This window comes from Micromys minutus (assembly GCF_963924665.1).
Source record: "Micromys minutus genome assembly, chromosome: 3".
NCBI lineage: Eukaryota > Metazoa > Chordata > Mammalia > Rodentia > Muridae > Micromys > Micromys minutus.
The window spans coordinates 54740620-54883854 of record NC_137972.1 but is presented as its reverse complement, the minus strand read 5'-3'; the positions used below and the strand labels follow the sequence as shown (position 1 = coordinate 54883854).

At 48.8% G+C, this 143235-nt stretch overlaps 2 protein-coding genes across 8 annotated transcripts; both read left to right on the top strand.

Moving 5' to 3' along the window:
* The first annotated feature begins 47528 nt into the window (after positions 1–47528).
* On the top strand, positions 47529–95288 carry ALDH1L1 (aldehyde dehydrogenase 1 family member L1). The gene is made up of 23 exons (XM_080915001.1): positions 47529–47618; positions 52118–52267; positions 53817–54051; positions 54678–54843; positions 58097–58198; positions 58845–58934; positions 59809–59946; positions 62048–62173; positions 62643–62734; positions 64803–64950; positions 65752–65871; positions 66811–66938; positions 70435–70585; positions 71458–71528; positions 73922–74027; positions 76686–76773; positions 84934–85027; positions 86163–86262; positions 87513–87611; positions 90482–90647; positions 92770–92875; positions 93915–94114; positions 94608–95288. Exons 2-23 carry the CDS (start codon positions 52141–52143, stop codon positions 94661–94663), a joined length of 2709 nt encoding a protein of 902 aa, XP_080771127.1. The 5' UTR covers positions 47529–47618; positions 52118–52140; the 3' UTR covers positions 94664–95288.
* A 2463-nt stretch (positions 95289–97751) lies between these two features.
* SLC41A3 (solute carrier family 41 member 3) lies at positions 97752–142927 on the top strand. Of its 7 annotated transcripts, XM_080915008.1 has the most exons (12): positions 97752–97888; positions 103762–103842; positions 107881–108183; positions 122416–122523; positions 123819–123890; positions 130642–130786; positions 133067–133213; positions 134490–134634; positions 137362–137441; positions 138670–138804; positions 140815–140963; positions 142031–142927. In XM_080915008.1, the coding sequence occupies exons 3-12, from the start codon at positions 107911–107913 to the stop codon at positions 142241–142243; spliced, it is 1467 nt and encodes a 488-aa protein (XP_080771134.1). In that variant the 5' UTR covers positions 97752–97888; positions 103762–103842; positions 107881–107910; the 3' UTR covers positions 142244–142927. The 7 variants fall into 7 exon arrangements, with proteins under 7 accessions (XP_080771134.1, XP_080771137.1, XP_080771133.1 ...); XM_080915011.1 differs by lacking the exon at positions 103762–103842 and having other exon boundaries at positions 133145–133213; XM_080915007.1 differs by lacking the exon at positions 103762–103842.
* Positions 142928–143235: the final 308 nt, after the last annotated feature.

Here is a 143235-nt window from a genome sequence, read left to right as displayed (position 1 = left end):
TGGGGTGCTGAAGAGATGGCTCAGTAGTTAAGAATACTGACTGCTTTTCCAAAGGTCCTGAGTTCAATTCCCAGCAACCACATGTTGGCTCACAACCATCTGTAATGAGGTCTAATGCCTGATGTCTGATGTGTCTGAAGATAGCTACAGTGTACTCACATACATAAGATAAATAAATATTCATAGGAGAAAAGAAGCTTGACTTGGATAATGGAGGGATGCTGAAAAGGTTTATTTGTTTGCTTGCTTTTTATTTTAGTACAGAAAGGAAGAAGCTTCTAAAAAGGATCCACATCAGGTTCCAGAGAAGATTCCAGGAGACTTCTGTTTTAGGGCTTTACTGCTGTGAACAGGCACCATGACCAAGGCAACTCTTGTAAGGACATTTAATTAGGGTTAGCTTACAGGTTCAGAGGTTCAGTTCATTCTCATTAAGGTGGGAAGCGTGGCAGCATACAGGCAGGCACAGTGCAGGAGGAGCTGAGAGTTCTACATCTTCATCTGAAGGCTGCTAGCAGAATCCTGGCCTCCAGGCAGCTAGGATGAGGGTGTTAAAGCCCATGCCCACAGTGACACACTTACTCCAACAAGGCCACACCTACTTCAGCAGGACCATACCTTCTAATATTGCCACTCTCTGGGGTGGGCATATACAAACCATAACAGCTTCATCTCATAGATTATAGCTCCTAGAAAAGTCTCTAGGTTAATTACTACCTGCCGCCTTCAATGACTCTAGTTGTGTCCCCAACCCTGTGTATCTGTGGAGGTTTTTGCTTGGTTTTTTGGTTTTTTGAAATAGGAACTTGCCCTGTTGCCCAGGCTGGTCTGGAACTCAAAGCAGTCCTCTAGCCTCAGCTGGGATTATAGGAATGAGCCCCTATTCCTGGCTCACTTTCACATGTGTACTTGCATGTATGTATGTGTGGTGTGTATCTACATGTTCCTGTGTGTGTGTGTGTGTGTGTGTGTGTGTGTGTGTGTGTGTGTGTGTGTGTGCAAATTTCAGTAGTTGGCCATTGCCCATCTTCCATGGCTGCTCTCCACACTACATACTGAGTCAGAATCTCTCACTGAATTCTGAGCCAGCTTGCTCCAAGGATCCCCTGTATCTGCCTTCTGAGGGTTGGAATTACAGGCAGGCCTCCAGGCCCACTAAACATTTACCTGCGTGCTGGGGTCCGAATTCCAATCCCCACCCTGATGCAGCAGCACTTTGCCCACTGAGCTGTCTCCCCAGCCCTCCCTTGTGCTTGGACCTAGGTTTGCAATGGGCAGTCTACATACTTGCTGTAAGCTGTCTGGAGGTAACTCTATCAGCTTTGCTTCATAGAACAAATACTGGGACTGTTAGTTCGGAAGAAGGGCTTGCTTTGGCTCATATTTTTGATGATATTTTGGCTCATGGCCCTGTTGCTTTGACAGAGGCTGCACATCATGGCAATGATATTTGGTGGAACAAAACTGTCCACTCTATAGAAGTCGGGGAGATGCTTCCTTTCCAGGGCATATCTCTAAGAACATAAAGACCTCCGACCATGCTCAGCCTTTTAAATGTTCTACTACCCCCCCCAGCACCAGCCTAGGGACCCTTAACAGATGGCCTCTGGGGACATCCAGAGTCAAAGGACTGTAAAGTCCATTAAGGCTAGAGTTCTGGTTTTGTTCTCAGCCACCAGGTGAATCCTCGGGCTGGATGGACACAGCTCTGTCTTCTGATGTAAGGGGGCTGCAACGAGGCTGCTGGGTAGAGTCCATTTTTAATCATTTTTCATTATTTATGTATATGTGTACCTACATTAAAGATGTTCAGTGCCTGTGGGTGCCAGAGGAAGATGACAGATCCCCTGGAACTGAAGTTACAGATGGTTAAGAGCAGTCATGTGGGTGTTGGGAACTGAACCCCAGTCCTCTAAAAGTGCATTCAGTGCTCTTACCCACTGAGCCATTGCTTCAGCCCTGACAGAGTCCATGGCTGGAGCAGAGAATGTTTGTGTTTGTTGACAGAAAAATTTGTTTTGTTATCCTGAACCGATCCAGTCACCTTTTACCTCGCCGCCTCAACCTTTGGGCTGTACTTAATGAGCTCTCGTCCCTCCTAGATTATATAAATGTTCACAGAAATGTGCTCTGGATGCTTTTGTGGTTTCATGTTGCATTGAATCTTTAATCTATCTAAACAAGAAATAGAATCTAACTTTATTTTATTCCAAGGGCTGGCCATTTGTTTATTCCCCTCGTTGGTGCTGGGTCGGGACAAGCACTCACCCACCAGGCTGCACCCCCAGGCCTAGCCCAAGGAAGCCTAGAACTTCCTCACCAGACTTGGAAGGTCATGTCTTCACGTGTTAATGTTTGTGCTTCAGGATGACACACACATTTCCTATTCTGTTCTTGTATCCATATCCGGAATCTAATGTTCAAAGGCTTTGAGCTTTAATGTCTGATAACATAATTTTGGCTTAGTTTCCTTGACAAATGCTTCTTGCTGGAAAATGAGCATCTTTTCCTTTAATGTGTATTTCTATCCCAGGCCCTGTCTCTCTGTTTACTAAATAATCCTGTATTTTTTCAGTACGGGTTATGCGTGTTTCCTTGCCTAGCTTCCTCCCCAGGATTTCTCATCCCTTGATGAATCGTGAATGGGATCTTTTTTACCCCCAGTGTATTCTGTTACAACTATTTTGGGGTATTTGGCAAGCCACAGGGTTTGTGTGTTTATTTTGTAACTGGCCACCTTACTGAATTCTCTCTTCAGCTGGAAGGGCTCCTTTCTCTGGCGGTTTTGCTTGAATGTCTTATTTCTGTGTCCTTCTGTGGCAGTAGCTTTTTGCACGGATGTTGTGGGGTGGGAGAGCTGACTGACCCTCCCCATTCCCAGCCTTCAAACCGCAGCCGGCCCAGGAAAAGATACTTCATCCACCGTGAGCACACAGGGGCCCATCTCCAAGCAAAATATTGTTTTGTAAAGGAGTTTGCTTTACGTCAGTTGGTATTTTGGTCAAGAGTTACAGAATGTACTTCATATCGAGTTAAAAACACACAGCCTTTAAAACCAAGCCTTTCCAGTGGGCCCAGCCCCAAGAGTGTTGCTTTTCTCACACCTTGGACACATAGGAAAATGTGTGCTTAGGGAGATGGCCGGGTGCCCGCCTGGGGAAAGTGCCAAGCTGGGTGAATGCTACAGGCAGGGACTCGGCTTGTTGTTTGCTGGACTTTGAATAGCTGCTAAGAGTCCCTCCAGAGCCTGTGAGCACTGTGGGCCTGTAGAGCCCAAGTCAGGGCGGCTGCCAGCCTTCCCGTAGGGGACAGCACTCCACAGTGCAGGGAGCTATGTGGATCTACTCTGCATGCTTTGGCAGCGTGCTGTGTTTTTGGAATCTCATTTATGATCACATAGCTCCGTGAGAAAGGTGTGGCTTTGGGAACAGCAGTGCCATGTATTCAAAGTAGTTTCAGCAGGCTTCAGAAACGGAACTTGGGTTTGGATCCAGAATAGACTCCTAAATCTCGGGGTCCCTTTACTTTAAGTAAGCATTGCTGAGGAACTGCATAAAATGACTTTTCTTTTTGTTGTCACCATTGTTTGTTTTGAGACAGCATCTCACTTTGTAACTCTGGGTGGCCTGGAACTCACTATGTAAACCAGGTTGGCTTCCCCATCCACAAGCCTGCCTCTTTCTCCTGAGTGCAGGGGTTAAAGGGGTGAGTGAAATGTTTTTAAATGCCAGTTATACCTGCCAGTCCCCGGTATATTTGCAATTACCATGGTCTGTGGAGTGCATTTAGATTAGGGATGGTGAGAATGCTAATATGCTAGACTTCAAGGTCACCAACAAACTATCCCAGTCCCTAAGTTTGCACATAGCACACGTTGTTTTGAACAGCTTTGTGTGCAACGTCTTTAGGAAAACACTCATTATCTGTAAGCAGTTTGATTTTATCAGTTTTGTTGAAGCTTCTGATTGCCAGCCAACAGGAAATGCGAACCGGATCCAAGGTGAAGAGCCTCCTTCCCTCCTGTGTCCCCTTAATCTTCTGTCTTCTTTCGCCTCTTATGCAGGCACGGACAAAGAACAGCTACCTGGACTTTGTCTCCCAGAGAGTGAAGTTTGTCTCTGCACTTGTTTGTCTGTAAATAGGAGTGGTGACAGTCCTGCTCTGCTTATTTCTGCAACCCAGAGGTGGCTCTGGCTATCCTGACCTATCACGGTCACCCTGGGCCTACTACAACCTTAACTTTGTCCCAGCCGCTGCCATGGGACTACCTGGAGACAGGGAGCCGAGGTTTACCTTCTAGAGTCCCCAAGTCTCATGCTGTGCTCTCAGCCCTTAGGAGAAGGTAACTCCAGCCAGTAGCAGGTGCCCCCAGGGCAGGCTTAAGAGGTGACAGTGCCAGGTTGCTCAGTACACAGCTCACGTGCTCCTTGCATTTCAGCCACTGGGGCCTGTGCCAGGCAAGCAGAACACACAGCCTGGAACCGCAAGAAGCCCTTCTTTCTTTCTTCCTCTTATTAACTAACGGGCTTTGTCCCCCTCCCTTTCAGGGAATGTTATGAATGGAATGTACAAATTCCAGCAGAGAGCTTCGGGCCAGGAATGCAGGCCCTGGCGACCTCCTCACCCAGGGCTGCCCTTCAGTCCTTCAGCCTAGGATTGGAGAACAAGTCTGCTCTTCTGGTCTGTAACAGATACTCGGGGAACTGGTCAAAGAGACTCAGGAGGCAGACACCTGGGAGAGAAGTAAGCCAGGCCAGAAGCCCCCCATAGCACCATAGCATGCTATATGGGCCTGGATCACAGACCATTTACAGTAAGGCACACACAGCCTCGGATGCATGTCAAGGAAGACTGTAGGTGACACAGACTCACCAACACTGTATCCTGCACAAACATTTGCATATGCCAAGGTGTGTATATTCAGAGCCATACACTTACTTACTGGAAGCATGTCATATGCCCTCTAATGGTACAGTGGGGTTCACACCTGCTACAGGCTGTATATCCGCATCCATGGCACAACGGGTATGCACAGGCATGCACAGCAGGAATGCTCCCCTAAAGACAAACCCCACAGCTTGTATCTCCTTAGTGAATAGGTGAGTCCACAGCAGGTTTGATGTCCTGAATGACATCTCTGGACCCCAGGAAGATTGATACTGACTTCTCTCTCTGGCATAGCATTGTGTGTCCAGCCTGACCCCTCAGACCTGAGCCTTTCACTGAGGGTGTGCACTGGGAGAGCTGCTCAGAGAGTGTTGATGGTGTGGCCACAGGCTCTTTCCTCAGGTCCTTAGTTTGTGTGTTTGTTTCATAGACTAGAAGTCGTTGCCTAGAGTCATGGAATGACAACTGAGCCCCTGGGTCTGACCAGCAAGACTGACCTCCTCCACCCTGGCTCCAGGATGGCTGCTGGCCAGCTCTGGTGTTCACGCCAATTCAGCACCTCTACAGCATACTCCCTGTGGACATTGTGTTCTCCTACAGGATATGGGGTAAACATAGGCCTCCCGGCTCCACAGGAGTCAGGGCATCCTGCCAGGCCTTTCATTCATTCACTTACTTACCCATCCATCTATCCATCCATCCGGCCATTCATTCTTCATTTCTCTAAAAATTCTTTGCTGAGTGTATCTGACAGGTCAGACTCATCAGGTACAGCAGTTAGTCAAGACTTGGTATAATTTGCCTTCTGCTTGCAGACATGCTTTATTTTGGTATTGTAGCAATTTTAAAACTTTCTATTTTATATAAAAAAAAATCCTGATTTCCATCTTTTTACTTCCTGCCTGTTCTAGCGCTTGAACTTTGAGACTTCTATGCATTAAGCTTGCCCTTCTCCCACTGAGCTGCATCCCCAACCCCTCTCTTTTTCTTTAGAAATGGGGTGGTATCTACATTTACACCTTCTAACTCTTCAGAAGTTCTTACGACTGAGCCTCCTCCTCACAAGCTCTCACACTGGCTATCCCCCACCCTTCCCCAGCCTCATCGGGACAGTACAGCCGTCCATGTGAGATGTTAGAAGTCTGTGCTGGAGGAAATTCACTGGTTCTCCAGGAGCCTCCCTTACCTATACCAACCACTCTTGGACACAGAACTACATGTGTGCTTGAAATGGAATGAGAGGGACTGAGTGGAAAGGTACAGACCTCCTGGGTTCCTCATAAATGAGACAGATAAATTACATCAGATGTTGAAGCTGAAGAAGCTACTTTCCAGTCTTCTCCCCATGGAGAGATTGTCCTATTGCCAACTACCTAGCAGGCTTCAAAGTTACAATGGAAGGAGGCTCACAGCCTCACAGTCCACAGATCACAGAATCCCCACCCCCCTCTGCACTTAGACACCATCCTGAGTCACCTGGGCCTCCCATTAACAGTACTGTCATCTTTGTCTATTCTAGTGGACATCCAGTTGCTGGCTTAGGTGCAGCTCCCATTGGACCCAGCCCCCATCCATTTTTCCCTTGCGTCTCCTGGCATTATCTGTCTCTGCGTTTGTGTCTACCCTTTCAGAAGCAAGGTCATAACATGTTAGGCCAAATTCAGAGTACTAAGTGGGGGGACCTAAAATGTATTTTAAGAGAGGTGGGCACAGGTAAGCCAAGGCTGCTCTCAGAAACTCCCAGAAATCATGAGAGAGGACCCAACACATTTTCCACAGTGCATTGTAGTCTAGGCCTTGTGGAATTTCTGAGTGTCAACCACCATCCCACCCTACCCAGCCATCTTCTCTCTGCTCCGAAGCCCACACCTAACTAGCAGTTTAGGAGCATAGCCATGGACAGCCGGGTCTCTATGTTCATGGGTTCTGTATCCACAGACTCAGTGAACCAGAGATTGAAAATATTTAGGAGAAATTGCAACTGATTGAAAATTCTTATCATTCTGTAACTAGCATAGCAAGTGTTTATATAGCATGCACATCGCACAGGAAGATGTGCAAACTCCGAGCAAACATTCTACCATTTCACAGTCTGGTGGCCATCCTCTGCACATACAGAAGCATGTCAGTTTAAAGTACTATTGCCTCTGTTTCCCCTCCTACATTGTAATAGGGAGGGGTCATGTGTGCCTTGATGTAGAACTCAAGTCATAAGGCTTGGCGGCAAGCACCTTTGCTGGAAGTGCCATCTTGCTGGCCCTATTCCCTATACTTCTGAGATGAAGGATGCTATACTGGAATGTAGGAGTGGCTATCTGAGTCATGATTCCCTGTCTCCATGCGTGAATGACGTCTCAGTTGACTAGCATTAGCTCTTGTCTCCTTGGGAGGCAGTTCTGACCCTAGGTTCCCTCTGGTGCCACCTTCTCCTAGGACTCAGGGGCAAGAGTCACACTTGGAAGTGACAGGTCACTGCAACAGAACCCTAGGGCCATTAGTTCCATTTGTCCAAGCCTGTCCTTAACTGATGTCCAATTCTGGACTTACCCTTTGCAACCTCATGCCCTAAGAAATGACAGGACTTCCTAAGAAGAAGTAGCTTCCCTGTGAGGTGAGTCATGTCCCCACATATGCAGCTTATAAGGTGGCCTTACTGCTACAGACTTCTCTTTGCTTTCCAAAGTCACAGGGTAGATCATATAAGTCAGGTAAATGCAGGCTGGGGTTGCTTCCGTTCTCCATGCCCCTGAAACATCCTTGGTGAGTCGACTCATTCAAGATAAAGAGAGATGGAGAGAGTAAGCTGTATCATGGGTCCTCGTAGGACCCAGGTGTATTGCAAATAGTAACCCCTGGGGGTTAGAGGATTTCCAGGCCTGACCAGATCTGAGCAGCTGGTTGACCAGGACCTTTTCGGGACGAGCAGGTTCTCTTAGCAAGCATCCTGTGGTAGACTTATTTCAGTGTGTGGTGATGAAAGGGGGAATTAGAGGGGGGTTACAGGAGGAGATGGGGGTAGGGTGGCAGGAGGCGGGCTGGGGAATAGTAAACTCCTGGTGAGGTTGGGGTGGGGGGAGTACAGCTCTAGTAAGGAACATGGATCATTTCAGGACTCTCAGACTAAGATGTGCACTTTCTTTCCCACCTGCCCATTAAGCTTCTTATTTACAGGAGCTTTATGCCACTGGGGTTGAGTTTTGACAGGCATCTGGTAATGCTGTGACTTCTTCCAGCTCAGACCGGTATGGTGCAAGACTGAACCCAGGCCTAGTGTGCTCAGCTGACCTGTGCGCCATCACCCTGGCCACAATTTGCATGAAATCCTGACACTCCAGTGCTTTGTGACTCTGCAGATCTTCCCCACTCTCTCTGGGCCTCAGCTTCCTCCTCTACAAAGTTGAGAGTGTATTAATCCTCTGCGTCCACACTGGGGATTAGAATGTCTCCCACAGTCTCGTTTATAAACTCTTAGTCCTTGCATGTTTTATTAGTGGAGTGGAAGGATCCTGGAGGCTCCCATTGTAATGTAATGTGTCCTCTGTCACACAGGACTGTGGTGCTGCTTCATCATGGGGCAGCACAGCTGCCCAACCATGCAGTGACATCTCCAAAACCAGGAGTGAGAATAAGTCTCCCTCCTTACAGCCCACACAAGCTCCCTCCACCCCCACTACAGCCTAAACAAACATTTGTCCGCCACAGCCCACCCCCACCTACCTAAACAACCCTCCCTCCCCATTATGTTACTTCTTGTCAGATATTTGGTCACCACAATGAAAAGGGCAACAGAAAAGACACTCGGCAAGCTATTGAATCCAATTATCAGAAACACAGTGTCTTAAAGCAATATGAACTTAATTTTTACAGTTCTGGGCCTGGAAATGTGCAGCAGCAGCTGAAGTCAAACTGTCTGTAAGGTTTACTGTCCATGCATTGTAACTCCTGAGGCCAGCTAAGCCCCACCCCACATCATTCCTACTGACTGGCTGAGTCTGTCATAGAGAGGACTCAGGAGACATAATGAGGATCTACCCAGGTAAGCCAGGACAATGCTCTTACCTAAGGTCCCTGACTAGCTATAACTGAACCCACGGCCTTGGGGTTCCTGTCACATAGCAAATCTATCTGCTGGGCTGGGTTAAGATACCTTCTGTCTCCCACAGGCATGAAAAGTACCCATCAGCCCACAGGGGTCAAAGGTCAGCTGAGAATGACTGACATTGGTGGGGCTCCCCTGGGTGCCAGGGAAGCCATTTGAGACAAAGGTTCAGGAAAAAGGTGGCAAGCCCAGATCTGCCGGAGACCTTTCTTAAAGTGTGGGAGAAGGGAAAGTTGACAGGGACAATAAATCTCATTAAAGTTGTGTGTGTACGTTTGTTTGGAGCTTCAGGTTCATCACTGTAGCGTACAGTTACCCAAATATTAAAAGTGTTTTTTTAAAAGATTTATCTTAAATTTTGTATGTATGTGAGTGTTTTGTCTACATGTACAGGCACATGTGGGCAGAAGAGCACCGAGATCCCTTGGAACTGGAGCTGAAGACTGTTGTGAGCCACCCTGTATATGATGAAAATCAAACTCAGGTGCCCTCAACTGCTGAGGCATCTCTCCAGACCCCAATGTCGAGTTCTTAAATTTGATCAGTTTCATTTTCTTTGTCCTCTGTTTCACTTCTAAAGCAGGCCTGAGTGGGCCTCAGTGTCAGCTGCCAAGGTACCCCAGTACCCTGAGACTATTCTGCTCAGCCCTGAGTTCTGGAAATTGGGTTTCTGGAAGGACAGAGAAAGGGCCTGGGAACCCCCTTCTCTGAAAAGCTTTCCAGAGACTGGTGGTCTAGTTTGAATGAACAGAGGGAGAGAACTCAGGAGGAAGCCAACACAGTCACCTGCCTGTAGGAATCTGACATCTTAGGCTTTGCTCCTGTCAGGGTGTCTCTGCAGCTCAGCACCCTTCACACCCCTCACAGCCCTGCCAGAGGACAGGTCCTTGAGAGGCAACAGGCAGCTCTGCGATATGCTGAGTGTGCACTGGCCAGACCTCTGTGATGATGCAAGCCAGTCTCCATTGTGCAACAGAGACAAGGGTCCCAGGGAGGGCACGCAGAGGCTTTGCCTCACTCGCACATTGAGCTTTGTCAAAATCAAACACCCCAGACGTCGGGCTTCTGAGTGAAGCTATGTATGTTTTACCAGGCAGTGCAGGTCCTAGGGACCAAGGACAAGGAGCAGGGAAGGAGGGGAGGGTTAGGATTCAAAAGAAAAGACAGGCAAAAAGAGGAAGAGAAGGAGGGACCAGCACTGGGTGAAAGCAGAGCGAGAGGAGAAGAGCAACAGGAGTCAGGAGGCCCCTGGTTGAGTGCTCCTGCCTAACTGACAGACAGCCTGGGGCAGTGGTGGAGACGCTCAGCCCCAGATCTCACCCTGAGGCTGACTCTGCTGGACAAAAGTAGGTGTGGCTCATAGGACAAGGTCTTGAAGTCCCCAGTGGAGCTAAGTAAATAGTGACCTTACACAGCCATGGAGGAAAACCAAACCTTGTTGACTTTGCAGGCCTGCTGCTCTGGGTATGGCCATTTTGGTCTCTTCTGTGGGGCTTTTGACCAGCCTTGCCTTGGCTCTCGGGCTGGCACCCTGGGGCACAGGGCCACATGCCCTACAGGGTTTCAACAGACTCAGAGCCTCTGCAGCGCTATGCTGCCCCCTACTGGCCAATTTTGTGACATCCCGGAGGTCTCTGATACATGGTGGCCAGGAGACCTGAAGCACTCCACTTTGGAGAGCTCTGGGATAAGACCTTCTCTGAGAATGTGTAGGGAAGCACCAGTTACATTTCACACAAACAGCTGAGGGTCTATAATGTTATGGTGAAGCTAAGAAGCCCTCGTCCCCAATGGGGACAAGTGACAACATGGATGTCATGATGTCATAGTACTGCGTGTTATTCCCGAGTTTGTGTGATCATGTCTGCAACACTGTCAGCTCTGTAGATGCAGGAACTCAGTTACACGAACTACAAAGATTTGGTGGTCATGATCAGCGGCTACCACATGTGTGCAGAGCCTGCAGAAGAGGGCATTGGATCCCTAGGACTGGAGTTACAGACAGCTGTGGGCCACCCCGTGATTCCTGGAATCACACCTGGGTCCTTTACAAACGCCACCGAGCTTTTACTTTTACGTTGACTGTAAAGGTGTCAGCAGCAGTCAGCACATCTACCAGTGACATCACACTGCTGGGTTCTGGGTTTGTTATTCTGCTTAGGAAAGCTTCCACAAAAATGGTCCGGTGAGCTCAGACTTTGTTGTGCTGCGCATGTGTGAGTAGATGCCATGGAGTCCAAAAGGGGGCATTACATCCCTTGGGCTAGAATTATAGGCTTTTATGAGCCACTCTCTGGGAGCTGGGATCAGAACTCTGACCCTTTGACAAAGCAGGAAATGCTCTCAGACCCGGACTCAAGCCTTAACAGCTGCCTGGTGTAGTGTATGGGCAAGCTGCCTGGTGTAGTGTATGGGCAAGCTGCCTGGTGTAGTGTATGGGCAAGCTGCCTGGTGTAGTGTATGGGCAAGCTGCCTGGTGTAGTGTATGGGCAAGCTGCCTGGTGTAGTGTATGGGCAAGCTGCCTGGTGTAGTGTATGGGCAACCTACACTGTTAAGGCAGCATCTCTTGGTGAGTGTTGATTGTGGGCAGTCTTCTTACTTGCACAGATCTCCTTTGTCAATGTGTACCAAGAGAGTATTGTTTTCTTCTCAGTGAAAGAGTGTTCTGCCTGTCACCACCTTACTTGAGTGGCTGCACTTGGTGTGACCAGTGGAGTGACATATTGCATACTTCTGCTAGGGCATGAGAAGATCGGAGTTCTGTGATGTGTCCCTGCCAGAAATTCTTCAACTGAACTCAACTCTTAATCGCTAATTTTCAGTTTATAAGAGCAAGCGTGTGTGTTTCGATTTGGAGAAACAAATCAGAATGTGAGACATTTTATTAGAAAACTGATCTCTGTTCAAGACAATCCCCCCCCCTTTTTTTTAAAGGTAGGGAGCACTGTTCTAGATCAAGGGTGAGACTTCAGTAGCCAAGTGCAGAGCTCGGTCATAGAGAGGACCCAGCTTAGGTAAAGCTGGGTCTGATCCTTTTACAATAACTGGGGTAGCATAAAAGAATGTGTGATTAGAGGTGTGGAGACACATCTGTGGGGTTTCTGTCACCTGTGCTGGTGGTGGCATATAGCACAGCGCTCTGTCAGAAGGCAGACTGAATATTTGTATGAGGAATTTGTATTTGTTATCTGCAGTTCATACAGCCCCGAGGATCAACAGGAAACAGGTACAGCCATGCTTAAGGCACTGTGCAGAAATGGTGTAGCAAATGGGGTTTTGAAATATAAGTCAACTGGTCGGGCTGTGCTATGTCAGGAACACAGATGGCCACTGGAATGCCCCCACAGACTCAAGCATTTGAGCACATCCCTGGTAGGTGGCACTGTGTGAGGGGATCTGAGTGGTACAGCCTTGCTGGAGGACTGTGACGGCTCTTCTTGTTTGTCAACTGGACTACACCCAGAATTAACTAAAACCCAAGTGGCTGGGAATGCCTGTGAGAGTTTATTTTTCTTAATTAAATTATTAAAGGTGGGAAGATCCACCTTTAATCTGAGCCTCCTTCTGCTCCCAGTTATATAAAGGTCACAGAAGACAGACAAGTTCACTCTTTGCCTGCTTGCTCTCACCAGCAAGTTCATTCCTTTACTGGCATTAGAACCCACTTCTTCATGATTTGGGCATATACTAAAGATCAGATGAGACATCCAGCCTCATGGACTAAACAATATTGGGTCCTTGGACCTTCTGTTGGTAGGCAGCCATTGTTGGATTTGCTGGATCACAGCCTGTGAGCCATTTCAATGTAATATAAAATAAATAATCTATATTAATTCTATAAATTCTGTCCACCTAGAGGATCCTGGCTAATACAAAAAAACGATGCCACTGGACGTGGGCTTTGAGATCAAAGCTTTGTGCAGCTTCCTGTTCACCATCTCTGCTTCATGACTGAGGCTGAAGATCTGAGCTTCCTGTTCCAGCTGTCATGTCTGCTGCTTGCTGCCAGACACCCCTAACCATGATGGATTCCTATTCCTCTGGAACTATAAACAAAGTAACCATTACTTCTATAGCTCTCCTTGAGCAGGGCCGCTTTATCACAGCAGCACAAAGGTAGCTAATACAGACACATTTGTGTCTTTCCACTACCTGTGTCCTTATACAAGTTACCATCTATATTAATCTTTTTGGCTGCAATTCAACAAGAATGTCTGATGTCTCTTCATATTGTAGCTACTGACAATGTCCACTCTTAAATACTCATAAGATGGCAATGGAAGGGACAGCGCAGTTGTAGGGGAGGGCCAGATAAGGCTGACACACCACATGGCAGTGGCAGTCAAGTGGCCACATCAAGAGGGAGGGGGCTTGGGCTGGGCTGAAGAGCCCATCATCCCCTGATTAACCCTGTGACACATGCATGACCGTCGGACAGTGGTGTGGGTGGTACTGCACAGACCTGGGAAGACGGCCACAGCGTTTGGTCTGGTACCCCCAGTAAGTTCATATGCCTCGTTTGTCCCATAGAGTTTAACGCACCTATATGTCCCTAATGTCAACTGGTACAGGTTTTTTGTCTTCTTGCTGTTGTCATTGTTTAACAAATCCTCACCCTGGGTCATGATTTTCACTGGAAAGATGATAACTTTTTATTTGCACAAACAAGGTGTGGGGTCACTCTGTCTCAGTGTGACACAGTGGGACAAACTGCCTTTTACAAAGAGGGATGTAGGGTTGATGCTCCCACCATGCATAGTAAAGGAGAAAGTAGCCCAACTGGTTTCCACACTGCCACTCTGAAGGCCTGTGTTTTGTGCAATTACAAGTTGTAGAAATAAGCAACAAAATGAAAATATCTCTGCCTGTACCTCTAGGCATCTGGTGTTTTTCGTTTGTCTGTTTTCTTTCTCACCAGCACAGCATCTTTCTTTCCATATCATTAAGCACCTCCTCCTCAGCATCCTCTGTGAAAATGGTTTAAGTCCTAAAATCTCTAAAGACAGGAGGGGAGAGCCTCACTCTGACCCCTAGAGCCTGCTGATTCACCGAGAGCTGCTCAGATGAAAGTGTTGGAACAGCTGCGGTCTGACAGGTTTCTAGTCAGGAAAATGGGATCAGAAAACATGTGTCTACTTCAATTTCTCAAGATGCAGTAAAGATGCAGTAAAGATAAACTTAATTTACATTGCATGTTTAAAGTTATATGTAAATTTTTAGATGTTTGATTTTTTTTTTAATTTTATGTGTATGAATGTTTTACCTGCATGCATGTATGTATGTGTACTACATGTGTGCAGTGCCTCCAGAGGCCAAAAGAGGGCGTCAGACAACCAGGGACTGAAGCTAAGTAAGAGCAGTTATGAGCTGTAATGTGGGTACTGGGAATCAAACCCTCATCCTCCAGAAAACTGGATATTGCTCTTAATTAATGATCAGTCTCTCCAGATCATATAAAGTGAATAAGAATGTTTAAAAGTTACCTTTTTCCACTTGGTTGCATTTAAAAACACAGAAAACAAAGAGAGAGGGGTCCTTCACCATTGTCTGGAGAGTCTGAGCATCCTTCTGGGCTCATTGCAGTAGTGAGTGAGGAGGGACTCTGAGCAGAAAGGATTTTTATAGCTGTCCCACATGGCATGGGTGTGAAGCATCCCAAATCCTGAAGTCAGGAACCAGACTGCATATACCTGTCACCAGAACCCTCCTGAAACATCTCTGTCCTCTGCATACACCGGTCACCAGAACCCTCCTGAAACATCTCTGTCCTCTGCATATGCCTGTCACCAGAACCCTCCTGAAACATCTCTGTCCTCTACACTTCTGCCCAGAAGACTGGTAGCAATGAAGCATGTTTGCATCATACAGTGTTCTACATATGAATCACTGTGAACATAAAACAGCCCAAACAAACAACAATTTTAAAAAGCAACCTTTGTTGCTGACTCCCCCACCCTTTCCTATCTGGGTCCATGTTACAGTTGTTAAAAACCTAAGTGGACAAATGGCCATTTTTGTTAATTTTCAACTAATAGCTAAGGTCATTGTAGACATACCCAAATATGCACATATGGGCTCACACATATGTGCACTGTTGGGAAAAGGAAAATTTCACACATATCCCGTGAAGTTTAGCTAAATAAGGTGTCTAAATAGATTGATTTGAGAAAAACATACCAGTTTATAATATACAGAAAGGCAGCCATAAAATCATTTTCATGCTCAGTGGGACATACTTCAGAAGGGGAGTCATACAAGATTACTAGGGGAGTAAGCTGTCCTGAAGACAGAAGTTAGGGCACACCTGAGCTCAGGGACACACCACAGCTAGTGGTGTGATGTCACTAGTGATGGAAGACCATTCAGACGTGGTCACATTTCTCAGATGGCTTTTCTTTCTTTCTAAAGATTTATTTCTTTAATTTTTATGAGTACACTGTAGCTGTCAGACACACCAGAAGAGGACATCGGATCCCAGATGGTTGTGAACCACCATGTGGTTTTTGGGAATTGATCTTAGAACCTCTACAAGAGCAGTCAGTGCTCTCTTTTGTAATAGGTAGCAAACTTCCAGGCAGGGGTGTGAGATCTACCTCTGCAGTCAGGACTGGGAATTCTGAACAGAGTCTCCCTGATCTTTTGGGATGAGAAGGACCTTGGCTCTGAGTTTTTAATTTCCAGTAGCCACAGTTGCTCATCATGACAAAAACTGCCATGTTTTGGATATCATCTCCCAAGCCCAAGCTCTGTGCATATGCACATATGCACACTCTCGTCACCACTAATCACTTCGTCAACTGTGTGGCACAGTCATCTCTTTCGATCATGTGGCATTGAGCACTTCCAAGGTGCCTAGTCTATCTCCAGCTTAGACTGAGTACTAGAGAAGGTGTCAGTACCTTATTCAGTCATTCATCTACAGAACAAGCATCTCCATCTGTGTGCTTGTCCCAGTGAGAGCATCTGTACCTGTCAGTGTCTGCACTCACTCTGTCCACAGTTGTAGTGGGCATCAACACCGGGTGCCCATTGCTCTGCAGAGGGCTGCATGCACCAGCACTGTCTTGATGTTCTATCCTGGCATTTCTGCCTACAGCTGATGCTTAGGCTCTTTTCAGAGGTGGCCTGGGATGCCAGCCATGATGGTATAGATTTAGTAAAGCACTTTAGAGGTGTTGGAACTGAGTTTGAAGCCAATCTAGATTATGTAGCAAGATAGCACATCAACAAACAAAAGAAAACCCCAAACCTAACACCAACAAAAATGTGACCTGTTTACAAGTAAAACAAAAACTTATCGTTTTTTAGTTTTTTAAATATATTAATCTTTAATTATGTGTTCGTGTATATGGGTGTGTTCATGTACAAGTGCCCAAAAAGGTTAGAGACATAGCAGGATCAGAAGTTGGATCTTCTGCAAGTGCATCAGGGGTTCTTAACTGCCGAGCCCTGTCTCCAGCCCCTCCTTGCTTGTTGGTCTTGTGTTTTCCTGCCTTCTGATCTCTTAGTCATCTTTTGATGTGTTTGCTGGCATTAGGCTTGCAGGCTATGAATCTTGTCCTAGTTCCACCTATTTTCTGTGGGATTGTTCTTTGTCATTAACCTTGTGAAAATATGCCACATCTCGGTGAGAACAGTTTTGTGTTCAGTTTCTCACATCCAGCATCTATTCATTGGATGCCATCTCTCATCTACAGAAAATTCCTACCGCACCCATTCCTTTATATTTTTCAGTTTATTTCTTTTAGAACAAGTAACCAGTTGCTTTCCTACATAGCTAAGTTCTCCCCATAGGCCTAGAGAGGTGGCTTGGGGGTTAAGAACGCTGGCTGCTCTTACAGAAGACACAACTTGCCAAAACCCACACAATTCACAACTGCCTGAAGATACAGTTCCAGAGGATCCAACACCCTCTCCTGGCCTTTGGGGAAACTGCATACATGTAGTGCACAGACTTCCATGCAGGTGAACATTCATATTTATAAAATAAAAAAAAAAAAAAATGAAGAAACCTAAAAAGAGAGAGGGGGAAAACTGTTCTACCCTCTAAAGCAGCAATTCTCAACCTGTGGGCCATGACCCTTTCACAGAGGTCACCGAAGACCATTAGAAACACGGATTGTTTATATTATGATTCATAACACCAATTTTAGTTATGAAGTAGCAATGAGAATAATTTTGATGTTGGGGAATCACCACAATGATCTGTATCAAAGGGTCACAACATTAGCAAGACTGAGAGTTGCTACTCTAAAGTATTCTTACAGCTCTTCTCAATCGGCTTCTTCTTCTTCTCCTTTTCTTCCTCCTCCTCCTCCTCCTCCTCCTCCTCATCCTCCTTCTTTTCCTTCTCTTGGGGCTGAGTCTGAGCTATTGAAATCCACACTGTTCATTATGAACACTACCACTCTCATAGACCCCAACCCTCATTATTTTGCCGTTTGTGTTTATTTAATTAATCTATTTGGCATTCGCTTTCCCATGTGGTATAAGAGTCTGGTGTGTTTTGCTGTTGATCCAGCAGAGCCTGGGCATCACTAAACAATTCCTCACATTTCCCTAGGTGGCGATCCTTCCTGAGCCTTCTCTGTGCTCTGTGTGTTGGTTCGTCACTATTCCTGCTCCTACAGCTTGACTACATTGAATTACCGTGACCTCATCCTATCTCTGTAGTTTCATTTCCTCAGGCAAATGTCCTTGTCCCTCTCAATCTTTTCTGTCACCTTTTTGTGTGCCTTGGATCTGGTGACCGAGCTCTGAGCAGGTGCTGGGCATGCACTGCACACTGAACCATACCCCTGGCCCTTTCTTAACATTTCCTGTTCATTCTTGACATTTGAGCATCATTTTTTAATGTATATAACCTATATAAACATCTATTACCTATGTGTCAGAAGAGGGCATCAGATCCCATTACAGATGATTGTGAGCCAAAGATGATTGTGGTTTGCTGGGAATGGAACTCGGGACCTCTGGAAGAAAGGTAAGAGCTCTTAACCAATGAGTCACCTCTCCAGCCCTTGAGCTTCATTTTTACCTTAACCCTGACACCCCTCATCTTCCATTAGGTAAGAGGAATTACATGGTCCTGACCTGTCATGTGTTTATAACCCCAGCAGGAGGAGGCAGGCAGGGAGAAGGATTGCTCACAGTGTGAGGCTGGTACAAACTGCATAGTGAATCACAGGCCACACAGGGACACATCATGAGACCCTGTCTAAAAACAAACAAAAACAAAAAACAAACAAACAAACAAAATAAGCAAAACAAAAGCAATTAAAATTAAGCCTATATTAATTTTAGGGTAATTGACACTTTAAATCTTAATGTTATTAAGTTTTCCACTCAAGAAAGTGTTTGTTTTCAGTGTCCTTTACTGAAACTTTGCAGTTTTCTCTGTTCTGTGATTTTGTTATGAAAGAAATATATTCATTTTAAAATAATTTCTTACTTACCTATCTTAAATTTTCTTTAAGCTTAACTTAATTTTTTTATTTATCAGTGTGTGGGTGGATGGAGAGGCATGTGGTCAGGAACTTTGGGGAGTCACTTTGAGTGGGTTCTGGGAATTCAACTGCAATCTCTGGATTCAGTTGAATCATCTCTACCTGTTGACACCCCTCCCCCACTGCCAAGCCCATCTTGAAATTTTTCATTCACTATTGAAGGTTTTTTGTTTTTGTTTGTTTGTTTTTGTGCAGAATAGAGTTTGATTAGGGCTGGGGAGGGGAGTTAAGTGTGTGGTAGGGACAGAGAGAGAGCGAAGAGAGGAGTAGAGAAGGAGTAGAGGCCGGCCATGAGCATGTGGGGGGAGAGAGGGAGGAAGGAAATGGGAGAGGACGGGCAAGGGGGGGAGAGCAAGGGTAAAAGGCCAAGAGAGTGAAGGTTTTTGTTGTTGTTGTTTTGTTTTGTTTTTAATATTTGATTATTTTTACTTTATGTGTATGAGGGTTTTGACTGTTTGTTTAGTATATGGGCATCACTGTGTGAAATGCCTTCGGAAGCTAGAAGGAGGTCAGACCCTTGGAACTGGAGTTCCAGATAATAGTGAACAGCCATGTTGTTGCTGGGACTTGAACCCAGGGCCTCTGGAAGAGCATCCAGTGCTCTTAATCATTAAGCCGAATGGCCAGCCTCCCCAAGTAGATGCTTCACAACAGCTTTATTGGAATATAACTTCTTTCTAATTAGATATTAGGCAATAAAATGCTGCTATTTGTGCATTTTAACCAAGTGTGTAACTGAGCCATGTGCACAGTAAGCTCCAAATGTGTTCCCACCTGCACCTGACTTCTGTCACCCAGTAATGACCATGGCTTCCTGTATCTGTGCTTGACCTGTAGAAATGGACCCACCTAGTGTGACCTACACGCCACACATTGTTTCCTCTTATACCAGCATTTAGCATTTCATATGGGCTTGGCCTCTATGAAATGTTCTCTGTGTGCCTGGACCATGGTCTGTTTGTCTGTTGATTGGCCCGTGGAGGGTGGAGTAGCTTCTACTTTGAACTGCATAAGCTTTTCTCTGTTGTCGATTCTTTGGGCATTACCTTCGGTGGACTGGCTGGAGTGTAGAAGGCTCTTTGTCTAACTTTTTGATGGAACACCAAACTATTTTCCACAGTGATCCCTTTTGCAGACCTACAAGCAACACACTGGGAATATTTCTATTATATTTTTCAGTTCAGAAGATGAGAATCAAACGTGAAGCTTCACAGCTTCAGAAAAGCTATTCTAGCCATCGACTATATGGGATTCAGAATCATTGACTTTCGGTCTGGTTAATTCAGGAGTATGATGTTTTTCATTCCCAACTTTTTTTTTTTTTAAACAAAAATGCTAACGTTTAAAAAAGAAAAAAGGAATGCCTAGTCCCCAAATATAAGTAAATAAGATTTAAAATTTTAAAGCTATTTTTAAAAGACTGTTTTACATTGATTTTAATATATATTTTTAATGTTTTGCCTACATCTATGTTTGTGTAGCATATGTGTGCATTGCCTGTGGTGAGTGGCCAAAAGATGTCATCAGATCTCTTGGAAATGAAGTTGTAGATGGGTCTGGGAATCAAACCAAAAGGAGGAGCAGCCAGTGCTCTTAACAGCTGAGTCATCTCTCCAGCCTCAAGGGTTTGTCTCCTAAAGTGGCTGTTTGAGTGTCTAACTTCAAGTTTATGAAAATTTGTTACATGAATTTTGGCTTGAGATTACGACATTTTTCATCTAGGTCTGAGACAGTCCCAAACATACCTCTGCCAGGCTGTTTGACATGCTCTTGCAGAGCGGCATTCTTGGACTAATGATTGTAAAATTAAGATATCAATCGACTCTGAAGATTGCTGTGCACCCCGAGGCCTCACGTATCCAGCCAAGGTTTAATTGTTTGAAAATGAATGAGCTCACCACCTCAGTGGCGTGGTTATTGGCTTTGATCTTTAACAAATGCCGAGGTCATAGGTGTAGCAAGGAGTTGTGCAAAACAGTAGAGAGACATGCTTTCCTTTTGTTTCCAGGCCATGATTGATTCACACACCTCATTTTTGTATTTATATTCGTAGGGTCGTGTCAACCCCCCCTAGCTGAAGAGCTATAAGCGGCAGAAGTTAAGGAATCCTGCCTTCGGTGACAGCTGTCACTCACTGGCTGCCCTTCTTAGCTTCCAGACTTGCTTTCTCTCACAGTCTAGCTTTGTCAAAGTCGGGCAACGTTCATATCTGTGGGTTAATAAACAGAGCTTGATGATACGGGGAGACCCTCTCCTGTAATCTAGATGACAATTTTTTTTCTGTAATAAAGATTGGTTTTAACAATAATCATTATTTTTCTTTACCCTTGAAACAATGTTTAAAGCCTATTTTTTATTGGTAATTTTGGTTGATGTTTGTTTGTTTGGTTGGTTGGTTTTTCCAGACAGGATTTCTCTGTGTATCCCTGGCTGTCCTGTAACTCACACTGTAAGGCAGGCTGGCCTTGAACTCAGAGATCCCCCTACCTCAGTCTTCCCAGTGCTGGGATTAAAGGTATGTGCTGCCACAGACTAGCATTTCCTATCCTTGCACGTCACACCCTACCACCGTGTGCTTAGCGTACACTGTAAATGACAGCATGTGTAGCACCCCAGCAGGAACCCAGTGCTGTGTGAGAAGCCTGCGAAACACAAGGGACCATCCATGCTCAGTCTACCCAGAATTCAAGAGAATATGAAATACGGAGTTAAATCATACTGCCATGTGAAAACTCAGCAAGTGTCATCTTCTGCTTCCATGAATGAAGAGTTCAGAAGTTGTAATGACTATTCCTGTTGTTGACTTGACTACATCTGGAATGAACTACAATCCAGAATTGGAGGGCTCACCTGTGATCCAGATTTTGAGGCAGGAAGACACAAGGTTCTGACCTGGATCTGGATGGAGATCTTGAGGCCTAGTGGCCTCGAAAAGTTTAGGCCCAGGCAAGGTCGTACATACCTTTAATCCCAGGAGACCTCTAAATTCAAAGGTCAGCCTGGGACAGAGAAAGTCCCATATCCAGGCATGGTGGTTCACACCTTTAATCTGAGCCACACCTTCTGCTGGAGGCAGACAGAAGGACATTGGAAGAAGGAAGATTCTATCTTCTTCAACTGCTTGCACTTTCTCGACAGCACATCTGTTGGAACCTGCTTCTACAGAAGCAGCTTAAACAACCAGCCTCGTGAGACTGAGCAACTACTAGATTCTTAGACTTCCCATCCACAGCTGCCCATTGTTGGGTTAGTTGAACGTTAGTCTATAAGTCATTACAATAAATTCCCTTAATGTATATAGACATTCCATAAGTTCTGTGACTCTATAGAACCCTGACTAATACAGAAGTCATTGCCTGCAGCCTACACTGAGCAAAACTGAACAACATTGAGTCTTCGTCCAGCTCTCTAAGAACTGTAGGTAAGAGGGTCAGGCATGGTTCCCAAATCTGTAGACATAGGTGGGTAAATTCTGCAGAGTAAGCAGTGCCCCTCCCCCAAGGCTATGCTAAAGGAACCAGTCTCCAGCATCACAGCACATGGCATTGTGGAAAAGAACAGTACTGAATATTAAAAATTACTTAAATTACTGATGATGAGATCACACTGAAGCAGAGCTGGACTCTCTCTCCATCCAGGATGAAGGGTGTCCTTATGGGCTGAGAAAACACACAAAACAGAGCTGGGGGTGGGGAGTGCAGGAAGGGTGGTTTCCATGTGACAGTGGGAGCAGAGGCCAGGTGGTCAACACTGCAAACCTGGGTTAGCTAAGATGCAGTATCCCCCAGAAGCCAGGGAGAGGTGACAACTCTGTCTCCATGAATCAGAAGCAGCGAGATACGCATTCAGTGAGCTTCCTAACTGTAAGGGTTTCAAGTACATGCATTTCTACTTTCAACTCCATGGTTTGCTGCATTCTATTACTGAAGTTCTGAGAAACAAAACTTAGGGTGGAGACCATGGGCCAGCTAAAAAACAGATGGGCCAACTTAGCTGGGGTAGAGGAGGCTGTAAACTATTGGAAACATGTCGCGCACCCACGCTTCCCGTCGGTAGGAACAGGCGTGCAACAAACAAACAGATTCTTCTGCGGATAACCTTTATTGTACAGCAATCTGAGCAGGGGACTTCTTGAGCAGGAAACTTCTCTCTGAGCCGGGGACTCCCTACCGGGGTCTACTGTATAGGCGACCTCTCACGTGCAGTCTCCCACGTGCGATCTCTCTGTCCAGTCTCTCTCCACGTGGGATCTCCCGCAATCTCTCCTGTCGGGTCTCTCTCCACATGGTATCTCTCTGCCATATCTCCACGTGGGGTCTCCCGCAATCTCTCCACTATCTCCCTCTCCACGTGGGGAAGAAATGCACTGCTATATATGCCTAGGAGACTCGTGTCGCTACCTGATTGGTGCGCCCTCCAGTAACTCAATAGTATGCCCCGAGAGCGGGCTATGACGTATGTGGCGCATGCGCATTAAGTCTCTTGGCTGGGCAACAGCTCTGTTTGCTGAGTTCTCGGCGGGAAGCCGGCGCCATGTTTGGGTGTGGCACAAACGGCTCCCGACAGAAACATATAACATTCTGGTATCTCACTGGAATTTAAGGTGGGACACTCCAAGTCACAGTCATGGTAAAATTCCCACAGTTTGATGACCAGGAAGCCCATTGTTTTTCATGGTGAAGAGCCATAAAAATGTTTACGTTGTGGTCTGGCATGGTGGCAAAGGCCTATATGTCTAAGGGTTTGGAACCTAAGGCTAAATACAAGTTCAAGGCATCTAAGACACAAAAGAGACCCTGTCTCAACAAAACAAACACAGTTTTGTGCCTCTGTCAGAGGAAGGAAAATAGTACCCATTTATAAGCCCTCCTAATGCCTTCTCCATAATGGAAGCCAACTCTGCCAGGACTTTGCCAGATTGTTGTCTGGTACAGAATGAAGCCAGCCTTCCAGCCCCTAAAGCTGGCTTTGTGTTTCACCTAAGCTGGAGAGAGGGCATAATTTTTTTTTTATTAAGATGTCTGATAGTCACAAACCAAGAATGTCCTTCCCAGAAGACAGATCCTCTCTCCTTATTAAGCTGGCTCCAGCCTGGGATCAAGGGTTACAGTTGAAAGATCTACAAGACAAAGAGTCTGTTTTAGTACTGCTTTGACAGCCAGTGAAATGCCTCCATGGATAAAGGTTGACAAGTTTGATGACCAAAGACCTAGACCCAAAATTCACTCTGTGGAAGCAAAGAGCCCCACAAATTGAACTCTGGCTTCCTACATACCCCTCACACTGCACATTTTGCACCTATACATATTCTTTTTTTGAATTGGATACTCTCTATATTTACATTTCAAATGTTAACCCCTTTCTTCCACTCTCATCCCTCCTCCCCTTGTTTCTATGAAGGTGCTCCTCTCCCAACCACACTGTCTACCTCAGTGCCCTGGAATTCCCCTACACTGGGAAAAGGAGCCTTCACTGGACCAAAGACCTCTTCTCCCATTGATGCCATAAAATGCTATCCTCTTCTACATGTGCAACTGGAGCCATGGGTCTCTCCATGTACTCATTGGTTTGTGTTTTAGTCCCTGGGAGCTCTGGAGGGTTTGGCCGGTTGATAATGTTGCTCTTCCCATGGAGTTGTAAACCCTTTCAGCTCCTTCAGTCCTTTCTCTAGCTCCTCCATTGGGGTCTTTGTGCTCAGTCTAATGGTTAGCTGCAAACATCCTCAACTATATCTGTATGACTCTAGCAGAGCCTCTGCGGGGGCATCCATATTTGACTCTTGCCAGTAAGAATGCCAGTAAGCACTTCTTGGCATCAGCAATAATGCTTAAGTTTGGTGGCTGCATATGGGGTGGATTGCCAGGTAAGGCAGTCTCTGAGTGATCTTTTCTTTGATCCATGCTCCTTTCTTTGTCTCTGTATTTTCTCCTGTGAGCATTTTGTTCTCCCTTCTAAGAAGGACTGAGGCACCTGCATTCTGGCCTTCCTTCTTTTTGAGCTTCATAAGGTCTGTGAATTGTTTCTTGGGTATTCTGAGCTTTTTGAGCTAATATCCGCTAATCAGTGAGTGTATACTATGTGTGTTCTTTTGTGGCTGAGTTACCTCACTCAGGATGATATTCTCTATTTCCATCCATTTGCCTAGAAATTTCATGATGCCATTGCTTCTAATAGCTGAGTAGTACTCCATTGTGTAAATGTTCCACAATTTGTGTATCCATTCCTCTGCTGAAGGACATCTGGGTTCTTTACAGCTTCTGGCTATTATAAATAAGGCTGCTATGAACATGGCTGTGCATGTGTCCTTGTTGTGTGTTGGAGCATCTTTGGGGTATATGCCTAGGAATGGCATAAAAGTCCAATTTTCTGAGGAGCTACCAGACTGATTTCCAGAGTGGTTGTATCAGCTTGCAATTCCACCAACAATGGAAGAGTGTTCCTCTTTCTCCACATCCTTGCCAGCATCTGCTATCACCTGAGTTTTTGATCTTAGCCATTCTGACTGTTGTGAAGTGGAATATCATGGTTGTTTTGATTTGCATTTCCCTGATGACTAGGGATGTTGAGCATTATTTTAGGTGCTTCTCAGCTATTCAGTATTCCTCAGTTGAGAATTCTTTGTTTAGCTCTGTACCCCATTTTTCAATCAGAGTATTTGATTCTCTGGAGCCTACCTTCTTGAGTTCTTTGTATATATTGAATACTAGCACTCTATCAGATGTAGGATTGGTAAAGATCCTTTCCCAATCTGTTGGCTGCCATTTTGTCTGCCTTACAGTGTCCTTAGCCTTACAGAAACTCTGCAATTTCATGAGGTCCCATTTGTCAATTCTTGATCTTAGAGCATAAGCCACTGGTATTCTGTTCAGGTAATTTTCCCCTGTGTCTATGTGTTCTAAGCTCTTCCCCACTTTCTCTTCTAATAGTTTCAGAGTACCTGGTCTTATGTGGAGATCTTTGATCCACTTGGACTTCAGCTTTGTACAGAAAGATAAAGGATCGATTTGCATTTTTCTGCATGCTGACTGCCAATCGAGCCAACACCATTCGTTGAAGATGTTGTCCTTTACTCACACATATTCTACTCTAAATAAATAATACATAATTGTAAAAAGCTCTCAGAGAAACACGAAGATGGCAGGAGAATCAAAAGAACAGAGTAGAGTTGGGTATGGCAGCACATACCTTTAATCCCAGCACTTGGCAGTCAGAGGCAGGAGAACCTCTGTGAGTTCAAGGCCAACCTGGTTTACAGAGTGAGTTCCAGGACAATTAGGGCTATCACAGTCATGATATCCAGAGAGAAAGAGAGAGAGGAACATCCTCAGTGTGGTGGTTTAAATGAGAATGGCTCCCTTTAGCCATAGGGAGTGGCACTACTGAGGGTGTGGCCTTGAGTAGGTGTGGCCTTGTTGAAGGAAGTGTGTCATTGGAGTTTCAGAAGCTCAAGCCAGGTCCAGTGTCACTCTCTTTCTACTGCGGCAGATTCAGATGTAGAACTCATAGCTACCTCTCCAGCACCATGTCTGCCTGCATGCAGCCATGCTCCCTACCGTGATGATAATGAACTGAACCTCTGAACCTGTAAGCCAGCCCCAATTAAATGTTTTTGTTTGTTTTCTTAAGAGTTGCCATGATCATGTTGTCTCTTCACAGGACCGAAACTCTAGACATTAAACAAATATTAAACAGTTCCGTTCCCAGCCAAGTTCACATAACATTCAATAGCATACTCTGTTTCTGTTAACCAATACCTCATGTCTGGCTTTCAGCAAATGTTTCAAGATATCCTAAAAGAAAAAAAGCATAACCTGCAGGATTAAAAAACAAAAACAAAAACCCAGGCAGGATATGACTCAGGACAGAGAGTCAGAGCACATGGAATACGTTCCAATTCCTATGGAAGACAGTGGACGGCAGCTGGGAGGGAGAAGGAGCCACATGATGCAGATCTTAACACGAACGAGATAGCAAAAGTGTAAAGACATTACATACTTCAGTCTTCAGTGGGTAGAACATAGACTGGATGTGGCCAAAGGTCAACAGAAGCTCTGTAAGTGGAGAGACAAAAAGAACACAGGTTTGACAAGTAGAACCAAGTCTCTAGGAGCTTCAGACAAGTCCATCAGGTGAGTGTGCTGTGTATGCAGGATGGAGAGGTAGAAAGATACAGGTACCAGTCACTGGAAGACCCTGAAATCAGCAGAGGAAACCAGACTGGGAAGCTCAGAGGACAGCAATGGGGTGAATACCAAAGCTCTCCTGTGTGGCCATTTTGTATTTAGCAGAGAATCAGAAAATCTAGAAGGACACTTAAGAAACTACTTCTCAAGAGGAAGTAACCTTTGATTTTTTCCCCCCAGAGGTGGAGTGAGCAAGGCAAGAGTGGGGGGAGGGATTGTTGAGATGGCCAGATATCTCAGTGGTTACAACCTGAGTGGATCTTCCAGAGGTTTGGTTCCCAACAGCCACGTCTGGCTGGATCAATAGATGACAGCCCTACTGGCTGTGTGAGCACAGTTTTTGCATAGGTGAGGTCATGGGGAGCACTATCAGGGTGGGGTGCAGGCTGGAAGGAGGAACTGTGAAGCTACAGGTTTGGGGCAGCCCTGCAGCAAAGCCCTTGCCAGGTGCACACAGGCCCTGAGTCCTGTCTTGCTTGCATTGCAAGAAAACATGGTGCCTTTAAAATAGTTGCAAATGTATATATTGTACAAATTTAAGACGGTCACTAATTTAAGAAAACATGAATATGCTTTTATGTAAAAAAAAGACAAAATGAACTAATATAGACACTCAATTATAAATAATTATAACTTTAACATAAATTGTATATTATATAAAATATAAAAGGAACGAGAAAATAAAGAGCGTGAAATGGGCACTACGGTTGGCCCAGCTATAGAATAATAACTTTTGTTTGAGACTGAGTCTAATGATACATTCCTGGATGTCCTAGTGTAGACCAGGCTAGCCTCAAAATCAGAGGTTCCATATGCCTCTGCCTCCCAACTGCTGGGATTAAAGGCGAGCACCACAATGAATGCCAGCACCATAATAACTTTAATGTGAATAATCTAAATGCACTGCTTAAAAACAAGTTGTCACAATTCACAGGAAACACTTCTAACCTGGACAAGTGCCACATCATTTACTTGATATCACAGTGCTGTGGGGAGGGGGTGCTGAGCAGGTGGCCCAGCCCACCTATGTAGTAAAACAATTTCTCAAAAGACCCCAAATCAGCTAGCTAAATGAGCAAACCGGACTGCCAAGAAATCCGTAAATAGAAAGGTGCAGGTCTCACGTAAAGGGGCAAGGGGGTCACAGGGGTAAAGGTCATGGTGCTGGTGTCACTGCCTCCTAGGACGGCTCTGGAGAGGTGTGCGTGCAGCACAGAGCTCAGCCCGTGTGGGGATTGCCTAGGCACAGAAAGGGCAGAGGTCTGGCTTACCTTTGCAATGACTGCATCAAAAGTCAGAACGTACATCCTCTGCTCCGGCCTGTCGTCCTCGGGTGGAGGAATGAGCTGGAAGTGGCAGCGTGTGGCAAGGGACTGGCAAGAGGGATGCGGTGCCATTTGTGTTTAATTTCACCACTCATTCATGGCAGTAACTGTGTGTTCATGTCTCACACATCACCGTGTTTTGAAAGCATGGTTTCTGCATGGGAGAGTGACAACTAACCCCTCTTCTCCTTGTGCTACAAAGTAGTGATGATATTGTGTGGATCTTTCAGAACCACATGATATGCCCCTTATTTCCCTCTTAGACATTGGGGCCCAAGGACAGGAAGGCCCATTTCCTTGGAAACCAGTCTTTTGAGTCAAGACTATGTGCAGTTGGCTACAAAGCGAAAGCTTTCTGTACCCTGGGGCTTGTGGTCTGGGGTCCAGGGAGGTGGGAGTCCATAGGCTCCTTGGTAACAAGGAGGCCCAGGCAGGGCCCCCAGCAGGCCAAATGGCCACATAGGTGCCCCCCTTCTTATAGTCAGCCCATGTTTCCGGACCTTTGTGTCCCCATTTGCGATAGGACAAAGCTTCTTGTTCTCTGCTTTCCTGGGAGAGCTGCCATGCCAGGACTATGGCCAGGGAGCAGGAAGCCCCAGCCATACAAATTAGACTAGGCTCTGCCAAGATCTGTGGGGCTAGTGATCTCAGCCCAGCGTCATTCCACCCTGGAAGTGTGTGTGTGTGTGTGTGTGTGTGTGTGTGTGTGTGTAGGGTAGGGAGGATTTGCTCTGCAGGGCCACAGAAATGGCAAAGGAAACCTCAGGAGGTATGCTGTCATGGGGACTGTTCCTTGCTGCAAAAGTCTGATGAGATGTGCTCAGCATGATCCCTGCCTCTTTATAACTGAATTATCTGGTGAAGGAACAAGTAATACGTTCACATGGTTCAAAACTCAAGGTGCTAAGAAAATAAAAAGGCTTTGAAAACGTGTGCCACCAGAGAAGCCTGTGTGGGCTTTTGTGATTCGTACACTATTAAAGCAATACAAACTGGAATGAATGGGGTATGTACTCTATCTACTCTGCTCTTTTCATGCAAGAAAAATCTGAAATTTTCATTTTTGTTCTTTTTAAACATAGGACTCTGTCTATAGAGAGCTATGCACAGCTGTGATACTTTGTAATGTACTCTGGACGTTAAGTGAAGACTTTGTTGGTAGGAGCTGAGGTGAACTTTTGTGGATATGTCTGTTTTTTTTTTTTAATAGCCTCTTTGTCCCATCAAAGCTGTCTCACCTTCTAAGCGCTTCCCTGAGCTACAGGTCACATGGTCCCCATATTCTTATGTTTTTCCTTTAATGTATATGGGTGTTTGCCTGTATATATGTCTGTGCACCTTGTGAGTGTCAGGTACCTGTAGAGGCCAGAAGAGGTCTTAGATTGTGAGCTACCATGTGTGTTTTGGGAATCAAGCCCCAGTCTACTGCAAAAGCAGCAAGTGTTCCTAACCACTGGGCCATCTCTCCAGCCCTTTGAAAAAATATTTTCCGGGTGTGCGCTTATGCTTGCGTGGTTTTGAACAAGAATGGCTTCTCAATAGGCACATGTGTTTGGAAGCTTCGTCACTAGTTGGTGGAACTATTTGGAAAAGCTTAAGAGATGTGACCTCCTTGGAAGATGTATGTCACAAGGTAAACTTTTACGTTTCAAAAACGCATACCATTTCCAGTTATCTCTGTCTATCTGTCTGTCTGCCTGTCTGCCTGTCTGCCTGTCTGCCTGTCTGCCTGTCTGCCTGTCTGTCTGTCTGTCTGCCTGTCTGCCTGTCTGCCTGTCTGCCTGTCTGTCTGTCTGTCTGCCTGTCATAGGGTTGTTTTCTCAACATGTAAGCTCTCAGCTACTGCTCCAGCATCAGGCCTGCCTACCTACTGCCATGTTTCCTTTCACAATAGTCATGATCTTGCCCTCTGCCAACAAAGCCTTTCTTCCATAAGTTGCCCTGGTACTGTGTCTTGTCACAACTATTTAAAAGTAACTAAGACAGCACCTCCTGGATGGTTCTCCTTTTTGACCCTCACAAGGAATAAATGCCACCTCAACAAGGAAGGGGAGAGCCACGGGGTGAAGGCTACAAGGATTGAGAGTTGTGTTCTTAATGTGCTAAAACTGAGATGCCAATCAGTCCTCCCTATGGCATCTCCAGGGGTGTGGTTGGATGCGGGACTCTACCATTCAGCACAGTGTTTAGGGAGGACGTGTGCAATGTGTGACGCCCACACTGAAGGTTAGGAGCCAGGCTCTGAGGAGGGAGTAAGTAGCCCACTCCGCCCTTAAACAGAAGTATTGGAAGTCCACAGAAGTCCTAGGAGGGGTGACACGGCTGGAGGTATCCTGCTGTAATACACGAAATGACTGTGTCCTCGTAGCCCAAGCGGCCCTCAAATTCACAATCCCCCTGCCTCTGACCCCAAAGCTGCTGAGAAATCCAGGTGGTATCACATGACCTAGGATGTTTTAAGCTGCCGAAAGGGAATCCAGGTAATCTTGGAGGATTAGAGGTCTGCATAAGTGTTGCCTCAGAGCTGACCCAAGAGGACCTTGCAAAACTGCAGTTCCCTTCTGTTTACGACTCATGGGTTGTTTCACATTTTCAGCAATGAAGCACACAAATTCAAAAACCCAGTAACTTGATTCAAAGGACTTTAATTATACCTATGGTACATAAAAACATGCCATAAAATGGAGGACTCGAATGAGATGCAAATTCTCCCTTAGTTTGCCTACAATGCCTAAAGCAGATCTCTCTCTCTCTCTCTCTCTCTCTCTCTCTCTCTCTCTCTCTCTCTCTCTCTCTCTCTCTCTCTCTCTCTCTCTCTCTCCCCCCCCCAACACCGCCCCTGCCTCCTCCTCTCCCTCTCCAGCTGCTACAGAGCACACTATATTAGAAGACTCCAAGGCCAGCTGCAGTACCTGGCTGAGAGGCCCAGGCTCCCTCTAGTGGCCAGCATTGCTAGGTGTGCTCGCTCTGCCTCACCTGAGGCAGGATGTCCCTTCCCATCTTTCTCCAAGTGCTATTAAGTGCTTTGGCCTTTTCTGGAAATGCCTCTGGCTTTGCTGTGGATAAACAAAGGGCTAATGTGTACAAGGAAGCTGACTGAAGAAGCGTTCCAAGTAGGCCATTATTTGATGAGAATTATGAGTTTAGGGGAGACTAGAGTTAGAATAGAACAGTTTTCGGCAATGAAATTATTTTTTAAGAAAAACAAGACTTAGCCAAGGCATTATGAAAGCCAAACACACACGAGCTTCTTGGTCTCCGCCTCACTGACTTGCATTGCCAAGGGATCAAAATGGAAGTGCCATTCTAAGGCCAGGATATTCGAGGTCATGGCTCCTGTCTGGGTCTCCCAACAGAGGCTCAGTCAGGAGTTTACTGAGGTTCCTATGATAGTAGCTCAGCCACCTCAAGGCACCCAGATGTTTTCAGTTAACCGGCAGCCCCAGCATTCTTTGACAGCCACCACACAAGCAACCCACAGAAGAGCAAGTGCGCGCAGCCCCCATACAGGCAGAGACGTATAGCCCTCCCTTAGAGAAGCCGCAGGCGCTCCCAAGTCACAATAAGAGTAAAGAACATTGATGGGGTATCAGTACACACAGGCCAAATGAGCATAGATCCTTCTTCATACAACCACAGTAACACAAATATCTGGAAATAGCATCAACTCCTTGGGTACATCCAGCTCCTGATGCCACCCTCCAGAGAGGCTGGAAGAGGTCCCACAATGAGCTTATTGGTGGACCTTATATATTGGGAAATTTCCAAGGAAGTTAAAAATGTGCTGTGCTTTTGAAGGACTGGACATGTTCCCCTTTGTCACACTGCATGTGATATAAAATGGCAGCGGAGGTGGCTGGTCTGCTGAGTCTGTAAAGGAGGCTGAAGTACATGCAACAGAGGAGAGCCAGGGCAATGCTGAGTGAGTTGCCTCAGTTCTGTTCACACGAACAGCTGACAGTGGGCAGCTCTGCCAAGCCTGCACACTGAGTGCCGAGCACACACGGGCTGATGGCCTCCCAGAAGAACCTAGCAGCCCTGGGGTAGCCTGGCCCTGACTGGCCTGGCAAGGGTTCCTAACCACCTTTCCTCCACAGATGTTAGGAAACCATTGCATTCCTGAGTGGCACTGGCCAAGGTACCTGAGCCTTGGAAGGAAGACGCCATCTACGGGCAACACCTTTCTCTAGGAACAACCTCCACTGTGCTCAGCAAAAATTACAGTGGCTTGATGTCTGGTCTTCTCCCCAAAGCCAAAGGGAATGGAGTGTGTTAGAGGTTTGAAACAGGTACACAGAGGAGGGAAGATTTGAGACAAAAGAAGGGATTTATTTGTTTGTTTGTTTGTTTTTAAGATGGAGGGGACCCAAGCATGCTTTCGTAGCAAGGGACAGGTATGTGTGAACTCCTGAGCGAGTGTGGGCTGCTAACATGGATACAGCTATATCAAGGACGCATTGCCTCAGATCCAGCAGAGCAGCAGAGCCTTCCCCCAGTGAGGATGGCAAAGTCTCCCGCTGGTCCAAGAATCAGTGTTTACAAATTATTGACTAGTGGGTGCAAAGATGAGCAACTGTAGTTTCCTCCCCTAGGACTGCAACCTGAGACTGCTTCCCAACAGAGACCTCCTTCTGAAACTACCTAATCCAGCTTCCCCGGGCTCCATCACAGCAAGCCTAGCCTACCCAATCCCAGCTTCTCCATATGTGTCTGCCCATTCTCAGTTCCTGCATTGTCCCAGTCAGGTTTTCAGTCAGAACCCTGGCATGCAGGATATACTGGGATGGGCTGAAGGGGAACAGGTAATGATAAGAGACCTCTGAGCATCTGAGACAGAAAAACAGAGAGGGAGAGGGGCAGAGGCAGAGAGGCACAGGCAGAGAGACAGAGGCAGAGGAGCAGAGGCAGAGAGACAGAGGCAGAGGCAGAGGGGCAGAGGCAGAGGCAGAGGCAGAGGCAGAGAGGCAGAGGCAGAGGCAGAGGCAGAGGCAGAGGCAGAGGGGCAGAGGCAGAGAGGCAGAGAGGCAGAGGCAGAGAGGCAGAGGCACAGGGGCAGGGGGCAGAGGCAGAGGCAGAGGGGCAGAGGTCCCACTATGAAGCCCTGCCTGGCCTAGAACTCACTATATAGACTAGACTGACCTTGAACTCTGAGAATCCACCTCCCAAGTGCTGGAATTAAAGCTGTTCACTGCCATGTTTGGTGATACTGGGATTCTTACAGGCTGCAGGTTGCAGGGAGGCAGGTACCTGGTGTGGAAGAGGAAGGAGCAGAGGAGGCTTGTCTAAGCAGCTTCCCAGGAGGCCTTCCTGAGGAGTAGCCCTGAGTGAGCCTGGGAGCTCACTGAGAGGAACCCACCAAGCTCCAGAAGAGACAGGGGCACAGGAGGAACCCCATGAGGTTGGGCTGAGCGTTTGCTCTCTGCTGAAGGCCAGGACATATGGTGACAGCCATACAACAGGAGCGAAGGAAAGAGGACTCCATACCTCACACTCACCTGAACGGGGCTCAGTGCATCATAACTCTCATGTAGTCCCTGCTGTCTGTCATCCTGTGTCTTTCTTGCTTTTCTGAAGTTTTCCAGGAAAATACCCCCCTTGAAGCCTAGGGTCACTGCGCTTGCTTTCCCCAAGGCTGTCTTTGTCTTGGTGTGCTGTAATCCTCCACAGGTATGTCCTTTCCAACACCCCCTTTCACCCAGAGTGACCTCTACCCAGGCACACTCTTGCTAAAGGTTACCTCATCCCCAGGGCATTTGGGCCTGAGCTTCCTTTAGCTCAGCCCCCACTGTCATGCTCCCCTTGACACCTGTTAAAGGCACAGCCCTGTCTGTATCCCTCTGCCTTGAATTCATGGCTCTAATGATATTTGGTTCCTTAACCAGGTCTGGCCATATAAGTTCCTTCAGCTGCATTTTTCACAACTATATTCTTCCCTGTATCTTTAAATTCAAATCAAGAAGCTATATCCTAATGCTGAGTACATGGGTCGGGTACAGCCTGTCCCTCTGCATTGAGCCTCTGGAATACAAGAGGCCCACTGCTCGGTGGGTGGTGGCTTGTTTCAATGATGGCTGAGTTCCATGGCTTTTCTGCCATAACATGGCGATGGCAACAACAGGAGTGGTCCTCTCAGGTGCCCTACACCAATTACCAGCTTTGTGCCTGTGAGCAGTGCTTCACAGGAGGGTGACCTTGCTGGGCTTGTGCCTCTGACCAGTCATGACACTCCATAAGCCCACAGCATGGAGTTCCAGGGGGAACCTATAGATTCCCACATAGGGAATGCACTCCTGCACTTCCTGGAACCGCCTTAGACACACAACAGGAGAGCCTGGGGACTTTGACACACAGTAGGTAAGCACCAGTGGGTGGTCAACAAGGGCTGCTAGAAACTGCCACACTGTTCTCCCTTCCTCCCTTTCTCAGCTGAGTCCCAGCTCCCTAGGCCAGTGGGCCCTACCAGGGTAAGTTGCTCTGCCCTTACCAGACAGGATCTTGCCTGTCAGCCTTCAGGGCTGGGTACAAATGGGAACATTACAAGTGCATCTATCTGCAGAACGACTGAGTTCATCTTCCTGCAGACAGGCATCGGTGATATGGAGCCTGAGGTGAACTAACAAAATGTCCCTTTCTGGGATCTGTCACAGGAGGGAGAATCGTCATGAATCAGGCAGCTCATAAACAGCCACAGGACACATGGGAACTCCCTCCTTTATGCCTTCATGGAAGCCTTTGTTTTCCTCAGAGCTCCCTTTGCTGGGCAGAAGTAGAAGTCTGAAGAGCTCTCTGCCTGTCTTCTTGATTCAGGCCCTCCATCTAGGTTCCCTCAGCCAGGAGAGGCCAGAATAGACTGAGTGACATTACCCAGGAATTTTCCATCTCAGGCTTTTTGCCTACCTGCTCTAAATCTGCCTAGGGTCCTGGCTCTCCAGGACAGTGCCCTTCCATGCAATGGCTCTGCCACTGTGATTCCACCATCTGCCCACAGGAGAGAGGGAGTCAGAATTCTCAACACTGGCACTGACTCTTCAAATGCTTCAGCCTAGGAGAACAAAGGAGAAGGGTTTCCAGGGAGATGTGGGAATGCAGTTGGGCACTTGGGGTTGCAAACATCTCCCCCAACACTACCCCACACACAAAATGAATATGTCAATGTCTGCAGAGCTCCAGTCAAGAAACACAGCACACAAAGGGCACTGAATCAACAGACCTGCAGCTCTGGGACAAGCCCAAGTAGAGATGGTTGAGGGGATTGTCCAAAAGAACCTCATTCTGATTGTGGCTGGCATCTGTCTAGAGGCCTTTATCTATGTTACAGCTTTCTATGGGATCAGTCCTATGACCTGCTGGCCAATCCCTTTCAGCACCTCTCATCTCTGTGGAAGACGGAGTGGGCAGAAGGAGCCATCTCTACCTATAGGGTGAGTTTGCTCAGCCAATCAGATACGGCAGATGAACACAGACTTGCAAAGGAAAGAGATATGAATTCTGAGAGAAACAGGAAAACCACTGTGAGAAAGGGGCTGAAAGATGAAAGGCACTCATGAAAACAGGTGTAGTGGGACAGTCATCTTCATGAATGACAAGTAACAGAGATAGCATAACCACAAGGCTTGTCACAGCATCCTAAGGTAAAAGCCTTGGACCTGGGAATAGATTGAGGGGATCATGAAGCTGGAGTAGAGAAAGCAGCCTGCCCCATAGCAGTGGGCCCTGTGGCTGGCTCTTAATCCTCTAGAACCTTGTTGGGAACCATTTGAAATGAGTCTACATGTCCAGAGTCTGGGAAGTCCTACCTGTTTTCTCAATCCATCTCTCTACTGGCTGGTTCTGTATGTCAACTTGGCACAAGCTGGAGCTATCACAGAGAGAGAAGCTCCTTTGAGGAAATGCCTCCATGAGATCCAGCTGTAGGACATTTTCTCAATTAGTGATCAAGGGTAAGAGGGCCCATTGTGGGTGGTGCCATCCCTGGGCTTGTACTCTTGGGTTATATAAAAAAGAAAACTGAGTTTCCAGTTTCTGCCTGAGCCTGGAGCTGACCTGGTGCAAGAGCACTCTGTATCCAGACCCCACTGGGAGAGTCTCACAGGGGTGCCAACACATCTGAGAACACAGGGAAGACCACTACCTCTGCACAAATTTCTGGCCCAAGAGAAACCCGCCTGGAATACTCAGGACACAGGAACTCAGGAACAGTCTGGGACAAGATCCTTTCAATTTTTGTCTGTGCCCTATGATGACCCTGTGCCACAGCTATATCTACCCAGACCCTGCTGGAAGAGAACTGCCCCCCCAGTAGTACTGACACACAGGCTTACAAGAGGGTCAAGCCACTGTCAGAATCAGCAAGACCAGCTAACACCAGAGATAAACAGATGGCAAGAGACAAGTCCAAGAACCTAAGCAACAGAAACCAAGGCCACATGGCATCATCAGAACCCAGTTACCTACCACAGCAAGTTCTGGATACCCCAACACACCGGGAAAGCAAGATTATAATTTAAAATCAAAACTCATAATGATGTTAGAGGACTTTAAGAAGGTCATAAATAACTCCCTTAAAGAAATACAGGACAATACAGGTAAACAGGTAGAAGCCCTGAAAGAGAAAACACACACACACACACACACACACACACACACAAAACCCACAAAAATCCTTTAGAGAATTACAGGAAAATATGAGCAAACAGGTGAAGGAATCCAACAAACCATCCAGGATCTAAAAGTGAAAATAGAAGCAATAAAGAAATCACAAAGGGAAACAACGCTAGAGACAGAGAACCTAAGAAAGAAATCAGGAGTCATAGACACAAGCATCACCAACAGAATACAAAAGATGGAAAAGGGAATATCAGGGGCAGAAGATAGCATAGAAAACATTGACACAACAGTCAAAGAAAATGCAAAATGCAAAAAGCTCCTAACCCAAATCATCCAGGAAATCCAGAACACAATGAGAAGATCAAACCTGAGGGTAATAGGTATAGAAAAGAGCAAAGATTCCCAAATTAAAGGGCCAGTAAATACCTTTTAAAATTATAGAAGAAAACTTTTCTAACGTAAAGAAACATGTAGGAGAGGATGGTTTTTGTTGAGCATCAATAGGAGGAGAAGCCCTTGGTCCTGAAAAGGCTCCTTGTCCCAGTGTAGGGAACTGTCAGGGCAGGGAGGCGGGAGAGAATGAGTGGGTGAGTGAACACCCACATAAAAGCAGGGGGTGGGGGATGGGATGTGGATGTGGAGGGGAATCCTAGAAAGGGGATAACATTTGAAATGTAAATAAAATATATCCAATAAAATAAGTAAAAAACAAAAAACAAAAACAACCCCCCCCCAAAAAAAAAAACAAGTTGAACAAGCAAGGGGAAGCAAGCCAGTAAGCAATGTCCCTCCATCAGCTCCTGCTTCCTGCCCTGCCCAGCTTGAGTTCCTGTCCTGACTTTATTTGGTGATGAACAGCAATGTGGAAGTGTAAGCTGAATAACCCCTTTCCTCCCCAACCTGCTTTTTGATCATTATGTTTGTGCAGGAATGGAAACCCTGACTAAGATTCGTGGTCAAAGGCTGCCTTGACTGTGAAAACCTTTCACTCTGCCAGCTGACCTCTTGCTGGGGAGTCAGGCAAGCCCTTCTCTTGCTGGGGAGTCAGGCAAGCCCTCCTCTTGCTGGGGAGTCAGGCAAGCCCTCCTCTTGCTGGGGAGTCAGGCAAGCCCTCCTCTTGCTGGGGTGTCAGGCAAGCCCCTCTCTTGCTGGGGTGTCAGGCAAGCCCTCCTCTTGCTGGGGAGTCAGGCAAGCCCTCCTCTTGCTGGGGAGTCAGGCAAGCCCCTCTCTTGCTGGGGTGTCAGGCAAGCCCCCAAGCTGAAGCAGGACCTTTGCACCTAGAGGGGCTGAAGCTGACTAGTGCAGTGTCCATAAGCCAGACCATGGGTACAGCCACTGTGCAGGAAAGGTCTCCAGTAAAGCAAGGTGACTCTCCACAGGGTGTTCCATCAGGAGGATCCCATCAGGCCTGATTGGAGCTGACCAGCACACAGGGCAAAACCCACAAGTGGCTACACATATCCCTGCCAGCTAAATAAGGCTTCTAGATCTTACCAGAATGGTCTGAAAGGAAAACTGAGATGGATACAAGCCAGAGCCCTCTTGAGAAGCAAAGGCTCTCACAGGAATCTGTAGTGGAGTGGGACATTCCTGGACCTCCATCTCTATGTGTGAGTGTGAGAGCGTGTACATACTGTGGTGGGGCACGGAGGTCAGAAGACACCTTTTGTGAATCTCTTCTCCCCTTCTGCCTGTTTTGATGCAGGGTCTCTAGGCTAACTAGCCCACTAGCTTCTAGATGATTCTATAGTCTCCACCTCCCATCACATTGTAGGAGTGCTGGGACCACAGGTGTGCAGTGCAGTGGTTAGTTTTTATCTGTGGCTTCAGGGACTTAGCTCAGGTTGTGAGGTTTGCTTGGAAAGTACTTGCCTATGACAACCTCACCAGCCTTCATTCTAACTTTTAAAAAGTTTCAGAAATGTGACATTGAATTTGTATTTCCAGCCCTTGCCCTCATTTTAGATGCCTCTTGGGGCCCAGAAACCCAGCATTAGGCTTTGGCTTGGCTGGGGACTTTCCCCTTCCTGTTCGTATCAAAAACCACTTTGCAGGAATTTGTATGTGTTTATTTAGGACAAAATGCCTAAGCTCTGTGTAAGTGCTGTGGTGTGTCAGCTACTTTTCCTACTGCTGTAACAAAATACTCAGTGAAAACAACTTAAAGTGTTCATTTTGGCTCCTAGTTTAAGGGTCATGGCTGATCATGGAGGAAGAGACCTGCAAGATGAGGCATAAGTGGCTGAGCACATTGTGCACACAGAGGGGACAGGAATTGGAGCAGGGATATACAACCTCAAGCCTCTTCCCAGCTACCTACTTCCTCCAGCAAGGCTTCGATGTCCAAAACAGCACCACCTGCTGGGGAGCAAACGGTCGAACACACAGTCTATGGGGAAATTTTTACCTTCAAATAGCCGCATAAGCTATAGAATGTAGAACAATACATTCTAAAAGAAAGCTAAAGTCAGATGTGTGCTGGTCCAGGAGCAGGCAAACACCAATTGTCATTGTCAAGCATGTAAAGTGCAGATACGCCCTTTGTCACGAGCCTCAGACAAGCCCTCACTGGCGTGTTACCTTATGACCACTCAGAGTTGTCACCTCCTGCATGGGAGGCACTGAGGTTCATATGGTTACAGATAAGCATTCGGGCAGTGGTTCTCAACCTGTGGATTGTGAGCCCTTAGGCAAACCGTTATCTCTAAAAGAATGTTTACATTATGATTCATAACAGTAACAAAATTACAGTTATGAAGAAGCAACAAAAATAATTTTATGGTTGTGGGTCACCACAACATGAGGAGCTGGATAAAGAGTCACAGAATTGGGAAGGTTGAGAATCGCAACTCTAAGGAAACCAGAAATTAGGGTTAACAACAACAACAAAAAAAGATGCCCCAACACTAACATATAACAAGGACACATGCTCCACCATGTTCATAGCAGCCTTATTTATAATAGCTAGAAGCTGGAAAGAACCCAGATGTCCTTCAGTAGATGAATGGATACAGAAAATGTGGTACAGACAATGGAGTACTACTCAGCTATTAGAAACCATGACTTCATGAAATTCCTAGCCAAATGGATGGAACTAGAAGCTATCATCCTGAGTGAGGTAACCCAGCCGATAAAGAACACTCATGGTATGTACTCACTGATAAGCAGATACTAGCCCAAAAAGCTCTGAATACCCAAGAAACCATCCACAGAACTTATGAAACTCAAAAAGAAGGAAGGCTAGAATGTGGATGCTTCAGTCATTCTTAGAAGGAAGAACAAAATGCTCACGTGATGAAATACAGGGACAAATAGAGGAGCAGAGACTAAAGAAAGATCATCCAGAGACAACCTCACCTGGAGATCCATCCCATATGCAGCCACCAAACCCAAGCACTATTGCTGATGTCAAGAAGTGCTTACTGGAAGGAGCCAGATATAAATGCCCCTGCAGAGGCTTTTCCAGGGTCATATAGATACAACTGAGGATGTTTGCAGCTAACTATTGAACTGACCACAAGGACCCCAATGGAGGAGCTAGGGAAAGGACTGAAGGAGCTGAAAGAGTCTGCAACCCCATGGGAAGAACAACATTATCAACCAACCAACCCCCCTCCAGGGCTTCCAGGGACTAAAACACCAACCAATGAGCACACATGGAGAGACCTATGGCTCCAGTTGCATATGTAGCAGAGGATAGAAGTGTCTGGCATCAATAAGAGAAGAGGCTTTTGGTCCAGTGAAGGCTCCTTTTCCCAGTGTAGGAGAATGCCAAGGTGCTGAGGTGGGAGTGGGTGGTTGGGTGTGGGGGCATCTTCATGGAAGCAAGGGGAGAGGGAATGGAATGGGAGTAGGGGGGAAAGAGTATAACATTTGAAGTATATATACTGAGAATATCCAAAAATGATTAAAAAAAGAAATAAAGATAAAGGAAACCTATCATTTATCTACCTCTTCGTCTACATATCATCTACCCACACACCCAACCATGTAGTCCTCCTCCTCCTCCTCCTCCTCATCATCATCATCTTCCTCCTCCTCATCAACTCCTGCCCTTCCATCCACCCATCCATCTATGGAGTCATTCATCTTTACATCCATTCTTACACTCATCCTCCCTCCTCCCCTCCCTCCTTTCCATCCTTACATATCTACATATGCGTCTCTTCCTCTCTCCTCCCTCTTTCTTCCAGTTCTGATCATATTTATTTATTTATTATTTAGTCAATTTGATATAAGCTAGTTCATCTGGGAGCAGAAATCTCAGTTGAAGAAATGACCCCATCAGACTGGTCTAGTGCAGGCAGTACTAACCTGGATAAGTGGTCTGGGGTAGTACAAGAAACAGCTGAGTGAGTCACGGGGAACAAGCCCACAAGCAATGTTTCCCCCATGGCTTCTGACTGGGTTCCCACTCTGATTTCCCCTTTGGACTGGGACTGGGACCCATAAGCCAAATAATCCTGTCCTTCCCTACTTGCTTTTTATCAAAGCAATAGAAGCAGGCTAGGCCACTTATGCTATTTGGTTGTCTGTTCATTCACATATCTGTCAATCTACTCTCTGTCTCTCTGTCTCTCTGTCTCTCTCTCTGTCTCTCTCTCTCTCTCTCTCTCTCTCTCTCTCTGTCTCTCCCCCCCCCACACACACTCATTCACTCACAAACACACTCATATTCACACTCACTCACTCACACACTCACTCACACACTCACTCACAACTCACACACACTCTTCTTTAAATCTCCCCATTTATTCATCCTTCTACTCACTCATACACTCTTTCTCTCCTGCTCTCCTAGTTAAGGAGTCAGGAAGACTACTTCCAAATCTGTTTCTGGATGCCACCCCCACCAACACCCCACCCTTCCCGGGAGCTGGCGAGACTTCAAATTCTTTCCTTGTACATCTAACGTTACCTTCTTACTTTAGTCCTCTCCTGTCACTTTTAAATTCTTACATTCCCTCCTTACACCCACCCCCCTCCCAGTCGCCCTTTGTTTACCTTCTTCTCCCAAGTCAGACCCTTCAAACTTGTTCAGTCTCTGCACTGCTCTGCCCATCATTGGAGCATAGTTCCCTCTCTGAGGTTCTATAGGACCAACAGCCAGCCCTTCAGGCTGCCACTTGGTCCCCCTGCGTGACCTGCTGGCTGCATAGAGCCCCTGCATTCACTCTCCCCCACACTACATTGGGAATCCCCAGATACAAGAAAGAGGGTGCTAAGTGGGTGAGCCTGCCTCCCAGCCACATCAAGTGCCAGGTAAATGCTGTACCACAGAGCTACATGCCCAGACTATGTCTAGGTCTGCCTGCCCCTTGTCCTTGAGCTTCCAGCCTTGTGAATGGGGTTGACTCTGTTCTCTCCCTAACTCTACCACATGCCTGTCACTGCAGCATCACATGACCTGTCCCCATTGTGTCACTGGGGTTGGACACCATCCTGACCCTGAGGGCTATGTCCATTCCTAGCCCTTGCTGGGCATGTGCCAGGGGACTGACCTGCCAGGCCTGTGCCCACAGCTGTGTCCAACCGAAAGTCCTGGCTAATCAGAGGAGAGAGGGAGGGAGGCGTGTTGTTAGACTAGCTGCCATGATGCCATCTCTGTAATGAAGTACTCGACTGATAAAGAGAAAGTGTCACTTCACCTCATTCCTTTGGAGGTTTCGGTCAGTGATCCATCACTTGCTTGGCCTTTGGTAGGGGAAGCACCGCAGATCTGTGACATAGGAGAACAAAGAGTTTACATCATGAGACAGGGAGCAGAGGGGACAGATGTGCATCAGGGTTCCACATTCATTCTACAAGGGTCCACCTCACAAAGGTTCCCATTCCCAATGATGCCACTCGGAAAACCAAGCCTTGAACACCTCCTATAGCAGAACAGGAGGGAGCTGGGGTATCCCCTATGGTTACTGTGTCCCTTGGCTGTAGCCACTCCACATGCTGTCCTCTGGGTGCTACTAATGCTCTAAGCACCTGTCCCTAGAGCTTTTGGGAGTCTGGGGACCACAACTCTGGGTGGGGTGCTGTCCTGGGCTCCTGCACTGCTGCTATTTCTTATCTGTACTTGTCTAGGTTCCTGCCTCTCTCATACATGCTCTTCACGGTTTTTGCCCCAAAGGCAGGGGTACAAGGTCAAATGGATTTTTTATGCTTTTATGATTTAATGCCTAATTGTTTGTTTGTTTGTTGGATGGATGGATGGATGAAATTAATATGATGGTCAGTAGAGATTGTCTTTTCAAATTTTGCTTTGTTTTGTGAGACAGAATCTCCTGCAGCTCAGGCTTGAACTCTCTAGAAAACCAAGGGTGACTTGGAATCCTAATTCTCCTGCTTCCACATTAGCCATTTCCAAGCCTCTGGTTCTGTCACATTCAATGACTTCACTATTTTCTAGTCATCCACAACACCCTCCATCATCCCTCCCTCACCCTCCATCATCCTTCCCTCACCCTCCATCTTCCCTCCCTCACCCTCCATCATCCTTCCCTCACCCTCCATCTTCCCTCCCTCACCCTCCATCATCCCTCCCTCACCCTCCATCTTCCCTCCCTCATCCTCCATCATCCCTCCCTCACCCTCCATCATCCCTCCCTCACCCTCCATCTTCCCTCCCTCATCCTCCATATTCCCTCCCTCACCCTCCATCATCCCTCCCTCACCCTTCATCTTCCCTCCCTTACCCTCCATCATCCATCCCTCACCCTCCATCATCCCTCCCTTACCATCCATCATCCCTTCCCTCACCATCACCCCCCCCCACCCTGCTCTACCCATCATCAGGGCTTTTCTGTTTCCCAAATAAAGCCATCTATTTTAAACACTAACCCCCAAGGCTCTTCCCCATCCCTTCTGATTGCTGCAGGGACCACACCTATGAGGTTGTTAGGTCCTTTTGACTCTAGTTTAGCCCAGTGTGTTTCAGTTAGTATGATTTAACCTCATTCAGCAAACATACTCAAGACTCCTCCATGTCATTCATCACTGGTTTGATTTCCTCCTTTTAAAAGTCTGCATTATATCTCTTGAATTTTTTCATAAAAATGAAATGGTGGTTGAGAATCTGTTAGTTACCAAAATCCCTTTCGAGAATTGTCTTACAAAATATAAGGTCCGGTTACCATTGGACACGGTGTCCAGTGACACGGCTGCTGGTGATCCCTGACCTTTCCAGCTTATGCACTGCTGTCTGGTGAGCTAGGCTTCATCCCACCCAGTTGACCCCACCTCTCCCTGCACACACTTTGAACCTTTCTCTCTCTTCCCTAGCTCCAAAGTCCTCATTTCTTCCTGGTCCAGTTTACTTGCCAAACCTGCAATCTAGGCTTTCTTACCAATCTCCTCTCTTTTGACTGCTGCTGTTCACCCTCGTCATCTTCTCTCTGGGCTGGGGAAGCAGCATCTGCCTCTCTGTGTCAGCCCATGGAGGTCATCTGCAGGTCTGCTCTCCTGGGCACTGGGCTATTAGTGTTTGACCTGACAAGGCCCACAGGCTTTATCCAAGGCTGTGGTGTGAGAAGGACCTTGTACTTCTAGATCACTCCTTATCTCTCCCAGAAGATCGATGCTGTGGTTTCAGATGCTGTGAGTTCAAGGTAATGTGGGGTCTAACAGCAACACCTGCTTCTACCTTCTATGTCAAAAGCACATGTTGGGCTCTTTCCAGGGGAAATATGATGACCACTGTGACCTCTGGAAAAAGGAACAGGATGTCAGGTGTGTCTCACATGATGGGATGCAGGTGTCTGAATAGGAGGAGGGCCTAAAAGAGAACTCTGCCCCTAAAGAAGGTTTGTAGCTGGGTTTGATGATGCCCACCTTCAGTCCCACCCTCAGGAAGCTGAACTAAGGAATCCATCTTGAGGTCCAGGCTAGCCAGTGAAACCCTGTCTCCACAAAATGAAACAAAGTTTGGGTCATTTAACCTGCTCACCTTGACTTTCCAGTGCCATAGCCCTGGCTAGGTTAATGTTTCCTCGTAGTCTGTGAGTTCCAGAACCAGCTGAATCATGCTTAGACAACAGAAAGAAGCTATTCTGCCCATCTGCTCACCTGTGCTCCAGCTTCTGAGCCTGACAGCCCCTGCTAACTACTTCAGGATTAAGCAGCAGCCCACATCCCTCCCAACCCTCCACCCACATCCCCCCATGTCCCATTCCCTCCATCTGCTTTCCCTTAGCCTAGAGATTGGCCAGTTCACACCATTCCTCCTGGGGCCCCAGTCAGAGAGCTCCAGCAGTTGTCCTGGCCATGCTTGCCCACCCATACCCTTCATGATGCTTCTTCAGCATCCTTAACAGAGATGGTGGGTTTAAGACAAAAGGGAGTGAGCATCCCCTGCTCCCATAGAAAGATACAGAGAAGTGTGGGAGTATGTCACTGAAGCATGGTTTGTGTAGGACAAGTGTGCCACTCCATGCAACAGCTGGGCACTGCTGGCATGGTGGAGTGGGATGGCATCCCCTGAGTGTCAGGGATAACAGGCTGTCTCTGCTACTCTCTGACCTCAAACCTGCTTCTCTGTCTATCCGTGAAGGCACCAATCCAGAATTCACACAATATAGCTTCTGCCATTTTCCCTTTGTTAGAAACAAGTCAGTGTATCCGGCCTCTACTCATGGGAGAAAACAAGACTCCATGGACCCTAAAGGAGGGATTTCAAAGCTTTTCGACTGCAATGGCCTGTGCACCAGCACCAATCACTGACACTTTTCTCATGCACTGAATCAGCCACCAAGCTGGGCACTAGGAAGGGGATCATAATCCTATACTTAGGAGGCAGAAACAGGAAGATTCCCAGTTCAAGGTCAGCCTGGGAAACCTTAGCTCAGAGAATAAACATTCACTACCTCATCACCTCCCTGGAGCCCATTCCACTGGCAGGAAGTGTTACAGTTGCAAACCAGAGCAACTTTCTACAAAGGCTAACAGCAAGGAGCTCAAAAGAGAGGAACAAGAGCAAGAACTGGATCTGCCCCACATGCACCCCGACATCTTTGCCAGTTCTTCAACTGTAGTCCTTCTGAGCAGGTAGGCTGGTGGTGGGGGACATGCTTCTGGGGCAGGTATGCTAGGGTGGGGACAGACCTAGGACAAACACTCTGCGGTTCAAAGCAAATGGTTGAAGACAGTGAGAGCCAGACTCTTGATTCTGTATTTTGAGCTCCTCTCTGTCCCCTTTCGAGAAGGGCAGCCATGTTTGCTTCTGTGACATATCCTGCCAGTTAAATCTGGAACATCAGGGACATGTACACCTGGCACTCTGGCTAACCCTGGCACTCTGGCTAACCGTCTTTGCTGGCCTCCTCTCCAGGATGTGTTCTAAAATCTTTGTGTGTCTTTTGTGAGCCTCATTGTGGAAACTAATCTCCACTGTCCAGTTGATAGGATTTTGGGTCTCCCTGGAAACAAACTCTGGGTACAACTGTGAAGGGGGTTGTAGATTCGAGTCACATAAAGACCTCTTGCCCCCATTAAATGTGGGTGGGTGGCACCTGCTATGGACTGAGGTTCATTCAGCTTTGCATAAAAAGGAGAGAGTGAGATGAACACAGAATTCTTCACTCTCTATTTCTTGACTGCAGATGTGACGTGACCAGATGCCTCACGCTTCCGCCATTATGGACCGTACCCTAAAACCATGAGCATTAACAAGCCCTTCTTCCCTCACATTGCTTTGGTTAGTTCTCTGTAGGCAGTAGCTGAGGAGCCCAAGAGGCTCCTTAGGTTGTGTGGAGGGGCACAGCATGTTTGGGCTAAGCCAGCTGGATCCTGACATGAGCTGGCTGGTAAGAGACAGAGGTGCCCCGCTATCACAATCCAAGGGTCTGTCTGCTCAATGCAGAGGCAGTGCAAAGGGTGCTGTTAGAACCAGCCTGCTGTACTGAAGAGGGAGGCAGAACTTGGATAGGAAAGAGCCTCAGAGCTAGTTTGAGTGGCGGAGCAGGTAATGGGGTAGCGGGGCGGGAGGGGGCATCCTTGGAAGAGAGCCTGCAGGACAGAGCTTTGGTCAGGAAGTGATGGGCATGCTCCTGGATCCTACATTGTCTTCTGACTTACCTTAAGTAGGACAATGACTCTGCCCAGGGAGAGGTCTGTGGCACTTAGACAAAAGGCCAGAGAAGTACTCCTGAGAAGACCAGAGGCCATAAAGCGGTGAGAAGGACGTGGGAATCAGAACCTCAGGCCCACCAGAACACAACCTCAGGTCCACAGAAGATGGGTGACCTTCCATGTCTTAGTCAACAGCATAAGAGTGCCCCTTGTTTATCACTCTTCAGTGAGGGAAATGACCCAGCTATTGTAAAACCTAATGCAGGGACTAGGCCACACAGCTAAGGTTAGCCCTTCACCTCCCGTCCCAGATGCACTTTCCACGAGTCCCACCTTCAGAAGATTAGACCCGCTTCCCTCCTCTTGCTTCCTTGCCTCCTCACACTTGGGTCTATGCCATCAGGACTGAGGCTAACTGAGGTCCCATCGCACGGTCTGGTCTGGTGAATCAGCAAGCGACTGGCTCTGGATGGTGGGTTAGGTCCTGGCATACTAGGCATGGAATTCAACCAGGAATGGGGAGGCCTCCAACCTAGCTAAGGGTATCCAGACTTTTGAGAACGGGCCTGTGAATGCACGGTGCTTTATAGACATGGGAGACCCATTTTGCAGAAGAGAAAGCCAGGGCCCTCTAGGGAGCCAGGTCGCTGCAAAAGGACTGCCTGCCAGCCAGTGCTTGCTTCTGCTAGTCTACTTCCCAAATCCCTCACCCCATTCTAGGGACTGGGGAAGGATCCCCTGATTGGTCGTTTTTGTGGGCCTGGCCAGAGGGCCTCCTGTGATTGGAGACATCTGAGCTGGGCGGGCCTGTGGGGTCCGCCCCTTTTCTCTGCTTGGAGGAGGAGCACTGAACTCAACCCTCTTAGCTTAAGACGAGCTTGTGCACCCATCTGGGAGCTCACTGACCCTGTGCTGACTTCTGAAGGACTGACTGACCCTCGCAGCTAGCAGGTACTTCTAGGTTGCAAGCCCGGGGCTCTGGGCCAGTGATCCTGTTTTTCCTATTCCCTGTCTTTGACCTTGGGTAAGTTTTCTTTTGCTTTTGTTTTTGAGAAAAGCACCCAGAGCCTCCCACAGGAGCTGAACCTTGGAACCATAGCTCCTGCCCTGAAAACGATAGTCCCTGCCTCCCCCTCACACACACCCTTTGAGGGAGGTTTTCCCTGAGTAGCCTCGGGTGAAACTCTGTAGACCAGGCTGGCCTCAAACTCAGAAAATTGTCCTCTGGGTCTCCGGAGTGCTGGAATTTAAAGGTGCACACCACAACAGGCTCATGCCCTGAGAATTTTCTTAAGCGCAGCGGAATCTTGGCTTCTGGTCTGTAAAATGTGGAGGTGTGGTTGCTAACAGTGCACTCTCCTGAGGTGGCTGGAGAATTCTGGTCCGAGGCAGCTGGTGGTGAGTGTTGCAACCAATGGCCTCTGTCTAAGTAAGTTGTCCTTGCCCTGGAGACAGCATGGTCATATTTTACAGAGGCACTTGAGATGCAGGGGAGGCAACAGTTCACTTGGGCCTTGCAGGCTTGGTTGTTCTGTGACCTGATCCAGGGCAGAGCAGAAGCCCTCTGAATCCCTAAAGGCCCAAGGCTACACAACCCCTTGGGTGTGCCCCCGTGACAAGAAGGCAGGGCTGGGAGTCTGTACCCCATGGCCTTGAGGCTCAGTAGGCCCTCCAGACCCTCATTTGCTATCTGTGTGTCCAAAGGCAAGCTTTAAGTGACAGTCCTTGCTCCATGTATCTTCCTGTCCCTGAACTGTGACAATGGCTGATCTGCAGCTATCCTGACTGCCCCTCTGCGGCCAGAAGCGGGCTTTGTTTTATTTTTCGTTTGCTTGTGTTTTTTACTTTTTACTCTGTCTGTAAATAACAGATGTTGGAAGGGGAGGGAGGCAGGGGAGGGAGCACAGATCTGAAATCTCAGCACTCAAGTGGGAGGATGGAAATTTCAAGGGCAGCCTGGGCTATACCCTGAAACTCCCTTGAAAGAAATCAACAAATACATAGAGCACACACACACCATGCCACAAACACGAAAACACACACATATACCCACATACACCATACCAGATATACACACCATGCCACAAACACACAAACACACACATATACCTGCACACACCATACCAGACACACACACATACACACACACACACACACACCATGCCACACATACACACTTCATACCACAGACACACACACACATATACCCACACACACCATACCAGACACACATGTACTCACACCATACCATAGACACACACACACATAGGCACATATACCCACACACACCACACACCACAAATACACACCATACCACAAACAAACACATACATGTGCACCATACTACAGACATACACACCATACCACACACAGACACACACACACACACACATACACACACTCACACACACACACTCACACCACATCACTGCTTTGGGAAATTACAATGAGTTGTTATCTGCTGGAACATGTTGGCTCACACATCTCCAGCCAGCAACAGTTTCCTACGTCTTAATGGCATGGCCTACAAACTTCAGGTCACCTCGGCATTTGAACTCTGGTCCTCCTGTAGTTTATAAGAGAAATACTAAATCAGGACCGAGTAGTTTGTCATGCTCCTGCAGAGAATTTATACTGTTTTCCAAAACTTCACAACAGTGGGTATTATGTTATTTTCAGTACCTGTGAGTTTTACAGGGGAAGTATTACCATGTTTGACACTGCATTGTTCTAATTGGTTGTGATTTGAGCATGATTGTGTCTGTTGGCTGTAAGCTTTTTCTTTTAGTGAATTGCTTTATATGTGAATTTTTTGTCATGTCCAATTTGTAGTCCATTGTTAGGGCCAGGCTTTGAAAGCCAACTGCTCACCAATATTTTCTAACATAGTCCTCCTTCTCTCTCCCCCTCCTCTTCCTTTTCTTTCTCCTCTATTTTTGAGACAGGTGTAAAAATTATCTTTGGTGTAAAAATATTTACTTTTAACCAAGTTGGACTTTTTTGAGCAAACTGTGGGCCAGAGAGTTCTATTTGTTTCTTTAAATTAATAATCAACCCTCAGAATTTGTTTTAAATTTATAGAAAACCATGAGGGCAGAATTGGGTTCCCATGTGTTCACGCTGCCCATGCCTTCCCCGTTAAACATTTACCGTGCTATGCGTGCTGATGCCAGTGCAGTGTGGTGACCTCAAATCCATCCTCTGCAGCGGGCTGTTTGCATGCTCTTTGGGTTTGGGCAGTGTGTAAGGACATGCATCCACCCTGTAGTCTTAGATCCCACGAGTGTTCGATATCCACCACCCTACCCTCCACCCCAGAAACCACTGACGGCTGTGCACTCTTCCCTCGGAGAGCTGTGCAGCTGTGATCACAGTGGACCGCACCTCTGCAGATGAGCTGCTCTCACCCCACCGTCTGCATTTAGGAGTCTGCACTACACCCAGGGTGTCTTTTCACAAATTTCTAGCACATGCCCTCTTGGTCTGGCTTATGCCCCAGCGTCACAGGCTTTGGTTGTTTTTTCCATCCACTCGCTAACCAGTGTGATAGTTGCTTCCAGGATTGGTCAGTTCTAAGCAATGCTGCTGTCAGCATTTGCCTGTGGGGCTTTAGGTGGGCGTTAATTTTCTGTCCATTTGAAGAGATGCTGATGAAAGAGTGTCCTGGTTAGGGTTTGCATTGCTGTGATGAAACACCATGGCCAATAGCAACTCTGGGAGAAAAAGGTTTACTTGGGGTATGTTTTGTCATTGCCATTCATCTGCGGAAGTTAGGAACTCAAACATGGCTGGAGCCTGGAGCTGACGCAGAGGTCTTAGAGGAGTGCTGCTTACTGGCTAGCTCCACATGCTTTCTTAAAGATCCCAGGACCACCTGCCCAGGACCCCACCCACAAAGAGCTGGGCCCGCCCACAGCAACCACGAATTAGGAAAATGTCTCCTAGGCTTGCCTACAGCGGATGTGATGGAGATGTTTTCTCAGTGCTCGAGCCTGTGTCAAGCTGACATAAAACTCGCTGGCACAGAGTGGGTGCTAGTGAACTGTGGTTAAAGTGAACTGTGCATTAGAATGAGAATGTTCTCGGGAACTGGAGAGAGGGCTACTGGGTAAGAGTGCTTGCTGCTCTTGCGGAGGACCTGAATTCTGTTCCTAGCACCCAAGCCAGGCAGCTTACAGCCTCCAGTGGCTCTAGCCCCAGAGGAATCTGATGCCACCTTCTGGCCTTCACTGGCCGCAGTTTGATGGTTTAAATCTTATTAGCATGTTTGACTTGTGTGTTGCCCTTCTGACCAAGTTTTGAGGGTTGGCTTTTCAGTTCTCCCAGTTTACAAATTCTCATTTTATTTTCTTGGTGGAGTCCTTTAAAATGAGAACATTTTAACTGAATGAAGGATGACTTAACTCTTCATGAGCTTTGAGAGTTATTGATGAATGCAAGGCTGTCCATGTCTCTCTTATTATCTTATTACCAGTTTATAACCTTAGGTCCGTGATACATTTGGACTTGATTTTTTGTGGAGGTTGTGCAATGTTTGAGCCCATGACCTCCTGTGACATTTTCAAACACTGACCCCTGACAGTTCACATGCCTACAGGCTAGTGAGATGTGGTGGAGGCAGGCATGGGGTTGGGTCTGAAAGGCAGATGTGTGAGGTCAGCCAAGGCAGACAGGCATTGCTGCTCTGTGCTGAAAGAGCCCCAGGTGTTCAGTGAGCAACAGGCACTTCGGGGTGTTCAGCAGCAGCATACTGTGTACGTGGGGATTCGTTCACACCTGTGGTTTCTGTGCTTCTGAGTGTGTGAAGTACTCGATGCTTTGGTCTTTTTCCTAAACCATGCATATGTGGTAAATGGATAGTTTAAGGAGAGATACCAGAGAGAGAGTACCTCAGGTTTTACAGGAAAGTGCTGAACTTAGCAGCCATTTACACTGACTTCTGCTTCATTCCAACTATCCCTCTCTTCAGCCTTTCCCGTAAGCACTCCCTCCCAACCCAGTCACCCAGTGCTCTAGAGGCTGATGTTAACTAAGCAAAGCTCCTTTTTGTCTCTCTTATGGCTTCTGAGCCTGGAGCAATAAGCCCACCTCAAGAGAAGTGTAGAGGCTTTCTCATTAACAGCTAGAGAACGGAGGCTTAGAGTGGTATGACCAAAGTCACAGACGGGTCAGTTCCAGGGGATGTTCTAACTTCTCTGAGGACTTGCACCAGGTTTATGACAATTTACAGAGATTAATGAAGGGAGCCCCCTTAAGTTACAGTCACCGATCTGACAGACAGCTTCAGTCTTCACAGTCACAGATGTCAGGGTTACCCCTGTTCCCTCACACGATAGCAATCCCCCCAAATCAGTCTCCTGTTCATGAAGCCCCAGGGACAACAAGTTGGAGCCTGGGTGGTTTCCCCGACTCAAGAGCCCTTTCTAACTCTCCGGCTGCTCCTTCAACAGGCGCCTTGCAACCCTCTGTTGCCATGAAAATTGCAGTGATCGGGCAGAGCCTATTTGGCCAGGAGGTTTATTGCCAGCTGAGGAAGGAGGGCCATGAGGTGGTGGGCGTGTTCACCATCCCAGACAAGGATGGGAAAGCAGACCCCTTGGGTGAGTGAGCAACTCGGGGTCAAGGAGGAGGGTGGAAGGAAATCCACCTGCTGGAGAAACACTACAGTGGGCTGGTGGGTAATGTCTGGGGTATCATGGCACAGCCTTTGCTAGAGGACCTTCCATCCTGAATCTACCCTGATGCCACGTGGCTGCTGGACTGCCCTGGAATAAGGTGACTGTGGGTTGGGATCTGTATCCTGACCAATGGCCATAAAGAAGCCGAGCTTGTCCCATATACCTCTCTTAACTTCTCTGTCCCAAGCATCTAAGTTCTGCAGGGCTCCTAAGGGGTGGTTACTTGGGGTTGTCATTTCCCAAGGTGCTTCATGTCACCATCTCTGGGGCTCTGTTAGCCCTGAGTGCTCAGTCTACCCAGGGGCACAGCAGAGTGGGTGGAGCTGAGAAATTTCCCTTTTAGCATCTTCTGTGTGTTCCTACCTCACTGGGGAGGAACCACTTGAGAATCACAGTTCTGGACCCTTGCCTTGGAACAGGAGCACAGCACCCAGGATGTGGGGCTTCTGTATGACAAACAGACCCTTCCCAGGCCTGGAGGAGAAGGACTGTAGGCCTAAAGATGAAAGAAAGATGGAGAGTAGGAAGATGACTGTGGGACCAGCTAGATCCAGGGAGGAGTGAGAAGCCACAGTCTGACCCCTGGGCCTGTACCTGACCACAGCATGATACAAATGACCCCACTGTCTGAGCTCCCAGCGCCAGCCCAGGCCAGGTTGGGACTTGGCCTTGACCTTGGATGGCCTGCAGGAGTGTCTCACTGGCCATACTGAGGTCTCATCACACCTGCTCACAGTGTGAAGCAGAGATTGTCCTGGTCTTCAGCTGGCTTCCTCTTTGCCCCTGTTTCATTTACCCTGGCAGCTCAGCACATGGGATGTCATCATCCACATACCAAGGACTCTCTTCTTTTTAGTGAGCACCTTGGCAACACCCTCATTGATTCCAAGCCTGGTGACACTGATGATGTAGATTAGCCCTCACATTAAGCCATGTCTGCATACTGGGAACAGGGATTAAGCGGCTTCTCTGAGAAGGAACTCCTATAGCTGGGGTGAGGCATCTGCCAAAGGTGGTGGATAAGATCCCCACCGAAAGAATCAAACCCTTTTCTCACCCTTCTTGCCCTCCTCCCTCTGACCTCTTCACCTCCTCCTGGTATAGCTGACAGCCGGAATGTGGAGATGTAGAAAAAGGGAAGAAGGGGAAAGTAGAGATGGTGGGGGGCAGAGGGGAAGACTTAGTGCTGGGCTTGGATGGGCCTCTGAAAAGGGCTGTAAGAGGAAGTTATGGGGAACCTGTGAGATCTGAGCAAGGGGACATTCAGAGGCCTTAGTGCTCGAAGCAGGCAGTGTCTGGGCAGGAAAGTCCTGCCCAATACTCACCCGTGACTAGCCCCACCCACATCCCAGCAGAACTTTGCTGGACAGTGGGCACCAAGAATGGAGCTGCAGCCACCGCTCTGGGTAGAGACAGCTAATAGTGTATGGGTAGAGGAGAGAGGAAGACTGCTCACTTACTCTCTCCACAGGCCTGGAGGCTGAGAAGGATGGCGTGCCCGTGTTCAAGTTCCCTCGGTGGCGGGCTCGAGGACAGGCTCTGCCGGAGGTGGTGGCCAAATACCAGGCTCTGGGCGCAGAGCTCAATGTGCTCCCCTTCTGCAGCCAGTTCATACCCATGGAGGTCATCAATGCCCCCAAGCATGGCTCCATCATCTACCACCCGTCTCTGCTACCCAGGCACCGAGGGGCTTCAGCCATCAACTGGTAAGATAGGCTCCACCCCCAATTTACCTGGCATGTCACCCTCCCTCAACCTGAGGGAGGGTGCAGATGCCTACCCTGTGCTGCCATGTGTCTCCCTGGAGCACAGCAGGGGAGTGTTAAGACAGCATGCTTGCCAGGTGCCGGTGCACATTTTTAATGCCAGCCCTCGGGAGGCAGAGGCAGCAGAATCTCTGAGTTTGAAGCTAGCCTGGTTTACAGAGTGAGTTCCAGGATGGCAAAGAGCTATACTGAGAAACACTGTTTCAAAAAAAAGAAAAGCAAACAAACCCCATCGGGCTTTGTAGCAGCAGGAACAGAGCTTTGCTGGCATTGCTCCTGCAGGACAGAGGGTACAAGGGTCTGCAGTGGGCTGTCTGGGGGCTGCAGAGATGAGGGCTTCTGTATATGCATCCCACCTGTCTTAGGGGCTATCACTTAAGGCGGGATGCTTTTGGCGTGTAACTCGAATGGTTGGCGATCATAAACACTGTTTCCTTTTTTTCCTTTCCATAGGGGCAGGTGTTATCCTTCCTACTGGAGGAGGTAGCCCTCTAAGAGTGGCAGGGGCCAGGGCACAGCTCCCAGGGTGTCCTCTATCAGACTGACAGTTTCCTCCTATCTTCCAGGACCCTCATTCATGGAGATAAGAAGGGAGGCTTCACCATCTTCTGGGCTGATGAAGGTCTGGACACTGGTGACCTTCTGCTGCAGAAGGAGTGTGAGGTGCTTCCAGATGACACCGTGAGCACATTATACAACCGCTTCCTCTTCCCAGAGGGCATCAAAGGGATGGTAAGGCTGAGGGCTGGCCATGCCTGCCCTCTTATCACATGCCTGCCCTCCATTGCTGTTCCTGATCCCCACTGCCCAGGCACCCACCCCCAATTTCAAGACACATGAACGAAGGTACTCATTCTTCAGGATCTCACAGGGATGGGATAATGAACATGGAGGAACTGTGAGCGACGTGGGCAGAGCCCAACTCAAGAGGAAGTTAGCTCAAAAGGGCATTTTGATTGGAGTCATTGACTAGACAAGTCCAGACACAGGATAGGCCAGATGTCGTTAATACCTCTGTGTCTTTGGATTCTCACATCTCAATTTGGTCCTTTTTCTGTTTAGTTCATTTTATCCTCAGGTCAGGTGTCCTGCATGACATGAAAGATCCTTGACTCCCATGCCTAAGTTTTCAGTCACTTAGTCTATGGAACAATAAACCCCATTTCTCCAAGATACATGGCTGAAAGATCAAGGAAGACTCTGATCAGACATCCTGGGATCATGTGGCTATACTGACTCAGTTGCTGGCCAGAGCGACAGGAATACTTTGATTTGTGGGGGACTCTGCAAACATCACGGTCTTCATGGTATCGATCTAGGAGAGGCAAGAAGGAAATTTGGTTCAATATGACTTGGTAGCCAGTGTTGGTTCACACTTCAAGTTTATTTTAGGCATGTTTAAGAAGAGCACAGTTTGGAGAAAAAAGATTTCCTGGTGATAATTAACTCAATCCTGTACATACAATAAAGCTTAAGACATGAGCACAGCAAGCCCCTACTTTGTAAAGTATGTGTGACGCCTTCCATAAAGATGGGTTCTATAGATTGACTGTGTTTATGATAAGGGTCTGAGGGAAAGTGTGGTGTGGTGTGGTCTCAGTCATATAGATAGCATAGCACAAATGTCACCAGGATATTAACCATGTCCTTTCCCAGCCTTCTGGGCAGAAAATGAGTTATAATACATCTCTCTGTTTGAAGATATAACCCTGCATGGTTTGTTTAATTGGTTGGTTTTTGTTTCGGGTGTTTTGTTTTTAGAGGCAGGGTTTCTCTGTGTAGCTCTGGCTATCCTGGAACTGGCTCTATAGAGCAGACTGGTCATGAGCTCAAGAGATCTGCTTGCTCCTGCTTCCTGAGGGCTGGAACTGAATGTGTGCACCATAACTCCAAGCTAAGCCTGACGGTTTAGCACTCCTGATTTCCCTAGTCCTTATGTGTGAACACAAGGGCCTCTGCCTCCTACACTTACTGGCTGCCTCAGTGATAGAAATCTTTTGGTGATCAGTTGGGAAGATAGACAGTTACAGTGCTGTCCCAGACTCTACACGGGGCAGGGCTGTGGATGGACAAGAAAGGACATGGATGCCTCCAGCCAGTGCCCTCGGGAGGTTCCACTGACCCTGTGTGTATTTGCAAGCTACTGTTGTTCCTGGAGGGTAGGCTAGTGAGAGGGGACCAAAGCCCTTGATAATCAGGCCAGGAAGGTTTTGGTTAAAGGGCCTTGTTACATGGCAATGAGGAGGTGTCAGTCAGCAGACCCACTACAAGCCCCAAGCCGTAAGCCCCTCACCTCAGTCCATTTTCACACCAGCTGCCTTTTTGCCTTTAATGTTTTCATTGTGATAAACAGTAGTGAGCAAAGCTACCTTGTTGGATACTTAGCCTGAGATTATAGGACTTCACATTCCACAGCAAATGGCTCAGATGGCCATTAGAGATGGAGTATCCATGGCTACCACTGGTCACATGTGTCTATTGAAATTATAATTAATTTCCATTTAGAAATTTGGGCATCGGATATAGCTCTGTAGTATAGTAATTACTTTGTATGGGAGAAGCCCCAGGTTTTTATCCCCTGCATTATAACACACACACACACACACACACACACACACACACACACACTTACACACACTCACACACACATACACACTCACAAACACACTCACACACACACTCACACACACATACACACTCTAACACACACACACTCACACACACAATCACAAACATACACTCGCACACACTCATCACACACATACACACTCTAACACACACACACACTCACACACACACTCACACACACAATCACAAACACATACACTCACACACACTCACACACACTCACACACATACACACTCACAAACACACTCACACTCAAACACATACACACTCTAACACACACACTCACACACACAATCACAAACACATACACTCACACACACTCATCCCACACATACACACTCTAACACACACACACTCACACACACACTCACACACACAATCACAAACACATACACTCACACACACTCATCACACACATACACACAAGCACACTCACAAACACACTCACACACACATACACACACACACTCAAACACACTCACACACACTCACACACATACACACAAACACACTCACATACACACATACTCACACACACACTCAAACACAAACACACTGACACACAAACACTCACACACACATACAATCACACACACTCACACACACGCGCCACACCTTCCTTCGAAGTCTCCAGGAACTGTACAGTGTAGGATTGTACAAACACAGCCCATGTTTATCACTATAGCATATTCCAACAGGCAACCCTCCCCGCATTATTACAGTTCTGATAACCTATTTTTTCTTTAGTTTTTCTATTTATTTATTTATTTATTTATTTATTTATTTATTTATTTATGTATTTATGTATTTAGTATGTGTGAGCATTTGCCTGCATTTATATATGTGCATCATGAATGTTAGAAGAGGGCATCAGATCCCATGGAAGTAGTTAGAGGAGGTTGTGAGCTGCCACATGAGTGCTGGGAATGGAACCCAGGTCTTCTCACAAGAGTAACAGAGCCCTTAACTGCTGAGCCACCTCCCCAGCCCCACACCACTCTCTTTTGTGTCCTCCCTCAGGGTGGGTTGCAGCCTTCTTTTCACTCTTTGATTCAGATCCCAGAGAAGTTACTTTATGACAAAAACCCAAACCCACCTCAGGGCTTGAGAGCTCTTCTCCTTTAAGAAGGTTCCAGACGGCAAGCCATAGGCTTGTGTGTCTGTTATCCTCTGTGGGCTGTGGCAGTTTCGCTGTGTTGCCGACGTCTGTGTGTCTGTCACTCCACTCTCCCCAGATCCTGTCCCCTGTACCCCGGGCCCATGCTGTAGAGTTCTCAGGTGCCTGCAGGGTGAGGACCAGGGCTGGATGTGGGTGGGACTGTGATGTTGGGGAAGCTGACTGTAGTCTCCTTGCAGGTCCAGGCTGTGCGACTGATCGCAGAGGGCACAGCCCCACGCCGCCCCCAGCCTGAGGAAGGAGCCACCTATGAGGGCATTCAGAAAAAGGAGACAGCCAAGGTGAGCACCAGCCCCAGCTACCCACCATTACCAGTCAGCGGCTGGAGTGCGGAAGCCGCTCAGGGAAGCAAAGCGCAGCTGACATTGTAGAGACAGCAGTGGAGGGCAGGGTCCAGGATAGAATGGAGACAGGGAGGGGACAAGGTCCCTCTGGGCGCATGTTCTTCCTGTGTCTCTTTAAGAAGGAGCGGGCATCACTACAGGAAGAGCAACTAGAGCTGTGGCATATGTCAGCCTCGCTGCTGGCATCTCCAGGGCTTTGGAGAGGTCTATAGAAGCAGCAGTGGGTAGCTGCCCCATGACTGTCTCTACTTGAGATTGGTTATCTCTGTGAGGAGGTCTGCATGAGCCCTCTGTACATAAAGACACTGCAGTGGGACTCCACGGGACGTGCCAAGGCAATCTTCCCAGGGCCTCCGTCTGGCCTCAGCCACCTCGACAACAGAAACGTAGCCTCTTCCCAAAGCCATTGTATAGGCTCTGCAGGGAGAGAACTTGGGTCACAGCCCCATACCAGGGCACCCACTCTGCATTCAGACACTCATCTAGGAGGAAGCCCAGGTCCTACCTGCAAGGCTAGGCCCAGTGTGCAGCCGTCTTCAGGACTTGGAGAGGCCAGCTGAGGACATAATCTTGAATCCTACAGATCAATTGGGACCAGCCAGCAGAGGCCATTCACAACTGGATCCGTGGGAATGACAAGGTGCCAGGAGCCTGGACAGAGGCTTGTGGGCAGGTAGGTTCCCATGAGGTTGGGGTTCAGCAGGAGAGCTGTGTACCCCCACCCTGCAACCTTGGAAACCACCCACTAGGTTTAAAATGCTTGATACATTCTGCAGCCCTGATGCCACCTCCTCCCGAATGCCCCCTACTCCAGGACTAGGAGATTCTGTATCATTCAGTGCTGACGGTAGGATGTCTGCTGCCACTGGTGGTCCCAGGAACGCACTGCAACCTGGGACCCTGCTGAATTTGCTTAGTTTGACCCTCACCCCTATGCTCTCAGATGTTCTGACTTTGTCCCGGGAAAGAGGCAGCTTAATTTGAGCTGGAACTGGGCAGCAGCTGGACTCATGATAGAGAGATGCAAGTTTTATGTACCCCTCAAATCTGCCTTATGTCCATACAGTTTGGGGTCTAGGCCCCTGACTCCCAGCTCACTGTAAACAGACTATGCTGAGGCCCCTTCACTTTCTGCACTGACACCCGACCCTTTGCTCTGGCTGGTTCATTGCAGCAGTGGAGAGGAGCAGCCAAAGAGTCTGTGGCTTTATGCTGTACCCTGAGAAGACTTTCCTGAGGGTCTGTGCCCCTGAGGTCTAGGGCTCTGAGTCAGTGCAAAGGTCTCAAGGATGCCCAAGGCTTGAGGTATCCAGGTCCTCAGACCTAGTTCTCTTCTGTGATTCCAAAGATGGGGTCTAGGTCTGCCTCAGCCTTGTGTGTAGATTACAGGTCTCTCCTGTTCCCCTGAAGGTTGGTCTCAGGCCTACTCAGCCTTGCACATTCTAGGATCACACCAGCCCACATACCACTTGTCTTTCTCAGCCCTGTGGAGCATCAGCTGGAAGTAGCCGAGCCTCGTCAACTGTCTCTGTTCTCTCCCTCCACAGAAGCTGACGTTTTTCAACTCGACCCTCAACACATCAGGACTGGTGGCTCAGGGAGAAGCTTTACCCATCCCAGGAGCCCACCGTCCAGGCATGGTCACCAAAGCGGGACTCATCCTTTTTGGGAATGACGATAGAATGGTAAGGTAACAGCACACAGCACACTGCTGTGAGTCACCGGCCTGCACCATAGGCTGTCCTTGAGCTCAGGCTCCTCAGGGAGACTCCAAGCTACCCTTGAAGAGGCAAAAAGAGCCAAGAGTCAAGGGAGAAGCTGCCACCAGAGCATAGGGTGTGGGGCAGGGCTGTGTTTTCTCTGACAAGCTGGACACCTTGAGTGACAAAAAGCCTGACCCGTAACCCTGGCCTAGGACTTACAGTCATCAGAGCCACGCCCTTGAACCCCTAGGCCTCAGATTCCCTCTCTCTGAACAGCCCAGCTGGTAGTTATCTCTGGACTTTGCACATCAGAATAGCAGCCGAATTGAATGGAGTGTACTTAGGCACCAACCATTTTTTTTTTTTTTTTAAACAATGAATAGGCATTCCATTTCACTCTCCAGCCAACCCTATGAGATAATTGTAGATATTGTTTGCATATTTCAGAGGAGCAAACCACCATGAAAAGACTTAAAAGGTTTGTCCAAGGCTGTTCAAGCTAGTCAATGGCAGATCTGGGCTCCAGCCTTTAAATTTTGTTTCTGAGGCTGCTGTGGCCCTTAGACTCCACTCTGGGAATCTTTTCACAGGTGTGGGAGAGGCAGGTCTCCAACACATTGCATCCGTGATTGTGTGAGTGTGGCTAGCGTGGAGTGTGGAGAGTTGTACTGGCTGACAAGGCTTTCTCTCAGAATTCTCATTCTGTATTACGAGAGGCCAAGGCTGTCTAACAGCTGCCATTCAACAGCATGAGCATTTAGATGTGCATGACGCATGTCGGTCTGTTGTTGAGGTCCCGGGAAATAGCATCTGAGATGGGGATTCTCCCACAAATGAGCATTCAGGAGCTCTCTGAACAAAACAGTCCCATGAGGCTGTGAGGGCGGACCAAAGTCATGAGGTAAGGACTGGGGTTGTCTGATCCAGGTGTCTCTGAGGATTCACGGACTTTGTCTTTGCCCTGCACATGTGCACACGGGCCAGCATCTGCTGTCCTCATCCTTGGAATAATGTGGAGCCCTTGGCCTCTCTGGTCACAGGTGAAGCAAGGAGGGGAGCTCACAGTAGGCTGTCAGTGGCTGGTTCCTTGCAGCAGTTAGGCTCCTTAACATTCAGGAGCAGCAGCTTCCCCAGGGCCCTGGCTGCCTCTGCCCCTACAGCCATACAAACAACAGAGCATAGAAGCCTCAGAAAACATGACTCAGGCTTGTCTGCTGGGTCTAGCTGGCCTTCTGCTTGCTGAAAGTTCTAGAATCTCTTCAAAGGCAACTGCATTGGTGCTTTGACACTGTGTTCAGTCCTGGTTGTGACTCTGGAATATTCTTATATCTACCTCAATATTTTGTAATGTATGACTTACTTAAGCCCTGTTTGCTCATAAATAATTGTGTAATAAATTCTAGAAGGTGGGAAGAAGAGAGACAAGATTCTGGCTGAGTTGGCAGCAGGCTGCTATGTCTTCATTGATAAGGGTGACTTTGCCCAAACTGCACACTTTCCACATCCCTGCAGAGCTGGAGCCCGGAGTGCTGGCCACAAGGATGCAGATGAGGCTTACTGGACACTCCCTGTATTCTTTCCTCTCTCCACCGGTGCCTGGACAGCCGTTTGTCCTCCAGGTGTTGCTGTGGGCTTCTGGGAGTGATCCCATGACTAAGAATCCATAGTTGGCTCGGTTGGCTTTCACAGTAGTTCTGTAGTATTTTTTTCTCAGATGAGAAGCTGCCCTTTTAGTAGAAATAGTATCATTATTCAACAAAAGAAAGCGATTGGCTATGGCACTTTGTAGTAAGGGCCTTCTTGACATGATGTAAGTCTCACACACATACACACAGGAACACATGCATACACATGCACACATGTGCACACACAGGCACTGCACACATAGCATCTAGAAAGTGATGGACAATTAGGATAAAGGAAGGACATATATTGTGAGGTTATGCCTAGGACAGTGTGTCTCAGCTCTGTCCTCTCCGGTGACTTCTGCTCGCTCTTGGCTGTGAGAGTTGGAGGGAAAGTGAAAGTTCCCTGCTTAGCTGCCCACCCTGCTCTGGTCCTACTGAGGTTCTCCCTTTTGCAGCTGCTGGTGAAGAACATCCAACTAGAAGATGGCAAGATGATGCCAGCCTCCCAATTCTTCAAGGGGTCCGCCAGCAGTGCCCTGGAGCTGACAGAGGCGGAAATGGCCATGGCAGAGGCTGTGCGGGTAAGACACACCTTCAGAGGTACCACCCAGTTGGGCAGATTGTACAATGCACATGTGTGTTTTGTGTTCGCATTCCCTGGAGTTGGGAATATGCACTGACCTTAGTGTCAGCATTGCCCCTTTCACCAGTTGGCACTTTCCAATGTCCCTGGTCTCTTCTTCCTTTATACCTGGGCCCCTAGGATATGGTTCGATTGAATATGACTTTTCTAAGGACTCACTCCAAACAGTTAACAAATGAAACTTGGCTTTGGAATAGTTAAAGGAGGTGGAGCTTAACCCCATCACCTGTGATTAGTGTGTGTCTGGAACTGGCCCAGAGAGGACACTCACATAGGAACACACAGGCGGTGACCAGCACAAACGTCATAGATAAGACCCTTTCCAGATCCTTCCCTACATGGTCTGTCATTCACACTCCACCCAACTTGACCCAGAACCTCTGTCCCTCATGGTCTTTGTTTTCCAGAGCGCCTGGATGCGAATCCTGCCCAATGTCCCAGAGGTAGACGACTCTACAGATTTCTTCAAGTCAGGAGCTGCATCTGTAGATGTCGTGAGGTGAGTTCGGGGGAAAAGGAGTCTTTTCCAAGTATCCACTGTTGCCCCACTGAGGTCATCATTGGTTGTATTTGTGTATCATTCGTGAGGAGATCAGAAAGGACCCTCCAGCAGATAAGCTAAGCTAAATATCTGGCCCCTCCCCAAGCTGGCCTCTCGTCCTGGAAGGGCTGCTGGTGCTCAGCTATTACTACTAACCCTGGCTGATGCTGGCTGCCGCAGACCAGGGAGTTGGACTCACATGTAGTGGTAAACTCCATGACCAAAAGTAGTGTGGGTAGGAAAGGGTTTATTTGGCTTACAGATTGTATTTTGTCACTGAAGGAAGCCTAAGCAGGAACTCACGGCAGGAACCGGGAGGCAGGAACGGAATGAAGCAGAGCGGTATGGGACCACTGCTTTCCACAGTTTGCTCAGCCTGCTCTCCATGACCGCTCAGGACCACCCACAGTGGGCTGTGCTCTCTCACATCAATCTTAAACAAGAAAACACCACACAGACTTCCCTCCAGGCCAATCTGGTGGAGGAGTTTTCTCAATTAAGGCTCATCTTCCCAGAGTATTGACTGGTTTTCTGTTCTGTGATAAAACACCATGACCAAGGCACCTTCTAGAAGGGAGGTTTATTTTAGGCTTCAGTTCCAGAGGGATGATAGTCCACAGTGACAATAGCAGTGGAGAACTCACATCTCAAACCATAAACAGGAAACAGAAAAGGCTAGAGACTTCGGAAACCTTAAAGCCTGCCCCCAGTGACACACCTCCTTCCACAAGGATACACTTCCTAGCCCTCCCTAAATAGCTCAAACAACTGGGGACTAAGTATTCAAATGTGGGAGACTATTGGGGGTGCATCTCACTCAATCCATTACCAAATGTAGCTTGTGTCATCAGACAAACACAGGAACTAGCCAATGGCCCATGATGCTGGGGAGGAAACCCCAGTCCTAAAGCAGACAGAGTACTCAACCCACCCCAGCAGCATCCTGGCCCAGGCCTTGTCTTCCTTGTGGCGCACGTTTCCCTAATGGCCTTGAACACTTCACTGTGTTCATATCTGTCCCACGCTGCACTGCTGGCTCCGGCACAGTGTCCCTCTGGGCTCAGCCCATTTCTAACTGGGTTTTGTTTTCTGAGGTCTGCAGCCAAGCCCTTTATCACATACTTGTTTGGACACACTTTCCCCAGTCTCTGTCCTCTGAAGGTTATTACTGATCTATTGGTTATTGCTGCCATTCGGTGTGCTGTCTTATACAGTCACAACAAAATTGAGAGAGATGTTCTATTATTGTTTCTGTTTTATGGATGATGAAATTGAAGGTATAAATGAGTCAGCCATTTTTTCAACATTACTGGTTAGTACCCGGTTAAACGAAGCGTTTGAAACCAGGGCTTTCTGCATCCACAGCTTGTTGAGGTAAACATTTGATGACTAAATGATAGAAGGTTCCAACCCACCTTTGATCATTTAGCTCCCAAATAAGAGACACCAAACCTTTATATTTATGATAAGCCTTAAAACTCTAGAGCTGGGCAGATATCAACCCTCTGCTATCTACTTTTATCTACTTCCCGTCAGCAACCCTGAGATAAAACTTGCCCCGCCTGGACTGTTCCTACTCCAACAAGTCAGCCTTCATGGCTAGGAGCTCATGATCTACCTACCCCATGGTAACTTCTTTCTCCTTCCTCTCTCCCTCGTAGTCTATGCCTCTGACCGCACACCTGAAAACCAACTGAAGCCCCACCTACCTCTCTTCTGCCCAGCTACAGGATGTAGACATCTTTATTCAACCGAAAGTTTAAAGTTAATTGCAGGGTTTGTACAACAAAAGCTGCTTGCTATACATGAGAATTCACTCATCTGGAGGCAACTAGAACTTGGGAGAGAGAATTTAGCATCACAACACACAGCAACAGACCAGACCTCAGCCTCAGCCCAGGCCCCCACCCCAGGCACAGGCTCCTGAGCCCCACTTGGGTGATTTGTCAGACCACCTCCTCCTACCCAGGGTGCACAGGGTCTGCTGAGCCTCTGCAGGTGCTGTGTCCTTCTTCTCTCCCGTCAGGCTGGTGGAGGAAGTGAAGGAGCTGTGTGACGGGCTGGAGTTAGAAAATGAGGATGTTTACATGGCCACCACCTTTAGGGACTTCATCCAGCTTCTAGTGAGGAAGCTGAGAGGGGAGGACGACGAGAGCGAGTGTGTCATTAACTACGTGAGTGCTGCCCTGGGCCTGTAGACTGTGACACCACCAGGCACCTGAGCACAAGGAAGCCAGAGCCTGGCTCTCCCCCTCCAGTTTCACCAGCCCCGGATAACATTTTCTGTAGAGGATATTGCTGCCCCATGCACTGAGTATGGGAAAGCCCTACATTTCAAAGCTCTAGAGGGGCTATGGGGGGGGGGGGCTTCTGTTCCCAGTGAGGAGAGGAACTGACCCCTTGTGCAAGGGGAGGTGCCACAGTGACTATAAATCCATTTACGAGAAAGTTCCCGGACAGTTCCCCTTAGGGCAGCTGGCCAGTTTACCATCCGCAGAGGAGGGGGTTCTGGGTACTTTGTTCACCTCGTGTTTTGGAACATCTGGGGAGGTCCAGGTGTCCAGGGTGGACTCCAGGTTACCCGTAGGATAGTGGACAAATAGCCAGTGGACAGACTTCAGAATTGACTGGTGGTATTGGGACTCCTGGGTGCAGGGTGAAGAAGTCTATGTAGGAGCGGCAGGCAACACGTCTGAGGGTAAAAGGGCCTTACCACCCATAGCAAGCTTACCACCAAGCTTCCCCACCCACCCTGTGTCTCCTGAGGATCTGGCAGAGCCGGGACTCCAGCCCTGGCACTCTGCCTGAGCCCTGTGTACCTTGACCCTCCTTGCCACTCAGGGGCCCCACCGTCTAGGGCAGTTCTTGGAACCCTGGTCTTTGTGTGGTTACACATCTGTCTGTGAGTCTCTGGACAAGCACTGGTCACAGATGCCTGTGTGTGAGGCCCACTGTAACTGCGCCTTCCTTCCCAGGTGGAAAAGGCAGTGAACAAGCTGACTCTCCAAATGCCTTACCAGCTCTTCATAGGCGGCGAGTTCGTGGATGCTGAGGGCTCTAAGACCTACAGTACCATCAACCCAACGGATGGAAGTGTGAGCAGGCTGCAGCCCCTTTCTCTCCACCCCCTCCAACCTGTCTTCTAGGGACAGTGGCCAAAGGCCTGTGTCTGGAAGTGTGTGTCTTTATTGCAGACATGCAAGGGTTCCGGCCTAGGCCACAGGGGAGAGGGGGCAGGGAGGCACTGAGGAACCTGAATCTACTTTATATGAGGCTCTTTAAGATCCATTGCTCCTCTCCACACTGCGGCCATCTCCCTTGTATGGAGGCAACCATCAGCAAGTCTTTCTCAAGCAGGTCTGTGTGTGCCAAACATGCTTGACTGTGAGTCTCTCATGTCATGCCTAATGCATATGATTACATGCCAGATCACACATGAGGGTCTCAGAGAAAAGACCCGGCATGGGGATGACCTTCCATCTGCTGGTTTCCACTCAAGCCACAGAAAATAAAGAGACTTAAAATGGGTCATCTGGGGGAAGGTGACAAGGTGAAGTCCAAGGGGCTGGCAAGATGGGAGGTGCCCTCAGGATGCCAACCTTACAAGTGTGACGTGAACAGAGCTGCCTGCCAGGCCCCGGGGGCCTTGGGTGAGAAGGGCAAGGCTGTCCAATGCTGGTCTCACTTCTCTGCTGAGCCCCTGGGCTTCCCACGGGACCTATGAGGCCGGGAATGGGACTGGAACATAGGCACAGCCTCTCTGGCTCAGCTCACTGAGCCGGTGGATCTCAGCTGCAGTTGTGAACGGCACTAGAACTGCCTGTGTCCCTCCCGTGCAGCTGGGCTATCCGTCCCTTCAGGCTCCGGGGGGACGTGAGAGGGTTGTGCAGAGACCTCACGGCCCTGCCCTCCTTTGCTGTCTGATTACTCCCTGTCCACCAGTGGCAGAATTATCCCTCAGGGCCTGCCTCTGAGTGGCCTCAGGATGAGCCAGAAAGCCAAGAAAGGCTGTCATGGCTCTGTCCTTTCCACAGGTCATCTGCCAGGTGTCCCTGGCTCAGGTGAGTGATGTCGACAAAGCCGTGGCAGCAGCAAAGGAGGCCTTCGAGAACGGAGTGTGGGGGAAGATCAGTGCTCGGGACCGGGGCCGGCTCCTGTACAGGTGAGAACTGGGGATCGCCCGCCGTCCTCACCCCCTTCTGCTAGGGGCAGGGGCAGGGGCAGGGTGGGACCTTATAGAGGGCTCCATACCGGGGTCCCCGCAGTAGGAAGTGACCTGGGTACTGTAGCCTAAGGCTCAGAAAGTTTGGAAAGGCAGGTGAGGTGTCTAGGCTGGCTGTGGCCTCAGAGGAAAGGTGGTGGGGTAGGTGAGAAGCTGCACAGGTGAGAACTGTGCTCCAGAGGGTCACAGGCTGAGGTGCCAACAAATGGGAGGTGTGCCTGGTCCTGCTTGTCACTGCTCAGCCTGGCTGCCAGCCCCTGGAACCTCCTGGTGTCATGTGTTTCTCTTTCAGGATTTTAAAAAACTGTTATAATTATAGTGTGTGGTCTGTGGTGTGGTATATGTTCTGTCTGTGTGTATATATGTGCATGGTATATGTTGTGTGGTGTGTGCTCTGTGTGTGTATGTGATGTGTGCTCTGTGTATGTGTAGTGTGTATGGTGAGTACTCTCTGAGTGGTGTGTGTGTGTGTGTGCGTGTATGTGTGTGTGTGTGCATAGTATGAGCTGTGTATGTGTGTGTGGTGTGGTGTGTGTGCATGTGTGCATACACACACATACACTACAATGTACCCATAGAAGTCAGAGGACAGCTTGCCCACAGTTCTCTCCTCCCACTGTGGGTTCCAGGTCCAAACTCAGGCTGTCAGACTTGCAGAGTTCTAGTAACAGGAAGGGGCCTCTCCCTGTAGTGCAAGCTAAGAGTGTTGGATTTCTGGTTGCTTGAGTTTGTGACCAAGGGTTTCAGCTATAAAGGAGCCTAGATGAAACCCTGTGCCTCTATAGCCTGGGTCATGGTGTGGGGGACACAACAGTCCCTCTTGTAGATACACAATGTATCTCTCATTTCCAAAGTGGCAAGAACCCTCTAGCTAACCGGGATGCTCATGGCTGGAAAACACAGGTCAGATCACCCCAAAACATGTTCCAACATGAAAGCAGTTCCACACAATTTTTAAAATGGTGTGTGTGTGTGTGTGTTCTGTGCATGTGTGTTAGTGTATGTGCTTTTTCATGTGTGTGGCATGTGCAGAGGTGGAAATTAGAGCATGACCTAAAGTGTTCACTTGTTATTTTATAGTCACATAAGCCAGGATAGCTGACCCTCAGTCTTTAGGGAACCCTTCTGTTTTTGCCTCCCACCTCGCCACAGGCCTGCTGGGAGCTTGCCTTGTGTAAATTCTGGGGGTCCAGACCTGGCTCTTCACACTTGCATGGCAAGGACTCTAAGCCCGAGCCCTCTGTTGGGTTTTACAGCCACACCGCAACAGAAAGCCAGAAATCAAGGCATTTAAAATACGGAATGGAGTCAAACACATGGCTCAGCTGTTCAGAGCACCTGATGCTTTTGCAGAGGACTCAAGTTCAGTTCCCAGCACCCACAGGGCAGCTTGCAACACCCTGCAACTCCAATTCTGGGCGCCCTGATTCCCTCTGTTGGCCTGAGGCCTCTGAGGGCACTGCACATACAGACAAACATGCACATAAAATAGAAATAAGTAAGTCTTAAAATTAAAAATCAAACTCACAGCAGCTTCTACGAGCATCAGGCTAGAGGGGCACAGCAAAGTGTGTGGGGGGGGTCTCTGCTGTAAGTCTCAGGTGCTCTCTGATTCCATCCCTGGCATAGGAGTTAATGGGAGCTGGTAGTCTGATAAATTCAGACATTTCAGAAGGTTCCACCCAAGAGTCACAGGGTTGCTAGTTCAGAGATATAGGTGGACAGTAAATATCTAATGAGGGGACCAAAATTAATCTGTGAGAATTTGGCTTGGGAGCTGTATCATCCCAACTCTCCACAATCATACCTTCTAATCAGCCAGTCTGCCTTGGAAATCTTTAACCAAGCATGGTTGCCACACCCCCACCCCCACCCCCCTCCCTGCTTCAGCTCACACTCTGAATTGGGAAGTAGTAGTTCCAGAAGCAGGAGGTAGTGGGCAGATGATGCAGACTCAGAGGAAGCCAGTAGAGTCGGCTTGGCGTTTTTCTCAGTGTCCCTGAGGACCCTCAATACTGTGGAGCTCAATATTTGCAGGCCTATCAGGGTTTGTCTGGTGACCGGCAGGAAAGCATGACCCTGCAGTATGAATGGTGGTTTGTCTGTTTCTGAAGCCAGTAGCACAGCAGTGAGGAACCAGAGAGGGCCCTTTGCTGCATGCAAAATAATACAGCCTGGGGAGTTGGACAGACATGGCTGAGGAGGTCAGCCATGCGCTGCCTACTGAGGTGTCCAGACTCCCTGAGGAAGCCATCGATTTTAGGAAGGAATCAGTTACTGACACATGGTTTCCAGAGCTGGCAATGGTCTCAGCTATGACGCCCCAGACTTCCTTGGGCCTTAAACCAGAAGTGTATTCCATGAGATGATCTGCTGCCACCTGGTGGCCGCTATTATAATAACCCCAGCTAGCTCACCATAACAGTGCCAGGCCTAAGAGGAGACTGACTATAGAAGCACATCTCCAAGGTCACTGCTGTGTGTGCCTGTGCTCAACTCAGGTCAGCTCAGCAGGCCTGGGGCCGGCAGGACAGTCTTTCTGTAGTAGTCACAGAGTGCCCCTATCTTGGTAGAGTGCCCCGGCAAAGGTCCCCTGGTCAGAGACCTGGGTCACCTGAATAACAGGCAAGATCAACTAGAAAAAGTGGGGAGCTGGAGTCTTGAAATGACTTGGTATGGGACCTGAGGGCAGCCCACCCACACATAGATTGTGGCAGTGTCCTAAGTGAAGAGGGAGGTGGCGGGGGTGTCCTGGGGGTTGTCAGTGACTTTGTCAGGAGGAGCTGGAGCCTGTGCAGACAGGTACAGGGTGGGAAGTGATCTGCCAGATTCAGTCAGACACTGGACCCAGGTACCTCTGCAAGACTGAGGTCTGTTCCCTTAGCAGCAGACCCTGTCGGCGAGGGGACATCATTATTAACTGCAGGCTGCTCACAGATGCCATCAGAAGCAGAGCAGGGTAGCCAGATGCTGATGAGAGCAATTTACAGTTGCCTGAGAAGCACCTCCCCCACCCATCTCTCCGACTTAAAGGGCTGGGGCCAACTTGACCTCCCGGCCTCAGCCTCAGGAACATGACTCGTCGGTTGGATGTACTTTCTCTTTTGGAGCTATCCAAAAGCAGGAAGAGAAGTTGAGGGCAGTAGCCTCTCTGCTATCAGCCACAGGCGGTGAACACCTCTTCAGGATAACTTCATGAGGACACTGTAAAGTTGTCACTCCATGGGTTTTCCTGGAAGAAAAGAAGAAGAAAGGAGGGGACAGAGAATGTCTGTCATTCTCACACCCATCCAGGAAGAGAAACCAATGGTCTCATCTTACAAATGAGAAGAGTGAGGCCCAGCACATCTTAGTGACAGCTGTGGTAGTGACTCCATAGGGAATGGCATTGAAAGCAGGCAAGACAGTTTCCTGCCTCTCTCTTGCTGTCGGCCAGGTTGGCAGATCTCATGGAACAGCACCAGGAAGAGCTAGCCACCATTGAGGCCCTGGATGCGGGTGCTGTCTACACACTGGCCCTGAAGACGCATGTGGGCATGTCTATCCAGACCTTCCGGTACTTCGCTGGCTGGTGTGATAAGATCCAGGTGGGTGTGAACTCTCACCTCCCGTGTGTGCATTCAGGTGTGTACAGTGGGTTCCTTGGAAGGAGACTTGAGGGTGGCGCCCTGACAAGCATGCTGCCCAGCAGCAGTGGGTTGAAACATTGAGAAATCGAGGTTCTGTAGAAGGCTTGCTCGGCTTTGTGTTCCAGTAAAAAATAGCTAGAGAGTCAGCTTGTTGGATGGATGGGTATTGTTTGGCTCTTGGGTTGGGTGGTCCCCGTACAACCTGCTGACTCCACTGTTCTTGAGTCTGTGGACGCACATCACATAGTGGGTGACAGAGTGAACCTACTCACACCACAGCATGTGAGTCTACGTACAAGGAAACTGGAGTTTCAGTAGTTCCTTGAGTTGAACCCCCACTACCCTCCTCTTAAGGATTCCCATGCCTCCCAGCAAAGCTCTTCTGGATAACAAGCCATTAGCATGTAGGCCTTCGGGGGACACTCAAAACCCAACTATGACAAATGCATTTGATGGGTGAGCCTTATCTTAAGGCTCTGAAGTGGGCCTGGTGCCAGGACCATTCAGGTGTTGCTGAAGTCCACTTCTGGTGGTTCCAGGACATATGACTGTGTTATCTACAGGCAGGGGCCTCTATCCATGATCCTCACAAGGCCTCCAGTACCCAGTACCAATGTCATCTGTGAGCGCCTCTGTCGTATAATTGTGGGAGTCCCTGTGGTACCTCTAGGCCTGTGCAAGGTCCTCCACACCTCTCTAGGTCCCCTGTGAGAGGACAGATGCTACACATAACCTGCCTTGGGATTAAGCATCCAGTCTTGGAATGTTCCCCAGGGAGACGAAGGCTCCACCCCCACCCTACCCTGGTGACAGTGCTATGCTTCTTCTAGGGTGCCACCATCCCCATCAACCAGGCTAGACCCAACCGCAACCTGACCTTGACCAAGAAGGAACCTGTTGGGTGAGTTTTAAGGCACAGGTGTGCTGGCATGTTCTGGGTTAACATACGCCAGCTGCAGCTTGTACCATCCTCTGCATTTATCCATGGATGGCTATGCCATTCATATCTAAAGTGCCTGCTCTGTCCCGAACTGCTGTGGTCACTGTATCATTAGTTAAATGCACGGTGACTGTCAGTCAGAGCCATGACAGTAAACGGGGGTGTGGGGGGGGGGCTACATCCAAAATGGTTGTGAAGTAACTATGTCCATGCAAATAAGTCAGTGTTAGCCAGTGAAGGAAGCCAGCAGAATATACCTATAGTTAAAAGACCAAGTGGTTTGGCCTCCACCATCAGAGGCTCCATAGCCAGATGGCCACCTGCAAGCTGCGGAGACAGCCACTCGGTTTCAGAAGCTGGGAGGCTCAGCGCAAGAGTAGCACATGGCACAGTTCATTCTAAGGCTGAAGGGCTGGAATCTCCCTGGAGAGTCCCTGGCGTGACTCTGGGTTCCAAGGCTGAAGAATCTGGAGTCCGATGTCACGGATGGAACTGAGGAAGAAGCAGCTCTGTGTTCTGCTGATTGCCCCATCCAGACCCCCAGCCGAGCGGATGCTGCCACTCACATTCAAGAAGTGGCTTCCCTACTCTGTTCCCAGATACTCCTCAAAGATAGAGCCAAGGTTAACCATGTTGACAGTGCATGGCAGAGCTCCACAGGGGGAATTCAAAGGCAGGCTGCAGGGGAAACCTGGTCACCTCACCCACAGAGTGCCTCGGGGGCACAGCTGAAAAGAGAAAGCATGCTGGGATAGATATCTTGGGCATAAGCATCCAGAATCCTGTCTCACAGACGTGGCACATCTCTCACAGGTATATAGGGACTTAGAAGCTTATAAATGGCCTGCATGTGGCTCTGAAGGAGTAGGGGCTCCATCAAAAACACTGAAACTGCCATGGTCTTAACACATTCTCCTGAAGTCCCTAAATGGGAGGGGGGAAGGGAGGGAGAAAGGGAAGGAGGATTCAGACACTGTAGAGCAGCTGGTATCATGGCAAGAGACCTCCTACCAAGAGTGGCCACTAAGAATTATCATGACCTACATGGCTTGGGGATTGACTTAACCGGGGTAACAGGGGAAGAAGAAATGGCAGCTCACATTCAGGTAGGCTGGGATTGGGTGAACCTTGTGCTTCAATAGAGACATGCCAATGGCAAACCAGAAACCAGGTATTTATTTCATACATCTGAATCTAGGAGGTGGGTTCATTAGATACTCCTGAATGTTTGTTTAGCTAATCTCAGTAGGGGGTGGAGTCTCTGTAGGGTGCAGCCCCAGGCTGTAAACATCCTAGAGGAGGAAGCTGTGGTTGACATCTGTGCAAGCACTGTCAACATCTACACACAGATAAAGGGAAGGCTTTGCCATCCCTGTGGGTCTGAAGCACATGTCCACTTGGCCCCATTGCTTCGGACCTGTGGCTGTACCTTAGCACAGCAGAAGCACATGGGACAGAATGATGCTCACCTCCTGACAGCCATGAACCCTTCAACACATGGGAACATGTGCAATCCAAGCTTGCATGACATGCTGGTGGCTGCTGTCACCCTGACATCTGTCTCATGGCCATGTCACATTCCCTTTGGGATTCTGGAGGTGTGGGTTTGTGGAGAGGACACAATTCACCCTACAGCAAGGGGACTCTTCTGACAGTTTCCTTCTTTAGCTCTCATCATCCAGCAGCTTCAGGCTCTGCCCTGATACCCACCCAGACCCTCTATTATACTGGGTGTATATTGAACAGAAGGGTGCAGCCTCCTACCCCCCCCCCCATGTGTTTACCACTCCCAGGGTGATGCACAGGTTCTTGACTGGTCTTTTTCCATGCAGGGACGGGCTGATACTTACCATGTTTCCCTTACAATGTCTCACAGCCATCCTGTCCACTGGCCTCTCTGCATGTGCTTTCTCAATCCCTGGACCCAACTAAGAAACCTCCTTTCTGGTCCCCTGATGGTAATGACAGTGACACAGGAGTTGAGAGAGGCAGAGCCACACAGGATTAGGCTGAAGCCTGCATACCTGCTGCCCACCTACTCCCGAGTCTGTGCCACACTGGTCTGAGTGTGAGGCTCACACACTCAGAGGTTCCCAGGGATGACTGACCTCACCAGGTCTCCACACCAGTGCCTGCTCACTGCACCCACCCTTACTTCTTTTCCTCCACAGACAGCTCCCCTCAGACACTGACTTCCATCACAGCAGTCTGCACTGAGCATCTGGGGCATAGGCTGCCTAGCAGGACCACTGCCATACCTGGAAAGCCTGTCCTGGGTGAGGGGCTGGAGTTGGCAGGTCCACTCTGAGCAGCCTAGCTGAGAAGGGACTAAGACCCTCTGCTTTTGCTTGCAGAGTCTGCGGCATTGTCATCCCCTGGAACTATCCCTTGATGATGCTGTCCTGGAAGAGCGCAGCCTGCCTGGCTGCTGGGAACACCGTGGTGATCAAGCCTGCCCAGGTGAGTGCACACGCTCTGGACCACACTGTGTCCCATGAAGGAAATGGGGAACTGTCAGAAGACAAAGATCCCTTTGTCCATACCACAAACTGAGGAGCTGGCCATCCAAGGCCAGCTTTCCATGATAGAGACACATGAGGGGGATGAAAGCTCAGAAGACTGTCCAGCCACCAGTGATGGGGACTTGGAGATTGCACTGGCATATGCCATCACTTAGTGGACGGGGTTTCTACTGCCATTCCTGATCCACCTGGATTTAGTTTTCTGTCCCTTGCCTGTCCCATGCTCAGGGCACGCCAGTGGTGTCAGTGAACTTGGTTCCTTGTCTCTCATCTGGTTTTAGATACCAGAAGTCCTAGAACAATGATTCTCAACCACTGACCCCTTTAGTGGTTGAACAACCCTTCCACAAGGGTCTCATATCAGATATCCTGCATATCAGATATTACATTACAATTCATAATAGTAGCAACATTATAGTTATGAAGTAGTAACAAAGATAAGTTAATGGGTGGCCATCATGACAACATGAGGAAGTGTATTAAAGGGCTGCAGCATTAGGAAGGTTGATAACCGCTGCCTTAGGAGGAGGTAGTTTGGGTAATGAGATTTAGAAACCTTCCAGCACTCAGCAAGGAGCTACAGATGGTAAGAGAGTAGAGGTGGGCTCTCAGGGGTCACAGGTGACCTCCCAGGTGACCGACAGCACTGCCAGCCTCAGTCTCGTGTGTGCATGGGTCACCATTGATCCACTGCTTGCCTCTTGCACAGGAGAAACTGGGCACAAGGTACCATCTTCAGAGTGGCAGGTGCCCAAAAGGCACTGCCTCTCTGGGGTCTTTGAAGCATGTTGGAAGCATGTGGGTCTTCAGAAGGCAGAAGCGCAAACCCAGTGAGGAATCTACACTGTGCCCGAGCCACGCCCTTCAGCATTGAACACCTTTTGTTGTTGTTTCAGTCTTTTCCCCAGTCCTCAAACTAAATACAAAATTAGAACAGCAATTGAGCAGTTAAAATTTTCATCTCTATTTTATTTCTGGAAATACCTTTTCATAGTAGTTTGTTTAAGAAGATTGCAATTGGGTCAGAAAAACTGATAAACTTGTTTACTGAAAATAAAACACCAGAGCAAAAACACCAGTGGCTGGGCTGAGAGGTGGAATAGCAGTTAGGAAGTTTGCTGCAATTCAGGATCCTGAGTTCCTAACACCTATCTCAGGCTACAGTTCCAGATACACACACACACACACACATATATACACACACAAAGACACACGTAAATACACACACACATACAAACACACATATACACACATAAAAACACACATAAATACATACACAAACACACACATACAAACACATATACACACACAAAGACACACATAAATACACACACAAACTCTCTCTTGAGCAAGCTCCCACCTGGCTCTTTCTATTTCTTCTTTCCTTTTTTAAAAAATTTTAAAGGGTCTTCCTTCCCCCAAGCCCAGCTCCTATTTGCTATGTCGTTGAGAAAGATCTTTAGCTTCTCTTCCCAGCTGCTGAGTGCTGGGTTTCCAGATGTGAGTCAGCACACCCAGTTTATTCTGTACTGAGGATGAAGCCCAGGGGTACAGGCACCCTAGGCCAAGACTCCCCTAATGTCCCCGAATCACACACACAGGCCAGATCCTCAGACCTGCCTTACCTTGGTTTTTCCAAGTCATTTATGTTTATCATTTTATTTATTTTTATTATGTTTACTTATATTAAATTTATTTACTTTTGATTTTTTTGAAACAGGATCACCCCAGCTGTCCTAAAGTCACTAGCTCATTCAAAAACTTATCAGCTTGCGTGCACCCGCCTATTTAAGCTTGACAAAAATCCTCTGCAGTAGACCTTGATTTCCTGCCAAGTGGGTGCTGCTGGAGGGCTGTTGTCATTGTTTTGGCTCAGGTCATTCTTGTCCTTCAGGACACTTGGTCCTAAGAAAAGCCACTGACAAAGACTGAGGTCCCGGAATCACATCCAGGGCACCGTGGGATAGGAAATGACCTAACCTTGACTAGAAGAAACCACTGACCCAGCAGTTTATAGGAGCCAGGGAGGCAGTGGTGGGAACTGGGAGGGCTGGAAAGTGGGCTCACTTTGGTTTCCAGGAATGAAACAGTACTCAGAGTTACACATGGCACAGACAGCTGGTCACAGGCCCTGGTTCTCAGTACAACTCCACCAAAGGCCTCTTCTATAAGCTGGCACCTGCAGTTTTCTGAGCTGGTCTCATGCTGCAGGGCTACTGGGGCTCACCTGGTTGGCAGAGCTGAGCCATCGCGGATGGGCCCTGCTAGCCAGTCCCCTTGAACTCTGCTGCTTCAGTGCTAAGCTCAAACACACTGAGCAGATATGAGCATGTGGTGGACAGGGAGCTAGGGCTGGCTGACAGCATCGGTAGGAGAGCTTACAAGACCTAGTTCTCCCTGAGAGATGTTGGGGATACTAGCTCTGTGGGCAGTGCCTATGACTGGCCATAAACATGGCGTCCAGGCACTGCTGCCCCTTCTTGTTTCAGAAAGCTAGCGTCTTGGGGCACAAAGAGAGAAGGCTATGAAGGGAGGTCTGGCTGCACGCTGCATCTAATCCCTCCACACTCAGACTCCTGCCCTGCACTCCATCCAGGTGACCCCACTCACAGCCTTGAAGTTTGCAGAGCTGACACTGAAGGCTGGCATTCCCAAGGGTGTGGTCAACATCCTCCCAGGATCTGGTAAGGACTGGGGTGAGGAAGGGGCTGGGGCTAAGGTACACACATGGTCCGAGCAGTGTGGGAAGGGCAGTGCCCAGTACCCTCCTGTGGTAAAGGAGGCCACACCCTGGAGAGACACAGAGCCTTTGAAGGGTCATGACATTTAGATAACTTCTCAGATGCTTTTTTTGTTTCATGTATGAGTGTTTACATTATGTTATGCAACATGTGTGTGCAGCGCCTGTAGAAGCCCAGAAAGAGTTTGGATTCCTTATAACTGGGGTTACAGGTAATTGTAAGCCACCAAGTCAGTACTGGGAATCAACACAATGTCTTCTGAAGAACAGTGAGTTCTTAATCGCTGAACTATCTCTCTGGGCCTGTTCTTTGATTTTTAATAGATGACCTAATCCATTTATATTTAAAGTTTTTGCTATAGTTGTATTTGTCATTTTACCTTTTACCTTTTACCTTCTGTCAGTCATTCTTTTACTGCTTTGTTGAGAGGTGTCTTATTTTAATGCTTTTAATATGGAATCTTACTGTGTCACTAAAAATGGCTTCAAACCCCTGGACTCAAGTGATCCTCATGCCTCAGCCTCTTGAATACCTGAACTATGAGTTTTAGCCATTTTACCTGTCTGACATTTTAGCTTTTAATAATTTTTGTTGTGTGTACGTATGTATGTATATACATGCATATAAGTGCATGTACATATATGTGTATGTGTTAAACTTTTTCTTTAAGACTGCTTTTTAAAGAATTAAGACTTGTGTATTTGCTTTTCCTTTTGCTTTGAGACAAGGTCTCACTATGTGGTCCTGGCTGGCTTGGAGCTCACTAGCTAGCCAACTCTCTAGCCTGTCGCGTGTTTTACATTCTTCTTAGCATCTTCTCTAGGATTTACCAGTTACTCCGTAATTTGTGAAAATCTACTTTACACTAACCCTGGGCAAACAGAAATGTTGTGTTACTTAGCTGGGGGGGCTCCTTTTGTACTGGTACCTTTTGTGTATATACCTGTGAATCCTCCGTGCAATTATGTAGCAACTGCTGTAGCCACTGATATTACTTTGTGTCATGTCTGCTAATAAAGCTGCAAGGGGGCTGTCTTACCTGTCCCCTCTTTCCGGTTCTTATCTGTCCCCTCTTTCCAGGTCTCATGGTGGATCCCAGTCTCTGTCTACCACCCCTTTTGTCTGGTTTGCTCCTCCCCTCTGTCATTGGTGTCCAAACTGTTACATTTCTGTTTTAGGAACAGCAAAGAAACTGTACAGGTGCTTTAGATGGTTGTTTTTTAAATCTCTTAAAAGATGAAAGAAAAGTGAAGTGTGTGTCACATTGCTTAAGTAGCCATATTATTGGTTCTTGACCCTCTCCCCCTCCCCATATGGATTCTGACTACTGTCAGATACTGATTCTAGATTACTTGTTCATCTCTGAGTTTCTTCCAATTTTTTTTTCTACTTGCCACAAATCTCTGTTATTTCTGTGGTGATGTCCTTAATTTCCTCCATTTTTTGAAAACCTAGATGGCTTTGTTATGTGTGAAACTGCTTTTTTGCTGTATTTTCAGTATGTTGCCCCATGTGCCATCTCATATTGTCCCATATGCTGTCCCTATGTCACCCCCCATGTCTTCCTGGGTCACCCCATGTGTCTTTACTCTCACATCATGTGCCCTCTGGCCTCTGGTTTCTGATGGGACATCGGCTGTAGGTCTGATTGGCGTTCCTGTGTGTCTGACAGGTCCTTCTCCCTCTGCATTTCTGCCCTGGGAGTCAGTGTGTGGATTCCCACTGTGTCCGTTACTATTAGAAATTCTTGCAGCTTTTTAGATGCACAGATTGGCGTTTCTCTCAAATGCTTGGCCATCTTCAGCACTGTTGCTTGCGCCCTTCCCTTCCTTTGCTCTCCACTCCTGTGAGATGTGCATTCCCTCAGCTAACAGTGCCCTGCTTGCCCCAGAGGCTCTGGCCATTTTTTGAACTGTTTTGCCCTCTGTTCACTGGTTTTTCTGTCAATTCATATCTGATGTTGAGCCCTTTGCTTTAGTTCTAAAATGACCTGCTGGGTTTCACCAACTCTTCTTTGTGAAGCACCTTAGTTGTTTCTTAACTTGCCCTTTTCTTTCTTTTTTCTTTTCTTTCTTTTTTATCTAAAAGTGAGCATTTTAAGCAATGTTTTGTATCAACTTTGAATACTGTTTCCTCTCCCTTTTCAAAGCTTGCTTTTTCTTTGTTTGCCTGTTTAGTGACTTCATTAGATTCAAAGGACACTTTCCCCAAAGTCCATAACCTTACTAACCTTTCCCTGAGGATTGAGCTGGAGCCTGGTAGCTAGAGAAATCTGCCAAGCTAGGGGTCTCAGCAAGGCTCTCGACTGGATCTCTCAGGCTGCTGTTAACCCTCTGCCTCTGCCAGTGTCACTTAGCCCAGGTGCTCATCATCATCACTGTGTGTGTGTGTGTGTGTGTGTGTGTGTGTGTGTGTGTATGGGTGTATGTGTGTGTATATATGTGTGTGTATGTGTGTATATGTGTGCATTTATGTGTTTGTATGTGTGTGTATATATATGTATGTGTGTATGTATGTATGTATGTGCGTGTGTGCATGAGTGTGTGTGTGTATGTATGTATGTGCATGTGTGTATGTGTGTGCATGAGTGTGAGTGTGTGTGTATGTGTGTATACATCATATACAGATACAGATATGGGGGGTTGCATGTATGTTGGTATACCATGTGTATATCTGGTACCCAAGGAAGCCAGAGAAGAGCATCAGATCCACTGGACGTGGAATTACAGATGACTGTGAGCCACCATGTGGGTGCTGGGAATCAAACCTGGGTCAGCCAGTGTTCTTAATCACTGATCATCTCTCTAACCCTTGCTCATCATTTTTTAACAGTATTCCATGACATTCTACAACTTCAAGTCCTTTGAATGTGTAATTTTTATTGAATATTTTCTTAATTTACATTTTAAATGTTATCCCTTTTCCTGAGTTCCCCTATGGAAATCCCCTATCCAATCCCCCTCCCCCTGCTTCTATGAGGATGCCCCCAAGCACACCCACTCTCTCTTGCCTCCCTGCCCTAGCATTCCCCTACACTGGAAAATGGAGCCTTCGCAGGACCAAGGGCCTATCTTCCTATTGATGCCCAACAAGGCCATCCTCTGCTACATGTGTGGCTGGAGCCATGGGTCTGTCCATGTGTACCCTTTAAGTTGTTGGTTTAGTCCCTGGGAACTAGTTGGTTGGTATTGTTGTTCATCCTGTGGGCTCACAAACCCCTTCAGCTCCTTCAGTCCTTTCTTTAACTCCTCTATTGAGGACCCTGTTCGAAGTTCAATTGGCTATGAGCATCTGCCTTTGTATTTCTCAGGCTCTGGCAGAACCTCTCAGGGGACAGCTATATTAGGCCCCTGTCAGAAAGCACTTTTTGGCATCTGCAATAGTGTCTGGGTTTTGTGACTGTATATGGGATGGATCCTCAGGTGAGGCGATCTCTGGATGGCCTTTCCTTCAGTCTCTGCTCTACACTTTGTCTCTGTATTTCCTCCTGTGCATATTTTGTTTCCTCTTCTAGGAAGAACTGAAGCATCCATCATTTGGTCTTCCTTCTTTTTGAGCTTCATGTGATCTATGGATTATATCTTGGATATTACGAGCTTTGGGGCTAATATCCACTTGTCAGTGAGTGCATACCATGTGTGTTCTTTTGTGACTAGGTTACTTCACTCAAGGTTATATTTTCTAGTTCCATCCATTTGCCTAAGAATTTTATGAAGTCATTGCTTTTAATAGCAGAGTAGTACTCCATTGTGTAAATGAACCACACTTTCTGTATCTATTCCTCTGTTGAAGGACATCTGGGTTCTTTCCAGCTTCTGTTATAAACAAGGCTGCTATGAACATAGTGGAGCATGTGTCCTTGTTATATGTTGAAGCATTTTTATTTTACATTTTAAGTGTTATCCCCTTTCCAGATTTCCCTTCTGTAAGCCCCCTATCCCATTCTTCCTCTCCCTGCTTTTATGAGAGTGCCCCCATCAACCCACTCCTTCCTGCCTCCCTGCCCTGACATTCTCCTACACTGTGGCACTGAGCCTTGGCAGGACCAAGGGCTACTTTTCCCATTGATGCCCAACAAGGCCATCGTCTGCTATGTGGATGGAGCCATGGTTTAGTCCCTGGGAGCCTCTTTGTGGTTTAGTCCCTGGGAGCTCTGGTAAGTTGGCACTGTTGTTCTTATGAGGTTGTCCCCTTCAGCTCCCTCAATCCTTTCTCTAACTCCATTGGAGCATCTTCTGAGTACATGCTCCGGAGTGGTATAGCTGTGTCCTTAAGTAGTACTATGTCCAATTTTCTGAGGAACCGCCAGACTGATTTCCAGAGTGGTTGTACCAGCTTCCAATCCCACCAACAATGGAGGAGCATTTCCCTTTCTCCACAGCCTCACCAGCATCTACTGTCACCTGAGTTTTTGATCTTAGCCATTCTGACTGGTGTGAGGTGGAATCTCAGGGTTGTTTTGATTTGCATTTCCCTGATGACTAAGAATGTTGAATATTTCTTTAGGTGCTTTGCAGCCATTCGGTATTCCTCAGTTGAGAATTCTTTGTTTAGCTCTTACCCCATTTTTAAAAATATTATTTGATTCTCTGGAGCCTACCTTCTTGAATTCTTTGTATATATTGGATACTAGCCCTCTATCAGATGTAGAATTGGTAAAGATCTTTTCCCAATCTGTTGGTTGCTGTTTTGTCCTATTGACAGTGTCCTTTGCCTTACAGAAGCTTTGCAGTTTTATGAGGTCCCATTTGTTGATTCTTGATCTTAGAACATAAACCATAGGTGTTCTGTTCAAGAAATTTTCTCCTGTATCCATGTGTTAAGGTTCTTCCCCACTTTCTCTTCTATTAGTTTATTGTATCTGGTTTTATGTGGAGGTCTTTGATCCACTTGGACTGGAGCTTTGTACTAGGCAACAAGAATGGATCAATTTGCATTCTTCTACATGCTGAATGACAGTTGAACCAGCACCATTTATTGAAAATACTGTCTTTTTTCTACTGGATGGTTTTAGCGCTTTTGTCAAAAATCAAGTGACCATAGGTGTATGGGTTCATTTCTGGGTCTTCAATTCTATTCCACTGATCTACCTTCCCGTCTCTGTATCAATACCATACAGTTTTTTTTTTTCACTATTTCTCTGTAATACATCTTGAGGTTAGGGAATTGTGATTTCCCCAGAAGTTCTTTTATTATTGAGAATAGTTTTCACTATCCTGTATTTTTGGTAATTTTTTTAAAGATTTAGTTTATGATTTTAAATTATGTGTAGAAGGGTATATGGCACATGAATAAAGGTGCCCATGGAGGTCAGTACCTTTGTACTCCCATTGAAGTAGATGCTTATAGACACCCAGATGGATGTTGGGAGTCAAACCCGGGTCCTCTGAGAAAGCAACCAGTGCTCTCCACTGCTGAGCCATGCCTCAAGCCTGTGAAGGGATACTTGTTAATGTCAGCATTTGACGTTTGAAGGGCTCCTCCCTCATCCTCCTCTTGGGTATCATATGACACACGAGTTATCTAATTACCTCCTGGAGCCTCTTGCTCCTTCCAAATTGCTTACCCTGAAATCTCTGTTCTTGAGTGCCCTTAAGGTTGAGTGTTTCTTGCCGGTTTCTTTTGAGGGTGTTGATGTTCTCTGCTCTTATGGACAGCTTTCCTTCTGGTAAAAGTCTCTCCTGTGATGGAATGGGGCAGATAGGTGATGTTCTGGAGTGCTCATTAAAGGGTGTGGTGAAGAAAAGACTTATATGACCTTCCACCACATGAGTTGCAGGAGCGGCCTTCAACCACCCAGGTTTGGCAACACTTTATCCAGCTCTGTTCTGTTGTGTTTTTGTTATTCTTACATAGGAGACATTTGCAACCTCAACTTCTCTTTGAACCTATAAACTCAAGGTAATTCCAGAACTTGTTTGCGTTTTAAAAGACTGTCGATGAAGTTTCTCATTGCCTGTGTTACCATCGAAGTGCACAGCATGTATCTGAGACAGAAAGGCTGTGGCAAAGTCACAGAGCTGAGGGAGTTTCCCTGCTGGCACATGCTGCTGAAGTGAGTAGGGCGGCACAAACTATAGTCTCAGCACTTGGTAGGCTGAGCCAGGAGGTTTGCTGTAGCTGGACTTTGTCTACTTTGTGGGTACCTCTGTCTTCTACCCTCTCTACCCTTTCCACCCTTTCAACCCCCTAATACTAGAAAGGAGGGAAAAACAGACATTATCATTAGACTGCTTTCTGATGATTAGGGGTGTCAAGTTCCTTGGGGCAAGTTTGATCTTCACTGTCAGGATATCTAATTTCTTCTTTTTCTTGTTTCTTCTTTGCACAAGATTACTTAACAAACCATGACCAGCAACAGCAAACAACCAGCAACCCCACCTCTTGGGGCACTAGCATTTATGCACCCTCTCAAAAGTCTCCAGAATTCTAAATGTCACACAGTCACAGAAACTATCTACAGCTGGCAAAATCAGACACCTTCTAGAGCACAAGATCAGTCAGTCAGCTGCTGTGGACAATCTGAAGCAGCCCCATATCCCACACCTGTGATTAAAACAAAAACAATCCCATAATTTTTCTGTGTTTTTCAAAGAAACCAAAACTCCAAAATTGTCACTACAGTTTACCTGGAGTTTGAGAGCTGGGCTACACAGAAAGGCCTTGCCAGAAGCAATCTTATTGTTTTTTTGTGTTGGCTTGCTTTCTTCATATCTAAAGATGCATCTCTGCAGATCTCTTCCTGGTGTTTAGTAGCTCACTTGTTTTCTTAAATATGTTTTTTAAAAATATTTCTGCATATTTTGGATATGAGCTCTTTGTCACATGCATCTTTGTAAACACTTTCTCCACTAAACAGTGATTTAACAGTGTTATCAAAATAGAATTAACTTCAAAGTCAGCAACTCCCAGGTCCCTTCTCAAATAAGCTGGTTGTATGAAGTATCTACTTTCCCAGGAAAGAATCCTAGGATTGGATGCAGGGACCAGGGCTGGTAAAAATTAAAAACACCTCTTCAAAGGCATTGGATTTAAGAGGCCCTAAACCATCCAAGCATGAGGCTGAGCAAGCTGAGGATGGGAGATGGCTCTAGACTCCAGGGAGTTTGGCTGGTGATGCATATTTAGGGATGACGTACTTAAGGGTGGCCTTTGGAGATCTGGCTGTAATCAGATGAGGAAGTTCTGTAAACTGAGAAGTGTAAGCCTAGGGCAAGCTAGCCCTAAGTATTTGAAGATTACGTAAAAGACAGAGATGGAAAGAAGCGATCAGGGGAAATAACAAACCTTGAGAACAGAACCAAATCACAAAAGAACCTGGGGGCTTGGAGAGGGGTTTGTATTGATCCTGAAAAAAAGCAGCAACCCACCCTATGGTCTCACAGAATCAGGGACCAGAGAGACACCAAGGACTTGACCACTGGCCAGGCTAAGGGATGTGAAGGAGGAAGGTATTCTATGGGGCAGGCAGAAACTTAGTAGTTTAGACAGGGCAAGACTATCAGCATCCCAAGGTTGGGAGCTTCCCATGATGCTTCTCCCATGGACCACAGTCAGTGTTAACCCTAACATTTGAAAGTTACTGAGTTTAGGAGACCTCCAAGTCACCCCTGACTTCCACACTTGATGTAAAATGTGGTTTCTGGTACCACCACAATTAAGTGTTGGACCTGAGGGCTTCCTATCAGACATCTATGATTACAACCCTAGGAGCCAAAAGCCCAAGAGCAGAGTTGTCAGGTTGGCATCCTCTGATGCCTTACTCCCTGCTGTGAAGATGCCACTGTATTTGTGCCCTCGTATCTCTGTGTAGATCTGTATCCTGATTTCCTTTTTTAAAAATAAGGACACCAGTCACATAGGTAGAATCCTTTATAACTATAACTCCTTTTGAGACCCTGCCTCCCAGTGTATTTGCATTCAGAGTGAATGGGGTGATTAATTTAGTGTTTTAATTTGGGAGAATGTATTTCAGCCCATAGTGGGGCAAAGTTCCATAAGCCCCTGAAGTGGAGTACCATGTAAAACGTTTGGTGCAGCATCCACTGGTGGACACATGAGAGACCCCAGAGATCTTGACTTTCTCACCTATCCTAACCACAGGCTCCCTGGTTGGCCAGAGACTCTCAGACCACCCTGATGTGAGGAAAATAGGGTTCACAGGCTCCACGGAGGTGGGAAAACACATCATGAAAAGGTAGGTGGGTCACCTGAGCTGTGGTGTCCAGGTATAGAGATGATGACTCCACAAACTAGGCCCTGCTTTTTGGGTTTTGGTGGTATAACCACCCCCAGCATGTTAATACAGATTCACACCTTGAGAGGCTCAGTGGAGGCCACACAACCCAGCAGGGCTCTGGTACCATGCTATCTCCTAACCCCAGCTAGAGGTCAGCGGATCTGACTTGAGATTGATTACCATGAGTATGAACTAGACACTGATTTAAAAAAACTCAATACACACTAAGATATACTCATCCATAACTGTTATATTGATTACAAACCAACCTGGCAATGTTTTAGATTAAATGGAAGCTATTATTTGGAAAATCGGTTTTACCTATGCAGAACATGTACCACCTTACATTTATTTAGCCAGTCCAAGTATTCATAACGTGCTTCCTTGTGTTAGACATCATGTACAGAGTCATGGATACAGGAAGACAAGTATAGCTTCTGTGCATATTGTCCATAAGGAGCCTCGGCACCTGAGGGCTTTGGCACATACAAGGCTGCTCTGAGTCACCTTGAGCAGTGCTGGGACAGAGGAGCCCATACCCTCGGGTAGTCCAGAACAAGACCTGCTCTCTCAAGCCAGGCTTGGCACTTACTTTTGGTGGTATGGCTGAAGTATGATTCTTGCCTATGGACACATGTCTGTGACTCCTGACATCTTTCTGCTTGGTCACTAAAACCCTGAGATATCCCTATCGGGCCAGCACGGCTCTCTGGCCACAGCTACACCAGCTGAGGAATGATTCTCTTTAGGATATGCCCAATCCACGGTTCTGGAGCACGTTTCTGTGTGCTAGGCACCGGGATGTCATAGGAGCCACACATAAATACACAGTGGAGCCCAGCATCTGACAGAGGGGTGGGGGTTGTATGGGAGGGTCAGAAGGGAACAGAGTGGAGTGAAGGACATCTGTGAGCATGAAAGGCCGAGACTGGGCTGGGCGTTAGGGGAATAGACACCAACCCAGTGTGAGGAGGTGAACTGGATTGTAGACAGAAGGGGGTGGTGTCTGGTGGGTCTTTGGAGTCTAACATGCTCTGCAAGCCCCTGTTCTCTGGGCCCCCTGACATTAGTTCTACCCCTCTGTTTCTTCCAGCTGTGCTCTGAGTAATGTGAAGAAAGTGTCCCTGGAGCTGGGCGGAAAGTCACCCCTCATCATCTTTGCTGACTGTGACCTCAACAAGGCTGTGCAGATGGTGAGGCTGGGGCTGAGGTAGAGAGAAATGGGAACATATGGGTGGAAAAAATTGGAGTCATGGGGCAGAGGCAGAGAGACAGAAGTGTAGCATCCCCCTTGGAGCAAGGGTGTGTTCACCAGTGTATTCCCAGCATGTCCTGTCATACCGTTGAACTACATGCATAGATTGGGAACACGATCAGGCTGCCTGTCATGGCATTTGTGGGAAGCAAAGTATCCCTGGATCTCTTGGGCAAGACCTGCTGACAGCCACCAGTCTGCCAATGACCCAGTGCACACAAGCTCATGTTCTCCTCCTATACACTGGGTAGCTACAGGCTAGACCTCAGCATGCCCATCTGCATAGGTCCAAGGAAGTGCCCATCTGTGGTGACCTCTCAAATTGGCTTGACTAAGGACTCGGGACAGTGACTGCATGTGGCACATGCCATGGAAGTGGTGTGGTTCTTGCCATTGGTGTTATCACTTACGTGCTTTGGTCCTGTTCCTGCTCCTTCCACATCACTCAGGCCCAGTGAGCCAGGTGTCAACCATCTTAGCAGCCTGCCTAAGCCTCACTCTGCCTTGGAGGAGCCATGGCACCAAGCATAGTGCTAAAAAGGAGTCCTGCCTTGTTTGACGGGAAGCTGAGGGAGGCCAGATCCTTGTTCATGTTCCCCTTGAGCCCAACAGCCCAGGTCTTGACTCAGTTTGAGATGTTGCTGCTGCTGAGGCTTGCACACAGAGGGCGGCCTGTCCCAACTGTTGTGCTGTGTGATGCAGCCCAGGAGAGCTGGACTGGACTCTGAACCCTATCCCTGTAGGCTTCTTGGCTCCTAGTGTGTTCTAATGGGGTTCCTGTACTCCTGCAAGGGCTTCCCTGGGACCAGAGCTGTCCCCCAGCCTTGCCCTCAAGCTATGGCTGCAGCTTGGTACCAAAACCTGGTACCTTTGGGTCACCCAGTGAGCCAGGCAGGCTCAAACTCACCCCATACTGTCCACTATTGTTTGGGTAAATAGCATCATTGTGTGGCAGTGGGGGTGAGGCCTCTATGGCTTTCTCTTCCCACTACCACCTCTTGCCTCCACAGGCTGAGGGTGGCACAGGACATATGTGTCCAGTGCTGGCCAAGCCTGATCCACGCATGGAGGAAGGCAGGATGCAGGCACACCCCATCTTCCCCGAGAAGGAATAGTAGTCGTCCTGATAGCACTAGGGCAGAAGCACTGAGGAGATTCGTCACCTGGCATTTCTGTCCTTCCCTGAAGGGCATGAGCTCCGTTTTCTTCAACAAAGGGGAGAACTGCATTGCGGCAGGCCGGCTCTTTGTGGAGGACTCCATCCACGACCAGTTTGTGGAGAAAATGGTAAGTTCAAGGATAGTCTGAGCTTGAGGGGCGGGCTGTAGGACAGGTGGGCTGTAGGACAGGTGGGCTGTAGGAGGGGCGGGCTGTAGGAGAGGTGGGCTGTAGGAGGGGCGGGCTGTAGGAGAGGTGGGCTGTAGAAGGGGCGGGCTGTAGGAGAGGCGGGCTGTAGGAGGGGAGGGCTGTAGGAGGGGAGGGCTGTAGGAGGGGCGATGGTATCCCTTGAGGAGTGGCTGGGCTCTTCTCATCTGGTACTACTAATCTGTTCAGAAGATCCCTGGGGCACTCTCTTGAGTCTTCAGTTCAAGTTGACAGACCCAAAGGGCCTGTGGGCCGAGGGTGTCTCAGTGGCCTAGTGCTTGCCTGGGTTTGGGTTCCATTCTCACCACCACCACAAAGAAGATGCATTCTCCAGAACAGAGCCTAGGATGAGGATCAGGTATACAGGATTCATGCATGGGGCTGCCCTCCTTAGGTGAAACCATAGGAGGGAGCCGGAGAGGACGGGGGAAGGGGGAGGAAAGCAAGGACCTCAGAGACCCCTAGCAGCATCCCTGGAGCAGGAAGTACCCTGTGCAGGTATGCAGAGTCAAGAGGCCAGGCTCTGCACCCAGCCCACAATGTTGGGCAGTGATTACCTCTGGCCATGGTCAGCTGGCCATGAGGTGAAGAGGGCCGCTTCTGTCAGCTCCCAAGACTAATGGCAGCAGCCTGTCAGAGCCTCTGGGGACCTGGCGGGTGCTAAGCAGCAGCTCTCACTGAAGTTACTGGCTGATTTAACAAAGGGTTTTGGGAATAAATGGGTCTCCTTGGCCCTTTAGGCCTGTCTTGTTTGTTTGTTGTTTGTTTCATTTGTTTGTGGTGCTGGAATGGAGCCTGGAGCCTTAGCTAGTAAGACTGTTGCTCTGTCAATGAGTCTGAGGCCATCAAAAATGTTTTTAATGACTGACTTCTGTATGTCTCTGTGGATTGGCTTATGACCAGCTTCATCATGTCAGGTAGACAGCTGTGAAATGACTCTTTATAGCACTAAACCAGAGAGGGGGAAACCAGCTGTTAGAACAAAGTTATGGGTGGGCACAGGTCGGCCCAGTCAGAGCTACCTCCATCTTCAAAAGCTACACAGCAGTGTCAAGGTGATGGCATCTGAGGCAGGAGGTGTCCCTGCAACAACTACAAGCCCATCTTAGGTCCTGAAGATCAGGCAGGAACCTGACAGAAATGCACAGGGATGCTGAGAGGCAGCGATACTGTGGCTAGGACACCCTGAGGACAGGGTGGAGTGACACACTGCTTTTCCCGAGGGAAGGTCTGAATCAAGTACCAGAGATAAATGATTCATATGGAAGAAAGGCTTGTTCTCGATCGTGGTTTCGGGGCACATGACCACTTGGCCCAGTTACACTGAGCCTGTGGGAAGGCAGTGTCATGGCAGAAATTCACAGCATAGCAGAAACACTGACCTCAGGGCTCTGAGAGAAGAGAAGAAGGGTCAGGATCCCAATAGATCCTTCAAGGGAACACTCCAGTGATCTCACTCCCCTCTATGTCCTAAAGACCCTACTACATCCCAACAGCCCCCCAGCCTGGCACCCAAGTCTTCAACACATGGGCCTTGGGAGGACACTGGTGCCAAGCCAGAGTAGTCAGGAATGGATCTCAGTAGAAGACAGGGAAGGACTGAGCAGCTGAGCCGTGTAACAAACGACACACAACGCCTGGTAGCAAGTTCACCTGGCTCACAGTCCATCCTGACAGGGTGAGCATTGAACTGAAGAGTCTGGAGACAACTTTGTGTGATCTCAAGACTCCAGGGCAGGAGCCTAGGAGCCAGGCCACACTAGAAAGGGTCTGGAGCCGCTCTCCCAGATCTGTCTTGTTGGCCTCTGACTCTGATTATCTATGCTCCTCATATTTTTAGCAGTGAGCTGAGCCTTTACTAGCTGAGCCATCTCTCCAGTCCATGTTTCAAGATACATAAAAAGGCTTTATTTGTAAGGGAGCAGGAATTTAGTCAAACAAGCCAAATTCCATGTTGTCATCCAACTCCTTTCTTCTCTGCTGCAGTGGGGACAGAACCAGCAGGAGCTGCAGAGCCAGGGGCAGCAGAAATAGCCACAGCCCCACCGGCGGGCACACTGCAGATAAGAGGGGACATAGTGCTTGTTGGCTGTGGTGGACAGACCTCACGCATGTGACCTCAGCAGCATCAGTCGGCGACAGCTGTGTTTTCTTTCTTAATCTTATATCCTGGCTCATTTTTTAAAGATTATATTGTTTGGATACATGTTTCTCCTGCATGTGTGCATGTACACTCCATGCTCCGTATCTGCAGATGTGAGAGGCATTGACTCCCCTGGAACTGGAGTTATCGATGGTTATAAACCTCCGTCTTTAGGAACCAATTCCTGAACCTTTGGAAGAGCAACTGATGCTTTTAACTCATGAGCCATCTCTTTAGGCCCTGATTAATGTTTTGTCCCTACCATTCCAAGCTCCATTAGGTCACCTGCTTGTACTCCCTGAAGACACCCTAGGAAGCATCTCTAAGTCACAAAGCCTAGACACATTTAGGCTGCCTGAGGCAGAGAGAAGGCTTCCTGGAGTAAGCTACTCTTAAGCTATTTGTTGAAACAGGAAAATGAAGGCAGAGATCAGTAGACTTGATCCTCAGAACCCTTCTCTGTGTTCAGTGTCTGTCCTTCCATCTGTCAGAGACAGCTGCATAAGATAGGTGTGAAGTCAGGCTGGGAAAGCCCCTTCAGCTGGGAAATGGCCTCCATACATTCTTCTGGAATCTGCAGTCAGAATAAAACCACAAAGGTGGAGGTGTCCTAGTGCTGACCCTCAGAGGTAGTGTTGACTTTCTGCAGGTGGAGGAGGTGAAGAAGATGAAAATCGGTAACCCGCTGGACAGAGACACTAACCATGGTCCGCAGAACCATGAGGCCCACCTCAGAAAGCTGGTGGAGTATTGCCAACGTGGTGTGAAGGAAGGGGCTACACTGGTCTATGGTGGGAATCAAGTTCCACGGCCAGGTCAGTCAGAATCCTCTCACTTCGGTAAACTGAGGCAGCAAACACTAGGCCTCTGGTTTCCAGCCCAGCTCTATTTGAATATAGCCACAGGCCAAGCACTAGTGTGGTTAGGACCCAGGCCTGCAGCTCAGGTTCAGATCTTGGGCATAATGGGCCTTGGCTGTTTGGTCACCCTGGACCCAGGCCTGGAACTGAGAAGGTGAGGACTCCAGAGCATTTCCTGGTGCTGGTATAGTCTGCTGTGCAGGGAGTTGCTGTTGGCAACATTTCACCATGGTGGCAGTCTCCTCTAAGATTTCAAGGTCCTCCCATTTGGGTTTCTCTTTCTATCAGTTGTTTTGTGACTTCTGGAGAGGCATAAACTAATGCCTAAGCACCTCAGATAGGGCACCAGGGACTGCCCCAAAAAGATGGACCCACTGGTAAGAGGGTGAGTTTGCTGGAGTCATTTAAAGTAACATGAATGGTTCAAAGACAGCTGCATCAGGGGTGCCCACTCCAGGGCTTGTCATTTACTTGAGTGTTATGAGCCTCCCTCCTCCCTCCTCCCTCCTCCTTCTAGGGAATGTTTGAGTTCAGAGAAAACAGCTAGGCAACAAATGGAAACTCCGCAGTGTCCCTCCAGTGTTGGTCAGCTGCCCTTAGCTGGGAGTAAGCCTTTGTCTAGAATAGGCAATCCTTGAGATGGTACTGATCTTCACAGAGGCATGACTCAGGCTACCCATCTGGAGCTCTTGACACAGCCAGCACTAGTTAGATATTTCTACCTGATGGTCCCAGGCACTTGGTTTTATCAATCACCTCACTTCCTGTCTTAGTTGCTTTTCTTTGGCTGCAAAGCTACCATGGCCAACACAATGTATGGAAGAGTTTATTGGGTTTACAGTTTCAGGGGATGAGTCCATGACCATCAAGGTGTAGAACATTGCTGTGGGCACTTACAGCACTGGACAGTAACTGAGGGCTCACATATGAGACAAAAACTATGAGGCAATGAGAGCTAACAGGGAATGGTGTGGACTTTTGAAACCTTGCAGTCTTCTCCCAAGCACACACCTCCTTCAACAAGGCCATGCCTCCTAATCCTTCCCAAGAATTTCCACTAACTAGGGACCAAGCATTCAAATACATGAGACTATGAGGAGTTATTCTCACTGAAATCAACACAGTGTCTGACCACAGGCACACCTGCTTCTCTGGAATCTCTCAGTCCTAGCCACCCAAACCAGGAAAGCAGAAGCCAGATGGTTGGAGTCTGGGGATGCCTACCCATGGCACCACAGTGCCACATCTGACTTCCTTTGCTATTTGCCTTTTATACTCTGTACACCCTGCACAGAGGAGGCTCTCCTTAGCAGATGGAAAGGAGGGGAAGAGAGGATGCCCATCCATTGCTGACCCTGTGGTTTTAATTCTTTCCTGGTTCTGTTAAGTCTGACATTTCACTTATGATTTGGCTCTCCTGTAGCTTCTGCGCCTCATTCTGCCAAGTATCCCCACGAGTCAGCCACTGGCCCTTTGTTTATTCACTTTCTGAGAGATCTTGGGTTCTGATACCCAACAGTGCCCTCCTGCTTCAGGGACAAGTTCCCTGAATGCCTCCATGGTCTCGTGAGTGTGACTCGCCTTTGACCCCCAGCCACCATCTTGCATTCTCTCCCGATGCTTCTCATCCCCTGCCATCTGCATCAGCTGTTCCTCAGCTGGGCAAACAGGCTCCCAGCATTCCACCCAGAGAACAACTTGTCACCAAAGCGGGGAGTTCCTTAAAGCTGGGGGCAGTGTGGCAAGCCCCAGCAGGGGGCAGATGGCACGCACTCTTCACAGAGCAGGGAGAGGGACCGTTGGCCAGTGCAGCCCTAGGAACATGGGGGCAGGATACTGACTGTCTGAACTAGAGAGAGGGTTTTCTAGAACCCAGCTGAGAACAGGACAGATTAGGGCTGACTCTTTTTGGGCATTTCTGTCTGGAAGGCAGAGCATGAGGTGCCTGAGTCTGTAGTGTACCTGTTAGAACCAGAATGAATAGAGTACTGTGTGAGCCAGTCCCTGGCCAGGGTAGGAAAGAGACTGTCAGAGACGTATGCCTCCAATATGCATCAAACCACTGTCTCCCTTGCAGGCTTCTTCTTTCAGCCAACCATCTTCACAGATGTAGAGGACCACATGTACATCGCTAAGGAGGAATCCTTTGGGCCCATCATGATCATCTCTCGGTTTGCTGATGGGTATGTGATCCACCAAGTGTCTCCAGGCTTTTTCTCTGTGTGCATGAAGTCTTGACATGAGTGATAAGAGATAGTCATGAGAAGGAAACTGAGTCAGCGAAGAGCCTGTGCACCATAAAATATAGAAAGCTCTGGCTTCCCTTTGCCTCCCTTCCCCTGGGCCAAGATGGCCTCCAGGCCCAGATGAGCAAAAACCAATTTCCACCCATGTCCCTGCTTCTCTGGGTCTGTCTTGCATCTCTCTGACACTACTAACGGTCCACCAAGTCCAGTTCCCATGGTGTCCTGAGTAATAAATTGAGCCGACCCGTGGCCTGGGACAACTTGGGTCTTATGAATGAGCTTCAGGTTGGCCGGATGGAGTGAGTGTGTCCCGGCGCCTTACCACATCTGCATTTTCCTGGTACAAAGGCGGCCGCTGTGCTCACCTGGACTCCGTGAACCCCCATGGCAGCCTCAGGCTGGTCAGGTCGCTGGCCTGGAGCCTGGGTGACATGGAAGCCAATAAAGGTAGCAAGGATTCTTGAGAACTTCACTGCTCAGCCCAGCAGTCATTGAGACCATTGGGTTAAAGAAAAGAAACATTTGACCATCCACACATTTTTATTTTTAGCAATATTTTAGGCAAAATGACACCTTCCCCTTTTCCAACCAATGGTCACTGTATTACTACAATCACTGTGCTGACCGTTAGACAGACTTCTCTGCCTTTGCCAAATGGGCACAATCCTGGCTCTTTGGTCTGATGTCTGCTGAATGCTCAGTCCACTTTACCCTATGTGGCCTCTCTGGGCTCTGTCCCTGCATGAGGGCCCAGGCCCAGATCTGCTCTGTGAAGTAGCTATGCCGTCTCTCTGGCTTCTGCTCTGCTGCTCACTTCTCCTCCAGTCTTGCTCTGGCCTCTGCACGGTTTTTTTCCTTTTAGAATCTCATGGGTGGGGAATCAAGGGAACTCTGTGGAGACAGATGCTGATCTTGTCCATAGCCCAAAATGGATGCTCTGCGCACCCCTTAGGGAACTCTTGAATTTTACCCACAGGGACGTGGATGCTGTGCTGTCTCGGGCCAATGCCACAGAATTTGGCCTGGCCTCTGGTGTCTTCACCCAGAATATTAACAAGGCCCTGTATGTCAGTGACAAGCTGCAAGCAGGCACCGTGTTCGTCAACACATATAACAAGACTGATGTGGCCGCACCTTTTGGAGGATTCAAGCAGTCTGGATTTGGCAAAGACCTGGGTAACCAAACTCTGTGTGATTGCTTTGCAGCAAACACCCATCAAAGGCCACCAAGTGCCAGGTCTTGTCCCCAGTGCTGGGGTGTCACATTGATCAAGATAGCTAGTAGCTGACATTCTTGGGACTGACATACTTGCTGGGACAGCAGACAACAGAGGAAGGGATGTCTATGTATATAGTAGGTTCTAGTCATAGGCAGCAGGAAGACAGCTTCTTGGCTGCCAATAGCCAGTAGGGTACCCATCCCACCTCCTCTACCATCGATGTAGTAGGGAAGGTTCTAGAATAGAACATTCGCCTTTCTGAGCTGGATGGAGCCTAAGCCCACAGCTTTTCTACAGGGATGGCCTGGGTTGGGTGCATGATTTCCCCAGGGCCTAGGTTTCTTATCTGTGGAGAAAGCCAGGATACTCACAGGTGTGTGCCAGGGGCCCGCAGAGATAAGCCCTGCACAGAGCCATAAGGTGTCCCAACAGTGTGTGCTGTCTTACAGGAGAGGCAGCCCTGAACGAGTACCTGCGGGTCAAGACTGTGACTTTTGAGTACTGAAGCCAAGTCTCTGTGTACTTCTCCTGTTGGCCTCCCCTCAAGGACCCCTGGTCCCTGTCTGGTGTCTTAGCACCCTCCTGTCCCCAACACTGCTTCCTTCAGCTGCTGGAGCTATTAGCCTGGCCCCTGGTGGTGACAGGGCACCGTGCAAACAATCAGAAGTGGCCCCAAGTGGTGAGCAGTCATGTCCCGGACGAATAAAAATTGTGAGCGGAAGTCACCTGCACTTTGTGTCACTGCTCTGGCTATGGTACCTCTGAGGGTCCCAGAAGCTCACCCTGAGTCCTGGGCATGTAGCATCCCTTGGCCTTCAGAGAATGAGACTTGTGGGGACACAGGAGGAAGTGCATGGGTCATCACACACCTCCAAACACAGGATGGGTACAAGAGGCTGTGGAAGAGAGTACGCCCCAGAAACAGGAAATGGGATTTAGGGAGTGAGCCCTGGGCCTTGAAGCACGCAAGTCTCCTCTGCAAGAACCCGGGTTCTCACCAGACACTCGGTGGACTTGGGCAGTCACTGGGGTGGCCTGGGACATACAGCAGGGACTCCACCCTGCCTGGCATTTCCCTGGACAGTACTCCTATTTCTACCGTCTGTATTTCTTGTCTTTACACCACCCCAGTCGAGAGCACAGCTACTGCAAGGCTTCTGCTTCCTGTGTGCTCTCCTGTGGGTATCTGAGGCCCTCTCCCCTATACCTCCATCTTGGAGGTCCCACATACCACATCTCAACAGACTTGCTGTTGTCTTGGTTTCCCCAACATGCGTATTCTCTTGACTGGCTCTGCCTCTCTGGGTTCAAAAATCTTTAAAGGCCTTTCTGTTCTTCCTCAACTCCCCTGGCCAGGCAGGCAGTGAACTGGATCAGCCTATGTTTGTGTGGCAGAGATTTCAGGCCCATGTGCTATCCTGGACTTCCTCTGCATCCCTGCCCTTCTTCTAAGCAAGACACATGCCTCAGAGTGACATTTCTGTAAATAAGAAGCCACATACCTAATACTGGTTCCAGAAGATGGTAGCAGATTGAGAATTCCTATCATCTATGATGTCACCAGTGATGTGATGTAAACATGTCGCTCCTGTGTAAACCCCACCGCATGGCTACCGGAGTATGAAGCTGGGGTTGGCCTCAGTGGCAGTATCACTGGCCATGTGCCCACTAAGTGATAACCTGTATATATACTTTTTAAAACATGTATTTTATTGTTTTTGTCTGTGTTTATATGTATATGCACATGCATGTAGGTACCAGAAAAGATGAAAAGAGAATATAGGACATATCAAACCAGGGCTCACAGGGAGTTGTAGGCTGACAGACATGGGTGGTGGGACTCAAACTCAGGTCATCTGCAAAAAAAGCAAGCTCCTGAGCCATCTCTCTAGCCCGTGTGTGTGTGTGTGTGTGTGTGTGTGTGTGTGTGTGTGTGATGAAATCAGTTATGGTGTTACACCTGCAGCAGCCTTATCTGTCTAGTGTGTGTGTGAGAGAGAGTGAAAGGGGGAGAGAGATATAGAGAGGGAGGGAGGGAGAGAGGAAAGAAGGGAGTGAGAGAGGGGGAGAGAGGGAGAAAGAGAGAAGAAGAGAGGGAGGGAAACGGAGACGGAGAAAGAAAGGGAAAAGGAGAGAGGGGGAAGGGAGAGAAGAAGGAGGGAGAGGGAGAGAGAGAGGAAGGGAGAGAGAGAGAAAGAGAGGGAGGGCCGGAGGGAGGGAGATGTCCAGTGAGTGGCCTTGACCATCTAGAGTACGAGTTTACTCTGCTGTGATGTGCACATGACATTGCCTGACAACAAAGTTCTTGGACCAACAAAGTCCCAGTCCCAAAGTGACATAGGTCAGTGGACTGTGTTGTGACTCCCACATGTGAGCACTGGCAGTAGCCATGGTAACCACAATACCTTGTCGAGTGTTGCGTGCTACGCAGGCTTCTGAATCCTCTCCACACATTTGCACTGCACATACTGTGGTTCAGTGAAGGAGCAGCCTTCCGAAGCACAGACGCTAGCTTGCTCAGGGACCTGTGGCTGCTATGAAGGTCTTTCCCCCTCCCTTGGAGCCCACAGGGTGAGATGACACAGAAACCCAGGTCCTGAGCCTCTGCGGTGGGTCTGAAGCCTTCACTTTCAGGCCACAGCTGTAAGACACCAGGTCCAAATGGAAGATCCAGACCATGTCCCCTGCACGGAAGCTCGTCTCCATGCAGGGGTAAAATGGCTGCTTCCCAGGGTTCACTGCACCCGGGCTGCAGCCTCTCAGGGGTCTTCTTACACATCTAGGAAAAGCATGTGGCTCTCTCTGTGAGGCTTGTTCTGGGTCCCTGCAGTCCCCCTCACCCTGCTGAAGGGCTCTGGGCGTGCCCAACCTTTGTTCCTGATGCCCATAGAAGGGAAAGATCTGTGTTTACTTCCCCTGCCCATTTTAAAGTGAGATAAGGTCGTACCACTTTGACACTGACTACCACCCTGTCATTCCAACTGCCCCCTCCCTCCTTTCCCAGAACCTTTTCATCTTGTAAACTTAGGGTCTGTTCTGCCTTTAAACACTGTGTTTCATTCTAAGGCAAGGCAAGCCAGAGTCTGTGAGCCCAGAGTTCACATTCAGCTGGGGTGGAAATAGAAACACCCCACAGTCTGCACCCTTTACCAATGCCCCACAGCCACATAAAGGGAGTGGCTAGCTCAGTGGGAGAGCAGTTTTCTAGGTGTGTGGGGCTCTGGGCTCTATCCTCTGCACCATGTTTGCAGCCTTTATTCTAGCACATTCTATGAGTATTGCATGTGCTCCAGGTAAGATTTAAACTATGCCACAGGGCTTATTCTCCCATTCTGACATTTCTTCTTTTCACAATCTGCTGCCCTCCAACTGAGATAAGTCAGGCCCTTTGCAAGGTCCTGAGTAGAGAGATTTGGTCCTGTGAGGAGACCCTATGCTCTGGCTGTCCCAGCTGCCCTGGGATAGCTTCCCCCTTGCCAGCTCCTCCTCAGTGCAGTCAGCTAAACCTATCTTTAGCATCAGGTCGGTTTCCTCAAGGCATCAGGTCAGTCCTGAGAGGAGGGGTTTTTTCACTCCCTGGGTGCTGCCCCTGAGGACAGCAGCAGTACTTGCATGCATGCTGCTCCCACTGTGGCCTCACAAGCCGATCAGCTATTCCTGACTGCCACCTTCTTCCTCCAGACCCAGCAGCAGTGCTGAGGCCACCGCAGAATCCACACTGAGAAGTGCAGTAAGTCATTGTCCCTGGAAGTTAGTCAGTTTTGGGTTAGTTCAGGATCTGTAAGGAGAAGCTTGCTAAGGGGTCGGGATCATACCCAACCTTCTGAGTCTGGCCCTGCCTGACACTTTCTGGTGGGTAAAACTCAGTTTCCTGCCTGAAAACAGCAACTGCACTGCCTGTCTGCCCAGTCCAGCCTCCCTTGGGGATGTGAGCAACCATGGGGTTAGTGGGAGCTGTATAGTCCATGTGCTAGTACCATTGCTTGTTAAAATTTTACTCACACTTACGGTTTTTCAAATTACTAGCGGGTTCCCAACAATAGTCGTGTCTTCTGGTTACAAGCAGAGCTGCCAGGAATGGTTGGGGTAGGGTAGGGTGTGGCAAACTGCTTCGGAGTTGGATTAACCCAGTGCCAGTCAGGACCTCTCATGGGACTGGTCTCAACTATCTGTGGAGACCCAATTAACCTGACAGGACAGGAGTGAAGATGGACTTCCCAGTGTGTTTAATGAAAATCAGGGATGCCACTGTGCCCTAGATGGACAGTCTGAGGGGCTGTCCTTAACTTGCTCTTGGGTATCAGGAGGGGAACAGTGGGGGGGCACCCTGGGTCTACTTGAAGCATCTTCTAATTAACCAGAAAGAAAATTTTTTACACTGGGAAATTTTCTTCCTGTTTTGTATGTGAACTTGGTATTTTAAATTTAATATTTGCAAGATGGCAGCTGTGGCGTTACAGCGCTGCAATCCCCTCACGTAGGAGTCACAGGTTTGAGGCCAGACTTGTTGGCATAGCAAGTTCCAGGCCAATTCTCCCCCTCCCCCATCGTGTGTGTGTGTGTGTGTGTGTGTGTGTGTTTAAGATCCTGTGCAAGCACTCTGTCACTAAGCTACATCTCAGCCCTGAGCCATCACATAACAGGAACTGGACAATCAGGAGTAGTCACCTCACTCATCCATCCAACCATCCACCCTTCCTTCCATCCATCTAACCATCCATCTAACCATCCATCCACCTCACTCACCCATCCAACCATCCACCTCACTCATCCATCCAACCGTCCACCCATCTTTCCATCCATCCACCCATCCATCCACACATCCATCCACCCATCCATCCACCCATCCACTCACCCATCCATCCATCCATCCATTCATCCATCCATCCATCCATCCATCCATCCATCCATCCATCCATCATTCATCCATCCATCCTTTCCTTCACCTTTCACTTGCTTAGGACAAATTCATAGGAAGCCACGGTTTAGGCACAGGCCATATTTTAAATTCCCACTCTACCAAAACAACATATGTGGCCTTGGTAAAGTGGGCACCTTAGCCTCTTGGCTCCCTCACCCATGAAAGGGCACCAGCTCTGTATAGCCCAGTATATGGAAGAGTGGCAGGCAGAGGACTCTGTAGAGTTCTGAAGACTGCTTTCTCCTTCCATCATTGCCTCTGGTTTCTTATTTGCTGATGTGCCCAAACCCTACAAAGTCCCTACTGACACCCTGCTCTGCTCCTGCCTGTCTCTGCCTCCCTCTGTTCTTGGGGACCTTGGAGGGTGGTGTCCCTCAGGAGCACCAGCCTCATGTGAGGTCTGGTGAGTGCTGGACTTTGTTCTGCCCACTGCTGTTTCCAGTGGGATATCTCTGAGTTCCCCAGAATGCACGTTTTGGCATGGGTGTAGTGAACCTCCTGTTTTCTTTTTTTCTACTTCTCCACTTCACTCTCACAGGGCTTTCTAGGTCAGTCTTCAGTCAAAGGGTTTGTGCTGGAGTCCTGTCTCAGGGAGGAGGGCTGAGGCCCAGTGTTCCCTTCTGTAACTCCAGTTACTTGCTTTTTCCACTGGCCATACCCCCCTAAAGTTCTGCTACCTCCCAACAGTGTCTCAGTCTGGGGATCAAACTCTTTAAATCTTTATGAGACCTCCAAAAGTGTGTGCCAAAATAAACCCTTTTCTTTGTATAAGTTGATTTTGTTACAATAAAAGAAAGCAGACCACCATGGAATCCACGGCTCAGGGATGAGTATTTCTGGTCATGCCTCCTACTGTCTTTTCGTGTCTTAGCTGCACACACACAGGGAGAATGAGCTGTCATGGCTTCTTCCTGAGAGGACTCCAGTCCCATTGTGATTGCACCCTGTGACCTTACTTGTTCATCTACCTCTTACATAAGCTGGGTTGACAAATTCAACCACTTTGGGGGCTCAGAATTTAGCAGCATATTTTGACAATGTAAGCAATCCAGTCTGTAATCTCTTTTAACAAGTGAAACGATGTCATCTATTTTTGTTTTGTTTTTCATTTGCTGAGGTCAGAATCCAGGAACTGGGCTGTCCTGCCCTTCTTGCTTTGGCATACTTTGTGTGTGTGTGTGTGTGTGTGTGTGTGTGTGTTGTATTTACTCTTCAAGACTACTGTCTTGTAGGTCTTCCACAGCAGGTTTCTGAAGATGCAGTTGACAACTGAGAATCCAGTCAGGGCTCAGGATTCTTAATTCATCAAAGAGCAGTAAATTGGGGCACTGGATAGTTTGTAGGAGCTAGTGTCTACTGAGGCTCACCACTGCTGGCTGAGTCTTCCAGAGCTGTATCAGCCTGGGCAACGGCAGCTATCCCCCGTGGGTAAAGGTTACAAAGAAACCCTCCCTTCCCCCATTAGCTCTTCTACCTTCTACAGTGTCAGAAGTAATTTCTAGGTCAACCTGCGACTACTGCAGAGGACTAAGAATTACCAGTCTTGATAAGTGTGAGAGCATTACACAAGTTGAAGGACAGAACTTTCATGACACCTATATAAGTGTTTAAAGGTGAAACGTCTAGAAATGTCAGATTAAAAACAAAACAGACAAACAGGGACCCTGGGGGAAGAGGGCCCTTTCAGGGTGCTACTGGAGGCTACTCCGCTGCCCAGCCCTGCCCCTATCCGTGGCCCCGCCCTACTCATGGTCCTGCTCCCTGGTCCAGTTTATTCTCCCTTGGCCCTACCCCCTAAGTGGCCCCGCCTTTGAGGCGTGTTATTGAGTCCTTTAGCACCCTGAGCATCCCTACACACCCCACTACTGGCTCAGCGAGCTGTCCTGTGCTCACTGGAAACCTCCAGGGTTGTCAAGCTGGGCGTCTTGAGGAGTTAAATAGATACCTCGGTCCGCCAAACCTTTGCTAGTGGGCTTTAAAAACTGGGTTTTTCAAGCTCCACCTCTACGATTTGGCCCCGCCCACAAGACCCGCCCAGCAACACCTCCCCTCCTGTGGCCCCGCCCCTCTGCCTGGACGCCTAGGCAGGGCGGGGCTGGCCCTCCAGCAGCCCTTCCCGCTTCCTCCCGCCGCAGGCCTCCACGGTGTCCAGCGCGCGCCTGGCCGCCTCGCTTTCGCCGCCGGCCGGGAGAGGACCGGTAAGCGCGGGCAGGAGCTGGACTGGGAGCTGGGGAAGCCAAGGGAAAGCGAAGCGCCAATGGGCCTCGGGAAGGGGCGTGGGGCTCAGAGTCTGTCAGGCTTAGGCACACTGGGGCGGGTCAGTTTGTGGCATCCTCGCTCCAAAGGTCTGCAGGGACCCGCCCCGCTCATCCCCCTCTCTCTGCCAATGAGGAACCACAGAGCTCCTGACTCCTTCAGTACCTGGGAAGCATCCCTGCCCACCACCCCACAGCAGGCTCAAGGAGCTGTCCTGCGCTTGGGTTGTCAAGCTTGAGATCGTTCAGACTTGAGACCTCAGCCCACCAGACCCTTTCTATAAAGCTTTAAAAACTCGGGTTTTCAAACTGCTTCTTCACCACCGTGACCACTTAAGAGACGAAGCCTCTCCAGCCTGACCCAGATATTTAGGAGATAGTCCTGCTCTGCTTCCTGGCGCTGGCTTCCTCACGCTGGTACTTAAGAACCGCGAATGTAAAGTAGTACAGGGGGGCCTGGAGACAGGCCAAGTGCCCTGTAAGGAAAATACATTATAGAAGGTTGTAGTGATCTCTCCTTATTGGAGGGAGGCACAAACAAGTTGCCAAAGAGTGTCTGAATCCTGGAATGATATCACCATCACGACACGTTTTCCATTATTAAATAGAATAAGGGTTGCTTGGTGAATACCACTGCTACCCTTACAACTATTGAGAAGGTAGCTAGCCCCCAGCCAAGGAATGCTGCATGTTCTAGGAGGGGCAGTGTGGTGTTAACTGAAATGTCCACTGTGCTTCTCAGAATTCACTACTTAAAACCTCCAAATTCTCTAGTTCTGCAAATGTTCTCTTAATATTTTTGGACCCAAAACCTCTGAGGGTACAATAGGATACAGGGTTCACACACCGAGGTGGATGGGATTTACTCGCTCTCCCAAGGTCACTCGTCTGAATAGGAGAGCCTAGGATTCAACCCCAGAGTTTGGGTTCCTATACATCCCCACTGGGATGTTTCATAAAGTCAAGGAGATGAGGTGCAGAGGTGCTTTCCTTATTCTACATAGTGGGCAGCTAAGAAGCATCTCATCCATCCCAGAAACTCAGCCCACCTGCCTCATGGTTAGAATCTCCCTGTCCCAGCCAAGTGAGCATCAGCTTGTGCACTAGGCCAGAACCCATCCTCCCAGGGGGATGCTTAGTGCCCGAATGCTGAGCAGGCTCGCTCACAGGTCTGTGTTTATGGCCAATCTCACTGGGTAGTATGATACTTCTGAATGGTAGTGTTTAGTGTCCAAATGACACACCACCCCTGTTACCAGCTTAGGAGGCTTCATAGAGTTTGTCAGGCTCTGTCAGTCAGCCCTGTCCCACCCCTTTCAAAGCCAGCTTACCCATGGGAGGGTCTTTAATCACCATTATCCAGGACTGATGTTTTCAGAACTCCTCACTTGACGCTGAGCTTCGAGGCTGGTGTATAGCACCCACTTTCTCAAGGTGACCAAACACTACCTGGTATACTTAGTGGTTAGCTGACCCTGGGCCCACCCTAGGATCCCACACTACAGTTAGCACCTTTCTCCACTAAGCCTTCAGCAAACCTTGAGCTAAAAACTGAGTTTCCCTAGAACTATCCACTCCTCCTCGGTGCCTTCTCTGCCTTGTCCCATGGGCCTGGTTGTTCACATTATTCTCATTAAACACTCGAACATTCCCAGTGAATCTTCAGCCACCTGATGGCCAGGATAACTCCGACTGGAGCAGATGGCTGCTGGCTGCTAGGCTGAGCCAGGTCAGGGTACAGACTCGATCCCCATTGCACACTCAGGCCAGGGTGCATGTAGGTGAGGATTGTGAGGTCACTTCCGGTTGGCAGGTGTGCAGCCTTTTGTTTGCATGGGCCTTAGGGCCCTCTGCTGGAGGAGAGCACTCAGCAAGGTTACTGTTGGCTGCCTCTGCTCTAGCTTCCTTTCCCGAGACATCCTTGGCAGTCCAGCCTTTCACCTCTCATGCCCACCAAATAATTTCTTCTAGACTTTTAAAGAGTTTTAAATTCATTAAATTCATATTTATTTATTCGTGTGTGTGTGTGTGTGTGTGTGTGTGTGTGTGTGTGTGTGTGTCAGTGTGACAATGTACTTGTGAAAGTCAGAGGACAGTTTAGAGTCTCCTTCCACCATGTGGGTCCCAGGGACTGGATTCGGGTTGTCAGGCTTGGTGGCAAGCCCCATCACCTGCTGAGCCATCTCTCTGGTTCTAAACTTACTGTCTTGTAAATTTCCTTCAGAATTTTGTCCTGTAGTATGTTTAAACTTTGATACCCTTGGATACTCTTTTTCTCCTCTCTCTCTTTTCCCTACTCTCTAGGGGACTGAATCTGTGATTTTGGATCTAAAGGTTTTCTTTTATAATTTTTATTTTGTTATTTTTATATTAGTTATTTTGTTATTCTGATTGTTTCTTTGATCCTCTGACTGTTCTCTCTGGCAGAGGGATAAACAACACTGTGAGACCTGGAGGTGTCTGCCAATAGAGGAGGCTCCTTCAGATCAGTACTGGGTGTGTGACCAGGTATGAGGCCTGCTGTTCTTGGTGGTTGCACCCATTGATTTGCACAGCTAATGAGACAGCTTACCTTTCCCAAACTTTGGACATTTGTGGTTTTGCTAAGAATGGTACATTACTCTCCTGGAGACACTTAAGTGACCATCATGGTAGGGTGCCCTCTGTATCTGTGTGTTCCTCATCCTGGATCTGAAAATACCAGTGGAAACAGCTGTTTTTGTTGAATATCCACTGACCCATGTGCTCGTCATATTGGCTGAATAACCCGTGGGCATTTCTATAAGCCAGTGGTGGGCAGTGTCACGATTAGAAGGCATGCCTAGGCCTTGTGCAGGTAACATGTTATAGAAGGAACTTGAACATTGGAGGTTCTGACACTTTCAGGCATCCTGGACCTCCCCAGCACCACCACATATACCTAGAGAAAACAGAGAAATCCTTCCCATTTTCCTTCATTTCTGTAGTCTTACTGTGTGTGTTTAGAGTTTTAGGGACCTCACCAAATTCAAGCAGGACGAAGTTGCAATCTCTCTGGGCAGTAGTGGTAGATGTTCTTATACATGGCTTATTATGGGCTAAGAGCTGGGACCCGGGCCCTGCAATCCAGTGAGGGACTTCTGGCTGGAAAGCCCTGATTCTCTATCATAACTTGGTTTCTTTCTGTACTTGGAAGATCATTCATGACAATCTCAGTGCAGGTAGTGGTCAGCCAGGAGTCATGGTGGGCTTATTGACCTTGCTTGCTGTGTTGCTTGGGCTGACCTTGAATTCCTGGGCTGAATTGGTCACCCATATAGCCTCCTAAGTGAGTCAGTTACAGGTGCTGACCACCAGGCTGAGCTGGTGTGTTTCCCGTGTACCCAGCACCAGCTGTGTAGCTCCACTCCTCCAGTTGCTTAGTTCTTAGAAAAGAAAGGCTTATCTCTCTTGAGCACACATGCTCAGCAGCTGTGAATGCTGCCTTCTGCCTGGTGGTCTGTTGGCACTGGGCTGGTTCAGCTTTCCTGTCTGGTTCTTACTTTTCTAGCATATTCGGACTGGTTCACTGGCTCCTGCCTACACACGGGATGTGCTTACTTATCCTCAGATGTGGCTTAGTTGGGAAAGTGCTTGCGTGACATGTGTGTAACTCTGGATTCGATCCCCCATGCCACGTGGACATGGCAGTGCACACCTGTAATCTCAGCACTCCACAGGAGGAGGAGGCAGGAGGACCAGAAGTTCCAGGTCACCCTTGGCCACTGTTTGCTACTGTTTGCTGCTGACTCTGCTGCTGTAGAATTGTGATGGCCTGTTGTTGCTCCACGTTAGTGATCTACTCGTGTCCTGAAAGCGCCTTGCTTTCCCATAGTCCTGTGGTCATCTCATTATCTCTCTTTTTTTTCCCCTATTGTTCCAACTTATGGGACTCACCTACCCTCCCAGAATCTAGGGAGAAGGCCTGTTCTTTGGAGTACTTTGAGTTGTTTTCTTTCATTCACAAGAAAGTTTGTTTTTAGCCCTTTGATGCTGTGAACCAGGCTGACCTCTGAGCATGCAGCAGAGGACGTGTTTTGTCCCACATGGGCAATCTTCTCTTGGCCCTGTCCCCTGGGAAGATTGGGTGGACTATTTTGGAATCAATGAGTGAGCTTAACCATGATCTTGTGGCCAACACATTCTATAACAGTGATCCCATCGTTTCTCAGTGTTCTGGGCAAATCTCAGCCCCAGGAGGGCCTTCTGGGGTCACTGGCTGGCCCTCGTCCCACCTCCCTCCTCCCGAGCCTCTGGTGCCTGTGAGGCCCTTGTGAGGCCCTGTGTGACAGACAGCCCTGCCCACAACTCTGCCCATCACACTCCATAGCCTTGGCCTTGTGTTCTCTGCCTGACGGGAGTGTCTTCAGGTGCAAACTCGCTACCAGCTTTGTCAGTTGGGGCTCCAGGATTCCTTCAGCTCTTTAAGCATGTTAACAGACTCACCTAGAGGTTTTCTCTAGGCCACTGTCTGGTTTCCTGTTAACTGCTTTGTTCTGTTGGAGATGCACTTTCTTATTTCTGTGTCTCTTTATTTGTTGAGGTGAATTTGTTATGTCTCATTTGTTGTTGAAAACTGGACTCTGTCGAGCATGATCCATTTCTGGGACTGAGCGTCTCCTGTTACGAGCAGTGCTGTGGCTACTGGCTGCCTGGTGACTTCCGAAGTTATTGAACCCCATTTTGTGCTGTGTCACTGTTGCCAGGTGACCCATTATGTCTGACCACCCAATCCAAAGGCCCCACCCCTCTGCCCCTCCACCCTAGAGCCCTTAATTTGCACCCCCAGCCTTCACCCTATGCCAGTCAGCCATTTTCTGAACTTCCGTCCAACACTGGACGTGAGCCCTGCTGAATTCCCAGATGGCCTTGGGACGCCTCCAGCCCCAGTGGAGTTCCTTTTGAAACTGTTCCGCAGCCTGCTATTGTTTCACAGATTTTCAGTACAATCTGCAGAGGGAGTGTCCCCAGAGCCTCCTGTGGGTGTAAGGACCAGGGCTTTTCTGGAGCTCTGCTTGCTGCTTCTCCTCAAGGACAGCTGAGGTTTTAGTTTCTTCTCTCTTGTTATAAACACATACCTGATAGAAGCACCTCCAGGGATATTTATTTTTGCTCAGGTTTGAGAGAGTGCAGTCCACTGAGCTAGAAGGCACACGGGCACACAGGTGGGAACCCGCCTGCATCTGGGCTGTCCAAGAAGTAGTACTTTTCTCTCTTTGTGAGCGTTAGACCCCAGCCCACAGGCGGGCTTAAGCATCTCTGCAAGGCATGCCTCAGCAATGCCCTGGGCACTTCTTAATCTAACCACATTGACAGAATCAACCCTCCCAACCACCCCACCTTCCAGGCTAAAAGCAATGAGACAGAGTTGGAATGTCACTAATATGGTGAAGGTCACAGTGTTCCTCACAGAGTCCTTGGGTTGCTACAAACCTTGGCTTGATTCCCAGAGTTCTGACAAAGGTGGTTCTGACTGCGATTCTTGCTGGTCACTCATTCATATTGGATGTTGGTATTGAGGATTGAAGCCAGTACATGCTAGATGAGTGTTCTGTTCCACCTCAGTGCCAGGTCATGGTTTTGATTGATTGGTTGATAGGGAGCCTTACTCTGTTACCTCCAATGCATGTCTAGTGATCCATCCATTGGTGCATATGCCATTCAATGGCAAAGAATTGGAGCAGTGAAGCTGTAAATTTTTTTCTCCTGTTGTGATTGTTGTCTCCGAGCCTCACTGCCTCCGTTGGCTAGCCCAGGCCTAATCCTGGAAGCTTCTGGCCTCCCTACAATCTAATGTAGGCCTAGAATGTTTTCAGCCTCTGAGACTTGCTGCTGAATATGCCCACCCTTTCTTGTTCTTTCTGATCTCTGGCTGGCTGGCTCAACCTCTCCCAGCTGAGTGATTCAGTCTGGCTTTTCTCTTGGCCTCTGAATTGGTCTGCTTGGCCTCAGACTATATCAAACTTTTCTCATCTTCTGGTTCCTTCTCATTCTCTGGCTCATTCTGTCCTTACCTGTCTGTGTCTAGCTTGTTCTCTCTTGAATCTGTCTCTGTAAAACTCTAATAAAACTTCCTCCTTCTCCCTTTCAACTCTACCACACTGCTCTCCAGGAACTCCGCTGTGTTCCTGGACTGTGCTCTCCCTGTGCTGTCTGTCTCTTCCTTAAGTAGCTTCCCTTTCTTCTCTCCTGAGAATTGGGCATCTCCTATTCTGTCAAATCCTTCTCTAATTTGTCACTTTTTCTGCCACTCAATTAGACATCACTTTCAAATATGGTTGCTTCCTTCTACAAACTAAGGTTACCATCATTGTTTGGGATTAAAGATGTGTTCTAAGGGTGCGTGTATTCCACCCAGAGATATTAAAGGTGTATGCTGAGGGCTAAACCACACCCTAAGTAGAAACAGGTTCAAATATCCTGCAACAGCAAGCCCTGAATGGCGGCTGCCATAGGTGGATGGAGTCTAAGGAGGTCCCGGAGAGTCAGGAGTTTCTCCCTTCAGTTCTGTCACTCTGTGTCTCCTAGGTCAGGGCTGCTGGGCTCAGCCGTGTGCCGATGGAAGGGACGGAGGCCCGACAGCGGAGGCTGGAAGGCTGTGGCAGGCCGAAGGAGCTGGGGCCACCATCCAACCACGACGTAGGAAGACTCCCGGAGGCTTCTGAAGATGGACACCCAGGGGTCTCCGAGAGCCAATGCGTGGATGCCAAATCACCGGAGGCCCAGCCTGGCAGGGAGAGTGCCCTGATCATTGGCTTTCAGGTGGTAATACCCTTCCTGCTTGCAGGCCTGGGGCTGTCCTGGGCTGGCTTGCTTCTGAACTATTTCCAGGTAAGATACAGTTACCTGGGGGCAGGGGAACCTGAGGAGTGGGCAGCTGAAGCCAGCTGCAGGGTTGGGAATCCTCTGGATACATAATCTTTTCCATGTATTGGGTGAGATTCTTTCGGCTTAACCCAAGTGGCTGGGCTCCTGGAGTGGCACTTTGGCCCTGGTCTACAGATACAGATACAGATTCACCACACCATCCCTATCCAGTTTGTTCTGTGAGAGAGTAAGGAGCAGATGGCCACTTTGTTTCCTTTGCTGAGACTAGAAACTCAATGTCAAGGTGTTGCAAGGTAGTTTCTCCCTGAGGCCTGTCTTCTATCTTACTTCTGTGTCTCCTTTTCTTCTCATGGATACCACTCCTGTTGCATTAGGTCTGTGCTAATGACCTCCTTTTCATTTTCCTGTTAAAGTTCCTGTCTCTAGAAATAGTCACACCCTGAGGTGTGAAAGACCAAGACTTATACAAATGCACCGGGAGGGATGCGGTTGCCCATAGCAACAGCTTACCGTAATGTCGATACCAAATGCTGCCATGAGTGACCCTTAGCCGTGTCCCACACACCTGAAGCAGTCTGTGGGTCTGTCACTGAAAGAGAACTGCCAAATCCAGCCTGCATGCAGCTTGGATGGCTGTCACCAAATTTCCTTCCTCGTCCAGGGCAAACTGTAGGAAATGCCCATCTCCCAATGCCTGTGGGCAGATCATTGCCATCCTTTCTCGTGCTTAACAATCTGCCAGGGGATGGGGAGGCTGCTCCATGTGTGAGAGAGGACCTTCAGAAGCGGGGCACAGGTACAGATGCACTTACAAATCAGAGAACCCAGAACTGGGGAATGGAAACAGATCCCAGAAGCTCACTGTTCAGCTGCCCTAGCCGAAATGGCAAACAGACTCTGTTTCAAAGGAATAAGGTCAAGAGTGGTAGAGAAGGACAGCCATATCCTCCTCTGGCCACCAAGCAACCACATACTCACACACACACACACACACACACACACACACACACACACACACGCACACACACACACACATACACACACACACACACATACTCACACACACACACACATACACACACACACACACACATACTCACACACACACACACACACACACACACACACACCTACTACGTAGAAACTGCATTTCGTGTGGTAATTTCTATTGCTGCCTAAAATTCAGCAGATTACAATGTTATACTTCTTCAAACACTCACAGCTTCTGTGGACCAGGACCTGCCTCTCCTGAGGCCACGGGTGTGTTTTACTTCTCACTGCCTGAGTGGCTGCTTGACCCAGGCCCCTCACTGTTCCTCACGGCTGTTCCTGGTGCCACAGGTCACCTGTCTCATTTCTAAGCAGTCTGCCAAAGAAGCCCATGGTTGTGGTACTAGGTTCGTTCCCCTGGGCAGCAGAAGCTGAACAGAAGCACCATAGCGGGTGGCAGGAGGACTGGGGACTGACTGGGTCTAAGGCTTGAGCATCATGGTGTAGTTCGCTCACATGCACCTCCTTGCTGTGCTGTGGTTTGCCCCCCACCCACGACTCTTGTTGAAGTTTGGTCCCTCATGTAACTGTATTGAGAGGTGGTGGGGCTTTCAGAAGGCACTTTGGATGACAAAGGCATTAGTGTGGTTCTCTGAGTGGGTCATTTATCCCAAGACCAGACCATTACAAAGTGAGTTTGGCTTCCTTGGCTTTCTAGTGCTTCCTGTCTTGTTGATTTCCGACATTCATGTGCACCTGCCTCCCCTCTCTGCCTTTCCACTGAGACACAGTGCAGCCTCTGGTGCTCTAGAAGCCGACTGGATGGCATGGTGCTACCAGAATTCCAGAACTACGAACCAAAATTAACCCCTTTCCCTTTATCAATTAGCCAGAGACCAGGGTTCCATTGCAGGAACGGGGTGGAGAGAGTGTTTGGGGTGGGTAAGCACTGGTAAAATGTTTACCATGGAAACTGAACTTTGGATCTCCAGCGCCACATAAGAATCTGGTGGCAAAGGCCAGGCAATGGTCGTGCGCACCTTTAAGCCTAGCATTTGGAAGGCAGAGGCGGGTGAATCTCTAGAGTTAGAGGCCAGTATGGTCTACAGAACAAATTCTAGGACAGCCAGGACTGTTACACTGAGAAAGCCTGTCTCAAACGAACAAACAAGCAAACAAATCTGGTGGGAAGGTGGGGAGAACAGAGGATCCCCAAGGCTTGCAATCCAGTCAAATTGGTAAGCCCAGTGTAGTGAAACACTTAACTTGAGCCACTGTGACACAGTGCCAGGGATCTTGGTGTCCCTCTCCAGGCAGACACTGTCAGGATAATTCTCAGTGTGTGACGGGACAGTTTCGGGATAAGAGCCTCCGCATGAAGAGACAGAAAGGGTGGGCTCTGTGGGAAGTATGCCAGCTCCAGCTGACTGCAGTGGGCTTGAGAGGCTGCTGTGCACAGGCCTTTGCCTAGCAGTGGCAAAGTACAGCATGAGAACTGGACAGGTGCCCCAGGTCACCCTGGGATCCTTCCTGCGTGAGGCTGGATGGTTAGCTCTCACTGTGAGAAAGGGGTTCCACTCCAGGCTGTGGAGATAAAACTGATACCCATGGTTGTGCATGCAAGAATCTCAGCATTTCTTAGTCTCACACACTCAGTCTGAAGAGGTGCATGCAACCACATACGTGCGGAGCCGGCTAGGATGAGGGGGCGGGCCCTGCTCTGTGGAGCCACTTCCTGCAGGGAGGCAGAAGAGCTTTCTTGGAAAGTCCCTTGGGCAAACAGACTATCCATCATTCAGGGACAGGCAGGCTTCAGACTTGGACCCTCACTCAGTATGTAGGACATTTCCCTGGGGGCCTTACTGAGGAAGGGGTGTTCCTGGGAGTCTTAGGGGTTCTACTGCTTCAACAATGGGGTCCAAACAATGGAGTAAGTGTTGAGGACAGTGCTATGTCATCCTATGTCCACTGCCTGTGGAAAGGGCTTCCTTCCTGTGTTGTGGTGTTAAGGCTGGCACTAAGGCCATGAGCATGTGAGGCAGGTGCTTTCCTGTTCACTTACACCCCAGGATCCCCTGACCAGGTTACTTTTCCTTGTTTCTGCCATTCTGTTCATTCATTCATTCATTCATTCTGGCAACATGCACTGTGTGTGCACATAACCAGACACTATCCGCAGGGTTCTGGTGAACAGGAGAGACAGTAGTGCTCCTGTGGTACTCGTGATTGAGTGGGGAGAGACCGCAGATGTATGTGTCTGTGCCACAAGCACTAAGGCCAGAAGGAAAACAGCTAAGCTAAGCCAGCACAGCCTGGGAGAAAGGCCTCCTGGCAGAGATGCTGGTGAGGAGACATGAATCTAAAGAGCACTGTGGGCCTTCACCTTCTCCCCTGGGTTCTGCTGGCTCAGACCAGAAAACAAAGGAAACAGGAAAATGAAGGATACATACAACCTGATGTCTGAGGTCTGAGCAGTGGGGATGTTTTGTGGCCAGATGGCCCATCCTGCTCAGGTGCAAGGTAGCCAAGTGCACAGCATCTGGAAACTGCTCTTGGGATGATGCACAGTTCTACTGCAGTGTCAGTCTTGGAAGCTAGGACTGGTGATATGACACCAGAGCCCTGTGCTCTCCCCCCACCCTCCACCATGTTAGGGGCAGAACCTGACCTTACACATGCCTCCCGGGGCAGGTGGGGGAGCTGCTGAGAGACCCCAGTCTCTCATGCCCAGGACTCTGAGACAGGCTGGAGGCCCAGGGATAAGAAGGGCTGTGCAGGGTCACCCAGGAAGCCACTTGATGCTTGACCCAGATCTGAACGATGCCCAGTCAGGCTGTGAGATTTTCCACTGTGCTGGAACTATTTTTAAAATCACATTGAGATGCTCTGTGTTGTGACCCAGTAAGCCGTGTTGATGTGTGCTGTTCTCAGCTTTCCCAGGGAAAGTACTGTTTCTCACAGGAGCACGTTCGTTTATTTATTTCTGCTGAAAGCTTAATGGTCCTAAATGCAAGTCATTACAACCGTTGGCACACACTGAAAGCCAAAAGGGTCACTGTAATCCTCCTGCCCAACACAGGAGACCACTGCAGATTGGGTTTTAGTAACTCCTTAAACACCTCCCCTCTCCCTCCTCTCCCTCTTTCTCTCTCTCTCTCTCCGTCCTCCTCCATTCCTCTATCCTTCCCTCATCCCCCCCCCTCTTCTCTACTGGGTGTTTCTCTGAGGCTGATGAGCTTACTCAGGGGCCTCTCCTGTTCTGATAAGAATGTCTCAGGGAGCCAATGTGTGAGACTGGATGAGTCCTGTCTAGATGGATGAGCCCAAGCTAAAGTGACCTTGCGGAAGGTGCTAATGCTAGCATAAAAGTGTGTGCCTGGGGATGGTCCCTCTGTGTTCAGCAGCCAGCCAGCACAGCGCCAGCCTGAGGGCACTGTCACAGTTTAGCCAGTGACACCAGTGGCTTCTGCAGGCCTTTTCTCTGCTGTTCCACACTAACAGGCCAAACCACAGATCACAGATCATAAGGAAGGCTGCCTGGGGGGATGCTGGGCATGTGCTCTCTTAGTCAGCTACAAACTTCTCGGTGGGGAGGGATGGTAGGGGGAAGGTCATTGTTTTATTTGAGTGTTTGCAGACTTTGTGATCGAAGGCAAACCCTCCTTACATTCTTAGTTTGCAAAAAGTGGGTGTCAGGTCTGGAGAGATGGCTCAGTGGTTAAGAGCACTGACTGTTCTTCCGGAGGTCCTGAGTTCAATTCCCAGCAACCACATGGTAGCTCACAACCATCTGCAATGGGGTCTGATGCCCTCTTCTGGTGTGTCTGCAGACATCTATGGTGTACTCTTATACATAAATAAATAAGTCTTTAATAAAGAAGTGGGTATCATAAGCTGTGAGTGCAGGGAGGTGTTTGTCAATGAGTGGCATGAAGGACTTAAAGGGTGTGGTCAAGAGTGACTTCCTTGTTCCCAAGCCACAGCAGGGCTGTGGGACGGATGGTTAGGGATTTCTGTTCATGCTTCCACAGAGCCACTTGTGGGTCTTGATTATACTTAGAGATTCTGGGTAAGGAGCTGTGAGGCTTTGGCTCAGAGATCAAGAGGCACCTCAGCTGGCCACAGCTGGCCATAGGACAATCGCTGCTGAGGCCAAAGGTGGTATGACAGAGGGTTCCTTCTGAGGATATGCAAAGTAACACAGCTGTGTGCTCAGAGATGGCTCAGGAATGGCTGTCCTTTCAGAAGGCAAGGCTCACCTGCATGCTATTCCCATGTCATAAGGGGTCCTTAGAACACTCATGTGGGTTGCTGACAGGGAGATCAAGTGCTGTGAGGGAAGATGTGAGAAGCCACAGGGCTGTGACTGAGATGATCTACTATGCCGGAGCTGAGGGGACAGATGAGGGAAAACTTTGAGGGCAGAAGATTGGATGTAGACTGCAGTGAGGGTGTCTGGGCCCAGCTTGCTTTTCTGGCAGATGTTCTCTGGGGTGCAATGCTTGACAGAGGCACTATGGAAGAAACTACCATGAAGAATGGGGAGTTTGAGAAGCTTGCTTCTGCACAGGAGGCTGAGAGGGACAGACTGGAATCTCAGAAGAGGCTAGAGATGATGGAGGGGCTGGGGGCTGGTGGAGAGTCTGGGACTGGTGGAGAAGCTGGAGGCTGGTAGAGAAGCTGGGAGCTGGTAGAGTGGCTGTGGGCTGGTGGAGAGGCTGGGACTGGTGGAGAGGCTGGTGGAGAGGCTGGGGGCTGGTAGAGAGGCTGGGTGCTGGTGGAGAAGCTGGGGGCTAATGGAGAGGCTAGGGGCTGGTGGAGAAGCTGGGGCTGGTGAAGAGGCTGGTGGCTAATGGAGAGGCTGGTGCATCTGGGATAAAGAAAATCTAGAGCATGGACAAGGTTCTTGGGTCCACTCTAGGCTTCTGTATCATAGCTCAGCATCCCAAACTCAGAAGCACCTCCCATACCGACCCTCTCTGGTCACTGGTAGATAGTTTAAGCAAACCAATGGATGGCAGCACCTATTGACCATGTGCAAATCCTGGCCCAAAGTGTCACTCACTTGCACACAGCCTCCTCATGTGGTCTGACCGCTTGGCTTTCAAACATGAGTGTGTCAAGAGACAGAGAAGCCCAGAAACTACTCCACGTGGTGGCTTCTTCACTCTGAGCTGCTGGCTAAACAGTCAGGAGAGGTATGGCTGGCCCACCAGAACCAGGATCAAAGTTTGTAGCCTGAACGTCTTCCTCCTGTGACAAACTTAAAACTCCAGACAAATGAGCAGAAGAGAGCAAGTGAAGTGCTGAGGGTTTCCGGGACGGCGAGTTGGGGGCGAGGCAGTTGGCTAGGGAGGAAGTTCTGCCTGAGGAGATAAAGGAGCTTGGACTGGAGCATGTGATGGATGATCTGTGAGAGGAGAAGGAAGCACGGTGTCTGAGAGGGTGGTGAGGTAGGAATGGGACAGAGGGGAGGCCAGGACTCCAAGGTGAACCCTGGGTTAGTAGACGTTAGTCCGACCTTCAGCTTTGGACCTCTGCTGGTAGGGATCTCGGTTTGTATCCTGTCAGCCCTTAGGCCTGGAAGTGTACCTCCAGGCCTGTGGTATATACAAAGGGGCACTCTTAGCATCCCTAGACTCTAATGCAGTTTCCCAGCTGGGCCCCTCCCTCTGGTGGGATCAGCAGGGCCTGCTCTCATCTTTCTGAGCAGAAGCAAGCTGGTTAAAGTCTTCCAGGCCTTTGAGGGAAAGCAGGGCCACAGTTCTTCTGTGAGCACAACTTTACACTGTGGCTGTGAGCCCCCGCACACTCTAACTTGCATCTTGCAGTCCCTCTGACCTTGCAGGACAGAGCCCCATACGTGGGCCTGGGTGAGTATCCCTGGAGCTGTGGTCGCTGGGCCCTTCTCTGCCAGAGCCACGCAGCCCATGACACATGTGCAGAGGCACAGAGGGTGGTGCTGACTTCTGCGTGGGTACTTACCAGGCCCAGGTCCATGTGGGCTGTGTCCCTGCCCAGCCTGGCTAGTGTGGGCTGGACTACTGGACATTGTCAAGGTCACTGCTGAGGGACAGTGAGCCTCTGGCAGGCTGGAAGAGGCTGTAGGAGATCTACAGCTGCACTCTGAGGAGAACCTGACCAGTGGAACGGACAGAGGACACCGGCAGCCTCTTGTATGAAGCTCTGAGCAGGTCTGGCATTGTTTGCTCTGGCCTTCAGCCAAGGGACTCTCAAGAGACCCACTGTGGCACTTCCTGGAAAGCCTCTGTCTGTGGACCTCTGAAGAGGAGAGCCTTGGAGGGCAGGGAGGAGAGAGGACAGACTCAACAGGGGCCCGACCATGGTCGTCACCCGGCTCAGCCTTGAGTTCCGCTTTCAGGGCAAGAAACTTCGAGGCTTCAGCTGTGAGCTCACCCGCTCCCCTCATGGTATCCTCCCTGAGTCTGTCCTCACCACCACCTGTCAGGTCGCCATACCTATACTGTTGTCTGGCCTGGGCATGATGGTGGCTGGTTTGGTGATGAACACTGTCCAGGTATGTGCAGGGATCCAAGGGAGAGGGGCAGACAGGGTGGAGGGCAGGAACCAGGGTGCTCCCTGTGGGTGGCAGGTCTGAGCTGGGGTCCAGCACCAGTGGTTATAGTGAGAATACCCTGTGCTCCCAGCATCTTAACAGTCTCACTGATGACACTTAACAGCCCTCAAATGCTGCCTTTGTGAGCCCACAGCAGCGCCTGTCTTCTGGCACTGAGTGTGGGCCATTAGGCAAGGTTACTACTCAGTACAGGAGTCTTCAGTGCCTCGCTGCCTCAGTTTCCCTCTGAGTGTAAGAGCAGTTATAAGCAGAAAGGAGCTTGCTGATCTCTAGGGTCTGGGTGATAAGCAAAGCTGAATGACAGACAGACCTGACTCTCCAGAGTCCCCACTTAGCTCATTGAGGGACGGAAAATCAGGGAATGAGAGTCCCATATGTCCCCAGATCTCCCCATAAGGTGGCATTCTTCATCTGGTGGGCATTTGCTGTGTCCGGTTTAGGAGACACTATTACTGCGTGAGTTCTACTGTCTGTCACCTCCAGCCTCTGTTACGGAGAATAATTGTTGCTTTAGGAAAACTAGACAGAGGAAATTTATGGAGGAAGGATGCCCATCAGAAACTGTCATGGTTCTGGAAGCTGAAAGTCTGAGTCGAAAAGCTGGAGGGCTTGGTGTGGTCATCTTCTCGATGTGCCTCACAGGCCATCCCTCTCTGCAGGTCTATCCCCTAACCTTGCTCGTGACAGTCATGAGGGGGGGCTCACCCACCTATGACCTTCTTCATTCGGTGAAGATCTGGGAGCTGGGGTTGTAGTCTGTGCGTATGGTGGTTGCCAGAGTTGTTATCAGTATGCGTATTGCACAAATGTAGAGTCATACAACGATGCTGCTGCTAATTCTTTTTAAACTTAACTTTGTGTGTGCTTGTGGTGCCCGGCGTCCACCATACCACTGAGCTCCACCACAGCCCCACACTGTTGGAGGGTGTGTCAGTAACTCCAGGGCACCTGGATTTTGCTTGTTAACCTCAGAGAATGGGACACTGGGTCTTCAGAATTCTGGGATCAGTCTGTTCCTAGAGAGTCTGTGCAACTTGCTTCCAAGGACACCTCGGCCCTACCTGAGGCTGCCATGCGTGCTAATCCTCAGAGATGGCAGCCCAGACTGCACAGCAGGAGATCATTCTTCCCTGGCCTGCCATGCCCTCTCCTCTCAATGCTTCGGTTGCTGTAGGCTCCCAGAAGGCTAGCTTGTCAGTCAGAACTGTGCAGCGGGTAGAGGTGGTGTGTGGCAGCCTATATGAAGGAGAGGTAGCTTCATCCTCCTGCAGGTCAGGGATCTCCAGAGGGAACAGGACAGGACCATTTGAATGGGCCTTGGAGAACAATACGGCCATTTCCACACTGGGAAGGAGTGAACTCCAGGCAGAGGCCTGTGTGGGGTCTGTGGATGTGTGTGTGGGGTGTTTGTAAAGGGAAGATAGTGGGTGGCTTGTGTCCTGAGTGTAGATACTGCTAGATGTGCTCAGGTGATGTTTACACTGAGGGCAAAGGGACTTGACTTTTTGTTTATAGAGTAGGTGTTGCCTTTGTGGTGCTGGAGTTTCAGCATAGCCATGTGCCATGTCTGGTTGGTGCATACTGCATGGTGACATGCAGGAGGGGACACCAGTCTAACCACTGCCTAGCCATGCTGTCGAAAAGGGCCTTTCTCTGACAGCCTGTACTGGTGCTTGGATGTGGGTGACAGCCACATTCTTGAACAAGTTTAAAGACCAGAGTTGGGAGTTTACTCAGGCATGGAGTTGGCAGTGCAGGGCCAGAAGTGACTGGGTGACGTGACTATATTTATGTCACAAAGCTCAGTCCTGGCAGCAGTGTCAACAGTGTGGGGGAGGAGAAAGCAAGGGAGGCTCTCCCCCAGCCCCACAGGCTACCTCACCCGTGTCAGGATAGACATCGTTAAAGTGTTTGAGAGATCAGTAGCAGAATTTAAAAGTTAGGATGACCTGAAGTCAGATTAGAGAGGACAAGGTTAAATCCTGGTGGGAAGAGCAGGAAGTGGGCAGGAGAGGAGAAAGGCCCAGGGGAGAGACAGTCTGGAGATGGTGAGTTGAGGTTCCAGTATAGTTTGCTTATAGCCATAAGGTGGGTGGGATCCTGGGGATGGGGATGATGATGTCAGATCAAAGTGACATCAAGGACATACAAAAGAAACCTGGAGGTGGTCAGGTGGCGTGTGGGGTGTTTGTAAAGGGTGGATCCAGGTGGTCAGGACATCATTATCCCCTTTGTCATCTGCCTCAGTCTGCCCAGGCTGCTGTAAAGCACCTGAGGCCAGGCATTGTCCCCCCGTAGAAGTTGACATTGTCACAGCTCTAGGGGTTACAAGTCTGAGATGTCAGGTGTTGGCAGTATTGATGTCCTAAGCCAGTAATGTCATTTCCAAAACCCTGTGTCCCACATGGTCACCTCTCTTTGCACATCTGTGCCCTAATTTTTGCTTGTGAGATACCAGTCTTGTAGGATTGGGGATCACCCACTTATGACCTCAGCCCCTCTTTGAGTACCCTGTTTGTCTCTCAACAGTAGTGTCTGGAAGTCCTAGGAGTTATGGTTGCAGTATGTCAATTTGGGTGGGTAGGGACACAGTTTAGCTAGTCTCTTTTGACATTGTCCCAACTCATCTTCCTTCTTGTCCTATGATTCCTGACAAGCTCAGTCAGTGGTTTAAATCTCATGGCCATGGCTGCAGATGTAGTCCTGGGCTAGAATACTCATCTAGCTCATGCAAGGCACTGGGTTCCATCCCCAGTCAGCTGCATGACCAGAATTGTCTCAGCCTTAACCCAAAGTAGCATCAGCAGGATCTGGGACCAGAACCAAGTTTTCCTTCCTTCCTAATGGGGCATGGCACTGTGGGGAAGATGGGCTGGGTGAAGAAACTCAAGCCTTGAAAGAGATGATGGAAAGAGAAGGGAGAATCAGAAGTGTGAATGGGTCAGACAAATGGGGCCCATGGTGGAGCCATTAGGGAGACCGGCAGGGAGCTAGAACAGGGTCACAGGGCAGAGAACAGGTTCAGAGGCAGGCTCTTTCTCAAGTTGTTCTACAGGGGTGAGGCAGAGAGAGCTAGAAGAGCCCATTCACAGGGCAGGTCCCTGAGGAAGAGAATCCTGTAGCCAAGCCTGCACAGCATGGAGCTGTGACAAGGAGGATGGGAACTTGGTCAGGAGTTCCTGGCACTGAGAGAGGGGAGAGTTTAAGGAAGAGAGACAGAGTTTGTTCTGATGTGGGGCTAGTAGATGCTTGGCCTTGTGTGTGGCTGGGAGAATGTGCACCAGTTTGTTGGGGAGGCAGGGGGTGGTGGGTGAGGGCTGGGGCAGAGGACATGTGAGGAAAGGACAGGGTGTGCCAGACAGCCCTGGCCATGGGTAGGAGTGTGTGTGTGATGGTGTGGGCGGTGTGTGCCCGAGGGGTGTATGGGGCTGATAGGCAGCTACTCACAGACCTGAGGCCCCTGCTGCAGAGAACAGGGAGGCAGTATCTGCACTGATAAGGAGGCCCTGCAGGTGGGCCTCTGCCTCCAATGTAGTTCTTCCTCTGAGAGCAGGAAATAGATTGTATTTCTTTCTCTTTGTTTTTTTCTTTTCATGTATGACATATATTTAGAATAATAAAAATGTGTTTCAAAAATATTGTGGATGTGCAAGACCAAAAGGATACAAATGAAACCCTACACAAATGCAATAAATGCTTACAGCCTATATCCAGCCGCACATCCCCATAGCACTAGAAAACTGATATGAGCTCTTTTTTTGATCTTCAAACCAGGCTGGCACTCAAGAACATCCTTATCATAGCTGCAACATGGTGTCTACTCTCTTTCTAATTGTAAGGGCAGCAGAAAGCAATGTTGTGCAAATGTCAGAGCTGATGAAGACTTACTTCAAGGAGACAAGGCTGAGGCTAGCAGAAGGCTTGAGGTTGGAGAAGCATGAGTCATACTTCAGGGGCAACTGTTTAGCTATGAAAAACAATGGCAGGAACTTGGGAGATGGCTCCATTGGTAAAGACCTTGGTTCACCAGCATGAGGACCCACAGAAAAATACACCAGGCATAGTAGTAGGTGGTTTATGCTATTTATGGGGAGATAGAAACAAAACAATCTCTGGGATTTGCTTGCCAGCTAGCCTAGCCTAATTAATAAGTTCTGCAATCTCCCTCCCTTAGTTCCTCCCTCCATCCCTCCCTTTCTCCCTTCCTCCCTCCCTTCTTCCCTCTCTCCCCCGCCCTTCTCTCTCTCTCTGCCTTGTTTCTCCCCTCTCCCCCGGCAATTTTCATTTGTCAGTATCTATAGAGCTTGGGGTGTGACTGTGTACCCAACTCCCATTTTCTCTCTCCTTGCTAGGATTTGGTCTAGCCTGGGCTTCCATTGGTTTTGGATATGTGGTTGAAATCACTATGAGTTCATTACAAGCAGCTACCTGGTTGTGTCCCTCGCAATAATGGTACCTGTAGTTATCTACTGCCTCTGGCTCAACAATGAAATGAGGGTGGCATGTGAGAAACAAGAGAAAGGCTGACCTCTGGCCTCCACACAGTGAATGCTGTGTGAACATGCAACCATGCACTTCTGTGCACAGTAGCACAGGTATAAAAGGTGTAAGTCAGGGGGTGAGAGACTACAGAAGTCAGAGGCACACTGGCCTTCCATTTTCACCTTCAAACATGGCTTCCAATCATGATCTTGGGTTAAGTATTCCACAAATGTGGCCAGGTTCCTTTGGTTCACGGAGGAGGGTCCTGCTCAGGAAATAACGTCCTTAGCTGCTGCAGATAATAAACTTTTCACCTGTCTTCTCTTTATAAAATGCTTGCTTTAGCACCGAGATGCCCACCACTGTTTGCCTACAACTCTTCTATCAATTTGTGTTGATGCAAGTTGTTAAGCACATACATCTACATCAAGGCTGCTTCCTCGGACCCGGTCCTACTGCCATCAAATTCCATCGCAGGGAAACATCTTCCCTGACATTTTCTCTTCTCTTGTTCTCCTTGTTCTAGAGTCTAGAAGAACCATGACAGATACAGATGAGAAGTTGTCAGGAGACACTCATGGAATGATGTTGATATTTATAGCTGCACACATGCGGCGTACATGATTCCTCTGATCAACAGGCCAGCCTCACAGAGAAACATGTTTGAGACACAGAATATCCTCCTTTCCTTTTTTGTGATCTTAACCTCATTTAAGATATAAGTCAAGAAGCCAACTTGTTTATTCTTCTTTATCTCTGATCAATGGGCCCCTCTCCCCTGGGATTCTGTCACTGAAGAATGACCTGTTGGTCCTGGTCACTTTCTTCTTACTGTGTTGCATCATTATACTCACAAATGTCTGAGACCAGCTCCGTCAAACAACAGGTTCCCCAGGGCAGGAGTGGGGATTGAAAGAAAAAAGAGACAGTCAAAATTGTAACATGACTTCGGCCAGTCTTGAGGCTGAAGCCTAGATTGTATTTCTTAAAGAGCCAATATCTGTATAATGAACGATCCAAACAAATGGATACATGTGGTTAAATGTGGAAACATCATTTTCAGGAAGGAATCAACATTATGAACAGGGTTAAATGTTTAGACTTAGCTAAAAAGCAGTGCACATTAAGACTACATTTTGCTCCTATACAGTAGAGAAATAAAAGATAAGACTTTACAAAGATACAGAGCCTCTGACTAGACCTTCTCTGTCATGTATCCAAGGCACTGCTGCCTGGGGGTGACTCCTGCTTTCCCCAGAGGTGACATGTTTTTGTGTCTCTTTAGCTACTCTTTCCTAGGAAAATTGGAGACTGAGCCCAGGGCCCCCTTTAGATAAGGAATTTGTTTTTAGGCCTAGAATCCTACAACCTTAATCCACTGAGGTCCTACTGATATCAGATCTAGGGGTGTTTAGCAGGCGGGGGTGGGGGTGGGGCTCCATCACACAAACACCTCCTCCACCTTTTTCTTTTTTTAACACATCCTAGCTGGCTACTGTGTCTTTTCAGTGTTATTGGTTTAGTGTTTGAAGGAGACATGGCGTCTCCATGAAATGGACTTTCCTGTTCTGGAAAGCCCAGGGTCAGCAGGCTGTAGGATGGTGACTGAGGACCCCCGTCAAAGTGCCCCCACCAGCTAGTGCTGCAGAGTTTCTCCAAGCCTCCCAAATTAGGAGAAATAACTGAATCTGTGACTCAATCCAATGTCTACAAAAAACTGTCGCTGCCCATAGCACATTCTCAGGCCGGGCTGGGCCAGCCCTCTGGCCTTCCTTCTAGCCCTGCTTTTTCCCAGGTCTCTGAGGATAGGAGGCAGGCGGGAGCTCGCTGGAGGTCACGGCTGCTGATTTGGTTAATGATATTTAAAATGTCCTGTTTTGTGTTTAACTTAAAACAATTTAGGCTTGTTATGGGGTAGTACACACCTTTAACCCCAGCACTCAGGAGGCAGAGATCTCTGTGAGTTCAAAGCCAGCCTAGTCTACAGAGTGAGTTCCAGGGTACCCTGGGCAATGTATAGATACCCTGTCTCAAAATAAGGCATTTAGGACACTTCTCAGTCTTTCAGGTTGACTCACAGGGTGCACAGGGTCATTGAAGGTTCTCTGCGGACATCTACAGAGCTGTGCCAACACGTTGGCCTCTTCTTCCTCCCTCTCTCCCAGCACTGGCCAGTGTTCAGAGATGTTAAAGACCTGCTGACGTTGGTACCGCCCCTCGTCGGTCTGAAGGGAAACTTGGAAATGACACTGGCATCTCGACTCTCTACGTCTGTAAGTGGCCGTTGGATGTCTTGGGTCACTTCCAATTTGGGGACAGAATGTTCCCTTCCTTTAGCCCCTCTCAGTGGCTTGCTTGGGGATGAGAGTTGTTGGGCTTTGGTGTCTTGTAGGCTGTTTCTGTCTCTCCTCCAAGCTTTTTGTACTGTTTTTCCATTGCTGCCCTGAGCTGCTGCAGTGCCAGCACACTGCCCGAGTCCCTTCACGGTAACTTCCGGTATCCCTGTTCCCGAGTCTGCATGCTGCCACCTGGACCCTAGGTTCCACTTAGGTGAGCAGTACAGCTTCAAAGGAGGATTCTGAGGTGGGAATAAGGAGGGGCTCTCAGTTGTCCATTAACCACTTCTGTTCTTTAGATCCCTCTGTCCCCTTTCACTGGGGATGTCTACACTTGGCTCTGTAGCCAAACACAGGTCCTACCTTAGCCAGCTCCTCTCCCCTCTTCTGGGCATCTCCAAGGGTTGTGTTGTTACCCTCCTATTAACACAGAGGGCATTCCCTCTCTCCGGTGGCTATTTAGCATTCTGCACACAAAAAGGGCAGTAGTGTGTTCAAGGTGTATTGTGTTCGTGGGCCTGAGAAAAAAGTCCCAAAGCTGATGAAGAAGGGCCAGAGATGGACATCCCGCCATGTGCATTGCTCACTGCAGAATGTCAGCATCTCCAGCTATAGTTATATTGTGCTGTTTCTCCACAAAAGAGGGCAGGTCAGGAACTAAAGAGATGGCTTGGTGCTCTTCCACAGGACCCCAGAGAACCCCAGAGGACCTGGGTTTGGTTTCTGGCATCCAATAGAAACTCACAACCATCTGAAACTCAAATCCCAGGACCTGACACCCTCATCTGGCCTTTGCAAGCACCACATATACATAATGCACAGGCATAACACAGGCAAAACATCTATACAGAGAGAATTAAAATAAACAAATTTGAGGTGGCAGCAGAGTTGGGGCTGGGGTGTCTGGTTGGAGATCAGACTCACCAGTTGAGAGAGCACACTACTCTTGCAGAGAACTCAGATTTAGTTCCAGGTACCCGTGCTGGACAGCTCACAACTTCCTGTAACTAGCTCCCCAAGAATCTGACCTCCTCTTCTGGACTCCTCTCAGGCATCTACATTCACACGTGCGCGCACACACACACACAGTTAAGAAGGAAACAAATGTTAGTGGAAGGAGGTAGCCACCACCTGTTCTGCTTTGTTTCCTGAGAGGGGCTGGCTATGTCCAGAAGGGCTGGCATCTCCAGACCAGCCAGGCTGACGTGGTTCCTCTTATCTCTGTGTGCTAGGCCAACACTGGGCAAATCGATGACTGCCAGGAGAGGTACAGAATCATCAGCAGCAACCTCGCTGTAGTCCAGGTGAGTCTTGGATCATTAATCACCTCAGTACCTCCCCTTCCCACCCACCTGTGACTCTGCAGCCTGACTTTCTGGATAGGAAGAGGAAGGCCGTATGAGCCTGGTCCCTGTACTCTGGACTGACTTTGGAGGACAGGTGACCATATGGCCACCCATCTATCCAGCAGACCATATCTGTGGTGTAGTGAAGAGCATCACAGGGAGCAACCACACCTTCCCAGAGATGCCTTTTAGTTCTGCGGTTCCTGCAGCTTCTCTGCTGCCTGCTTTCTAAGCCAGATTCTTAGGGAGCTGAGTGTACTCAGTGCCCTGCATTTGCTGTGTGCTTCTTCCCACACGTACACCAACACCGTGTTTCCCAGGGTCACTGGTACTCCCCAGATGGACACACCTTACCTTTGTTTTCTTCCAGTGACCTCACCTAATTTTCCTGGGATGATTATTCTTGCCTAGAAAATCCCCCCATTTAGTCCCGCCCCGTTGCTTAACCTGTCCTATCTCAATCTTTGACCGAGACTTCATGCCCCTCTTACACCGTGCCTCCTCCTGCCAGGCCCTCTGTGGGCTCGGTTCTATTTAGGCCCTTTGCATAGTGAACTAAAGCCATGGTACCCAAGGCAGAAATCGATGAGGGCAAGATAGGCTCAGGCAAGAAGGAAGGCTGGGTATACATACACCTGTCTTTCCAATACTGTAGTTTAGGATCTAGTGAGCTGCTCCGAGTACAGGCACAGGGACTGTGGACTGCGTTCAGAGTCTATATCACCTGTCAACTGGGCAGCCATGGCTGGGCTGTGTGTCCTTGTCTGCTGGTGGCACCCCCAGACAGCACGTTAGAATGGCCTCATGATGTTCTTCTTACCCATGGTTCTTCAGAAGACACCTGTCCATGGTGGTGGAGGGATGCTGCCTGTGACGCCCTTTTATCTTAGTCAGGTTTCTGTGGCTGTGATAAACACCATGACCAAAAGTAACTTGAGGAAGAAAAGATTTATTTTGTCTTACAGTTTATAGTCCATCACTGAGGGAAAGTCAGGATAGGAACTCAAGGCAGGAAGCTAGGGGAAGGATCTGAAGCAGAGATCATGGAAGAGTGCCACTTACTGGCTTCCCCAGCCTGATTTCTTATCCAGTCCAGGAATATTTCAGGTAGAACATTGCATCCTGGGTGGGGTCTTCCCACGTCAACCATTAATTAAGGAAACAAGTCAGATTTCATCAGCTGTGAAAAGCCACCACAATCAAGGCAGCTCTTATAAGAGATAGCATTTAGCTAGGGCTGGCACCCTCTTTTCTCAGGAACAGTGTGTGTACCACCCTTCAGCCCCCTCTCTCTTGGGCACCGTGGATGTGCTGCCCACCCTACTCTCCAGGTATTTCAGAAGCTCAGTCCATGGCTGTCACGGCAGGGGTCATGATGGCAGACATGGAGCTGGAGAAGCAGCTGACAGCTACGTCCAGATCTGCAGGCAGAGAGAGAACTGGGCCTGGCATGGGCTTTTCAAACCTCAAACCACCCCCAGCGTCACACCTCCTTCACAAGGTCTCCTAATCCTGTACTGTTGTCAGAGTCACCCTTCCTGGTGACTAAGCATTCAAATATATGAACCTGTGGCCAATCTTCTCAAACCACCACACTCTCTTTTTCCATTTGACTTCAGCTTGTGTCAAGTTTACAAACAAAACAAAACAAAAGACAGCAACAGACCCCAGCCCCCAAATCGCTCCGCTTTGTTTCTGGCTACAAGGGGAAACTGAGTTGCATCCTCTGTGAACCTGCTGTACCAGGCCCAGAGCAATGTGGTCACTCTGAGTTGCATTCGAATCAAGCCCTGCTTCTCCTTCACAGCCTATGCCTGTAAACCTGTGCACCTTGCAACTGCTTGCTATCCCTCATTCTTCACTTTTGAGTATAGTGTGTGCACACACAAATGCATTTGTGTGCATGTCTGCATACGTGTGCGTGGGCCCATGGATGTGTGTGTGTGTGTGTGTGTGGCCCTTCAGCCCTCTCCCTCCTGGGTACAGTGTGTGTAGCCCTTCAATCCCATCTCTTTGTATGGTAAAGTGTGTGCACACCCTTTCAGCCCTCTCTCTGTTGGATACAGTGGATGTGCCTCCTACCCCACTGTTTTGGTCTAGGCCTGTCTTGGTGTCTCTTGCCCGAAGTGCCTGGGCAAGAATTGTGTGGCAGAGTCTCGTGGGCCTGCGGCTGAGTAACTGAGACTGAAACAGCACTCACATCCACAACAGGAGGTCAGGTTGGGGGTGACAAAGGCTCAGTACTGAGCATACAATTCCTCCTTCTCTAGAACCTTCTCTACTTATGAAGCCTGCCTGGGCCTGGCTTAGCTTACACACTGTCTTGTCTCAGATTTAGCTTACATATGATTTTGCTTCTTCCTTTTTAAATAGGTTTAACTTTGGTCACAAGTTGTTGGGCAAATTTTATAGTTGGACTTCTAAAAAACTTCAACCTGGGCAGCCATGTACATGTGAAGCCAATGGTGAAACTTTAGTTCCTCATGTTCCGTGTACCTTGATCATATCTGCTTTCCTCCCACCCACACCTTCCTAACTCCACCCACACATCCCTCCCTTCTTTACGTCCTCCCCCCACCCTTTTTTTTTTTTTTTTTTTTTTTTTTTTTTTGTGGCAAACCACCAAATCCAGTTAGTGCTGCTTGCTGAAATATTGGCTGATCTTGGGCAGATGGCCCCAGCTGCAGTGAGCTCGAGTGCAGTGGCATGTCCTGTCCAGAAGAGGGCATCTCACAGCCCTCGCCCTACCCTCCTGTTCTGATCTTCCTGCCATCTCTCACCTAGGGAGGTTGATGAGGCTGAGCCTAGTCAGATGGGGCTGAGCATTAAATATTCATTCTCAGCATGAAATTTGTTTCAACTTTAAATTTTATGTATATAGCTCTTCTGTCTGCATGTACATATGTGAACCATATGCATGTCTGGTACCCATGGAGGCCAGAAAAGGGCATCAGATCCTCTGGGACTGGAGTTACAGACTGTTGAGAACCCCATGAGGGTGCTGGGAATTGAACCTGGGTCCTCTGCAAAAGCACAATTGCTCCTAAGTGCTCTTAACCATGTTTCCAGCCCTCACCTCTGCCCCAGTGTGAAATTATATAACTTCTCATTTGGGCATGGATCCCCCCCAGCAAGACTGAGGGCAGCCACCGAGCAGGGCAGTGGCAGGGCTACTGTGCATCCTGTGCGAGCGCCTGTTCTCCTTCTGCTCTGTCTCAGAAGCTGTGCCCTTGGCTCTCCCTAACCTGTATTTGCTGGACCATACTGGCGTTGCTACATTCTCTTTTACATTAAGGCTTGATGCTCTCTCTCTCTCTCTCTCTCTCTCTCTCTCACACACACACACACACACACACACACACACACACACACACACACATCTGTCTGTGTGTCTGTTACAAGTACCGGGACTGAAACCCAGAGTCTCACATGAACTGGATAAGCATTCTGTCACTGAACCAGGTCTCCAGCAGTTTGTGACCTTCTGACCAGTTTTAATCTTAGATTTTTTCCCCCTCTGGGAAAAAGACAACCATCCCAACAAATATCCAGGTGGTTAAGTCTTAACTGGTACCAGCAGGAGCATGGGAGTGTCTGCTCCAGAATTGCCAGAATGGAAACTATCCCTTCAAAACTACACACCCACACCCACCCCCATGCCCTGCACATGCCCACAGAGAACTCTGACTTGTGCCACGGAGTTCTTTGCTGTACATGCCATTCTGTAGCTCGTGTTTCCCCTGTGACTCGCTACACAGCACAGCCACCGGAACAGTGTGTGAACAAACAGGTATTCTTGTCTATTACCCACCAACCCAACTCTGTTCACACACAAATGCTTCTCTGGAGAAGATGCTGGTCTCAAGCCCACCCCCAACTCCCACTCCAGTCTTTATCTGCATCAGTGAATAAGGGAACCAGCTCACACATGCCTGCCAGTGAGTTTCTTCTGTTACCAACTTCTTAGTCTCAGACTTACGTAGTCAGTGAGTCTGTTTTCCACCGTTGGGACAAAGATGCCTGAGACAGTACATTTATATAGAGGGAAGGTGTCTCAGTCAGGGTTTCTATTCCTGCACAAATTTCATTATGACCAAGAAGCAAGTTGGGGAGGAAAGTTTATTCAGCTTACACTTCCACAGTGCTGTTCATCACCAAAGGAAGTCAGGATTGGAACTCAAACAGGTCAGGAAGCAGGAGCTAATGCAGAGACCATGGAGGGATGTTACTTACTGGCTTGCTCCCCCTGGCTTTCTCAGATTGCTTTCTTATAGAACCCAGGTCTGCCAGCCCAGGGATGGCACCACCCACAATGGGCTGGGCCCTCCCCCCTTGATCACTAGTTGAAAAATGGCTCAGAGCTGGATCTCATGGAGGCATTTCCTCACCTTAGGCTCCTTTCTCTGTGATAACTCCAGCTTGTGTCAAGTTGACACAAAACCAGCCAGTACAGAAGGTCTGCTTGGCTCACTGTTTCCTAGATTCCTGTCACCATTGGGTCCATAGTGATGCATTGATAGAGCAAAGCTGCTTGCCTCATGGTGTCTAGGAAGCAAATTAGAATGGGGGACACTCTCCCAGAGACTTAAGATTTCCCAGGAAACTCTGCCCCTTACTAGTCCACACTCCTTCCTGTAACTGAAGACCAGACTTAAAGCACGGGCATTCTGAGTTCAAGTTAATAGCACAAGGCCTGGAGGATAAAGAATAGGCCTGTCCACCATTTCCATTGACTGTATGTGATCAGCACCAGGTGCCTGACACCAAGGATACCAGCATCCGCTGGCGTGCCTCGTATTAGATTCTTCTTAGACTCTTGAAAACTAGGGAAGTCAATAATACTGCTGTATATAAATAACTCCATGGTATCTTCATCATATGGGCACCACACATAAACTTTGTTTATAATATGCTATATAGAGAGATTCTTTTTGCAGTATTGACAGTTGAATGACATGCATCTAGGTGGGTGCTCTACCGCCTAGCTGTATCTCCTGCTTTTATTTTTTTTACTTTCTATTTTGAGATAAGGGCTTGCAAAGTTTCCCAGGCTGGCTTTGAACTCACTCTGTGGCCCAGGCAGGCCTTGTCTTGTTACCTCAGTCTCCAGAGCAGCAGATAGAATAAGTGTCACCATGCCTGGCTTTGTACTTCTCTTTGTGGGTTTTATGCTGTATCTTTAAAAGAAGGCCTTTGCTGGCCAGAGATATTTTTAAACATCTACTCGTTTCTTACTAGATTGCATGTATAGTAGCTGACCTTGATCTCTTGATCCTCCTGCCATGGCTCTAACTGTGGGAACGGGCATGGGGGAACTATGCCTGGCTGCAAATGTCTTGATAATACTATCACATTTCCCTTTATTTCATACCATGGGTTTAGTTTAAGTGTATAAAGCAGGGCGGGGAGCCCATCTTTTTTCTGGTCACAGTCCTTCAGTTTCCTTTGTTCTGATTAATTAATATTCACTCACTGAGATCATATATCCAGGATACATCTTCTTCATCCCTTCTCCACTATCTTCGATATACAGAGCAATTTCCTCTACTTGCCTTCTGGGCTCAGACAGCAACAGGCTGCTCTTGCCTCTCCGGCTTCATGGTACCTTATGGCTCATATTTTACAATGTACTTGATGTGTTTTACAATGTATTTGATATATACCAGTAACCCCCTCCCCACCTCCCTCCAACAAATGTCTTGGCTCTGCACCTGTGGTTACTCATCTCTGTGGCCTCTGGAGCGAGTCATCAGACACCATGAGAAGTCTTGTGGGGACTCTGCTTGGAATACGTTTGTTAACCTGGGACTTTTGTCATGCTCACCGCACAGACACCAAACCTGAGTTCAGTCCCCAGAACCGTCATAAAAAGCCCAATGTGGTGCTGTGCACCTGCAGTCTCAGCACAGGAGGATGCCTGGGACTTGCTGGCCAGCCAGCCTTATGTGAAAACAGCCCCACATCCATGTCTCAAAAAAGTGGGAGCCATAAGATGGCTCAGCTGGTAAAGGTGCTTACTAGCTGCCAAACTACATCCAGTCCCTGGGACCCACATGATGGAAGGAAACAGCCAGCGCCACATGGTATCCTCTGATCTCTGCATATGAACATACACACACATGCATGTGTGTGCACACACAAACACATGCACTCACGTGCATACATGCGTGCGTACACACACTTCCCTGCTCTTCTTGTCCATAGACATTACAACGCTCTACCTGCGTTCCTTCATCCTTTGGTAATGGGCACCATTTCATAGTCATTTTGGGTTAGGGGTCTGGATGCTGGTTCAGACCTGGGCTCCAGGTGGTGGGGGTCTTAGTGGCCCAGAGCATCGTGCTTCAGAGACAGAGATGTAGCTCTAAGGAGAATGTGAGAGGAAGACAGGATAGCAAGGGTGTGAGACATGCACATGTGACATTGTGTCTGGGGCTACCGTGGGAATGAGAGGCCAATCAGAGGCATAGGTCCCTGCAAGACTCTGTTCTCCTCCTGCAGGTGGCATCTCACAGGGGACAGAGGTAGACAGGGAGGCTCTCCAGGGAGTTACCTTGGATGGAAATGCTGAGGAGGAAAAAGAAAATGCCCAGGGTGAAGGATAGAAAGTCTTGTTTGACCCTTGAGGTGACCAAACATCAGAAAGAAGGACAGGGAGGGCAACAGTGGTCAGGGACCCTTCTCATGGGTCTGATTTCTGTCTTGACAGGTGCAGGCCACTGTTGTGGGGCTCCTGGCTGCAGTGGCCTCCCTGATGCTGGGCACAGTGTCCCAAGAGGAGTTGGATTGGGCCAAGGTGGCCTTACTATGCACAAGCAGCGTCATCACTGCCTTCCTTGCTGCCTTGGCGCTAGGTGAGCCATGCCCCATGTACCCAGGCCCCATGTACCCAGGTCCCATGTACCCAGGCCCCATGTACCCAGGCCCCATGTACCCAGGCCCCATGTACCCAGGTCCCATGTACCCAGGCCCCTTGTACCCAGGCCCCATGTACCCAGGCCCCATGTACCCAGGCCCCTTGTACCCAGGCCCCATGTACCTCAGGCCCCATGTACCCAGGTCCCATGTACCCAGGTCCCATGTACCCAGGCCCCATGTACCCCAGGCCCCATGTACCCCAGGCCCCATGTACCCAGGCCCCATGTACCCAGGCCCCATGTACCCAGGCCCCATGTACACAGGCCCCATGTACCCCAGGCCCCATGTACCCAGGCCCCATGTACCCAGGCCCCATGTACCCAGGCCCCATGTACCCAGGCCCCATGTACCCCAGGTCCCATGTACCCCAGGTCCCATGTACCCCAGGTCCCATGTACCCCAGGTCCCATGTACCCCAGGCCCCATGTACCCAGGCCCCATGTACCCAGGCCCCATGTACCCAGGCCCCAAGTACCCAGGCCCCATGTACCCCAGGCCCCATGTACCCAGGCCCCTTGTACCCCAGGCCCCATGTATCCCAGGCCCCATGTACCCCAGGTCTCATGTACCCCAGGTCCCATGTACCCCAGGCCCCTTGCACTCCAGGCTCCTTGCACCCCAGGCCCCTTGCACCCCAGGCCCCTTACACCCCAGGCCCCTTGTACCCCAGACCCCATGTGCCCCAGGCCCCTTGTACCCCAGGCTCCAGGCCCCAGGCTTTGGGCCCTAGGCCAGCTGCTTCTCTGCTGTTTTGTTAAGGTTCTCAGAGAGGTTTGCAGTGAGGCTGCTGTGGAACTGCAGGGGTGTGGTAGTGAGTGGAAAAAACCCACTTGGTCCTCAGTCAGCCTTGTACCCTCTCCCAGGCATGTATGTACGTGTGTGTGTGTGTGTGTGTGTGTGTGTGTGTGTGTGTTAGTGTGTGTGTGTGTGTGTGTGTGTGTGTGTACATGAATACACAGCATATGCATGCCCAAGGGAGCTCTGCTGTCTCTTCTCTCAGCCTTGACAGACAGCTGAAGTCAGATACCTGAGCAAGGCAGCTTTCTTCATCTAGTTTGTTGGCTAGATGTGTCAATAGTGCGACATAGAGAAGCATGTGCAAATTAGCTCACAATTATAACAAGACTCCTGCCTCAGCTTCGTGACTGCTGGGATTACAAGCATACATAATGGTTTTTAACAAACATTCCCAAACCAGCAGTGTCTGTCATGGGGCTTCAGTGGGACCAGTGCCAGCTCGTGGGCTCAGTTGTGTAAATTCAGGTCCACTTGGAGCTGGAGTTTAGAAAGAAGATGCAGGGCTCTGGCTTGCTCACACAGGACACAATGGGCATGTGGTGGCAGGATCAAGACAGCATTGAGGGGGAATGTAGTCCTTTTTCTTTTTAACTCCATTCATTTTGTGGTGCTAGGAACCAAGCATAGGGCCTTGCTGTAACTGTTTTGAGACACGGGATTCTTAAATAGTGTTAAATCCTAAAAGCCAAGATGCATGTTTTGAAGAACCAAGGAGAGCCTGCTGAAATAGGCTAAGCCCTGGCTAGCAATTAATGAAGCTGGCAAGACTACAGGGCAGGTGTCCTCAGACAGAACAGAGTGTCCTGGGGCTGAAACTGTGGAGATGTCCTGCTCTGATCTCCCAGCCAAGCCATGAGGCCCATCACCATTCACTCTTTAAGATCATGTGTTTCGTCCGTGTGACTCAGGGACAGTATAGCTGGGCTCCTAGGATAAGAGACTCTCGGGATGTCTCTAATTTCTGGGCAGAGCCTTTCATCCCAGTGATGTCAGGACATACATCCACCTGTCCTCCCTTCCCATCCTCCATCAGTGCTATGTCTCACATATAGATTGCTCAGAGGACTCAGCAGATACTGGAGGCCAGGTCCCTCTGCCCCTCAGGCTACTTTTGCTTAGAGCATCCTTGGAACAGCTCTCCATGCAGTAGAAGGTGTGAATGCTGTGTCCCTGTAATTCCAAGTGGTTCCAGAGGTCAGAGGCTACCTGCTTGCTCACGTGTGCCTTCAGGGTTTTCAGGCCACCCCTTTGTCACCCCCATGGGTTCCTAGGGAGGCAGGCAGCCTGTTGAGCATCTAGACCTTCATAGATATAACTATCAAGTTTCTGACCACCTGCTTGACCCTCCCTGGGGGTTGGGAGCCTCTAAGTGATCTCACCACCAACTACTCCCTGGGCCTCTGCTCCTCCTGCTGCAGGAGTTCTAATGATCTGCATAGTGATTGGTGCTCGGAAGTTTGGGGTCAACCCTGATAATATCGCCACACCCATTGCAGCCAGCCTGGGAGACCTCATCACACTGTCCATCCTGGCCCTGATGAGCAGCTTCTTCTACAGCCACAAAGGTATGGAAGGCTCTAGGAAGGGGTGTGCACAGATATCACACACACACACACACACACACACACACACACTCGTTTGAGAAATAAACACCAGGTACAGAGAAAACAGTATGGCCTCCACTGTACCAGGGGTACCTCTGTACAGTCTGGATTGATTCCTGTACTGTTTGTTCTCTTAGGCGACAGTGGAGTCAGGTAAGATGACCTACTTGTACTTTTAGGTCTGATTTGCATAGGAGTTCATTATTTGCATTTGATTTGCAAAGTAAATAAAAGCGCCAATGCCCCCTCCTCTCACCTCACTGCCTTGGCTCAGGAAGAGGGTGGGCCTGGCCCCAGGAGGTAGGTCTTCAGTGACTGGGAAGTGAGTTAGCTCACACGTGCCAGGAGCTGTCAGGAAGATGGATGAGTGTGAAGTGGGAGCTGGACAGCTCCTGGCAAAAGTTGTGGAGAACCTGGACAAGGCGCCTTCCCGAGTGTCTTGTAAGAAGAACTTGCACTGGCTACTGTGTCCGAGTGATAGTGGCCTGCTTAGAGTCTGAGGGACCTGCCTTCCAGCTCTGAGGATGGTACAGATACTGGCCGTATCTACCTCGAAGCACTTTGTCTATAGCTAGCCTACAGCGCCTGTGGCAAATGAAGGGACCACAGTTGTGGGCTGTGGAGAATAAGGGGGGGGTGACGCCACACCCAGAGACACCACCCAGAGCAGAGTAGGACGCACACTATGTCTAACCATCTAGCTGCTCAGGAGGGTAGGAACAGATGGAGGATGATTCCATAACAAGTCAGTATTCTATGCACATGTGGGAAGTGGAGTCAGAGAGAGGCTGGAAGAGAGCAGAGGCCCTGGCTCTGGGAAAGAAGTGGATACCAGGCCAGCCCGATCCGTATCCCACCATAATACAGAATGTCTCATCCAGGAGAAAGCTTCCTTCTGATCCACCCCTGCGGCCGTGTGCCCTGGTAACTGCCTCTTTGCTTTTCTGTGGTTTGGGGGCCTCTAAGCATGACAGTTTTGTGGAAAACTGTCATGCACCTGCTACCTGTTGGTACCCTGTCCCAGTGCTGTCTATTATGACACTGGCGTCAGAGACGAGCAGGGATGGGGCAGGACACGGGGGCTTCCCAGTTGCTTAGCTGTTGCTCTCTGGCACATCTAGTGGGCCAGCCTCTCAAAACGGCAAGTGTCCTTGGTTCCCAACTTATATCTTACCTATGAACAACTCCTATGTGCCAGCCTTGGCCATTTGAGCTATGCGTGTCTTCTTTCCCTCAGACACATGGTACCTGACACCTCTGGTCTGCCTCGGCTTCTTGGCTCTCACCCCTCTGTGGATCTTCATTGCCAAGCAGAACCCACCCATCATGAAGATCCTGAAGTATGGTTGGTTTCCCATCATCCTAGCTATGATCATCAGCAGGTGAGCAGCGTGGAACAACGGTCTCTCAGTTCTGTGACAGAAATTCCCATCAGAAACAACTTCAGGGAAGGAAGGCCTATTTTTCTCTCGGTTGCAGAGGGTCCAGGCTGTGATCATTAGGTCATGTGCTCTTGGATAGACCATGGCTCAGAAGCACATCACAGTGAAGCGCCATTCACTTCAGAGGTGCTTAGGATATGGGAAGAGGCCAGGCCAAGATGTGGCCTCCAGGGAGTCACATCCCTAGTAACTGCCTCCTTATAGCTAACCATACCTCCCAACAGGAAGATTCTTAATCTATAAAGAGATCAGTCCACCCATCAAGTCAGAGCTCCAATGATCAGTCACAACCAAACCCTCTCTGGAAATGTCCTGGCAGACAGATGCAGTGCTGATTGCTTAGTGAGTCTAAATCTGTTACAGTATAAGCAGGCAAAGTGCCTTCGATGTCAGCACCCTGGATGCAAAGGCAGGGGGATCTGTCTGAATCTGAGGCCAAGCCTACATGAGTTCAAGGCTGTTTAGGGTTACATAATGAGACCTTAAAAAAAATAGCCATCACACTCCACCCCCTATCAAGTTGGCACACAAGAGAAGTCCCTTCAAACCATAACATCCCACTGTCCCTCCCCAAAGCTCACCTCTGTCTCACAGTGTAAAATGTGTGCAGGTTAGCAGCAAGCATCAGCATGGTGCTAACAATCCCCTCATTATCCAGCAATCTAAGCTCAATCTAAGACTCTATCAAGAGTCTTATCTTAGACTCAATTTAAGAGTCTCAATTCTGAGACTCTAGACTCTGCAAGTCAAAAAACAAGTTGTATGTTCCCAACCCACAGTAGGTCAGAAAACATAGTAGACTACCAGTGTAAGACTGTATCATGGCAATGCGGGTATTACATCTCTAGCCCTGTGTCTGGCATCGGGGACACATGGTTGCATGATGTGAGTTTATGGGATTAGGAAGTCCAGCACCTATAACCTTTCAGTAGGTCCCACTGGGCCTCTATATTTTACTGCCTCCATTCCCTGGCACCTTGAACACCCTGGAGTCCCCCTTCAGCCTAGGTGTGACCCTCTTAGCTTGACACATCACTCCCTCAGGCTGCCTTAAGAGATCCTCACCGCACCTACACTGAAGTAAGGTCTACCTCTAGCTCAGAGTGCATGGGTGGCTCAGTTCAGAAAGACACTCCCTAGCTAGCCCTGCAGGTACGGGGGGAGTCCGGCCACAGAGGAACTCCCGAGGGAATGCCATTCAAATGCATTTATAACTAAACTTTCATGCATCCGGTCAGTTCCTGAGATGCGCTCAGGTATTCCTGTTGTCCCAGTTCAAAGTGCTTGGCTTCTCTTGACTGTCACTAATCTTTGACAGCTGATCCTCTGCAACTTTTCTACACTTGTACATTTTTCTCAAGTCCTTCTGATCTGCTTTCTGCTCCCATTTCTCACTGTTAATCTAACTAAAAAGAACCAGAATCACTCCACCACAGCCTGAGTGCTGTGCCGCCTCAACATTTCCACCAAATAAGTGTTTGTATCCAGCTCCACTACTTCCAAGCATAACCCAAATAAGCGAAATTCCTTTTTACCCCTTCATACGTAGATACATTTTATTTTGAGCAAACTCACACCCCAGGCTTCCACACCCAACCCCACCAGGATTCTCATCCACTCCTCTGAGGCAGAGTGCAGAAGTACTGGCAGCCTCTGCTGAGGCTGAAGCAGAGAAAGAGAGAACTGGACAGCCCAGCTCCATGACCTGTCCTGATGCTGTGGTTGATACTGACTGATTAGACACCTGTGTAGGTTTCTTAGGGTTACTATTCGTCTTAGTGAGGTTCTCCATTGCTGTGAAGAGACACTACAACCAAGGCAACTCTCATAACCAAGGCAGCTCTTAGGAAGAACAACATTTAATTGAAGCTGGCTTACAGGTTCAGAAGTTCAGTCCGTTATCATCAAGTGTGCAGGCAGACATGTGTGGAGAAGGAGCTGAGAATTCCTCGTTTTGATCGGAAGGCAGCCAGGAGAAGACTGGTTCGTCTGCACTGGGTGGAGCTTGAGTATAGAACAGCTAAGCTAACCCCCTGCAGTGACACACTTCATCCAACAAGGCCACACCTCCTGGTAGTGTCACTTTCCGTTGACCAAGCATATTCAAACCGCCACCACACTATCGCTCTGAGAAAACACCAGGACCAAAATCAACTTGGGGAGGAAGGGACTGTATCAAGCTTATAACTTAAGAGTCTATTGCTAAGGGAAGTCAAGCCAGGAGCTCAAAAAAGAACTCTAGAGAAGTGCAGTTTACTGGCTTGGTCCCCATAGCTTGCTCAGGTTGCTTTCTTATATACCCCAAGGTACCACCCACAGTGGGCTGGGCCCCGGTGTCACTCATCAATCAAGAAAATGCATCACAGACTTGTTTTCAGGCTGTGATGGACTTAATTAAGGTTCCTTCTTTCCAGACATGTATAGGTTTACATCAGGCTGACCAAAGCCACCCAGTTCTCACCCTAGTCACTGTCCCAGCATAGCTGTTGGTGAGATCTGGAGGGCTGGAGGGCTGGCCCCAGCATGATCTCCGGTAGGAAACTGAGGTCCGCTCTGTGGTTGTGGCAGACATTCTGTGCAGGGAAGGGATGCTTTTTCCAAGTCCAGTAAGGTGGCCAGTGGGTACTTAGCCTGGCCATTCTAATGTCAGCTCCATTCTTTCCCCAGTTTTGGAGGCCTCATCTTGAGCAAAACCATTTCGAAACATGAGTTCAAAGGCATGGCTGTCCTGACTCCAGTCATTTGTGGTAAGTGGTGGGTGGGTCTCCTCTTGGGGATCATAGGCTGGGTAGGGACTGAACACCTCACAACCTGAGCCCTCACAGCCCACAGGGTCTATCAGCTTGATTTTCTCGGATGCAAAAGATCTAAAGAAAGCCCACAGCGTAAGAGGAATGAAGCACACCGCCTGCTTTCGACAGTGTCTCACTTTGTATATCAGGGCACTCTGGAACTCTGTGCACTGCAGGTTGACGATCTTTCTACCTCAGCCTCCCAAGTACTGGTCTTGTAGGTGTGAGCACGAGGCCAAGTTTTCCTAGTTTGTTTTAGAGTCACTGGTGACATTAAAACTTAGACATTTACACATGAGACTCTAGATTTCTGTCTTCATCTTAAAAATAAAGCCCTTGACAGTAGTGGGTTTACTTTCTGGGCCTGGTGACAGCCAGCAAGACCTGTGTGGCACTCAGCCCCACATGTCTCCACTGTCCTGCATAGACTCACTTCCTCCCACTGCCTTACTGTCATTGGTCTGCAGGCTTTGGGGTGTTGACACCCTCATGTCTCTCCTCACTGGGGCTAGCCAGAGGCCACTCCTGGCCTTAAGGAAGTACTGCCTACCCTACCCTTCCTGCCATGCCAGCTGTGGGAAGCTGGATTCTGGTTACCTGGGAGCCGACAGGTTAAGAGAGGTTGGGAATTGGCATAAAGAGCCGAATCTATAAACAAAACAAATTTCTTTCCCTTCTTCTTTTTAAAGTTGTGTATAGTCAAGTGTAATGAATATCCAGCCATCCTCTGCCTGCAGGTCAATGCGATTCTCCACTGGGGCCACCCATATGACTGGTCTCAGACCCTGGGTGTCCCTGGCCTCGCTAGGGAAAGTTGTTACTAGGTTGTGGACTCCTGTCAGGAACATGCCTGTCCTCTGCCAGCTCCCAAGAGAAGGCTGTGACCAGCTAGACCATCCCATCCTGCAGGGATCACATACTTACCAGGATGTCCCAGAATTCCAGGGCATGAACAGGGTCTTACTCCTCTGAGCTCTTGGGTCCTATTAATGTTTTATATACCTTTCTTCAGCCTCTTGAGTCTCCCTGAAGACACCCTTCACCGGGTGCCCAGAAAACCTGAGTGGCAAGGAAAGAGGAGATAAGAAATACTGACCAATCAAGGACACCACCCTAAGCACAGCATTATACAGGAAGAGCTAGAAGCCAGAGGTTGAGCTTGCCACACTCTCTCTCCTCCCAGGTGTTGGTGGCAACCTGGTGGCCATTCAGACCAGCCGCATCTCCACCTTTCTCCACATGTGGAGCACACCTGGGGTCCTCCCCGTCCAGATGAAGAGATTCTGGCCTAACCCTTGCTCCACTTTCTGCTCCTCAGGTTAGTATGCTGCGTGATGAGGCCACATGACCATTTTGATCCCCCACCCCCTTGTTTCTGATGTTTGCAAGGGGTCTCACTACACCGCCCAGGCTAGCCTTGAATCCCTGGACTCAGGTGACAATGCTCTCTACCTTGAAAGTAGTGGTGACCACATGTGCATGGTCCCATGTTCTCTAATGTTCTCATAAACTGGAGCACAGCTTTCTGTTATTTATGCATCATGCACTTTGCTTAATTCCCGCTGCTCACACATGGTTTTCCTACAGATTTTCTTGAGTGTTTAGTCCAGCTGCCCCACTTGGCATATGCTCCTAAAAGCTGCATATTTGGGGTATTCACCCCCTCCACAGATTCCCTCTTAGGCTTTCTTTACATACCCCTACAAAGAAAAGTGGAGGCTGAGGAGGTGGCTGGGTCAGAACAGGCTTGCTGTACAAGTGTAAGGACCTGAGTCCAACCCCAAAACCTGCACTACAAATCCAAAACAACAGCAAAGAACAGGCATAGGCCACTTGTGTCCCCAGTACTGGGAAGTGACCCCGAGTAGGTTCCTAGGGCTTATTGGTCAGCGAGCCTCACCCCATGGATGAGCTTCAGGCCAATCAATAAGAGACACTGTCTGAAAAATAAACAGCTACTGAAGGTCTCCCCCCCCCACCGTCTCTCTCTGTCTCTCTCTCTCTCTCACACACACACACACACACACACACACAAAGTGTCTTGGAATGTAGCTCAGGTGACTGTGTTCAAGTCTCAGCACCATGGACATGGTGGTGCACACCTGAAATCCCAGTATTCAGGAGAATCAGAAGTTAGAGGCCATCCTGGTCTGTATGATACCCTGCTCCTCTTCCCTCCCCCACCCCCCAAATGGTTTCTGTGGAGCTGGGCCTTGAGCATGCGCAGCAAAATGCAGTGTCACTGAGCTACCCTATCTTAACAAGCAAACCAACCGAAAACAGGACCACTGTGTGTGTTTGCCCCAGTCCACTGCTCCTTTAGTCCATGTTGTTGGAGTTTCCGAGTTTGATGTGGAATCTCTTACCTTTTCCTGACTGTCTCAGAGGACAGCGATGGCTTTTACTGTACGACCGTGTTTAAGAAGGGGGCCATGTTCACTTGTTGTAATTTCCAAGGGTTTTACTGTTGGGTTTGAGTGGGGAGAAGTCCCCTCTCTAGGGCTCCTTAAACTCAGAGAACAGAAAAAAGTCAAGCTCGGATGTAACTGGTGCCTCAGCTGCACAGACAGGGCTGACGTAGGAGGAGCCACCCAGGGGCCATAAAAGCATTTCACACTCTTCAGTCTCTCCTCCACCCCAGTGTCAGACCTCAGCCTATGTCCCTTTTACCCAGGGATCTTTAGGGGAGCTTCCCCCATTTATACACACTTCCTGGTCTGAAGTTGTTTTTATTTTTATCCATCAATTCATCTACCCATCCATCCATCCATCTCTATGTATGTATGTATGTATGTATGTATGTATGTATGTATGTGTCTGTCTGTCTGTCTGTCTGTCTATCTTATCTATTTATGTATCTATGTATCTATCTATGTATCTATCTGTCTATCTTATCTATCAATCTATGTATGTATGTATGTATGTATGTATGTATGTATCTGTCTATCTATCTATCTATCTATCTGTCTGTCTGTCTATCTTATCTATGTATCTATGTATCTATGTATCTATCTATCTATCTATCTATCTATGTATCTATGTATCTATCTATCTATCTATCTATCTATCTATCTATCTATCTTTTAGTATTCCTTGCCATTTGAAATGACCTCTGTTTGGCCACTTAAATCATTCTGATCTCTTTCCTCAGATGTCAGCCCCTTGAAGGAAGGGAAGGCTAGGACTGAGTTCTCACTTAATAGAGTGTGCCACATCCTAGGTGTTAATAGGTGAAGGAACTTGGGTGCCTTGTTGGGGACTCTTCTTTGCCAAGATGGCCTCTGCAAGTAGCTAGGTTTTGTGACCCTCTTGGTCCCATTCCTTCTAGAAATCAATTCTGTGTCAGCACGAGTCCTACTCTTTCTGGTGGTCCCAGGACACCTGATTTTCTTCTACCTCATCTGCCTGGTGGAAGACCAGTCAGTGACAAGCAGCAAGATCTTCATGTTTCTGTACCTGATGGCGGGCCTGATCCAGGTGAGGATGACAGTGGCAAGGACACACAGCCTTTAGGGCTCCTCAGGCAATGTCAGTAGTCCTGTGGGAGGTACTGAGTACAGTTGCCATCATGGTGACATGGACTAGACAGAGGCCACCATGCTATGTGCCACACACCTTGCACCATGTCCCCACCATATCCTGCATAGTTGCACCTCACACTGAACACGTCACTCACTTTGTACCGCACTCCACACGCCACACAGAATGCCGGAGGATCAGCATGGATGCCTCCAGGCAGGATGGCATGGACACCGCTGAGGTACCCGCTGGCTAATGTCCCCGGTGGCCTAGAGTGTCAGCATAGAGGCCAATAGACACCGTGGTAGTTTCAGGGGGGTTCACTGAAGCATTTCCTTGTCTCTACACTCCGGCAAGTTCAAGTTTACAGGGACACACTGTAGGGCCATGTGGATTGTTCCTTGGAAGCTTCCTGAGGGGCTCACCAAACCTCCCAAAGGGAAGGGGTTCGAGCAGGGAGGGTCCTGGCTGGTGAGTGGCATCAGGTCCCTGTAGAACTTCAGAGGCCAGAGCAGGACCCAGCTGCTAGGAAGGGCACATGGTGGTAGAGCCCAGGGCCTGCTTTAGACTGAGTCCAGCCCTGTTCCATGTTGCTGGGTAATGAAGTTGATTTGCTCACACTTACAGTTGTTGGGGGATTCCAACCAGCATATGACAGGCTTTGGAAAGTGGATAGAGAGGAACCAGCTGTGGGTGTGCATGAGAAGGCCAGTCAGCAGCAATGACCTGGCCTTGCTCCTTAATGACCAACCTGTTTTGAGAACCCAGGGGACAAGAAGTATCAGTTTATTCATGATCTTCCCATTTCTCACTAGGCTTCAGCTCAGAAAGGTTCCCTCCACCTCAGGGAGGGAACCAAGCTTCCAGCACATGACTAAGACACTGCGGGCCCCAAGCAAAGCTGGAGGAAGGGAACATGTGGGGTTGGTCCTTCCACCTTGGTAGTGCCCTTGGAATCCAGCCGGTATTCTTGGTTGTCCTTGGCCCTCTGACTTGTGTTTTCTACCTCTTTGCTCTTCTGGCAGGTGGTAATCCTGCTGTATCTGGCAGAAGTGATGGTTCGGCTGACCTGGCACCAAGCCCTGGATCCTGACAACCACTGTATCCCCTACCTCACGGGCCTGGGGGACCTGCTAGGCACTAGCCTGCTGGCACTGTGTTTCCTCCTGGACTGGTTACTGAGGGGCAGAGCTAATCTTGCAGAGCTGGTCTCAGAGCTGGTCTCAGTGCCTCCCTGACTGAACCTACCACCTACAGGTCTCCATGAAACGTTCCCTCACGTCCACAGTGTCTGGCAGGCCATTCCCCCTGCTGAGGCCTCAAGCTGCTAAACATTTGCTTGGGCAGTGGCCTCACCAGTCTGCCAGGGAGTCAAGCACACATCTTGATTCTGAAGTTGGGAGCCGAACCTGAGGTAGAGCCCTGACATCAGGAGCTCTGCTTGCAAGTGTGTGACTATGTATGCCTGGATATTACGTGCATGTATGTGGTGTGTGTGTGTGTGTGTGTGTGTGTGTGTGTGTGTGTGTGTGTGTGTGCGTGCATGGGGGTAGGGCAGGCTGTTTTAACCTGAAGATGCTGAGGAAGGAGCCTGTTGGTACAACCTGTATTGGTGATCCATGGGGGGATCAGGAGGGAACTTTTGTGCTCCCAGGTCTCAGGACTACCCATGCCCTGACTTTGCTGCCATCACTGGGCTGGCTCTCTGGGTTCATGCCACTAGTGCTCTGGGCCCAGTGACTGTGCACTTTTCACCCCAGGCAGGCCCTGTGTATAATCTGTAATCACCCCTCATCTATAATCCAGCTTTAATCTTGTGGCTGCTTTCCTTTTATTTCCCACTTACTCTTTTATAGCAGAACTTACTGTTTTATAGCAGAACCTTCTGTTTAGGTTCTGGTGATCAAGAGATATATAATAAAACATAGCTGATATTGCACTTGGTGTCTTTCGTCCTTCAGGTAGTTGGGGGTGGGGGTTGGGGGTGAGGCTCAATCTCCAAGCGGTAGATGACTTTTCTATAGTGCAGTATTTCTTAGGGTTTGGTTGAGTGTGCATGTCACCTGCCAACTGCTTAAGGAAAGAGGATGTGCTGGCTCAATACTGTGCCTGTCCATCTCCAGCCAGACTCCTGTTTGCCAGGCCCAGGTAGAAGCTCAGGGCCTGGAAAATAGTTGATGTCCCACGAGTTCACCTTTCTTGTGGGCACAGAGCCAGATGGGATGGAGAA

What these genes read in the sequence shown, in the direction of transcription:
- ALDH1L1 (XM_080915001.1), top strand. Translation starts at nt 52,141, where the DNA reads ATGAAAATTGCAGTGATCGGGCAGAGCCTATTTGGCCAGGAGGTTTAT. An exon ending in TCAACCCAACGGATGGAAGT is followed by an intron (nt 65,872 to 66,810) that starts GTGAGCAGGCTG and finishes TCCTTTCCACAG; the next exon opens with GTCATCTGCCAGGTGTCCCT. An exon ending in TCAACAAGGCTGTGCAGATG is followed by an intron (nt 86,263 to 87,512) that starts GTGAGGCTGGGG and finishes CCTTCCCTGAAG; the next exon opens with GGCATGAGCTCCGTTTTCTT.
- SLC41A3 (XM_080915007.1), top strand. Translation starts at nt 107,911, where the DNA reads ATGGAAGGGACGGAGGCCCGACAGCGGAGGCTGGAAGGCTGTGGCAGG. An exon ending in CTTCTTCTACAGCCACAAAG is followed by an intron (nt 133,214 to 134,489) that starts GTATGGAAGGCT and finishes TCTTTCCCTCAG; the next exon opens with ACACATGGTACCTGACACCT. An exon ending in CTCCACTTTCTGCTCCTCAG is followed by an intron (nt 138,805 to 140,814) that starts GTTAGTATGCTG and finishes CATTCCTTCTAG; the next exon opens with AAATCAATTCTGTGTCAGCA.